Source organism: Castanea sativa, chromosome 11 (genome assembly GCF_040712315.1).
Source record: "Castanea sativa cultivar Marrone di Chiusa Pesio chromosome 11, ASM4071231v1".
Taxonomy (NCBI): Eukaryota; Viridiplantae; Streptophyta; class Magnoliopsida; order Fagales; family Fagaceae; genus Castanea; species Castanea sativa.
In genome coordinates, this window is record NC_134023.1 from 6,214,904 (window position 1) to 6,359,082 (window position 144,179).

At 36.4% G+C, this 144,179-nt stretch overlaps 7 protein-coding genes across 9 annotated transcripts; 2 read left to right on the forward strand and 5 right to left on the reverse strand.

Moving 5' to 3' along the window:
* Nucleotides 1-34,422: 34,422 nt before the first annotated feature.
* Nucleotides 34,423-39,004, forward strand: LOC142617391 (nuclear transcription factor Y subunit C-2). Its single transcript, XM_075790217.1, has 2 exons — nt 34,423-34,586; nt 37,934-39,004. Exon 2 carries the CDS (start codon nt 37,986-37,988, stop codon nt 38,796-38,798), a length of 813 nt encoding a protein of 270 aa, XP_075646332.1. The 5' UTR covers nt 34,423-34,586; nt 37,934-37,985; the 3' UTR covers nt 38,799-39,004.
* Nucleotides 39,005-41,748: 2,744 nt separating this feature from the next.
* On the reverse strand, nt 41,749-42,297 carry LOC142615639 (SKP1-like protein 1A). Its single transcript, XM_075788378.1, has one exon. The coding sequence runs from the start codon at nt 42,295-42,297 to the stop codon at nt 41,749-41,751; it is 549 nt and encodes a 182-aa protein (XP_075644493.1).
* Nucleotides 42,298-54,529: 12,232 nt separating this feature from the next.
* LOC142615957 (SKP1-like protein 20) lies at nt 54,530-54,811 on the reverse strand. The gene has a single exon (XM_075788855.1). The coding sequence runs from the start codon at nt 54,809-54,811 to the stop codon at nt 54,530-54,532; it is 282 nt and encodes a 93-aa protein (XP_075644970.1).
* Nucleotides 54,812-62,257: 7,446 nt separating this feature from the next.
* Nucleotides 62,258-63,134, reverse strand: LOC142614600 (SKP1-like protein 20). The gene has a single exon (XM_075787153.1). The coding sequence runs from the start codon at nt 63,040-63,042 to the stop codon at nt 62,431-62,433; it is 612 nt and encodes a 203-aa protein (XP_075643268.1). The 5' UTR covers nt 63,043-63,134; the 3' UTR covers nt 62,258-62,430.
* A 2,442-nt stretch (nt 63,135-65,576) lies between these two features.
* LOC142617593 (DEAD-box ATP-dependent RNA helicase 36) lies at nt 65,577-75,759 on the reverse strand. Of its 3 annotated transcripts, none has more exons than XM_075790498.1 (7): nt 75,652-75,759; nt 73,914-74,771; nt 73,063-73,385; nt 70,417-70,620; nt 70,250-70,331; nt 67,863-67,961; nt 65,577-65,973 (listed from the first exon to the last, which is right to left on the reverse strand). In XM_075790498.1, exons 2-7 carry the CDS (start codon nt 74,544-74,546, stop codon nt 65,815-65,817), a joined length of 1,500 nt encoding a protein of 499 aa, XP_075646613.1. In that variant the 5' UTR covers nt 74,547-74,771; nt 75,652-75,759; the 3' UTR covers nt 65,577-65,814. The 3 variants fall into 3 exon arrangements, with proteins under 3 accessions (XP_075646613.1, XP_075646612.1, XP_075646615.1); XM_075790497.1 differs by having other exon boundaries at nt 75,535-75,691; XM_075790500.1 differs by having other exon boundaries at nt 75,447-75,689.
* Nucleotides 75,760-98,595: 22,836 nt separating this feature from the next.
* On the forward strand, nt 98,596-103,295 carry LOC142617303 (peroxisomal 2,4-dienoyl-CoA reductase [(3E)-enoyl-CoA-producing]-like). The gene is made up of 5 exons (XM_075790090.1): nt 98,596-98,945; nt 100,302-100,461; nt 101,043-101,212; nt 101,313-101,535; nt 102,911-103,295. The coding sequence occupies exons 1-5, from the start codon at nt 98,760-98,762 to the stop codon at nt 103,063-103,065; spliced, it is 894 nt and encodes a 297-aa protein (XP_075646205.1). The 5' UTR covers nt 98,596-98,759; the 3' UTR covers nt 103,066-103,295.
* Nucleotides 103,296-110,366: 7,071 nt separating this feature from the next.
* On the reverse strand, nt 110,367-129,429 carry LOC142617132 (ATP-dependent zinc metalloprotease FTSH 12, chloroplastic). Its single transcript, XM_075789838.1, has 19 exons — nt 128,913-129,429; nt 127,900-128,084; nt 126,872-127,098; nt 124,391-124,659; nt 124,127-124,204; nt 123,786-124,028; nt 123,560-123,700; nt 123,284-123,451; nt 121,839-121,951; nt 120,574-120,790; nt 115,843-115,914; nt 114,723-114,842; nt 114,498-114,614; nt 114,228-114,404; nt 113,065-113,184; nt 112,859-112,933; nt 112,234-112,341; nt 111,565-111,645; nt 110,367-111,060 (listed from the first exon to the last, which is right to left on the reverse strand). The coding sequence occupies exons 1-19, from the start codon at nt 129,324-129,326 to the stop codon at nt 110,983-110,985; spliced, it is 3,003 nt and encodes a 1,000-aa protein (XP_075645953.1). The 5' UTR covers nt 129,327-129,429; the 3' UTR covers nt 110,367-110,982.
* Nucleotides 129,430-144,179: the final 14,750 nt, after the last annotated feature.

Consider the following 144,179-nt stretch of genomic DNA (forward strand, 5'->3'; position numbering starts at 1 on the left):
GTTTGTGTCTTAATCAAAATAAATTGAGATCTCAAGTGAAAAATCATGAACAAACAAAGATCATTAAGTGGCTAAATATTGAGAAAACGTACAATATGATTTACCTCTACAGATTTTAAACTTTGATACGTGGTCTTCAAGGAATTTGTATCAAAGAGGGAGCCCAATCTTCACAAGTTTTTGGGGCTCAACTCTCAACCGAGGCACTTTGCGGCAGCTTGTGGGGCCTTGGAAGCTCATTCAGGTCAATTCTCCTTTCATTCTTTACACCTTCATTTGTAGCTTGTAGTCTTACAAATTGTACTATCTTGAAAATTATCATCTTGCATCTATCATCTTGTATATTGTCATCTTGCAAACTGTCATATTGCATACTATCTTCTTGCAAACTGTCATATTGCATCTGACCTATGACTAGTATATTAGGCCAAGAATGCATTGACCCCATGTAATGAATTAACAAATTAATTAGCCAAGTTAATCAATTAATTCAATTGACATTTAATACGCGTGGTAGCACAAACAAATCACCAAATAACTAAATGCAACAGAAATTAAATTGACACAGTGATTTATTTACGAATGGGAAAAACCTACATGGACTTGAAATCTTGTTCCTTGAAGTATTAAACACATCCTAGATCTACCCAATTACAAATAAAGTGTGTTTGTTCAAAGGATTAGCCAATTCTAATTTGACATATGTTCCTAACATGAATCACAAATGTCCTAACATGAATCACATATGTCCTAACGTGGTGCTTCTTTTTTGTACCGGTGGGTGGTTAGGTATGGCCTCATAACTCCGAGCACCAACCTAGTTCTGAGGGATTTTCACCAAGTGAGGACGCATCTTGCGAGGTTGACCTCAAATGAGGTAAATGTAAGAGTTCTAGCTTCTTCATGTACTACCCTTAGAATATTCTCCTTCTAACCTTATGCCTTTATAGGTAAACTAGGCCCCATGGGTTGGCCAACCCCTTCCAGCTACTCGAGACTTGGTGTCACACCCCAAACTTCAAAGGGTCCAAAGCATGAGAAAGACGTCTCAAGTACTTATAAATTTTTTTTTTTGACAATTCAATCCACATAAATCATATCAAGTACCAACATCAAGAATTATCATAATAATTGCATTGAATATACTCTCAAAGTAAGTCAAAGCTCTAAGCAAAAATTACAAGGACCATTGGCCACAAAAGAATAGAAGTCTGTATAAATAGTTACATATCATCAGCTTGTCCCATTAGTGGAAATAAAGTCACAACCACTATCATATACAAAAGAATGAGTCAAGCTTATTCTAAGACGTACATTATCTAATATCTCTATTACAAAAGTTCAGCCTCCATCAGTAGTTAGTCTAACTACCATTAGCCACCAAAAAGTTGTCTCAAAAAATTGTTGCCTACTCTGAAAAGTTTATAAAATAATGGGATGAAACAGAGCCCAGTAAGCAGCATAATTAATGGAAGTGGGAGAAATGCAAGTTGCATCTTCAAAAATAATAATATGACAAGAATGATTAAATAATGAAACACAAAGTTTCTCAAAGTAAATACCTTGAAAATATATACTATAATCTGTGAGCATCAAAAATATAATTTCCAAAGCCATAATATCTAACATAAGATAAATATCACAAATATACCACACTACCATATAGACCGGTCAGGGGATCCATCCATTCACAACTGGCATGATATTGTCCTCTCTGATATGTAGACTCTTGGCCCCATGGACAGTAGCCTCACCCATACCCTCAAGGTTTTTCTCTCCTCCCATGGGGCAACAGAGAAAGCGCGTCAAATAGGACCTCTTTTGCATGTGGTATTTTGGCCCCATAGGCAACAACCTCACCCACACTCAATTAAGGAACCTCTTCCCCCCATGGGTAGCAGGGAAGAACGCGTCATCCAAAGTGAAAGGGCACTGACCTGGATCTAATTTCGTGTCATAAAGACTACGGAAACCAAATCAGGTAATCACGGGGAAATCACACATGGCATGGTGTTAAAACCACATAAACTCACAGGTTACATTACTTTGAAACACATAGTTCATATCCAGGTAGTTTCAAAAAAAACCTTAAATAATCTAACTTCTACAAGTTTATAAGGTTTTCAACTTCATTCTTATCAAGAGATTTTCTATCAATTTCCCACATAACAAGATAAGATAAGCATCTTTAAATTTTCTAATATACTATAAAATCCATGATTTCCTTATCAAAGATTAAAAAAAAGATGCTTATTTTTCCACGTCAACAATTCATGCATTTCCCCAAATGCAATACCAAATATGATGCATTTTCATATATTACAACACAATAGTTTTTAGAAAAATATAGTTTTCATAGGTAGTTTCTAAAAGTGTGTCTAACCCAAAAACAACATTTATGCAATATGGTTATTTTCCACAAAAAAAAAAAAAAAAAAATCTCATTAAAAAGCTACTTACCTCACAACCGTAAAAGCCTAATTCTCCAAGCTCCAAGGATATTAGCTAGAACCTAAACAATATCAAGTAAACCTATTACAATAAGCATAGAGTTTAAAATTGTATCTAGCTATAATTTAGGAATTGCCAAATGAGCACTTAATTAGGCAAGCCTAGTGATTAACCTCATCAATAATAATATATTCCACTTCCAAAGTTTCTCAACAAATTGATTCACAAGGCATAAACTCCAACTTATAAAGTTAACCCATTTAATATCATCTCCAACACCATGACTAGCTTCCATAAAATTTACACTACATAATTAAGAGACCCATGAAAGCAAAATCAAAATATCCTCCAAGACAAGAAATTTAGAACTTCAACTAACTCCAAATAAACCCAATGGAAATGAAAAAATTAGATTTACCAACCATCACATGTTATAACTCAAAACCCCTAAATTTTCCACCATATATAAACCTTAAGTAGTCATCATTAGCACAAACCATATACCCACTCACCAAATAATTCCACCAATACAAAACTCATACATACAAACATATAAATATCACTTCCTATGCTCATAAATCACATGGGTATCATTATTAAAGCTTAGATAAAAAATAACGTCAAGCAAAAGTGTAAAACCCACCAAAAATATTAGAAATTTTTACCTCAAAAAAAGGATGTGAAGGTGCTTATGGGTTCTCAAGAATTTTCCGGTGATGTTGCCAGAAAATGATGGTGGAAATGGTGGTGGTGATGTGGAAGTACCGGTGGAGAGGATGAGAGTGATAGAGAGGAGTGTGTTTAAGTGAAAAGAAAAGAAAAAGAAGCAAATGAATGATATGGTCGGACATGAAAGGGTGAGATAGATTGAAATGAGTGGTGGGAAGTGGTGTTAGGTGGGGGGCATGTGGGAACTTTAAAAAATCTGATCTCTTTTTTTCTTTTATTTTTTGTCTAGCTGACTAGGACGTTACACTTGGAGCCTACCGCTCGTATTGCTTCGAAGATTACCCGACCCCTTGGAGGAGCGGGCTTGAGGGCTCTATATTTAGCAGAAAGGGTGAGGTACCATTTGGTGGGTAGGGATGACCCACAAATTTTGAGGGACCCTCCTAAGTTCATGCTTGTCCCACACTGCATGACTAATGATGAATACAACTTGTGGGGGAGTGGTGTTTCCTATGTCGAGCGACTTCTTGAGGAGTTGGACTATGAGAAGTTCAACATCACTCGCCTCATGCCTTTTCTTACGGTTGAGGTATATGCTCAAACTCTTGTTCTTCTTCTCCCTTTCTTTTTTCTTTGTCATGGCTCCTAATGTGGGAAATTGTAATAAGGGGGATCTGTTGCCAATGAGCCCATGGATCCTCCACATATCCCTTGGACGATCTATGCTTATGCCCAAATGGCTTTGCTCAGGAGCGTGTCGTGCCCCGTAACCCTAATGTCATGGGCTATCCTTTCCCTCCCAACACTCAAGCGGTAAGTTCTTCATTCCCTTTGTTCTTTCTCTTTTTGCCATTTCCCTTCTTGTTTCAGTCACTAACCCATATTTCCTTGAATTGCAGCCCACTATCCAAGAGCATGAGGAGTTGGTATGGCTGGTCGGGAATCTCAAGTTGGAAGTGACCAACTACTTGAGGGAGCTATATGGTCCTAAAGGAGTGACCCACCCAGGTGGTGGTGATGATGATGATGGCGATGGTGATAAGGAAGAGGACTTAAAGGCGACTCCTAGCTACCAGCCAAGGAAGAGGTGGCACCGTTGATTACCTGCAGTTACAGCATATACACAACACATAGCTTTTTCTTTTCTTTTTTGCTTTTAATGGGTTTTTTTTCCCTTTAGCAGACATTTAGGTTTGGTTTGAGACAAAGGATTGTATTTAAGAACATCTTTTTACATTTATGCTCTTGATTGGAACTTAATTTACAAGATAATGATAAATTGTATGTTTCTATACAACTTTGCTTCTTTGATGTTTGCAATCTTGAGCTTGAAATGTGTCTTGAATGATTCTTTAGGCCACGAGAACCCTAGGAATGCTTAGGAGTAGAAAAACTCTACTTAAAATAGGGGAACATGGGCTTCTGCCAAGCATCGTGCGTACGTGGAGATGAGCCTGCGTACACAGGTTTGACTTTGTGTACTGAGGGTTGACCTTGCGTATGTGGGCCGCGAATTAGAGGAAACCCTAACCACTCTACTTAAGTATAAAAGTATCTGTTTGAGTCCAAAACCCTCACCAACGTATTTTCAACCCAGAGAGCCCTTTTTCGAGGTCCCTCAATGGCATAAAACTCTCCACTTGATGTCTCAGCTTGGATTAGGAGGCTTAGTTCCAATTTCAAGGATTTTGTTGCTCCCTATGGCCTTTCTTGCATCTTCCCTTATCATCAAATTAGGGTGGATATGCCTCTACTTCATGCTGCTACCAACTATTGGATTCCTTCTTAGCAAGTACTCTACTTCAATGGATTAGAATTATGCCCCACTATTGAGGAATTTGCTGCCATCATGGGTGAATCGAAAATTGATGATCTCATCGTTCCTACCACGGGTGGGGATCTCCCTTTCTTGCTACGAGTTGTGTTGGGTGTCCCCAAATCCACAACCAATAACTGGTGTGTCTTTGGACAACTCAACCTTAGGCTGGTCTTTAATTACTTTTCCGGTTCGAGCCTTCCTGAGGGTGAAAGGCCATGATTGTACTACCTCCGTGGCTTTTGCTTATGTGCCCTTGCAAGGTATTTCTTAATTCAAACGTCATATTGTGTCGATCGCAGATGTGCATGGTGGCTTATGAGCTAAAGAAAGGTAATCCAGTGGGCTTGATCTTGGTGGAAACCCTCAATGGTTTGGATGCCTTTTAAAGGAAGGAAGTAAGCTTCTTTTCTGGGTGATCAGAAATGTTTTTAGATTCTCAACCTAGCAAGATTCCTCTAACTTTGCTTGGATTGCCTTTCGGTTTCCAACCCATCAAGGCACCTTATATCGTCTTTCATCATTGTTTCTTTATTTTATTTTTCACTCATGCTCTCCACTCTCTTTTTTTCTTTTCTCTCTATCTTCTCTTCTCTTCTCTCTCTCTCTCTCTCTCTCTCTCTCTCTCTCTCTCTCTCTCTCTCTTCAAATTATGGCTACAAGAAAGGCTTCCATTGCTTCAACCTCCTACTATGCCCCTCAGCACCTACCTTCCTAGGCATCTTAGAGACAGCCGACTTCATAATGTCATGAGCTTTGAAACGTACATGGAGTTTATGTGCCGCCTTAAGGAGACCGACATTCAGTGGGTCGTGGAATTGTGGCATATCTCAAGCATGATCCATAGTTGCTGCAAGAATCATTGTGTGACTTTAGTTGGGCTTCGATGATGTTCTTACTACTACACTTGTTGTATCTCAAGGCAATTTGGAAAGCGTCAAGGAGCTCCTGATGATAAGGGTGCCTTCCACATCGCGGTGTTCACCAATAGGATCTTGGGCAGGATTAGTGAAGCTTGGGCACATCATAGCGTGACCAAAGACATTGTTCCTCCCAAATAAATCTACCCCATTGCAAGCTACAAGCAATGGTTGGAGGATGACATGAAGTGGATTCTGAGGGACGAGAAAGCTTAAATGAGGACAAGAAGGCAAGGAGGACTAAGAGACCACCTTGAGGGGCCCTATAATTTACTTTTCTGCACTTTTATAATTCTCATGTTTTTGTTTATGACTTTGATAAAGGATTGGAATGTTCAAAATCCCCTATGAAAACAAACTTATTATCTTTCAATTTGAGCAATGAAAGAATTTCCTTTTTTTTTTTTTGTTATCTTTGCTTATTGTCACCTCATTTTTTCTTTTCTTTTCTTTTCTTTTCTTTTATTTTTCCTTTGCCATGTAATTTTTGCCCATGACGTCCTTTGAGGAATTTTCGCCATGCCCATGGTCTTTTCCCCTAACTTTTGCCTAGACCACTCTTTCAAGTTTTCAGTCTAGTGTGGTTCTTTTGCCTTAATTTTTGCCTAGACCGCCCTTTCAAGTTTTCAACCTAGCAAGCTTTTTTCTTTTTCTTTTCTTTTTCTTTTAAATGTGGTATTTCCGGAGGCTGTCCATGTTAATGGGGCGAAGCATCTCTTCCCCATCCAAATCTGTGATTCTTGTACCTCCAAACATGATCTTCTTAATGATAAAAGGCCCGGACCATCTAGGCTTCATTTTTCCTCTTGGATTAAAATTCTCATCTCTAAGCACCTTTACGACCAAGTCCCTTTCTTTAAGGTTTCTTGGTTTCACTTTCTTGTTGAATGCTCTAGCAATTCTCTTTTAGTACCCTTGTGCATGGTATTATGCCCTAGAACTCCTCTCATCTATCAAAGCCAATTATTCATATCTTTCTTTAGCCTAATCCTCTTCTAGAACCTTGGTTTCTACCAATACCCTCAAAGATTGTATCTCCACCTCAATAGGAAGTACCGTCTCACTACCATAAACCTAGGAGTAAGGTGTTCCCAATCGATGCATGGATAGAAGTCCTATACCTCACAAGGCAAATAGAAGCTTCTCAGCCCAATCTTTGTATGTCACTACCATCTTGGCTAGGATATTCTTCACATTCTTATTGGCTGCTTTTACGGCCCTATTAGCTTATGGTCGATATGGTGAAGACTTGTGATGCTCAATGCCATATTCTTCCATAACCCTTCAGACTTCACCTTCAAAGTGGGAACCATTATCAAAAATGATTTCTTGGGGCACCCCAAACTGACATATGATGTTGTTTTCTAAGAACCAAGCCATATGCTTAGCCTTTAACACAGAATAGAAGGCCGCCTCCACCCACTTAGTGAAGTAGTTAATTGCCACTAAAATTTACTCATGCCCATTTGAAGCCTTAGGAGTTATCTTTACAATCACATCTATGCCCCAAACCAAGAATGGCCATGGAGAAGTCATGCTATATAACTCACTAGGTAGTACATGGTTCATGTTAGTGTGTGTCTGAGAATCATGACAACTTTTCACATAGTCCACACAATCAGTCTCCATTATATTCCAATAGTACCTTATCCTTAGGATTTTCTTGGCTAACATTCTCTCATTCATATGACGGCCACAAATCCCTTGATGAACTTCTTCCATTACTCTCTTGACTCCTTCTCTCTTCAAGCAACGAAGATGTTTACCATCATAGGACCTTCTATAGAGTTGTCCCCCACATAGGATGGATTGAGTTGCCATCATCCTAATGGAACGTCGTTCTCTCTTGTCGGCACCATCCAATATGCCCTTAGTTCCAAGAAGTTCATGATGTCATAGTACCACGGAGCTTCCTCTTCCTCTATGGTCATAACTAAAGCTTCGGTCTTCCTTTTTTGTAGTTCCTCATAACGTTTCTCAATCTCCAAGGGTCATGTCCACACTCCCTCAGGTATCTCAACCATGGAGGTTAAGGTAGCTAAGGCATCCGCAAACTGATTCTAAGCTCTAGGGATAATTGTGTACTCAATCTTGTCAAAGGTCTTGGTTAAGTCCTCTAAGTATTGTTGATAAGGCTTCAAATGGTCCTCCTTCACCTTCCACAACTTTTGCGCTTGGGCTATAACCAAAGTTGAGTCCCTAACGACTCCGGCTTCTTCTACCCCCAATTCTCAAAGAGCTTTCATTCCAGCAATGCAAGCCTCATATTCAACCATGTTGTTAGTTGCTTCAAAGTTTAATTTAATTTCCAAAGGCATGTGAGACCCCTTGGGAGTGATCAAGAGTATCCCTATCCCATTCCTATATTGGTTTACGGCTTCATCAATGTACATCTTCCATGTCCCTAACTCAACATCCAAAATGTCCTCATCTGGAAAGTCTTCTTTACCATCTTCCCCCTTTATAGGATTCTTAGCACAGAAATCTTACACGACATATCCTTTGATAATTTTCCTAGACATATACTTCAAATTGAATTCTACTAGCAAAATCAACCATCTTGACAATCTTCCACTCAAAGCGGGCTTCTCAAGGAGGTACTTCAATATGTCCATTCTTACTACCACCCATATTTGGAAGGGTAAAATGATATGTCTCAATTTCTGTATGGCCCAAACAAGTGCAAAACATGACTTTTCTATAGGAGTGTTCCAAATCTCATAATCATATATGGCCTTCTCATTCTTCTCATCATCTTCTTGTGCAAGCACACTCCAGACCACATCTCCTATTATGGAGAGGTATAGGAGTAAGGGTTTTCCATGTTGTGGAGGCACTAGGACAGGTGGGTGGAGGAGATACTTCTTGATAAGTTCAAAGGCTTTTTGGCACTCATCATTCCATGTGTGTGGTTCATTCTTCCATAGGAGTTTGAAGATGGGCTCACAAGTGGAAGTGAGCTTGGCAATGAATCAACTAATGTATTGTAGTCAACCCAAGAAACCCCTAATCTCTTTCTCACTTTTGGGTGGAGGTATCTCCAATATGGCTTTAATCTTGGATGTGTCGAATTCTATCTATCTATCACTCACTAGGAAGCCTAGCAATTTTCTAGTTGTTACTCCAAATGTGCACTTTTATGGATTCAATCTCAATCTATATTCTTTAATCCTCTCGAAGAACTTTCTCAAGTTTGTGGTGTAGCCTCCTATATCCTTGGACTTCACTATCATATCATCAACATACACCTCTACCTCATTGTGCATCATAATATGTAGCAAGGCCGTAGCCATCCTTTAGTAAGTTGCCCCAGCATTCTTGAGGCCAAACAGCATTACCGTGTAACAATAGATTCCCCATTTGGTAGTGAAGGTGGTTTTGGTCATGTCCTTGGGAGACATCTTGACTTGGTTGTACCCAAAAAACCATCCAAGAAGGACATCAATGCACTTCCTGCCGTGTTATCCACTAAGACATCAATGTGAGGGAGAGGAAAGTCATCCTTAGGGCATGCTTTGTTCAAGTCCCTAAAATCCACACACATCCTCACCTTCCTATCCTTCTTAGGTACAAGCACGACATTAGCTATCCATTTGGCTTGGTGTACGGGTTTGATGAACCCCACTTTTAATTGCTTAGTGACTTCCTCTTTGATTTTTAAGAGCCATTCGGTCCTTATTCTTCTCAATTTTTGCTTGACAAGCATCATGTGGTCGTGAGTATCAATGTGATGTTGAGCTATCTCGGAGTCAATTCTAGACATATCTTCATAGGACCATGCAAACACCTCTTGAAATTCCATGAGGAGTTCTTGAAGATCTTTCTTTTCTTTTTCATTTAAAGTTAAGCCAATTTTAATTAAGCGTGGATTCTCATCATTGCCCAAATTAATAGTTTCAAGAGTTGGTTCCATAGGTTCAATTTTCTTTTAAAATTGTTTATTAATTTCTATTTCAAATTCATTTGAATCATTTAAGTGCAGAATTTCAATGTTATGGGATACATCAAAATAAGCCAAATCAAAATTCATCTTATTAAAAATATTGAAAAGTACATTGGAACCTGCATTACAAAACCTTTTCTCCATGTTCTCAGAAAACCCAACCAAGTCCAATTATTAATGGGCCCCATGACAGGCATGATGAATTTGGAAGGATCACTTGGCTCTTCATTGGTAATGGTGAACACATCCCCACTCATCTTCATCATGGTCTTTATTACTTCAGCATCTATGTAGTTCACCCAATCGACCCCTTCTTGCATTTCTTTGATCACTATGGTAGGCTTCTCCTTAAAAGTGAGTTTTTCATTAAAGAACATCTCCCAACCCGGATACACCCTTCCATCTTCACCTACCCAAGGTTTGAGGAAGCCACAATAGGAGAAGTCTCCTCTTTCTTTCATAAAGTTCCCATTATGAGTGTCATGGTTTTTCTTGATTCTGTCGCAGCCTTCAAAGAATCCTAGGCCTTCCTTGGTCACTTGAGTCTTGATATTGGGGAACTCAACTACCCATTTTCCCTCCTTTCCAAGGCCCATACCAGGCATGTATCCTGTGTTCTTCATCATTGCAATCACCTCATGGCTTCAATATAGGAACAAGTAGGTAGCATACCTCTCATCCTTCAACCTATGGTCAACCATATTCACAAATTCAAAGCCACTCATTTGAAGCTCACTCCTTCCTTCCTCGAGTCCACAAACTAGAGCTAGGATCTCACCATCTCCAAGCACTATGGCAATCCCTCCTTTCCATGGGATCTTCATCTTTTGGTGTAGTGAGAAGGGGATTGCCCCATTGGGGTGAATCCAAGCTCTTCCCAAGAGGAGATTGTAATTTGGAGTGATAACCATGACATAAAATTTCACAATAATTTCCATTGGCCTGATCTTACAAGAGGCCTTGAAAGTACCTATGACCTTCCTTAAAGTGTTGTCATATGCCCTTACAGTCAAGAGAGAAGGAATGATGGTCTCCATATCTAGGCCAACAGTGAAGGCAGTCCTAAAAGGACAAACATTCAAAGTGGACCCATTGTCATTAAGAACCATTGGGACCTTGGCACCCATGCATTCAATAGTGATTTGTAAGGTTCTAGTGTGAGTAGCTCCTTTGGGAGGGAGATCTTCATTGGAAAAAGTAAGGAGAGGACTTGAAGGACCTTCAACCCCCATGAAAGACAAACTTCTTGTGGGGTAGTTTATATATGTACTTCTTTCCCATTCAAGGCGTCCAAGATAGCCTTACTGTGCATTTGAGAGGCCCTGAGCAAGCCCCATACGGACACATGACCTTGGGTCTTCTTCAATTGCATCAAGACCCTATCTTCTTCATCTTTATCTTCTTTTCCCCTAGGTTTTGTGGGTTTGGACCCTTCCCTTAGATCCCTACCAGGATGATCCTTTTCCAAAGAGGATGGTTTGTAGTGCTTTCCACTCCTAGTGATATTTGCCACCTTGTCCTCCAAAACCCTTTTCTTCAATTCCGTCACTCCTTTGGGAAGTATTCCCCATATTGCTATCGCTTCTTTTAAGACTTCATCTTCTTCATCCCATATTCCTTGAACTTCCAAGGCATTGATATTGACATTTGTACTTTCTATCAACTTCAAGCAATCCCATTCAACCTCATCTACTTGCACCCAGTTTTGACATGAAGGGGGAGTCCTATAGTAATCGGGCAAAGGGTTCTTTTTAATGTTGGTTTTGGTAATGATGTTGGGATTTGGGAAGGTTCCATTGTCTATAAGGTCTTGTATCTCATGTTTAAGGTGAAAGCAATTGTTAGTTTTGTGGCCGAATTTTTGGTGGTGGTGGTGGCAATATTCATTGAGGTTCCAAGAGGGAGGTATAGGATTAGGCATGGGTGTGGGATCTAAAGGCTTGATGAATCCTTTAGAGGACAAGTTTTCATATGCTTGAGTGAGGGTCATTCCTAGGTCGGAGAATTATCGGCGAGCTTTCTTTGGGTAGGCTAGTGTTTGTTAGGGTATAATTGCGTTTACATTTACAAGATTGGGTTCTTTACTGGTGGTCCCCTTCCACATGTCTTCTTGGTTGGAGGTTGCTTTCCCATTTTTCCAATTGTCCATTATTGAGAGCATCTTCAATTCTTGTCCCACAATCACATAATTGTCCGAATAAGCTAATAGGTGATGACAAAAGCCTACTATTATAAACTGGAAGCAAGTTCTTGATGATCATGTTGATTCGGTCTTTCTCATTTGGCCTATTGACCATTCTAGATGCCTTGTTCTTCCATCTAGTCATGTATTCGGAAAATGTCTCCCCCACACCTTGTTAGGTAGTCTCTAAATCCCTTAAAGTCACATCAATCATGGTGTTGAAGATGAATTGGTCCACAAACAACTCCACTAGCTCATTCCACTCCTTAGTTTTGCTCGGATCAAGGCTATAATACCACCTTGATGCACCTCCCGTGAGTGAGAGGGGAAACGCATGCAAAGTTTACTTCTCATCTAACCCTTTCATTTTAGCAATGCTTAGGTATCTTCTTATGTGTTGCTTTGGATCCCCAGTCCCATCAAAATTTTCCACATCAAAGATCTTGAACTTGGGAGGCAATGCAATAGGAGCCTTTAAGCTTACTCCCCCCATGTTATAGAGGTAGTCATCCATCCTTTATGCCTTACGGAAGGCAAGTTGCATCTTCTCCATTTTTTCCCTCATAGCTATGATTTCTACGGTGAGCTTCTCAAATTGCTTGTTTCTTTCATACTCCATTTTATCGTCCCATTCTTCATCTTCCTTCTCATCGTCATGGATTTCCACATGTGTTGATTTCTTACTTTTAGATTCTTCCAATCTTGTGAGACGTCCTCCCATTTTCTTAAGAGCTTCTGCATGTTCGTCCAAAGCCTTAAGGATCCTTTGTGCCATTGGGTCTTCCATGGAGGTAGTCATTGTTTCTTGGGGGTTTTCTTCTTCTTAGTATGTGTCCTCTATCTTGATCAAGCGCATTCTTTTCTCTTGAATCCAAATAGGAGTGGGGACATGTTTTCTTGACTTTGATAGTGCAATGATTCTTGAAAAGAAACCCCATTTTCACTAAGTTTGCTCCCAATTAAAAGGTTCCTTTTACTAGAAAATTCTTAAGTTCATTTTAATGGAAACCCAATTACAATATCACTCCCTTCCCTCTCATGGATCCTTGCCCTTTTTTTCATTGGGCTTTGGTCCATTTACAATAAAGCTCTTATCTTACTCTCATGGGCTTTCATTAGAATGTACTTAGGAATTTTCAATCCTTTGTCTCAAACTTGGACTTACAATGCATTCATCACCTTTGGGCCTTTCATTCTTTATTAATTATTTCATCATTTTTTCCTTGAAATAGCCTTCTAGCTAGAATATTTTATAGTCTTCCTTAATCAATTCTATGAAATTATCATCATTTTGGGCCTAGGCATGCAACAAAGAGACCAAGATTAGGAAAGTTCATTTTGGCTTTAAAAAATGTTGGATGCTAAGTCCATAGCATATTTGTTACCTTAGACCCAAAGTCCTCTTTTTCAAAAGGGCTTTTTCCACTTGAGCCTACAATAACAATTAAGCTATGGTCTTATGAACCTTTCAAGTTAAAATATGCCTTTGGATTTAGGATAAGCCTTTTATATGTGAGAACTTCTTTTCTTTTGTCCCACAACATCTTAGGGTATACTATAACTTTAGGGCCATCCCTTCCATTTTTATACCTTTTATTTGTCCTTTAGAATTAGGTGAACACATGATACATGCTTGAACAAACAAAAGATATATAAAGGGTACCCCTTCATGGTAGGATCTAGGATCTCTCTAGTATGGGTAGGCTCCCAAGGCTAAATGGATAGATAAGTAGGTCACTCACAACTAGGTGGGCCATGATTCCAACCAAGGGCCTATGTGGACCCCATAGTGCATTGGTAGCAAACCTTTAATGTACTTAAGGCCCATTATAGGTGATGGCATTGATTGTGAGTTGGTGGGATGAACTTCGGAAAATTTGGGCTCGAATGGAGCCTTCCACCTTCCCACTCGTCACCAACCAAGGTTAAGGGACAAAAGAACTAGTGATGTGTGTGCAAAAAAAATTTTGAAAAGTTTTTATTAAGGTTAAGAAACAAGATACATAGGAATTAAACTCATTGTCTCTAGTGGAGTCACTATTGTGGACACAAGGGAAAGTGTCAGAGTCGCCACTTAGTTATATGGTCTTGGAACCATGAATATAGCGCCCTTTCGAGGAAAAGCCTTTGATCATACTACTAGAGTATAGGTACGGAGTTTAGGTACACTTCTGGAAAGGTGTTATGCACTCAAGATTGCCCAACCCTAAGGTTGGCTTCCCATCATTGTGTCTTATATCCTAACCTTATTAAAAACATGTTCAACACTTGCATCTATACTCACACACACACTAGCATATATCTAAGCATACAACATGGTATCTTTATCCCAAAACAACAAACTTATCAACCTAAAGCAAGAGAGCCAAACATAAAAGAAGCCCTAGCATGTGAAACCCTATCATGTATCGTACAAAGCAACCACCCAAGCACGACAACAAACATAACATCATAGCTAGGAAAACATATTATGGACAAGGTGATACACATATGTCAAAGGAGGATTTAAACAAACAACATGCATGTTAATGTGAATACATGACTTACCTTACTTACCTTGCCACATCTCAGTACCTATGGCATCATGAATGGGCATGTGAATGCATGTTCACAACATCAAGGCAAGAAACAAACATAAAACACTAATCTAAGCATGTTAAAGACAAATAAACATGTTAAAAGGTGAACAAGAACTCATGGGACTTATACATATAAAAATAAATAAATAAAATATTTAAAAAGGCTACATGGAACAACCATATGAATGCAAAAATAAGACAAACGAAAAATTAGGGTTTCTAGGTAATGGCATCACGCACGCTAGAATAGGTTTACGTACGCAGAATCAAGCTTGTGTGCGTAGGCTATATCAACCGTACGAAGATCCTTACCCAGAAAACATGAAAACACATAAACAGAGCAAAATTTTAAAACAACAAACTAGTAACCTATCATACAAAAAAATAAGAAATGAACTAAAGGGCTAAACTAAACAAACATGTACAAACATAAACTAAGCAAGAAAACGGGATTAAAACACAAAAGAAAAACAAAAAAGGAAGAAAAAAAGAAAAAGAAGGGTTAGACTCAATACCTTAAACAAAAGCTTTCCAAGCTTGATTTTGACCGTTCCCCTCAGTCAAATCTATTCACAAACCAATAAGAGAGTGTTTAGCAACATTAAACTAAAGGATTAGGGCCAAAAAAGGTCTCAATCAAATAAAATTGACTTGAGGGTGTTTTGTGAAAAACTCCCTTTTGATTCACTATTTTCTAGTGAATCTCAAGTTTTTTCTGTGGGATCACTGTGTGTTTTGAAAATGTACCATGTAATACTTTTTATAGTGGAAAAAATGGAGTTTGGAACAGCTCCCAAACAATGTGAGATTCATTCCAAACCTCAGCCATTATTGCAGAAAATCTGTCTTTCTTATACTTTTGAAACCCTAGTTGTGTACATAGGAATGTGCCTACGTATGCATGCATTGGCTCGCATATACAGGTCGCGACTCACGTACGCAAGCCGAGGGCCACTTTGGTTATTTTGTTTCCAAAAATATATTTGTACTCATTTAAAATGTTATGTTTTCCATTTTAATACTCCTCAAGTCAATTTAATATCTAATTGAGCTCTAAACTGCCTTGGGCCTTAGAGTTCAAGCATCATTGGGAAACGGAGGCCTAAGTCGTAAGAGGTACAAAATACAGTGTCTACAATCATGACTTAAGTATGTTTCCCAAAACCCAATCAAATGAGTGCAAGAGACAAAGAATGACTCTAGAGCTTGCAGATGAAATTGAAGCATATGAGAGGCAAATATTAGTAGCCTAAGTCCAAAGGGTATGAACTCAAAATGAGTTTTGTTATTTTTATTATTCTTATTATTTATTTATTTCCATCTCATTACTTGAAAAAAATAATGTAATTCAATTTTGGGATTTCATGATGAATGAGTTTGAGTTTTTATTGCCACAAAACTATTCAAATATATTTTTTCTTTTTCAAAATTGATTTGAGTTTGGCATTTGATCATGTTTGTTATAAATTGTTTTATGGCTTCCCTTCTCTAGGCTTCAAGAATGTCACTCTCAATATGTTTGCTATAATATTTTTCTATTTGATAGTTAACTTCAATGTGATGTTTTCATTTTGGTCTTTGTTTTATAGCAAGGGTGACATTTATTTTCACCAAAGAAAAATTGCTATTGTTCTCTTTTTCCTGTCATTTTATATGATGAACTAAATTTCTTTTTTATTTCTATTCCATTTGTCCACTCATTGATAGATGTCAACAATCAAGCCTCACAACCATTGGAAGCTTTTTATTCTATTGAAGATCATACCAATCAATTGGTAACCATTCTTTTCTTAGAAACTTTTGAAGGAAGGGGAATAAATGTTTTGCTTTTCTTGGGTGGTGCATGATAATTTTCTTTTTATGGTTCAATACACATTAGTTATATTAGATTTCCTTTTTCTTATATTAATAATTTGTTATTTACTGTTTAATTGGATTGTTTGGTGACCCAGAAATTGTAAAAATAGAAGAGAAAAGAGAGTAGAGTTTGAATCTTAAATTTTTTTTTTTTTTTGAGAACTTGGGGTCTAACAATTAAAATTTTTTTATCTTAATTTTTTAAATGAAACTTAAATTCTTCAAAGTACATCAATTTAAGTAGACTATTGTGTTATGGCTGGAATTTTTGTGTTTTGGACCTTAGTTGGCCTGTTTGGTTGATGAGTAACTTTGTGGATTGTTTAGCTTTTGAGAAATGTTTTGGGATTTTAGGAGTGATAAATTCAAAGACTAAATTCCTTTTAAATTCCATTAGTATCTAGGTTTAAGCTAATTGTTGTGTGGATGGAAAAATTAATTGGTTCTTGATTATTGAATATCCATCTATTATATTTTGTACGTGAACAATAGTTGGGTTTGTAGTTTTAGATTTTGGATTATGTAATTTTTTTCAACAACTTGATTTTCTTTTTAGAATTTTCTCCTCTTGAATATCTAGAATACTGTGTACATCAGTATTAGACAAAACTTAACAATACTACTATACGTTGAGTTTTAAATTTTGAATTTTGCTATTTTTTTCATTATTAAACACAATATGATATAGGCTGATGTGATCCAATGAAGGCAAAAGCAACTACTATTTTTGGGGCATAGCACACTGATACAATCTGATAATTTTCCATAGCCAGCTAAAGTTCATGAGCTAGAATGCTAATAGCCATCTTCTCCAAGGCAAGAACAATCGGTCGAGCTGAGCAAGTTTGCCACCAACTTTGACCACAACGTGTTGAAAAAATTTTATAAAATTATTGTTATTGATTAAATGGTCATTTAAGTGGAAAGATTAAATTAATTTATTTTTCACATCTTTTTCATCAATTTTCTTTTTTATCAACTTTTGAGATTTGTAAATTACTTTCTATTTAACAATTAATTTCATATATACAGTGATATAATGCATGGTTTAACTGTTTTTTGCCACAAACTTAAATGCTTAGGCTGAAGCTTTTTAAATCATAGAATTGATTGTCATGCGTTAACTACTTCTATGACAGACATTTTGAATTCTTTAAATTCATAAACATCACCTATACAACTATGAAACACCAGGTAGAAAAAGCTACAATGCAATTAAAATATGGATTTAATTTGGTAAGGCTATGTTTGACCACAATATTGTATGGATGTATGTGGTCAGGTTAGTATGATATAATATATATGCATATGTTCTTAACTCACTTAGTCACTAACTTACGATTTGTATATGCACTATTTGCACTATTTTGATTCTTTGTGGGAATTCAGAACATTGATAAAATGAATGTAATGGCAAGTGGGTGATTTGTATATGGACACATTAATAAATGTGTGTGGTGGACTGGACATGGGTGGAATGAAGGGCACATTATTGTTTAACGATTTGATCTTTGATGGAAATTGGTATAAGTGAGGGTCTATTAAATTTGATCAATTTGCTTAAATAAGGTTTTTTTAAAATATATTTTATTTATTTAATCTATTGTAAATAAAGTTTTGAACATGATGATTCTAACTTATTAAACCACACTTTAGTTTTTTTTTTTTTTTTTTGTGTTCTTATCATTTTTTGTTGGCAACTAATGTTCAAGACTAGAGATGAACAGATTATCTTCAATAAATAAACTATGGATTATACCATATTACAAAATAATTATATATTCCCACGCATCGCATGGGTTTGCGACTTGTTAATGGTAAAAGTCAAGTCACCTAGCTCTTTAGCACATTCCGTGTACAAATCTGTGAGCCTTTTTGGGCGAGGTTCATAATTAGAGATTTCAGCCCCATCACAGTCATCACAGGTTCACTTAGCTTTGTAACCTTCTGCTACCGTTGCCATCAAATTGTCGAAATTATGTTGGAGAACATCTAAGCCCTCATAAGGAGTGATTCTGTTATTGCTTCTCTTAGCCATAGCTCGATTAAGATCATTGATGTCTTTCTTGTATGCCATTCGCAACTCACACATCTTTACCATGAATGGGATGACTTTCTTCTCAAGTAGACTATAGGTTTCAATTTTAATTCCAGTCTGACTAAATCCATTTGCATCGCATTCCAACAATAATTTTAAGTGTTCCTTCTCATAGTATGGACGAAGCAAATAATTTAACCAAATGTGATCTCACTACAAGAAATCTGGGTTTAGGCGACATTTGTTTTAGCGACATTTTTAAATCTGCCGCTATAAGTGGTATATTGCGACGTTTCTAACTAGCGCCACTAAAACGTGTGCCTTTTGCAATATTTTGTAAAAAACATCGCTATAACCCAAAACAATAGCGGCGGTTATTAAAACGTCACAAAAAGTACAGTTTTAGCGGCATTTATTTGGCTTATAGCAACGTTTTCGTAAAATGCTGTTGTAGTTATTAAAAAAACTCTATATAACCTTGTCACCAAAAAAATAAAATAAACATCTATAGCGATGTTTTCAAAATGTCACTAGATGTTCCCTCCAAAACTTTGGTATTCCCACACAAAGTTTCCCCCATTTTTTCATTTCCCACTTATTTTTTCCACTTTTTTTTCCTACACTCTTTTTTTCCTTTTGTTTCTTTTCTTAGTCCATTCATGTACCCACTTCTCTCTCTCCCTCATAAATCCTCTTCTCACTTTTCCCTAACTCCGCCATCGCCCTCCACCCAAGCCTAGTCGCCGCCTAGCTTCCGCCCTAATCTAGCTGTCTCCTAGCCTTCGCCCTAGTCTAGTTGCCTAGGATCTCTCTTCCCTAGATCGCCGATGACGCTCTTCCGTAGATCGCCGACCTGTTCTAGCCACCACCCACCGCCACCCTCAAAGCCACCATGACCATCGTCGACCTCCACCGATCTAGAGCTCCCACCATCATCACTATCTTGAAACCATTCCTCCCAAAACGCACTATTTCATCCTCAAAGCCACCGAGTTAACTCAACCCATCTCGCTCTCTCCTCCACCACTTTCGCCGATAAAGGTACCTTTCCCACTTTGCTCCTCATGTTTGATGCTTCATTTACTCTTCCAATGCTTCATTTTCTCTTATTTGTTTTGTGGGTAATAGTGTTGTTCATCATCTATATTGTGTTTGGTTTCTAAAATACATACTGGAGTAATGTAATGTGAAGGCAACTAGTTAGTTAGGTACTAGTGGGTAATAGTACCTTTGAGATTTTGTGTTCGGCTAATACACCGGTAGGAAGTTATGAACAGAGCTAGAAGAAGTGAAAAAAGAAAAAGAAAAATTGAAGGAACAAGGATCTGATAATTTTTTGAGGTACTTTAGCTTCATTGATTCATAATCTTCAAATCTAAAGCAATGAGAGACTCAATCTTCAGATCTGCTGCAAAGAGAGAGAGAGAGAGAGTTAAAGGGAACAAAAATGAGAAGGAATAATGAAATATGGTTTCAGCTGCTAAAAGGAAAGAAAGAGAAGTGGTAGTTGCTAAGTGTAATATTGAATCTATTGACATTGTTAATTTCTAATGTGTTATTGTGTTCAAATTTTGAATATTAGGAAAAAATCAACAAACTATTGAGTGAGTCCTCAAATCGTGTGAAGTCATCCAACCTTATTGGTAGTATTGCATGGGCACTAGATGATGTATATGCTCAAGTGTTTGGTAATGAGCGTAATGGTCATGTTCGGGGTGTGGGATTTGGCCCAACCCCAAGTATGCATCCTGCCAAGAACACTCCTGCAATTGCTCAAGTAAGAAGCCAAGAAAGGGATCCTGAAGTGACTCAATTGAAGAATCAAGTGGCTTTTTTTATGGAGAAAGTGAATTGTTATGAAAACTTGGAGGAGCGAGTGACCCAATTGATGCAACTAGTGCAAAATCAGCAAAATCATTCTTCAGAAGCTAGTTGAGTACTAAATTTTAATGTTTTAAGAATGTATTTGGTGTTTAAATCTTTTAAGTATAGCAACTACTATTTTGTTAGTCGAAATGATTTCTTTATGAACTTATTAGATGCTTTTAATTTGTATTCAGGGTGGTTTCAGTTTAGATCTTCAATCTCCAACTCCTTATAGATCACAGGCTTCATCCCATTAAGAAACTAGCATATAGCGGTACATGCAGTGTTTTAAGGACTCCATGGGCTATTACATAATTGTTTTGAACAACCACAATTGTTTTGGAACTATTGTACTTTGTTTATAATATTGTCATAGTTTGGGTGGTTTTTTTTTTTTTTGGTAATAACCGCATTTATTTTGGAAGTATTGTACTTTGTTTAATATTGTCATAGTTTAGATGGGTTTTTTTTTTTTTGGTAGGTAGACAAGTGTTTTGTTCAATTCAAGATGATACATGTATTAGTATTAAACATATATATATATATATATATATATATATTGAATCTATTATTAATGTGTTAGTGTGTTAGCTTGGACATTTGTTATTGTGGAATATTGATGATAGGTATATTTGATCTATTACAAGCTTATGTTAGTTATTGTTGAATTTTAAGCAGGTTATATAGCATTTTTTTATATTTTTAAAAAAATAAGCAGGTTTTTGCGACATTTTAAAAAAGTTGCTAAAAAGTAAGAGGAAATCCTTGTTAGCAACGCCTTTAAATGCCGCAAATAATCAATCCTATAGCTACATTTTAAAAAAGTCACTAAAAAGCAAGAGGACAAATGTTTTTGTGACATTTTTTAAACGTCGCTAAATGTATTTTCCTACATTATTTACTGAACTTTTATATTATTTAGTGACGTTTTGGAAAACGTCACTAAAAGTTTTTGAATGCCACTAAAGAGTCACATATGGTGACTGTTTCGAAACGTCGCAATAGACGTATAGTGACTGCTCTATTGCGAAGTTTTTTGAACTTCGCAAAAAAAAAAAAAATCGCTATAGATCATTTGTGTCTATATCAACATTTTTTGGGTTTTTAATGACGTTTTACAAATTTCGCCTAACCCCAAATTTTTTGTAGTGTCTGATAAAGGAACAATTTCCCCAATTAAGCAAGCTATAGGCATAAAAGATTTTCTGTTCACTAGGTTCACACATCTATAGCCAACATAATAGTCTTCGAGGATTTGTTGAGAACAAAATACAACACAAACAACAATCCTGATTTACTCATTGCACAAAAGAGAATAAGGTTCTTGAATACTAACTTTAGCCCCAATACTTTGATGCCTAAACCACTTTGGAATTTCACTTCCAGGAAAAACTGTTGCATAGACACATGCAAGTTAATCCATATGAATTGTGTATGAGATGTATTAGAAGAAAAACTAGCTGCCAATCTCTGTCTCTACTAAGCAAGGCCTTTTTTTTCTTTAAGAACCCCTGGCATTAATCAACATTCATATACACATATTGTATTTCTCTACTAATACCTGCACAAAGGCCCATGTACAATTTTGTAACACAATTACTGCATTCAGTTTTTACAATAATACATCTAGAGAAGTGCTACGTCCACAATATTTTTACAACATTTTTACAACAAATCATAGGTGGTTAGTTATTATTGGTTCAAATTTGAACTTAACACTAAGATTACTTTTTTGCCCCAACAATAACAACCAGTAACAACCTACCACTTAAGATTTGTTGTAAAAATGTTGTAAAAATGTTGTGGACATATCATTTCTCATACATCTATAGTATTAAATCCAAACCTTCTTTTGGGTCTCTCTCACTTCTTACACATTGTTTTTGCCTTTTATATATGAATGTCCAACAAACATCTTTCATCTCTTCTTCTCTTACGCATTGTTTGTGCCTCTTCTGCTTGTATAAGAGCAGATGTATTCAAGTCCAAGACAAAATTTTGTTTATTGAGAACATTTAATGACATAGATTCCTACCAACATTCAGGCTATTAAGTATTAACATCTTTCCAATGCACAGCACAAAATTTAAAACTTCTGAAAGTGTGAGGTTTAATTTAAAATAACACCCTTAAATTATAGAGTTTAAAATGTAATGTAACCACAATTTTATTCTTTAGACTTTAGTGTTTGTGTGCTTCATACATTGTTTGTCCACTCCCTAACAGCTTAAGCTTGATAGAATAAATATGAATGTGTACAACTGTACATGAAGCAATCCAAGATAACAAAGTAAGAAGGAATACCCAAATATGCTATACAAGCAGATAATAGTAAACAACAGCTACTTGTAGAGGTACCGTGAAGGAAGAGACAGCCACTAACTCTCATTGTTTCTCACATCATTTAAAATCATTAGATGTTATCATTGGATCATAGGTTTTAAATTTCTACATATGTGAATTTTTTACAAAGCCTGTCGAGGATGCTGTGAGAATGACTCAGGAAAACTTTTTTCATCATGCAACTAAGTGGAAAAGGATTCTGTACACTTAAAATGGATCAATTTCATAGATATTAAATATTAAAAATCAAAAGGTATATCTAATATTAGGTTATTTTAAATTTTCAATGATGTGCCACCATATACACTATTAGATATAAGAAATCATATCATCTTCTTAACTTGAATTAATCTATGAGGAAAAACTTGAATTAATCAAAAATTATTTTTTATGAATATATTCTCTAGAATATTTACACCATTATTCGCCTAATAAATAGGAATAATAATTAACCACTAAAGAACTAATTCCCTTTAGTAAAAAAATAGGAATAAGTAATTAATTAATAAGCAATGTGTGTATAACTTTTATGTTAAAAAAAAAAAAAAAACTAAAAGTTAGTTTATTTCGGGAAAAATCTAAAAGCTAAATTATTTACCAAAAATATTTCAGACCAAAAGAGAAAAGTAAAAGGCAAATCTTTTTTCAACATTTTCCAAACGCACTATAGCTCCAAAGTTAGTTTGTGAAGTGAAATTGTGGTTCCACTTGATGCAAAAGATATGGCTCTAATAGACTAATATAACTTAGAAGTCAGGAAAAACTATTATAAAGAAGTATTCAGGCACCCCATTAAGCAAACATTGATGAAATCTTGATAAGAGTGGTCTAATGGAAAGTAGTGGTGGCAATTTAATATCCATATCCATTAACCTAGCTACTCATTATCCACTTAATTTAAATAAGTCTTAACGCAACTCATCTAAATATTTGGATTAAATAGATAAAAACCCATTGGATACTGTAGCGGACTCTTCATTCAATTGAAAATCATTTGGCAAAACAAAAACACAAAAAAAGTTATGTCTTGTAGTTTGGTAAAACATCTCTTCTATGGAGAGAATTTGGGTTAAATTTCCCACTTTTCCACTTTATTCCAAATGACTTGCAGTTCCTCAAATGTCAATTTTACTCTTGTTAATTTTTATCAAACTTAGTTAAAGTACAAAAATTGTCACACTTGACATGAACTTGGTCGCAAATCAGATTGAGTTTCTACGACATTAATTATTTTCTAAAGATGTGCATTAATAATTTTTCTGATGGATTTCCTAAAGATTGCACTTGCATTAATTTTTTTTTTCCCCCAGATTAGTGGAGAAAGTTTTTACTTAAAAAAAATAAGCTTTTACTTTCTAACAAATAGGGAAGTGGATTCAAAACCAGATTTTCAATATAAGAAGAGCTAAATAATATCATTGAACTACAAGAGTACGTCTTAACAATTGGTGAAGGCTTTTGATGGTTAAGTTTCCTTGAACAAAATGCTTTAGGTGGTACTGAACTCCTCACTAGGGATGTGTATGAGTTGAGTCATGTTAGGCAGTTCTTTTTTTTTTCTTTTTCTTTTTTTGAGGGAGAGGGAGAGGGGTATTAATTCAACTTGACCTTAAATCTCCAACCCAACCCAATCTATGACAACTTTAAAAATCAGATCCACCGAACACAACCCACAGTGGATGGGTTAGGTTAGGCAGTTGGGGATGTGGTCATTTCTTAGGCTTATTAAACAAAATGTATTTGATATTCATTAAATTTTTTAAGCTTATTATTTAATAAATAACTACAATTTATAGAATTAAGTCTAACATTCCAACTTCATTAAAAGTTTAAAACTAAGTCTTGCTTATCAAAAAAAAAAAAAACTAAGTTTTGGGGTTCAAGTGATAGTTCAGTAATAATTAAATCTTTTGTGATTTGTCTCAAAAAACAAAAAAATAAATAAATAAATAAAAATCTTTTGTGGTTCCCCATGTTTACAGTTGAAATCCCACCCCTCTTCCTTCCCCACAATATACATAAAACACTAATTCTTAATATATCCGCACACAAAAAAAAAATATTAACAAATTAAACTAAGTTTCAAAATCCAAAAAAAAATCTTTTTTTTTTCAAATTATTAATAGTGTGGGTTGGGATATTTAAGTTGAAAATTCAGACCGTCCGAACTCAGCCTAAGCCGAACTTTAAGAAAATTGAAGGCTTGATCCAATTCACAAACCATGAAAACCAACCTAAGATAATATTGGGTTAAGTTATCTAGTCGTGTTTATCGAATTGGTAAATTGAATGCACACATGTTCACCCAAATTTTGGGTCCTGAATTTTTAAGAGTTGGAAATACATCTGTTTTGTATTTTGGACGCACAAGATATCGGTACAGACCAATGGAATTTGATATAAAATGTATTAGTTTGACTTAGGAAGTAGAAGAAATCTTAGAGTAGAATCAATAGATACAAAATAATTTGAAAATTATTCTTCCATATTTAAAGGGTTCACTTAGTCTGTCAGTTATTAAAAGCCACAATAGATGAATGTATTTTTTCTTTTTCTTTTTTTCTGAGAGGAGCAAAGTCAATAATTTCATCCTTTAGAATTTTAGGATAACACTACGAGTACTTAAAATTCTAACCATTTATGGTTAGGTGAATGGCTTAGATTTTGTCATATTATCAACATTGAAACAAAAATTACTAATTTTATTTTAGTTTCCATTTAATATGATGATAACATCCCAAAAATTGATCCATTAATTTAACATTGAATTGTTAAGATTTAGACACTCCATAATAGATTTATCCTAATAATTTTTATATTATAGGATTTTAATACTATACTATATCACACCAGGGAATGTACAATGTACTATCAATTGTAGCAATACATACGCAATACAGTAAAACAACACCATTACCCAGGAAATTCAATGATGCTTGTTTTTTTAGTATTCTTATATATCAAATTATCAAATAGGTAAGAAATATTAATTTTATTCTGAGATGAATGTGTTTCAAACTCAACTGAGACAAGAATGTTTCTTTTTACTTTGCAAGCCTACGAAGTTGTCATAGGCCTGTGTAGCTGTCAGTTTAGTCGACTTTAAAGCCCAAAGCTCCACTCCAAAGTGTCATGCCGACTATAAACTAGGAGAAACAGGCCCACAAATCAGAACTATACTCTGTACAAAACACCACATCATGATGAAAACGATGGTCATATAGAAGAATAGCCACAAGAACTTTAACAGAGTAGTTGGAGAGTTGCCTATAGAGTGTCGGTCTGATTTATTCATCATCTTTCTTTCTTTTTTTAGTTTTTAGTATTTTTCTTCTTTCTTCTTTCTTTAGTAAACACACAAGATTAAATCACAAAATTTATGGTATTGTTATAATATTCAACGTTCATAAATAAACTAGTAAGTAATTCCTGCATTACATGAAAAGATTAAGAAAAATATGATACATTTTTCAAGTAAACTAATATTGAATCATTGATCATGTTGACATTTCAATACGTGACTTGTTTCCAGAATTAGCCTACAGGTTCTTCCCACTTGCAAAATTTTAGGGGTAAGATTAATATATTTAATATTTTAAGGATTTAAAATTAAGTACCTAATTGAAACAAATGCATCTTAATGTATTAAAAAAATTGCATATTTATTTTGGTTCATAGTTTGTTAATACTATAGAGATGCTTATTTGAAATTTTTTTTTTTTTTTTTATTCGGCCCCTAGCTTGAAATCTTGGGACCAACCCTAATTAAGCAGAATATTAAGAGTTTGATGTGAACATGGCAACAGAGTCCTCTCTCTCTCTCTCTCTCTCCATTACTGCCTTTCTCTTACTTATGTGTCATCTCCATTTTCGCCCCTATATATGTTAGCTTGGGGGCACTTAAGTCAATGATGGTAGGTGACATTATCCTTGGTGCATGCTTTTTTCAATGATTTGTAACTGAATTTACTCTCACCTTGTTACCCAAAAAAAAAGCATTTAATGCCCAACGACCTTGTTTCTTTCAAGACAAGAGGCCTTGCTTTCCTAACTAAAAGCAATCCCAACCGAATCTTCAAAGTATTCTATTTTACCATTTCAAAATTTACTTTATTATTTATATCATACTATTTTACAACACTCCTAATATTCTTAATTTTATATTTTTTACTACTTTATTTAAATATTCTTTTTTTATTATTTCTCTCTCACCATCAAACAACCACCAAATAGCCATAACAACACAGTGAACACACTGCCAACCTTATGTATCCTCGCACCACCACAAAACCATCAAACCAAAAGCAAAACCATGTTTAAAAAAAAAAGGCGAAAATGCACTTTTGATCCCTACATTTTGGGTCAATTCTCATTTTGGTGTCTAAATTGATTTCGTTCCTATATTTGTCCCTATTTTTAAAAAACTCATTTCTATTTTAGTCCCTGTAGTCATCCAAGTAACGGAACCCTATTACGTGGCAGACAGAGTGATCTGGTTGCTAACATGGCGCTGACGTGACATTAAAATATTATTAAAAAATATATTATTTTGCATTCTTCAAAGCCACATCAGCATTTTAATTTTTTTTTTCTTTCATATTATTATTATTATTATTTTTTGGCCTTAAATCTAATATTATTATTATTTTTACTTTCGTTACACCTGTTCTCCATGTTCTTCCCAAATTCAAGAAATAAACCCAACAACAAATCCAATCTCTGGCAAACCCACATCCAAATACAGCAACCAAATCAAATCTCCATCAAATCCAGAAAAACAAGAAATAAAACCCAGAATCAAGAGCAAACCCAAAACAAATGCAAACCCAGAACAGTGCAGGTGAACCCAGAACTGTTCTTCATGTTCTACGAAAAAGAAGATGAAAACTTGCTTAGAAAATTAAACCCATGAATTGGTTTTCATTTTCTTCATTTTCTTTTTATTGATTTTCTTAGCAAATAATCAAACCCATGAACCCAGAAAAATCATCAACAACCCAAAAAATCAAACCTATGAACCCAAAAAAATCATCAACAACCCGAAACCAGAAAAATCAAACCCATGAACCCAGAATAATCATCAACTAACCCACGCCCACCAATCAGTCAACAAACTCACGCCCACAAAGTCACCAAACCAAACCCACTATCACCATTGTTGATCAAAAAGAGAGAGGAAGAGGGATTCGGGTTTATAGAGAGAAAAGAAGTCGAAGATTGACAAAGAAAGTAACAAAAGAACGATACAAACACAAACACAAACACAAAAAAAAAAAAACAAACACAAACCAAACCCACTACCACCATCCTCTGCCTCTTCTTCTTCTTTTTTCTCAGGCCGATCTCCTCATCTAATTCTTCTGGGCCGATCTTCTTCCCTCTTTTTTTTTCCTTAGCCGTAGTTTGGGATTTTTTTCAACCAACCCAATCTGAGAGCAAGACGTCTCAGATCGAGAGAGATAGAGAATAAGAGAGACAAATGTCACACAAACACACAAACTAATTTGGGTTTTTTAGCACTATAAATACGCATCTCTGGCTGATGTTGTTTGGGATATTTTTTAATTTATTTTACTTTTTTTTTTTTTTGGTTTTCTTAAAAGAAAGAAGAAAATGAAATAGATACAAACACAAACACAAACACAAAAACGCCAACATAGAGCGTGAATAGTGTTAATTTAGTGTTTGTTTCTAAAAAAGTTCAAGAAAATTTGAAATAATTACTCTAAAAAATTTTCTCAATCTTTAAAACTGTAAAGTTTTTTTTGTTTTTGTTTTTGTTTTTGTTTTTGAATTTTTTCAGTTTAAATTGAAATTTTTTTTATCATGCTGACGTAAATGTCAAATAATTTTTTTTAATAATATTTTAATACCACATCAGTGTCATGTCAGCAACCAGATCACTCCATCTGCCATGTAATAGGATTCCGTTACTTGGATGACGGTATGGACTAAAATAGAAACAATTTTTAAAAAAATAGGGACGACAATAGGAACGAAATCAATTTAGGGACCAAAATGAGAATTGGCCCAAAATGTAAGGACCAAAAGTGTATTTTCGCTAAAAAAAACAAACCATCAAACCAAACCAAAATACCCCACGTATACCAGTGAACCCCCCAAAAAAAAACCCATTAATGGAGCCACCATCGGAGCCAATCACAACTCCACAGCCACCACAACTCCACACTAATTTCCACCACACCGGACAACAAATCTCCACACCACAACCCCACGCCAAACAAAAACCACCACCTAAACCACGCCTCCAAATAAACCCACCACCGATCTACCACGATCTCCACCACTAATCCACCAGAAACCCACTCGATCTTCACCCATAAACAAAACAAATACCCACCAATGCAAGACCCACCACCACCACAAGATTTAACACCACCAAACACAACATATAGTACTCACCACCACAGCCACGGCGAGATCAACCTCCACTTGGTCCGTGAGCATCGCATCGCCTAAAGGTCACTAGTCATGATTAACCACTGGTCACGATCCTCCATGCCACGCCGATCCCCGTGAGAGACCCATCGTGATCCTCCACGCTGATCAACGCCCACGCCACACCAGGCCACCACTCGACCATGCCACCACCAAATCCATGGCGGACCCACGACCCACACCATGAAAAACCACCACCGTGAGAGAGATGTGAGAGAGAGGCTTGTGGATAGATGAGGAAAGAGAGAGTCAAGATTTTTTGAGAATGAAACAGACGGATAGAAGAGAGAGGGGAGAGAGCATAAATTTGATTGAAAAATATATACAATAGTGCTACAATGCCATCATACATTTACAATGGCACTGTAGCACAATGCCAAGCTTTTTTTACAATTTTGCAGTTTTACAAGACTTGATGGTACTCACTTTTAATGCTTTAATGCTAAAATGTGCTTACATATTGCATATCCAAGCCCAACTGTGAATGCTCTTATTGGTGTTTGGAGTACTGAATTCTAAAAATAGCATTTAGAACATCAATGTTAGTGCTAACATCACTATATCATATGTTTTAAATGTAAAAAAAAAATAGTATTTTTTATTGTAGAAGCGTACGACCACAGATGCTAAAACAAAAAATTAATTTTCACTCTCTCTGCTATCTCTCTTTCTTTTGTCTCTCAAACGCAGTATCTATCGTCTCTCCTCTCTCACATCAAACTCAATATCTCTTATCTTTTGCCGGTGGAGATTGGTTTGGATTTGCTAGATTTGGTGTTATTGTTGATGGGTTTTGAATATAAAATAAAAAGAATAGCACATGAAAATAAAACAATTGATGTAAAGTGTATTGTTGAATATTATATTAAAGTGAAAAAAAGGTTTTGTGTTAAAATATGATTGGGATACAAAACCCGGTGCTAGTTCTCTAATGAGGAAGGCCAACCAATTACTGGCAAGCCTAACCCCTTCCCTATTGCTAAAACAAAATCACTTTGCCAAACTTTGTTTCCAAACATGTGAAAGAGACATGGTTAAGCCAACCCTAGAAGATGGTGCACACCCTTTACCCTATGCAAAAACCAGATATTGACTTCTCAATATTGGAATCTTAGGAATTTTCTGTTGGGAATTTAGATCAGTGGAATGCGAAAATAATAGAAAAAAATTGCAAGAAAGAAAACAATCACACACGTCATAAGAAATTATGTAGTTCGGCAAATTGTCTATATCCACAGAATTGCAATAATTTCACTATTTTTAAGAAAATTTTGCAAGATGTGGTAGTATAATTTTTATTTTTTTTTCAATACAAGGAACCTTAATTTTAAATCTGAGGAAATTTTCCATTTAAAAACCATAATCCATATCAGATCGGGTCATAATCCAAATCGAACACAAATCAATCTTCACATAACCCAACATTTCCAACCTATTCAAGCTAATCTCCAATAGGGGAGAAACCTACACCAAAAATCATCGAGACACTCATCATACCTATAGTAGATCCATAATATACCATTCTGTTATCCCTCTAAAAACCTTTCCATCAGCTAATGTTCATATTCTCTCATTTCCTAATCTTCCCTCCTTTTGGCCGAGTAGGAAATCATTTCCCTCCAGTTAGCTCAATTGATAAAATTTCTAATGGTTGAATAAGAGATTTGGAGTTCAACTTCATCTAGATCAAAAACTTATTGGTGTTTTGGCCATAGGTTGAAATTCTATAAAGAAAAAAAAAAGGGAAAAAAAAAAGAGAAAAAAAAAAAGTATGCCATAAATTGTTTTAAGCTTGACTCTCCCCCTTAAAACTGGGTTCAAAAGCTAGCATATCCTATCATGAAACGTGGCTAGACAAAATAAAAGGATCCCACATCAGGTTTAATGTATTGCTAGGCTACCAGTAAAACTTGATTTATCAGCTTTCGGCAACTCACATTCCCCCCTTTACACTAAAAATAAGGTGAGGTAGTCAAAAGCTTTGGTTTTGAATAAGCTCAAAAAATTATCAATTAGAAAATGAAATAAAATACTAAACGATGCAATGCAGATTATGATGTCAACTCGAAGAATGAATAACTAAAGTTATCTCAATGATTAGATAACAAATTTAGCATATGAATCTTTTATCAAATTTTAAAGGGAACCTATGCATATAAAATTCATAGATATTCTTTAAAAAAGTAATTGTTGTCATCGTATTGGGATTCTTAACTTCAGATAAATGCTAGAAAAAGATTGGATCCAATGCTCTTGTGCATGGGATCCATTGAAATATAGACATATGACAAATGTTTGACACATATTCATATCTCAACAGGTTCAATGCACAAGAGTATTAGACCCAAACCAATTCCCCAAATGCAGCACTAAGTCAATCTTCAGAGTTCATTCGGCAAGCCATTTCTTATAAAATTGACACTTAAGTAAAAGCAAACAACACATTTAGCAAAAGGAAAATTTAATGGATGCCTTGAGGGTATTTGTTAATGAACTATTTTAGAAAGTTTTTATGAGAAAAGAAAAAAAAAAAAAAAAAGATTTTTTGATAGCCTTTTTCTATTTCCAATAAAAGTGATATCAAAATTTTCATAAAATGGTTCATTGACAAATAAACTAAAGGTTCCCCATTAACCAAACTCATTAACAAATTATACAATAAGGGTATATATAGAAAATGTGATAACCCCAAGTAGATCGGATATTAAATTGAATTATATGTGCTTGCGTTAAGTGCATAGTATATTTAGATCAATTTTGGTTATATAAAAAATTAGGAAAATTCTTAATTATAGTTTGATTAGTCATTTTAGGTGTGACAAAGATGTGACTAACCCTTAATTAGGTTATAATAAATAGTATTAGAGCTGATCGAATAATAATATGTTGCTAGGACATGTTTTAAATTTAATTACAGCAAATATGTTCTAGGTCAATTAGGATTGGTATAGTGCAAACGTAACTAGTACTTCATCAGTTACTATTTTAATTCCATAGAATATATTTTATTCACACACATGTTTCCTACAAGTTTTTGAAAAATAAGATCTTTACTATTGAATTTGAAACCTTAACTACAATTATAATAATCCGCTATGATATTGATAAGACGAATCGAGAGGTAGTTTATGGATAGTTTTTTTTTTTTTGGCAGCAATAGCATTCTATCCCTTTGGTATATATTATAAACTTATAAAGAACCCAAAAATAAACCAAATGAAGAACTAATTCTGATAAACAATCCTTATAAAAAATAAAAAATAAATCGGATAAAAAATCTATTTTTTTCCTTGCCACAATCATTGTTACCAAATTATTAGTACTAAGTTCCATCACTTTTGCCTCCATGCATTATAATTTACCATCAATAGATAATTCATACCTAGACTTTGTATATCAAACTTTTGTGGGGGACTAGTCGGAAATGACCTCTTTCACCATATATAATTCATACCTAGACTTTGTTTTATTTTAATTCATTTCCAATTTCATTATAAAAATGTGCTAATTGCTGAAGGAAATTGTGACACACTTTTAGGATTTGTTTACCGGTTGTTTTATATTGCCAAACTTCTATGGGTTTTTTTTTTTTTTTTTCATGATTGTGCTTGCTACTAGAGTATATGCCACACTAGTCCCATAACATAAGTTCCATATTTCATTACATGCATGACAAAATGTGATATGATATATTAAAAAAAAAATTATATATATAATGTACTAAATTACACTTGGTCGAAAAAAAAAAAGTACTAAATTACACATTTGACCCTTAAAGTTTGGGTTTATTTTTATTTTGGTCCCCTCCTATTGAGATTTTTGTTTTTACACCAAATTTGATTTCATTTTCAAAAAAAAGTCATTCCGTCCATCATTTATTATTGCTTCGACAGTAAGTGCAAACAAAACGACCATGTATTTTTTCCCCCTCTTTTAAGAACCATATTAGAAATAAACATGAACAAAATGATCAATAGAAAAAAGAATCTCAAATATAAAAGGTCAAAATGATAATGATTCTAAATTTTAGGAGTAAAAGGGTTTTTTTTTTTTTAAATTAAAAAATATATATGTATGTTGAGCTGGAGAAAGAGGGTCGACGCAGGGGTAGAAGTCCAACAACTGTCCCAAATCCTCATGATTGCACAGGCTGGTCACATGGAGACTGCATTGGAATGGTGGGATCCATCGGTTAGAGTTCACAACGTGACACTACTAACAAAAGCAAGCACACTTGATTATCAAAAAAAAAAAAAAAAAAAGAAAAAAAGGGAAGCTTTCATAATTTTTTTTTTCCAGTATTTCAGTTAGCTTAATTAATAAATTTTTTGATAATTGAATAAAAAAAATATGAGATTCAATTTTTTTCTACATAAAAAATTAATGGGTGTTTTTGTTTAATTATAAAAAGCAAAAATTATATAAGCAAACTGAAAAAGTTAATCTACAATTTAAAAAAAATAAATAAAAGTTGATATGACAAAAATGTGATTAATGTCATTAAAAAATGAGCTAAGTGTCAAACCATTATGGGTCAAAATAAAATAAAATAAAATTCTACCAAACCTAACACAATTCAAATGAAATAAATAAGAATGTTAAAAAATATTACGAGATTTTGTTGTATCCATGAACTTTGTCAACAACATAATAAATTGATGTTTGAATTAATTTTTTGTAATCAAACCTTAAAAAAAATAATAGTCACATTAATTTATAAAGACTATGTAGTAATATTTGTATTATTTGGTGTTAGCCAAGATTTTTTATTTTTTATTTTTGAGAAATAGGTGTTAGCCAAGATTCATTGTTCAGGATTTAAAGATATTAGCTTGGGTCCAAGTGTTTTTATGCACTAAACCATTCCTATTTTGAAAAAGAAAATTCTTAGGTCCTTCCGATTATATAGAAATAGTGCTCTTTATTCTCATATTTATGGTGAGCTTACAATAAATTTAATGAGTGAACCATACCATAAATGTGAAAGAAAAAAACATCATTCTCTATATTTCGAGCCTTTGGAGTACGTAAAAATTACTCTTCCGAAAATACCCTCCCAACCCACCCACATGACATGAGCTGTCTATTTCCACATATGTCACAGTCTGTTTTACGGTGAACCCTCTCTTCTTCCTTTTTTTTCTTACTTTTATACACATCATCCAATGATATAACGCCACGTGGAAGCTACCAACACAACCTTTCCAATCGTCAAAACTCGCAGTGTTTGACACGTGTCGAGGTCCCGATGCCCCGAGAACTCTCTCTTTCTCTCTCTCTCTCTCTCCCTCTCCGAAGTAGACTAAAGTAGTAGTACCATATTTCAAACTCTCTGTGTCCCTCCCTTTTGAGCTCTCATTTTTTTCTCTCTCTACAACTATCTCTCTCTCTCTCTCTCTCTCTTTCTCTCTCTGGGTTTGACACAAAGATCTGGGGTGAGAAGCATCAGCTGGAGTTTGATGGGTAACTAAGTTTTGTGTTTTTGTTTTGTTTTTTTGTTTTCTGGGTTTGGTTTGTTAGGTTCTGTTTAGGCCTCTGTTTGGTTGCTGAGAAAAAAAGTAAAGGGAAAAAAGAGTGTGTGAGTGTCAAAAAGTTGAAAATTTTGAACTGTGTGTGTTTATATTATGTGGGTAGGTTTTGTTTTAAAGTGATAGGAAGAGAAATGGTGATATTTTTTAAGATTTGGTAGTTTCTCTGTGTGTGTGTTTTTTTTTTCCCGTGTTTTCTGAGTAACCAAACAGAGCTTTAGGGTTTATAAATTCATGACAAGAAATCATTCAGTTGTTACTGTTTTATGTTGTGGTTATAATTTTGTTTGATTCTGTACATCTTTTGGTGCTATTTAGTTTTAGTTCTATTTTACCTTTACTAATTAAAATCATGAAAGCATGTACTAATATAAACTAAATTGAGTTTTGCATATTGGGTTTTCAGAATTGATATCGATTTTACGTTTGGATTTTTCCCTGGAGGCCCCTTGATGATGTTGGGATTTGATTCTATAAAGCTCTTCTTTCTTTTTTTTTGGTTTTGTAAATCTACTTTGTATTTTTCACTGAACCCTGGTTATAGTATATCTGTATATGTTTGTGATTATGCACATGCATGTGTAAGTAAGCGTTGAATTCTCTAATTCTGGTGGAGCCTATACTCTGTTTGGATCAGTGGGGCACATTGTGTTGTGTGTAGTCTTGGGGTTTAGTTAGATCTCATGCTGATGATTAAGATAAACTAAGAATGACAGAGCTGTGAAGGTTGAGATTTAGGTGAGCCATTCCTTTCCACTCTATCTATGCTCAGTGACCATAGCTAGACTTGGAAAGGAGAAAACCCTGGTTGTGAAAATAGGCAACCCTTGTAGGGAAACTTTCATTTTGTTGGAACTAGAAATAATTTTCGTGAAATTGAAAAAAAAAAAAAAAAGAAGAATGTATTTTCACTTTCTTTGAGGAAATAAATCATGAACTTTTTTTTTTCTAAATGCCTATGGTACATGTTTGGTTTTGCTCTTAGGAGATGTTTTCCATTTCAGATGTTTTGCTCTGAAAAGACTTGTTTGCGAATGTGTAGCAACTAGCAAGAGTTAAAACTTTTTCTGCCAGGAAAATAGAGAGAAATGTTTTTTTTTTTTTTTTAACTTATTACTTTCTACTGTTTGAAAGAAATGAAAATGTCATATTTCCAATAATTTCTTTGATATTTTAGAAGTACGTTTAATTTTCAAGGGGTTACCCCTATAATGGTACTGAATATGCTCTGAAAGTATCATAGTTTAACTATTTAACTTCTGTAGTGGAGAAAATGTCTTCAATTTGCCTTCTTGTTTTAATTTCATCAGCTTAAAATTTTGCCAGTGGACCCAAATTGTAGTATATTAATCCAGCTCTTCTACAAGAAATGAAACCGAGGCACTTTGTATGCTTTCCCCTACATGCATTTAGCACAAATCCTTAAATGCACACTGCAATTGAGGTGAGTCCAATGGGCTATTCTTTAAAGAGGTTCCCTACGTTTTCAGAAAAAAAAGAAACAATAAATATGATTTATTAAGTTGATATAAATTGACATTACCTGGATAGTCATGGATATATGGATATGAAGAATATATTTGATATTTGAACTTGCTTACTAGGAACAGAAATTGTGCTTGATGAATGGGTAGACCAGGGTCTAGTGTCCCATTCAGTATTTGAACTGACTCAAAAAATCTCCATTATTTTGGTGCTTTTGAAGTTTGGAAGATTGTGATGTAGGTGGGAATTAAGATGGGGTTGCCCATTTGTATGAGTCATGAAAGAGGTGACATATGGTAGTAAGTGGAGATAGGGGTTGCCCATTCAGTATTTGAACTGACTCAAAAAATCTCCATTATTTTGGTGCTTTTGAAGTTTGGAAGATTGTGATGTAGGTGGGAATTAAGATGGGGTTGCCCATTTGTATGAGTCATGAAAGAGGTGACATATGGTAGTAAGTGGAGATAGGGCATGGGCTCTGTCTTGTTATCCAAAAGTTTCTCCTCCATTGTGAGAATTCATAGAGAGAATTAAGTTTATTTAGGTATAAAGTATGTCATTCGATGCTTTAATTAAGTAGAAAAGATTTGTTTTTATTTTGGGTTAAGTATTATGTATCAAGTATGTCACCACCACTCCTTGGCAAACTTATTTTATTTTGGGGTAAGTATTTATTATGTAGCTGAAAAATTCTGAATGAACAACTTCTATGCCTGAAAGGTTGCCTCTCTATGGCAATTGGTTTGATTTTTGCTTTCCTAGGGATTTTTAGAATTCATTTTTGACCGAAATAGGGTGGCAATTAATGCTCCTTTGTATAATAAGGGAGAAAAAATCAAAATCACATGATGGGTTCCATCGTCAAGCTAGAACTAGCCCCCCACCCCCCCCCCCAGCCACAGGGGAGGGGGGGGGGACCCATTGTCACTCTGACTTTCTTAGAGGCTTCAATATAGATGATGAAAATTAATTGTCTTAGCTTTTGATCTAGATCATGGCATAGTTGTCATGTTTGGTGACACTCAGAGAACATACCTTAGCCAAAGGGTCCTGCTTCAGTCCAATTTTTCTTTGAAAATAGAAGAAAACAGGCATATTGGGCATATTGGTAAGGTTGCTTTTTGTCTGTGGGTTGCATGACATGAAATCCCATGAGGATATACATGTAATCAAACACTCATACCAGATGCTAGGAAATTAATGAAGGGTTTGTGTTTCAAACTACTGTCCTCTTAAGATAATTAGGAGATGATTATCTGAGCTTTCCTTGTGTGGATGCTATGATGGTTAACTTATAGAAATGGTTATCTTCCATCCAATAACCACACCAATGAGCTCTAGCTCAAATGTTACCTCTTCTACATGTAATAGTAAGGTAAATCTGCGGTTGTGGGTTCAAGACCCACTGGGTTCATAACTTACCAAAGAAAAACAGTCATCAGACAACTACAGTTCTATCTTTAATCTGATGTAGAATAATCTCATCAGATTTGTAACCATAGTTCCTTCACAAAGGCAGAAGGATGCTGGAATTTGAATTATGAAAATTGCTGTATTGTTGGTCATTAGATTTTCCTGTAAGATTAAATCTGAGTCCACAGGTCCTCTCCCTCCTTCATTCTTGTGAAATTTGAACTTTTGACTTCTGAATCAGAATTAAAATTTTTCTCATTGAAGCAGAATCTTAAATGCTCTATTTGTGCCCATGCAATGTAATTTTCTCTTCTCACTGAACTCCATTGTATAATTAGTTCTCAATGACATGTATCTGAGCTTTTCTTGTGTGGTTTCTTTCAGCATTCTGATTAGGAGGTAATTACAAGAGGTGAAACATACTAAGTAATTTGCCATGGATCAATCAGAACAGACACAAAAACAGCAGCAGCAACAACAGCAGCCTGTGGTGGGAGTTTCCACAGGTGCCAACCAAATGGCTTATGCTGCTCCTAACTATCAAACTGCTGCCATGGTGGCTTCTGGAACTCCTGCTGTAGCCGTCCATTCCCCAACCCAGCCCCCCAACACTTTCTCCAATTCTTCACACCAGCTTGCCTACCAGCAAGCCCAGCATTTCCACCACCAACAGCAGCAGCAGCAGCAACAGCAACTTCAGATGTTCTGGGCTAACCAAATGCAAGAAATTGAGCAAACAAATGACTTCAAGAATCACAGCCTCCCACTTGCTCGCATTAAGAAAATAATGAAAGCTGATGAGGACGTCCGAATGATTTCAGCAGAGGCTCCAGTCATATTTGCAAAGGCATGTGAAATGTTTATCTTGGAACTGACTTTGCGCTCTTGGATCCATACAGAAGAGAACAAAAGGAGGACACTACAAAAGAATGATATTGCAGCTGCCATTTCGAGGACTGACGTCTTTGATTTCTTGGTTGATATTATTCCGAGAGATGAACTGAAAGAGGAGGGACTTGGGGTCACCAAGGCTACTATTCCAGTGGTAGGATCCCCTGCTGATATTCCATATTACTATGTCCCACCACAGCATCCTGTTGGACATACGGGGATGATCATGGGAAAGCCAGTCGACCAAGCCGCAATGTATGTTGCACAACAGCCTCGACCACCTATGGCTTTCATGCCATGGCCACAGACGCAAACTCAACAGCAGCAACAATCCCAGCAGCAGCAAACAGACTCTTGAAGACCATGTTCAAGGTAATGTGACAGGTGTTTAGTGGCTTCCTTGTGATTGGTAGAGATAATTTCAGTAGTGTCTTTAAGTGAGTGGTGTAGCAGTAGTGTTAGTTGGTAGCTGTAATACTAAACTTAGTGAATGATGCCAAGCATGTGAAGTGTTTGTATTATGTATGGGCTTGTATTTTCTCTAATTTAAAAAGTTTGTCTCAATCTGTGTTTGTGTTTGGCTCTTTTGGGTAGTAGGTGAAATGATGGTTGGTTTGCTTGAAGAGAAGTTCAAGAAAGCTTATATATTGTTCAAGAATGACCAAAAGAGTTATACTCATGATATGACTAACGGCTGTTGAGTTTCAATATTCAACAGTTATTGATTTTAAAACCAATTTGCAATGCATCCCTGCTTGGATGTTAGTATTATTGATGTCTGTGATTTCATTCTGTAAATTGTTATGGTGGATCTTATTTTGAAACCGTATACTGGCTGCCCTAACCACTAGAGGTTGGATTAAATTGAACTTTCAGGATGTTTTAGGCTGGTGAAACATTTTTTTTTTCACCCTGTGCAGAGAAGGGTGGAATTGTTTTTATAATAGTTCCTTTTTCCCCCTTTTATCATTTTATATAGTTTTTTTTTTTAATAAAATTTATGGTTACCACTTGCTATATCTGTATGACAAGAACAATAAGTATTATTTGAAAGTGTTCTATACAGAAAATGATGAACCCACAGCCAAACAAACTTGCAGCTAAGATAATAATAATATCAGATCCAGAAATTAAATAAGTAACTGCTGCCCCCTAGACACCTACTCCAAAAAGGGCAGTTTTTGTTGCTGCACACCTTGTGTGCATTTACATATTACCAAAAACAATTGAAATCATGACTTTAAGTCACTTTTTCAGACTTGAAAATGTGATTTTATATTTGGCCATGTAAGTGCATGTGTGCAATAGAATTTTTCCTTCCAACCGAAAAACAGCAGCAAAAATAACAACAGGGGGCCACATCATCTTCCTAACCTGGTTAGCCTCCCATTGTAGCACCAAAGAAAGACATTGGTTTTAAAAACTGGACCGGCCGGTTCAATTGGACCCCAGGCAGCAATTTGATCTAGTAAAAATTCTTAAAACCGGTCAAAAACTGTGACCAAAGTTGGTTCTTTGATCGTAATTATTTTTAAAACCATGCATTGGACACATTAGTGAACCAGTTTACTAGAACTATTGTGACATACTGGTACAGCCTAGTAGTGAGCAGTGTTTCTTAACCATTACATCCATTTTCAATTCCAAAAAAAAAAAAAAAATAGAAGCTGAACTCACAAAGGAACTGACAAGTGCAGTTTTTAACTCAACATCATTGCTCTTCAACAAGATTAAATCTATAATGAAAAACAGTTCTCCTCATTAAATTTAGAGTAAGTCTTGTGCAGCATAACAAATGCCACATCTCGCTCATGTGACGAGTTGTGGTTGGTGAGAACCCCCCACATAAACTCACCATTACCTTTCTACCAATCACAACTTGTCACATAGGTGAATTATTGCATTTGTTGTGCCACTTTACGTGACACAAGACTTATTCTTAAATTTAAAGTAAAATTATTTGTATTATATCGTCTTCACATAATGATTGTTTTTTATTATTCGAATAACTTAGGATAGGACTGCCTTTATTATCCTTTACAAGGTGTCTGGTGCTTAACAAATGGGCTTGGGGTACCGAGATTTAGTCAGAAGGAGGTGCAAGAGGTCTGAAAGACCATGGTTTCCCTCTCGGTAATGGATACTTGAAACATGGCCTCCCTAGTTTTTTTTTCAAGAAAAAATGGGGGAGGAAACAAGAAGTAGGCTTGCTTGAAAAAGGGCTTAAATATCCTTGAAGTGGTACATACAAAGGAACTTGGACCAACAGACATTATTTAATTCTTGTCACTGTGTCTGATTTCAGTAGAAAATAAATCTTGGAATATCAACAGCAAAATCACAAAAACATCAAATTTCAATGAGTTCCTTGCACAAATATTTCTTTAGACTTATTAATTATAAGTGGTATTTTTCCTTATAGTTAGAAATTATTATAATACTATCGTGTGAAAATTGAAGCGTAGCTCCAAAGAGGCGTGAGAAAAAGCCTAATTAAGAATTAACTAAAAAGCTCCAAAAACCAGAAAAATTAACTAAACCATAAACCCCATCACAACTGACTCGTTATCTTCACGAGTAACTAAACCCTAACGCAAAAACAAGAATTAAGAAAAGAAAAAAAAAAAAAATATATATATATATATATATATATATATATATATATATATATATATATATATATATATATAAATCCCTGAAATCTCTTAACAAAATAGTAGAACATTTAATAATAAGATTTTGATTAAAAAGATCATTAAGAAGCACAAATTAAAACCCAATGAACTATCTCTCCATCACAATTAAATCCTTTTCCTCACGAGTAACTAAAACCTAAAAACCCTAAACCCAACAAACACACACCCACACAAAAAAAACAAGAACTAATTAGGAAATCTCTTATCAAAATAGTGGAAATCTATTAAAATTTTGATTAAAAGAACCTTAGCAAAGCACAAAGTAATTAAACTAACCTAAAATCATATCATAAAACACTCCATTCCATTAGACTTAAATCCTTATCCTCACAAGTAACTAATAAACCTAAAACCTAAAAACAAAGACAAAATCAAGAAAAACAAAACAAAACAAAACCCAGAAATCAATTTAACTCTAACAAGGTTATGATTAAAAAATCATGAATAACAAGTTTTAGTCAAAAACTACTAAACTAACATAAAATCATACCATAACAAAGACCAAAACACAATAATCAAGAAAAGACATAAAAAAAAATATCCAGAATCTCTTAACAAATTAGTAGAAGAACTCTAAATAGATTTTGATTAGAAAGATTATTAATCAATGAATCAATCCTCGTCTACACCCTCGAAAGACCAAGCAAACTCCTCGCGAAGCTTTTCCTCCTCTCCCGGCTTGAAATCACTCTCCAGACCAAAGAACTTGCGAACATACTCGACACTCTTGTTCTGGATTGCACTAGCCACGGCCCGGCAGAAGAAATCCAAGGCCTCCTTGAAGTTGAGGTAGTTCGCGGCGAGTATAAGTTCGGTGAGTTCTTGAGGCATCACGTTTTTCAAAAACTCTCGCTCGTAATGCTCCATATCTATCTCCATCTCTTTCTTGTTGTCAGCGTTATTGGCCTTGATCTCGAGATGCTTCTTGCAGTAGGTGATGAGTATGGCGAGCGGGTGGCTTTCCACGTTTGGAAGAGGGATCACGGTGGTGGAGGTGCCACTGGTGACGTTGTTGTTGTTTTCGTCATCAAAGTACTGCTTGACAGTGCAGAACTTCATGGCCACAGCTTCTTCAACCTCAAATACTTCACTGTCTGAGGTTTTTAGGGTTATCTTGTTTGAACTTGAAGTGGGGTTTGGGTTTTCGCTTTGGTTCAACATTGTTGAAGGGAGAGAGATTAGTTTGTGGGGAGAGGGAAAAACTTCAGGGTTATGTTGTAGAAGAAGAACGTTATTATGGATTTTGGAAACTACTTTTTAGTTTTTATATTTTGAGAGAGAAGTCTACTTGGAAAAGGATTAGTTTTTTTTTTTTTTTTTTTTTGGTTTTTTGGTAAATTTTATGTATGCCTACGTTATGTTTGTTTATTAAATCTTGAATTTAATCATCATTGAAAAATAAAATACTATAATTCTATTTCTTGGGATTTTTTTTTTTTTTTGAGACAGTTTCAAGTTTCAACATATGATAATAAGAAACTTTATCAGTTGTAACCATATATTTAATTTTATAAAATTAATTTATTGTATCTTACCATTGCAAAGGAACTTGTAATTTAATTGACATCTCCTCATATACAAAGTACTTGAAGGTCTAGGGAAACATATGTTCAAGTTTCAAAGTTAGCAGTATATTGCAAAAGACCTTAGTAGTGTGTGTGTGTATATTGGTGTCATAGAATGAGTGTGCTATTTTTCTTTTATATATAAGTAGTATGAGCATGGTTATTTGTATAGTATTTATTAAAAGATATGATTTTTTTTTTTTTTTTGGTAATTTTTATGTTGAGTATGTTTCAAATATCTTTCAAAAAAAAAGTTAAAAGTCAAATTATTTGAAAAGTGATTGAAACAAAAAGCATATATATATATATATATATATATATATATATATATATATATATATATATTTGTTTTAAGCAAATCCTGTACAGGCCTTACCCCCCGTCAAGCCCAATCGCCCTGAGGCCCATGAAGACTAACTCGTATAAGAGCCCCGCACTGATCACATATGGTAACTCATATGCCGTCCGAGGGGTTTGAGCTCGGAGTGCTCGAAGTAGCCTGAGGCGTGCCCCTGCCGAGCATAGAACTTACTGGCGGGGCTGGTCCCAACGCTACTATCGTGTTCTCCCTCTCGTCACCGAACATCCACTTAGGCGAAACAATATTGGACCTCCATTCCATTGCCTAGGGAATGCCCCTGCCGAGAATCAAATCTAGCGGTGGAGCCAGTTCCAATGCCACTGCCACCGCCACCTTTCCCACTCACCATTAAACCTCCACCTAGGGGAGAAGGTATTGGACCTCTCATTCCACCTACCAGGGGAATGATGATGATCACTCCACTAACCTTCGTTATAAATAGGCAAGGGGAACTCAGTTGGAAGGGTTGGCAATTTCTGAGTGGAAAGACTGGAGAAAGTAATATTGATCATCCCAAAAGAAGAAAGGGGAGTGTTAGTGAGAAAAGAGGGGAGACTCAGGAAACGGGGCAGCCGAGCATAGCGCCACCCGTGGTAGGAAATCCAAAAGCCCACCATACAAATAGATTGTGAGCCCAAACTCCCCTTAGGCCCAGCAGCCTTATTTTGGAACGCACAAATCCCAAATGCACTTTATATGTAGCAATTATTCAAGATACTATTCAATGATGATAATTAAATTTAAATTAAGAAAAAAAATAACAATAGTAATAAATTGAAATACAAAAATTGTTTTTCTAAATTAATGTGATTATTTTGCAACTTTAAATAATTTTTTTTTTGTATCTTCTTCTTTTATTGCTCTATAATAGTCAATGAATAACTCCATTGGTGCGATGGTCACTCCACAGGTATAAGTGCTAGTGGGGTGTGGGGTGTGGGGGGCAAGGGCCGGGGTTCAAGTCTCCAAGAGAGAGCTTCACACACATATACACTTAGATTAGGTTAGAGTAGAAATTTTATCTTATGTAAAAAAAATAAAAATAAATACTCCATAATTGTAGATATAGGTGTGAGTTGTACATTGATTGCAACATCAATTCTTTGTAAATTAGTAGAATCATGCATCATCCATTTCACTTGATAAGTTACTTTCGCAATCATTTAATACTACAACAAATCTGACTTTTTTCAAGGGTCAAAACTCCTAAAAAAAGTATTAAAAAACCTTGAAAAAATTTATTTTAAGAGTCCAATTGACCCTTGATAACCTTTGAAACATATACCGTCGAAAAGGAAATTTTTAGGGCCTTCGTGGCCCTCAAAACAAGTGCTCTAATCTTATTTTGAGGGTCAAGAGACCCTTAAATAACCTTTTACCAAGGTTTAAAAGATTTATATTTACAACCATTGATAAATAAGGTTATTTAATGGGTCGCTTGACCCTCAAAATAAGATTTTATTTTATTTAATTAAAAAAAAAAAACCACAATCATGCACAATATGTATATATTCATGTTGAAACTACCATATTGAAGAAGCATATTAGTGCAATTTGAACTAGTATTTCCTGAATTACACGAAGATATCTTGATCCTAATATTACTTGTGAGAATCAAGTTGGTTTGTAAGAACCAAAACTTACAGAAAGCTTAAAATAAGAAATTAAATGACTGCACAAGAACCCAAATACGCAAAGTAGATTTGCACAGTAGATTTTGCACAAGAAATCAAATGACTGCACAGTAGATTTTGCATATCATCCATGATATCAACTAAAATTTGTCCAACACCTATATGTCTAGTAGCAAACAAATTTATCGTTTTCTTCCCCTTCCCTTCTTGGTTGGCTGTGCATCTATTTGTTCATTCCCAGTAACTTCTACTACATCCGCTGCACAATGAGAAAGCAGAACAGGTTTTAGTTAGTTTAACATGGCATCTGCTAAAACACCTTGATAGGTCATGAACAATATTTTAAAAACAAAAAGATTTATGGAAGATGATTATCAATTCGGAGCTTCAGCCTTTATAGCACCCCCTCCCCAACCAAAAAATACAAGTAAATTTTCCATCTATTGTCAGTTGCAGTACCAAAAAAAAAAAAAAAAAACACACACACACACACACACCAAAACCACTAAGTTTAGCATCTGGGCAAAATACCATCTAAATAAATTACCCATTTACAGTACAAAAAAAAAAAACACCAAACCACTAAGTATAGCATTTGGGCAAAATCCTATTTAAATAAATTACCCATTTACTGAAAATATATCTTGATTTAGTGCTTCCTGAGACACTAAAAAGAAACCCAATTAGTTGCTCTAAGCTCAACTGAAATTCAAGGCCTTTACTTCCAGGAAAAACCCAAAAGATCTAAGAACTGCAAAATTGAAATCACTAATACTTTTTATTTTCTCAGTATCAAAACAGACTCCTAATTAATTACACAAACTTCAATTGTTCACACAAGAAAATGTCAACAATCGAAAGACAACAAATTCATATCCCAAATTAGAATCTCCACCATCCCCATTAATATATATATATATATATATATATATATATATATATATATATGAACACTCAGCCGAGCTTTAAACAACTAATTCTATATACACATACAAGTACACACATCAAAACCAAAAATCTCAGCTTTTTCACACAAAACCCAGCTGAAAATCAATACCCAGAATATCCACAAGCATGTGCATCAACATCTCATGGAGGAAAATTGTTAAAACAATCACTAGCTTGAGTTAATCTTCATACCTTAGTGATCACTACTAGATTGGGCTAATTGCGAGGTGATATAACTGAACATTTGCATCATCATATTGTCATAATGTGCTCTTTGTTCAGCCATTTGACTAGCTTGTTGTTCCTCAAAATGTCTTCTTTGTTCTGCTATTTGAATAGCTTGTTGTTCGAGCATGCTTTTGAGGTGCTTTACTTCTCCTTTCAACTCTGCATCAGCCTCTATTCGTTTGTGTTCAGATTCTAAGCATTTTTGTTCAGATTCTTGGAGTTGCTTCTCAAGATCATACATTCTAGATGAGGAGGAACCCCATAACTTGGTAGGAGTGACTCCAGCCCCATAGCCACGAACTCGTCCATGACGCTCAGGTCCAAACACCTCCACAAACATTTGATCTTGAGATATTTGCAATGCCCCCTCATTCACTTGAGTAGTAAGATTCCTCAATGCCACCTAAAAAGAAAAGTAACTTGCAACAAAACCACATAAAAATATACTATCTATATTAATATAATTAGAAGATTTGATACCAATGCATCTTGTGTTGATTCATTTACTGCTTGCCCATTAGCTTGCACATGGGTGATGTCAAATAATTCAATTCTATTAGGGCTATGACCTGTCTTCTCTTTCTACCATTTGACAAAACAAATAGAAAGTATATAGTAATTAAGTATTGAAGATGAATAATGCAATTACTCAGCAAAATAAAGTCAAATAACAATAAATAGAACTAAGAAACAAATACAAATTTTATCAAATAAAATATCTTGAACCAAACATAAAGATATTTAAACATGCTTCTACTCAGAAACAGAATAACTGGTTAAAGCAGAACAAATTCATGAAAAAGCTAACATAAGCATACTTCTACTAGGACCCAAATAAGCTAACCTGAACTACTAATTTTATCCATTCTGACAATTGAATTTGAACAAAGCCAACACTACATAACTAGCAATCATAATTCATAATCAGCAACCAATCTCATATCTTTCCCCTCCCTTGAACTCATTGGCCAATTTAAGATTCCGAGTAGGCCCTCGCCCTTTCTTCTTCCTTATGGGGAGAAAAATAAAAATAAAGATCACTTCAACTTACTAGAATAGTATCTTCAATACAGTATTAAAAAACTTGAAAGCATAATTTAAAACTTACCTTGATAAGCCAGATCATTTCTACTTCCATTAGCACCACTTGTGCCAACTCCTCCCTTGCTTCCTTCGTTTGCCATTAATAGAATCCCTTGCTTTGATCAATCCAATATATGTTAGCACTATTCATCATATGCATATTTAATTAGTTTAGTCAATACACGCATATTATCATATAAATGAAAGATATACATAAATATACGATATAAAACAAATGAACATGTAACTATCTAGATAAGTCAAGAACATAACTTTCAAGTAAATAAATTACATTCATTTTGAAACGTTTAATCTCATTAATTCATATTAACATCATTCATATCAACATCATCCATATCCACAAGTTTGCTAGGTATGTCCACCCTATCTAATGAAATAATAGCATCATCTTGATCATCAGTACTTGTGAAACCCATTTGATGACCATGTGAATCATTCTGTTGGTATGGCTCTTGATCATCATCTTCTTCTTCATCATCATTTTCCTCCTTTGGAGATGTCATATTGTAATAATTTCAAGATTCTGTTTTTATAACAAAATGCCACTGCGGATTCCTTATGCTTTTCACATAAAATACTTGCTCGGCTTGACATGCTAGAATGAAAGGTTCATTACCCTTTAATGAATGTGTTACATTCACAAGAGTTCGACCATACTTGTCAACCATAATTCCTCTACCACAATGGTCAACATCCCTCCATTCACATTTAAACATTGCAATCTTATTGCCTCCCATGTAGTGTAACTCAATGATATCAATTAAAACACCGTATTAATCACGATTGCCCGTAGTGGCATCTCCTTTTACCAAGACTCCATAACTTTGAGTTCTTCTGTTACAATCGACTTCATTTTTTTGAAATCTAAAACCATTGACAATATACCCATTATAACATACAGCTTTTTCTAATGGTCCACGAGCCAGATCTAAGAGTTGCTTGCTCACTTTCCTTTCATCATATAATTGAGTAATCTATTCAAAACAAGTTCAAAATCAATACATCATTATAATTGACTCAAATTAAGCATATAGAACAATTATAATAATTTCCATATAGATAGAACTTACGTGACTTTCAAACCACTCTCGAAACTGTTTTTTATGTCGATTCTCTACATTCTTAACACTTGCTTGTTGAATCATGTACTTGTGCTCCCTAGATAACACAAGATGTAATTACATTGTAAACAACTTAGAAGTTTAAGAAGAAAGCTAACTCTATGAGAAATTAATATTAACTACATTTCAACTTACTCAATATATGGGAGCACTTCATCGCAGTTTTTCAAGACATATAAACGTGCTTGCATTCACTCTTCTTGACTAAGTTGACGTGAGACACATCCCCTACCTAAAGCACGACCAATTGGAGAAAAAATGGGCAATCCTTCGTATGGCTGTAAACGATCTCCATCCCAATTTCGTTCAACTCGATTAAATTGAGTCTCAATACCATGAAAGTATCTTGAGCAAAATGTCAAGCATTCATCTATCAAATACCCTTCTACAATAGAAGCCTCTGGACAGGCAAGATTATGAACATAATTCTTTAGTGTTTGCAAGTATCTTTCTATCGGGTACATCCACCTATATTGGATAGGTCCAGCAATCATAGCTTCACCAGCTAGGTGAACAAGTAAATGCATCATAACATCAAAAAATGATGGAGGGAATATCATTTCCAACTGACAAAGTGCTATTGAAATTTGAGATTCCATTTTCTCCAAGTCATCCACACTTAGCACCTTTGAGCAAAGTGCTTTAAAGAAATTACTCAACACAATTAGTGGTTCAGACACTTTTGCAGACACTTCTTCTGGCAGCAATCCATCTATTGCTAAAGGAAGTAAAGTCTCTAATAAGATATGGCAATCATGGCTCTTAAGTCCAGATATCTTCCGGTCTTTTAGATTCACACATCTAGCAATGTTTGAGGAATAACCATCAGGAAACTTTACCTCCTTTAAGAATCCACAGAAATCTCTTTGTTCGTCGACAGATAAAGTATAACATGCAGATGGGAGCTTTAAATATTCCCCACACGGTATTGGATGGAGTTCCTCCCTAATGCCCATGGCTTTTAGATCAAGACGAGAATTCAAGTAATCTTTTGTTTTTTTTTTAGTACTCATCAATGTCCCGATTTGACTCTCACACACATTCTTCTCAATGTGCATAACATCTAAATTATTTCTCAATAATAAGGTTCTCCAATATGGTAATTTGAAAAATATACTCTTCTTTAACCAATTCTCTTTTTCATTTAACTCATCATGTTTTCTCTTCTTCGCACCGTTCCTAAGTATCAAGAATTCAAGATCACATAATTGACTAAGCACGGCATCTCCAGATAGTTGTTTAGGGGATAAACCAATCTCTTTCTTACCATCAAATTTCTTAGATTCCAATCTCCATCTATGTTTGATTGGCAAGCTAAGCATAAACTTTTCAAGAAGTGACTGCTAAGAACTGCCAAAAACTAGACAACAAGAACAACCCAAAAATAGTATAAGTAAATATCAAATAATGGGAGATCAAGGGGATTCTAACAACAAACATCCAAAGTGCATTCACTTTCTTATGTACAAGCCCACAGTCATGTCCTAAAATAGGTATTTATGGATGTAGTGTAAGACACACACACAGAGACAAAAACATTGTATATCACAAGAATAGGGATAACTCACTTGCCCAGAATGAAAGAAATGATTCTCCCCAGCCAATTTTGTTTGTGTTGACTGATAAAAGTTGTAGTAGGTCCAAGCAAGCTGCAAAAGAAGAAATAATAGAATCTAGTCAACTGTTAAAAGGATAAGAAATTAAAAATACTATATTGTATCTTATCTTGATCTCTTGCCCCTTTATCAAAGCACATGAGCGCTCTAGATTCATGGGATCTCCAAACATGTATTAGATTAAAAGTAACACACTGTCTAACCCAAACCAAGCTAGCTGCTCAGGAGGAAGAGCTAACTGTACACATGAAAATTATATAAGATAATTTGCATATAAGCTAACTGTACACAGACAGTGTGCCAAGAACCCATAAAAAAACAACAAACTATAGGCTACTCTAATCCTTAAATCAACAAAACTAAAAAACAATAAAAGAAAGAAGGGTAGGATACTAGGATGCCCCATGAAGATTAAAAAAAAATCCATTTTGTTCGAGAAATTATTATAAGTGAGTTGCATTTTGGGCAACAGTTAGCAATATTTATAAAATCTTTCCACATCACTTTAGAAGACAACATCACTCTAATTGCAACATCAGCTTAGAGAATAGGGTTCTCACTAGGTATGCATTTAATTTAAAAAGAACTAAACCCACCATCAAATTCCATTATAGTCAAATCAGACTCAAAATTTTATAAAACCAAACCAATAATTCACTTTGAAAGACAAATAAACCCAATTCATGTTGTGGATGAAGCCAACCAAAACAAATAAACCCCCCTGGTTTCATTTCCTTACCACTAACCTCCACTATCAGTAATCTCCCTCTCAATTTTCACAACCCAAAGCTGGGACCCATGAACCTAACATTCCCATAATCCCATGGCAACACCCAATCACAAACCCAGCAAACATATAACCAAAAGCTCCAAAACCTAGTCTACGTCATTTAAGCCAAGACCTCCTGATTTCCTTTTCATGCCATATGAACTTAAACTTCATTTTTTTTTTTCCCTCTTTTTCTTCCCACTCACCAAAAATATCACCCACAACACATAACCAACTCTGCCATACCCAACCAACGTCACCCTCAGTCAACCGACTGCAACAATCACACATACACAATCATTGTAATTACAAAACATACAAAGTCAGCAACAATCTCTGCCAAAAGAACTGCATACAAAAATACCTGATCGTACAACACTTATCAATCAGGAAACACTTGAGTACCAAACAAACCACTTAGACTACTGGCAAAGCATACAAAACAAACAACTGCAAAAACACACACAAAGAGGCACAAACGCACTATACACAATCCAAATCACACAAAACCCAGAACAAATTGCATAGCAAGCACCAGTAAGGAGAGGCAACAAGCACAATCATAACATTGCATCAAGTCAGTCTAATCAATAACCAGATAAAGCAAATATGAATAAAACCCTAGCAGATTGAACATGGAAAAAGAACATTTTATAATTTCCATTTGTTTGAACCAAATTTTACATGGAGTACTCGAAGCAGAGTATGAAGTAACAAAAAATAATTCTATGGATTTTCTAAAAGAAAATTGAATCTGATCACATAAACAGAAAAATCGATGTAAATTTCTGATGAAGAAATTCAAATGCGATTGTCCGTAATTGAAGTTGAAAGACAAAAAAAACAGAATTCTGATGATGATTACTAGAAGAAGCGAGTCCTGCTCAATGATTTCAGCTTCCTTCACTTTCTGTGCTACAACCTGAGGAAAACAATTACGTTACAGTGAGATTCTAAAGTGAATGATCAATTAGAAATCGAAATAGGAAAATCGATGATGAGCTCAGTTTTTTGAGAAATATGAAATGAAAATCATGGGGAAATCGATGAAAAAGTGGGGGTAAACCAAAAAATCAAAGACGAAATTAGGGTTTGTCATTCGTACCTAATTGGAGCTGAGAAACACAACACCAAGAGAGATGAAGAGTCACAAAACCAGAGATGAAGACTCGTACCTAATCGAAGTTGTGCGATTACATACCAAATCAATGATCGTCGAACTCTATGAGATCTCCATGATCGATGATGAGCTTTCTCAGTTTCAGGCTTTCAATGAGAGAGTGAAACAAACGTAATTGCACACCTCTGTGAGCTCTATGTGTTTGTTGGTTACGTTCTGGGCTATATTTTTAAATTTTGTTATGGGCTTTTTTTAAGGGTTGAAAAATTTGTAATGTTTTATCAAGGGTTGTGGGCTGAAAAGACTGGCGCCTTTTTTTTCACATTTATTTCAGGGGTGTTTTAACTTATTTTGAGGGCCCAAATAACATTTGAAATAAAGCTTAGTAATATAACCTTCCGCATTTTTATTTAAAGGTTGTATCAACAGGTTTTAGTAAACCCTCAATAAAAGAGGGTTGAAATAACTAAGTTTGTTGTAGTGTAAAGTATTATTAATATAGTGTGAGTTGTACATTGATTGAAACATCAATTCTTTGTAAATTAGTAGAATCATGCATCATCCATTTCACTTGATAAGTTACTTTCGCAATCATTTAAAGTATTATTAATATAAGTCTATCAATAGATCGAACATGCTAAGAAATGTATCATGATACGTAGAAGTGAAAAAAAAAAAAAAAACAGTAACTAATTAGGAAATCTCTTTTCAAAATAGTGGAAATCTAATAAGATTTTGTTTAAAAGATCCTTAGCAAAGCACAATGTAATTAAACTAACCTAAAAGCATTCCATAAAACACTCCATCAGATTTTAAATCTGTATCCTTACGAGTAACTAATAAACCTAAAACCCAAAAACAAAGACAAATCAAGACCAAAAAAAAAAAACCCAAAAATCTGTTAACAAAATAGTGGAAATTTAACAAGGTTATGATTAAAAAGATCATGAATAACAAGAACAAGTCAAAAACTACTAAACTAACACAAAATCATACCATAACAAAGACCAAAACACAATAATCAAGAAAAGACAAAAAATATCCAGAATCTCTTAACAAATTAGTAAAAATCTAACAAGATTTTGATTAGAAAGATTATTAATCAATGAATCAATCTTTGTCTACACCTCAAAAGACCAAGCAAACTCCTTGCGAAGCTTCTCCTCCTCTCCTTGCTCAAAATCACCCTCCAGACCAAAGAACTTACGAACATACTCGACACTCTTGTTTTGAACTGCATTAGCTATGGCCCGACAGAAGAAATCCAAGGCCTCCTTGAAGTTGAGGTAGTTCGTGGCGAATATTAGTTCGGTGAGTTCTTGAGGCATCACGTTCCTCAACAACTCTTGCTTGTACTGCTCCATCTCTTTGTTATTGGCCTTGATCTCGAGATGTTTCTTGCAGTAAGAGATGTTATTTTCGTCATCAAAGTATTGAAGATTTCATTGGTGATGTTGTTGTTGTTTTCATCATTAAAGTACTGCTTGACAGTGCAGAACTTCATAGCCACAACTACTTCAACCTGGAATAATTCGTTGGTGAAGTGGGGTTTGAGTTTTCACTTTAATTCGACATTTTTGAAGAGAGATTGGTTCGTAGAGATGATAAAATAAAAAAATAAAAAAACTCTAGGTTCTGTTCTTACTCCAAAATCCAATATATATATATATATATAGATGGGTTCAAGTTAAACCTGGTGTAACTCTTGTAAACTTACACATTTTTTACACTGTAGATTTCTAAGAAATCTATTGATTAAAAAAAATCAATAAATGCTATTGTTTTCCACCTTATTACCTAATTAATACTAGCATTTTCTCTCTCTTTCTCTCTCTCCTTATTTATTGCTTTCCACCATATAATATTTTTTTCAAGAAAAATGCACAGCAAGCTACTCAGAGAAACAAGAAAAATTCACAGCAAATAGGAAAAATGCCTTATTCTTTTGGAATTACTCTGAACAAGTCTTTCATGCCCTGATTTAATCGACGGTTTTTTATGAAATGGACAAAAGAGTAAAACATAAACATTTAGAACTTATATATAACTGCAACAAGATTTGAATTTGACATTCATACATGATGATTACGATTGCACTTCATCATTAATTAGCTCAAACACCAATTAGTTGCGGTGTAGGCAGGATTTAAAATCGAATCCTGTAATTTCGCTTTCGCTAATAGGAGACCTTACCGGTTTAGCTAATTAGCACCCACTTTATCATTAGCTCAAACACCAATTAATTGCAGTGTTGTCGGGATTCAAAACCCAATCCCTCAATTTTACTATTGCTAAAATGAGACCTTACCGATTGAGCTAACCTTTATTGGGAAGATGGAAAATGGCAAATATTTAAAGGCTAGCCTCCCATAATTTCTCTCCAATTTGAAATCCAATTTGGGAAGAAAACCCCTTTCCACCCTATTTTCTTTCCTTTCCATTTTCACACCACCATGGAAAAATGATAATGTTCCTTTCCCCTTTTCCATCATCCTCTTTTCACTCCAACCTAACAATTCAACAAAAACCCATGTCTAAGCCAAAATTTTGACAAAAGAGAAAATAACAACTATGAATCTAAAAACCATGATTAAGCAAAATTACCATCAACAATATAAACATAAACAAATTCTCTAATTTCATTAGCATCTAAGCAAATTACCAATCACCAAGATAAACATAAACACAGTTATAACTCTCTCTCCTATGTTCTTATCTTCTCTTCTTCTTCTTTTCTATGTTCTCTATGTTACCATTTTGTGTGTCAAGGGTAATTTTTAGTCAAATCAATCTTCATCAATGCCTTCGAAAGCCTAGGTGTATTCTTCACGAATCCGCACCTCTTCCTCTAGTGTGTAATCGCCCTCAATCTCGAAGAACTTCTTCACATACTCCATGCTCTTGTTCTGAATCCTCATTGCCACGCTCTAGCACAGGAAATCCAGCAGTTCCTTGATGTTCAAGTAATTCACAGCCAGTATCAGCTCCTTCACGTCTTCATTGCTCTCGTCTTTCAAGAACTCTGCCTCGAACTCCTTCCTCTCTTGCTTCGTCGCCTTCTCCGCCTCCAAATCTCCCTCTCCCACCACCTCCTCCGCCACCACATCGACTAGCACTGGCAGCTTTGACTGGATCTCGAGGCTCCTCCAGCAATAGGTGATAACGCGGGAGAGAGCCGAGCCAGACACATTGGGAAGCAGCATCGGCATGAAAGATAAAAACCAAAAAAAAAAAATTTGATTTTTGTTTTTCAATGGTTGGATAAAAACTTGTGTCATCCACAATTCTATCAATCTCCCCTTATCAATCTAATAATCTTTAGGAAAGATAGAACAAAAGACAAAACAAACTTTTAAATTTAAGGGAAGATGATCATAGCTTAACTTTAGAATTGCAATAGATTGTAAAATAATTTATATTAAATTATTGCAATGAAATATCATTTTGAAATTTTCGTTGCAATAGAATACAAAAATATTGATATCAAGTTATTGTAACAATTTTTCCATTTTAATTTATTGTATCAAAATTTTATAATATCATAAGGTATTAAAACTTCTATTGTAGTCGAAAATATAATTTATTACAACTAATTATTATTGATGCAATAATTTACCACTTTAAGCTACTATTGCAACAAATTTAAACTTATATGCACAATATTTGTTCCACTACATCAAAATAACTTTTAGATTAAAAATAGTTATTTTGCATAAAATAAAGGGGATGACAAAGAAACTAAATGTTGTGGTAGAAGATAGGTTTCAATTGCAAAAAAGCCCATCTATAGAGTCAAGTGAGTATGATTAGGGCAGATACTCACTCATATGTAGTTGATGAAGAAGTTGTTGGGAGAGAGGATGATAAAAACAACATTATTAAACTATTATTGAAGACAAATTCTGAAGAGAAAAATGCTTATGTTGTTGCTATTGTGGGGATTGGGGGTCTAGGCAAGACCACCCTTACAAAATATGTTTTCAATGACAAGATCCTCAAGAAACATTTTAATTTAAAGATATGGGTGTGTCTCAGTTGATTTCGAGATGCAACAAATTATTGAAAAAACTCATATCAGCTATTGGTGAGAAATTTGAAGACAATGGGACGGAGGGATTGCAAGCTTGACTTCGTGAACTAATTGATCAAAAGAGATATTTACTTTTGCTCGATGATGTATGTAATGAAGATCTTCACAAGTGGGATGACTTGAAAAACCTATTAATGGGAGCTGCTAAGGGAAGTGAGATTGTAATAACTACGCGAAGCAGGATGGTTACAAATATTATAGGCCCGGATGCAATATATTCTCTTAAGGGTCTTTCTAAAGACCACTCTTGGTCTATGTTCAAGCAAGAATCATTTAGAAAAGGGAAAGAGACTAAGGGCATGTTTGGTAACTGTTTTCGTTTTCTATTTTCATTTTCTTGTTTTCAAGGGAAAAAGAAAAAAACAAATTTTTTCTGTTTTCAAAATGAAAAACACGTTTGGTTAGTTGTTTTGAAAAACACATTTTTCAAAAACAAAATTCAGAAAATTTGTTTGGTAGTTGTTTTTGAAAAAATTGAATTTTGTTTTCTTTGGTTATTTTTTTTAAAATTATATTTATTCTAATTCAGAAACACGTTTGCTCGAAAGTATTTATATTCCTTACACTTATTGAAATTATAAATCAATTGTTTTGTATATAACATTCAAGCCTAAAACTTTAATCATATAAGTAAGATTGAAACTATAACAATTATCAAGTGTTATAAAGATAATCAATAACTAAAAATTTTACTACACCAAAACCCGAAAACCCCAAAATCCTAAACCAAACACACATAGAAAATACCCATTCTGAATAAACCCAGATTCAACGCACATACCCAGATTCAACGCAAAATACATAGCAAACTTCAAGCAATTTTAGAATAATCCATGAATAAAGAAAAAAGGAAAAGACCCGTACCTTTGAGTGATTGGGTCCCTAAAATTATGAAATACTTCCCTAAATCTAAGACCGCACAAACCTGCTACATCACACACACACACACACACACACAAAAAAAAGAAAAAAAAAAGGAGAGTGAGATAATGAATAGAAAAGGAATAGAAGAATCTAATGAAGAACAAGAGGCATTCATATAGGACAATCCAGTGAAGACCATTCACTTACCTTACAAGTGGTTCTCTCAATCAAGGTTTTCTCTGTGAGCAAGAGGGAGGCAGTGGAGGCGCAGAGCAAGATAAAGGGTTATCAGATACGTAGGCGCTAAAATATTGAGTGAAAAAAACGGAAGTGCGGGAAAAACTTTTTGTCAATCTTGTGGGTCGAACCAGTGTGTTGGTTCATATAATTGGCTGTTTTTCAGGCGTGTTTTGGCATGTTTTCTTAGGTGAGGGAAAACTGAAAAATAAAAACACTCCAGACCTATTTTCAGTTTCCTTCACAAAATGAAAATTGAAAATAGTTTTTGATTTTTGCCTAAAATAAGTTACCAAACAAGTTTTTTGCCTTAGGAAACAGAAAAGTGTTTTTGGAAACAAAAAAGTGTTTTTGAAAACTGAAAACTAAGGAAAAAAGCAATTACCAAAAATACCCTAATGATCTTCATCTAGAATCAATTGAAAGGGGATTGTAGATAGATGTCATGGCCTCAAGGGGTACCACCTGCAATAAATAAAGTCCATAGGAAAGTTATTGTGCTTTTCAGGAGCAAATTCTAGTAAATGGTCATATGTCAAGAATAATATACTAGAAAGTGCAACTCAAAAAGAGGGTGACATTTGTGCAATAACATACATGAAAATATCATTGCAATAGCCTAATATCAAATATTTTATAATCTATTACAATGAAAAATATGAAATAATTATCTATATCAACGAATATATCTTGGCAATAATTTTATCTAAATTATTTTTTTCAAATATTTGCAATCTATTGCAATAAGATTTGTGAAAATATTCAAAGCAGTAAATTGTTTATAGCATGACATATATATTATTGCATTAAAGATATCACTAAAATATTTGAAATTTATTGCAATGAAATTTGTTGTTGCACAAACCTATTACTTCAAATTTTATTGCAATACCTCACATCAACTATTGTAATGACTTTGATATTATTGCAATGATATTTTTTGTTGTAAAAAACTTTTTTTTTCTTTTAGTGTTTTGTTATCTTGTAAAAAACAAGTCTTCTTTTGTATATGTTTTAATAAAAATACAATCAAAATATTAATCATTGATGCAAAACAAAACACAACACAAGCTCCATATCATAGTCAGTTATAAATGGTACGCATATAATATAGTAAGTATACGGATGGGTATAGATCGGTATCTTTTTTAAAAGTACGTTTCAAAAAGTTGGTAGAAAAATATGAAAACTGAAAATACACCGTAGGTGTATAGTACGAGTATAATATGTTTATATTTTAAAATATCGCAATAAAAATATGGAAACATTAAGCATATACTTTTTTATAAAGAAATATAATAATTAAATATACAGAAGATTCTCAACAATTTAATTGAAATAATCTACTTAATAAAAGATGTAGGGAAAAATGTAAAAGAAAGAAAGATATATTAAAGAGAAATGTTATGTCTATAATATTTTCACAATATTTTCACAACAAATTCAAAGTGGCAAGTTGTTATTGCCTATTATGGGTAAACAAAAAAGTATTTCAAGTTCTAGATTTAAATTAGAACCAACAACAACTTACTACCTATAATTTGTTGTAAAAATATTGTGAACATAATACTATTCTGTATTAAATTAGGAGAAAGTTTAACGGTTGGCATTTTTTTTTTTTTTTTTGGAAGAGATAAACGGCAGTTTTCCCTACTCCTGGACTCCCAGTCCTAACTTATAGTTGTGTTTGACCTTGAACTTTTGCTTCTTCAACGTCAAGAAGCCAATAATTTCTATATACTTTGTCCTTCAAACGACTATTTAGCAGAGTAATAGACACGTATTTCACTAGAGAATATAATGTTAACCATTTGAACGTAGATTAAACTTTTAGTTTAAAAAATACATGTTTATTTCCGTATATTTTGAAACTTAACAGGAAAGGGCATTTTTTTTGTAAGCTATGGATGTATGTATAAGTTACGCGTACATTACACATAACTACTAACTAGTAACTAGGATAATATATTATAAGGAAAATCCCAAAATAAAAAAATGAAAAGTAAAGTAAGGTACCTTGGAATTGGGAAGTGGTAAAAAAGAGGAAAAAATACACCCTGTTACGGGTGTATGTTTCTTCCCTCTCACAACTGGTGGGACCCACAGCTGATGGGTCCCACCAGCTTGTGAGAGGGAAGAAACATACACCCGGGTGTATTTTTTCCTCTTTTTTACCACTTCCCAATTCCAAGGTACCTTACTTTACTTTTCATCTATTTTTTTTGGGATTTTCCTTATAATATAGCTGATGAGTCCTACCAGCTTGTGAGAGGAAGGAAGCATGCACCCGTAACAGGGTGTACTTCCTCAAAAAAGAGGGGGTCAATCGATCAAGGGTACAAGGGGACAGAGGTGAGGGGCCTACATGGAAGCTTTAAGCTTGTCTTTCTTGTCTAGTCCATACAAAAGCTTTGTTAGTTTTTAATTTTTACATTGTAAATCACAAAAAGGCAGTAGTGCAACCTAAAGGAAAGAGCTGAAAAGAAAAAGAAAAAAAAAAAAAAAAAAAAAAAGGAAAATGGAGAGAGAGAGAGAGAGAGTCACTTGTGTGACTGTGAGCAAAATGTTCTTTAACTATGTAGTGGACTTAGAATTGCGGCGAATCAACAAAACTCTTGACCTTTCAATTTTTATACTGTTATGGTACAAGTAAGTTCTAGATGTGTTGGGATGAAAATTAGAATTTTTTCCCTTTTAGTTATTGAGGTAATTGTTAAAATACCTATGTGTTCATTTTAAAGATGCTAAATATTTAATTATTGTAATTGTTTTACATATATTTATCACTAATTGGATTGTATTTTATTTAAATAAAACTTGTATTTATTTTTTTGACTTTCTTAAATATATATATATATATATATATATTTTAAATGCAATAAGATTTGAATCTGACATTCATACATATTATTTGAGAAACTTCAAGCCTGGATAATTTATTTGACATGGAAAGCTATAATTGACTTGGAAACCTCAGTGGTAAGAGGGCAGTTGTTTGGTCACGGTCATGTAGCGTTGAGTCCACTACTGATGTTAACAAATTTGTGTCTATTATTTCTAATAATACTTTCTAGTCTTAGGGTATAAAAAGAAAAGAAAAAAATCAGAATAATTATATAAATTAAAATCCAGATTTATAATATTGTTCTTTTAATTACGAATATCACAACCAACTTGGAAGAAATTCGATCGACATGATTCAAGCTCACATCAGCAATGTTGGGATAGATTTTAGTTTTGTTTAGATCGATTACAAGATTCAATTCGTTAATTGTGATGTATGGCAAATACTATATAGGAGTAATAGTCCATTTGCATGCTTAGATCAAATCAGTGTTGTTTAGCATACAAGGCTATCATATTGGTATCTTAAAAATTGTGAACAAACTACTTCAACAAAGGAGAGTGAGTACTTAACTAATAGACCAATAAGGGCATTAGTATCGAGGGTTTGGTTATTTTAGCAATACACACTTAAATTGAGCTTTACCTAGGTGTGTATTGTTAAATTTTTTGTTAGCATTTGTAAACAGTAAGTTTGTATTTATATTTTATAGCAACTACTGTAACAAGTTTGTATTTATTTTTTATTAATTTTTATTTTCATCTCTCTCTCTCTCTCTCTCTCATTTTATTATGTTGTAAGTAAAAATAAGAAATGAAATGTTGGGTGTATTAATTGTTAAATAAATTAGTAAAATAGATAGAATAGTTTTTTAAAGTGTAAAATAGGTTTTTTTTTTTTTTTTTTTTTTTAGAAACTCATGTCAATACTCTAAGAAAGATAAACCTGTGGGAGCTAGATGCTAAGAGCACTTGCATCAATACTTGTATAATAATAATAAAAATAAAAATGACCACATTTCAACTTAGAAAGCCTAAAATTCACCCACATCAGGTCATGCAAAATCGTGTAAAAATACATGGTTATTACAATAATCAACCAAAATCCAATCTGAAATGGACTAAACTACAAATTTGGGGCAAAACGATAAAATTTCCATTCTTGTAGGGATCAAATTGCAAATCTTAAAAAGATGAAAAATAAATAAATAAATGAACCCTCGCAAGGCCCCTATATGATTGTATCTAGTTTACTTAAAATTTTTAGACGTCCACAAAATTTTCATAAATTTATATTAGTACTTTTCATTTTTCATTAAGTTCTTTTTTTATAATGGTACTATTCATTTTTCATTAAGTTTTTTTTTTTATATTTTTTTTTCTTTATATATCTCAAGAATAAAGGAAAAGAATGAGATACTAGTTTTTGTACTTGTTTATGATAAAAAGAGAAACAATCAAAAAATTGAAGAAAAAAAAAGTTGATATTTGAATGAATTGATGCGATCGTTCTAAGTTCTATTCCAAATAAAGATGGTTCGGGTCTAAGGAAGATTTCTACTTGGAATAGAAGAGCTATGTTGCGTATTTGGTTAAAAGCCCGTTTAGCTAACAAATTAATAGGCCCAACTTTGTGCCCTATTCTAGTCCAAGATGGTGTGATTGTCAGCCTACACCCACGTGAGCCCAACTCATCTCCCTACCAAATTGACAATCCAGGTGCAGTCCAGAGTCTTGGGCCTCCAGGCAAAGTTTCATCAGCACAAATATTCAACTCTCAACCGAGAGAAACAGGTTTCACAAAACCTTTTTAGCATAGGCCATAATTTAGGTGCCCTAATTATAAAAAAAAATTCAAACAAATTTTTTGATGGACTGGAAAAGTTAATAAACTCAAACACATGTTTCTCTATCTAGAGATATGATTGTATAGACAAATATAACGCAAGATCTTTTTAAAATTAATTAGATATCTAAGATTCTAAACTACAAAAAAAAAAAATACATATATATATATATATATATATATATTTTTTAAATGCAATAAGATTTGAATCTGACATTCATACATAATGATTCCGATTGCATTTCATCTTTAATTACCTCGAACACCAAATAGTTGCGATGTAGATGGGAATCAAAACCCAATCCCTTAATTTGTTATTACTAATAGAAGATCTTATCGATTAAACTAACTAAAACTCACTTTATCATTAGCTCAAAACACCAATCAGTTGCAGCGTCGTCGACAATCAAAACCCAATCCCTCAATTTTTTTTACTATTACTAACAAAATGCCTAATCAATTGAACTAACTAGACCCCACTCTAAGATAAGCTTGGAGCAAATTTTCTTGGGAAGATGGCAGATATTTAAAGGCTAGATTTCCATAATTTCTCTCCAAATTGAAATCCAATTTGGGAAGAAAACCCCTTTCCACCCTATTTTCTTTCCTTTCCATTTTCACACCATGAAAAATGCCAATTTTCTTTCCCCTTTTCCATCCTCCCCTTTTCACTCCAACCAAACACAATTCAACAAAAACTTTTGACAAAAGAGAAAATAGCAACTACGAATCTAAAACCCATGATTAAACACAATTACCATCAACAATATAAACTTAAACAAATTCTCTAATTTCATTAGCATCTAAGCAAATTACCAATCACCAAGATAAATAAACATAAACACAGTTATATATCTCTCTCTCCTATCTTCTCTTCTTCTCTTTCTTTTTCTTCTTTATGTTCTCTATGTTACCATTTTGTGTGTCAAAGCGAATTTTCAGTCAAATCAATCTTCATCAACGCCTTCAAAAGCCCAGGCGTATTCTTGGCGAATCTGCGCCTCTTCCTCCGGCGTGTAATCGCCCTCAATCCCGAAGAACTTCCTCGCGTACTCCACGCTCTTGTTCTGAATCCTCAGCGCCACGCTCCGGCACAGGAAATCCAGCAGTTCCTTGATGTTCAAGTAATTCGCAGCCAGTATCAGCTCCTTCACGTCCTCGTTGCTCTCGTCTTTCAAGAACTCCGCCTCGAACTCCTTCCTCTCTTGCTTCGCCGCCTTCTCCGCCTCCAAATCTCCCTCTCCCTGCACCGCCTCCGCCGCCGTCGCATCCTCCGATGTCGCCGGCGGAATCATCGACCGGATCTCGAGGCTCCTCCGGCAGTAGGTGATGACGCGGGAGAGAGCCGAGCCGGAGACGTTTGGGAGCGGCATCGGCTTGGTCGCCGAGACGGCGTCGTCTTCGAAGAACGATTTCACCGTGCCGAACTCCATGGCCACCGCTTCCTCCACCTCGAATATCTCCCCGTCTGCGGTCTTCAGCGTGATCGTCCTCGCAGCGGCTCCTGGAGTGGCTTCGATAGGGTTAGGGTTAGGGTTTTGGTTTTCGCCGTTCGCCATTGTTGGTTGCTGATGTGTATAGTTGAGTAGTGAGAGAGAGAGAGAGAGAGTAATACGAGAGATAGGAGTGAAAAAAATATTTATAAGGGGGCGATCTGTGTTTGCTTCGTGAAGAAGTCATTTACTTCAATTCAATAATTTAATTTACGAAATTTTATTTTCTACAATTTCTTTATAAATTATTTAAATAAAATAAAAAATATATATTAGAATTTTAATTTATTACGTCTATTATATAATAATTTTTTAATATTATTAGCTCTTTTTTTTTTTTTTAATGTGAGTTGAGTTTGAATTCAAGTTTATTAATAGAGGATAAAATATTTTGTTTTTTGAACTAATTAAAATCTATATATTCACTAAAAATTTTATTTATAGTGAAATGAATTTTCTTTACAAATTATATAAATAAATAAAATACTTTGATATTGACTTTTAAAAAAAAATAATAATAAATTATATAAATCACAAATAATTTGATATTTGCGTTTGCTTCGTGAAGAAGTTATTTACTTCAATTCGATAATCTAATTTACGAAATTGTATATTCTACTATTTGTTTATAAATCATTTAAATAAAATAAAATATTTTTTATTGAATTTTAAAATATATATATATATATAAATAGAATTTCAATCCATCACATCTGTTATATAATAATGGTTTAATATTATTAATTTTTTTTTTTTAAATGTAAGTTGGGTTTGAACTTCAAGTTTCTTAATTGACAATAAAATATTTTATTTGTTAAGCTAATTAAAATTTATAATATTCACTAAAATTTTGATTTATAGTGAAATGAATTTTTCTTTATAAATTATATAAAAAATTTGCTATTGACTTTAAAAGAAAAAATATAATTTCAATCTATCACATCTATAATATAATAATTGTTCATTACCATCAGCATTTTTTTTTTGTGCGAAAGTTGGGTTTTAATTCCGAATTTCTTATTCAACAATAAGATATTACTAGTTCATCTAATTTTGATTTAGAATGAATTTTTCTTATTATTTTGATTTTGTTTTTTTTTTTTTAGTTTAACAAAATTAGTTTTCCTAAAATAAGTTCCTTTTTAGTTTTTTTTTTTTTTTTTTGGGTCTCACTATGAACATTTATTTTAATGTTTAGGATAGAATTTTAATTTATGACATACACTCCGTATTGATTGCTCTTATCTTCAAGTTAAAATACTAATTAATTTGGGTTTAAACCTTAAATCTTTTATTCAACAATAAGATATTTTACCGATTGAGCTAATTAGAACATTAAAACGACCAAAAGTAATATCTTTCGTATCATATTTAGTAATAAGTTACCTTAAAAATATTGGATACTAAATGGATACTAAATTATTAAATTGAGAAACTTGCCACTTTTTAAAATATTTTTATAAAGTACAACTTGACAATTTCACATATTTCAATCTATGCAACTTACCTAATAAGAAAAAGGGTTTCTTACAAGTCATATAAGCTATATAAATGGATTTTTTGAATGGTTGTGATTAAAGTATAACTTGACAATTTCACATATTCAATCTATGCAACTTATTAATAAATCATGTGATTAGTACTATATATTAATGGTTGTTTGAATCACCACACAATGAGTTTAACAAAACTTTCCTCTAAATCAATTTAAAAGTAAACTATGTCCAAGAAAACAACATGCTTTTTCAATTTTGATCTCTTAGTTTCATTTAACTATATAAGGTCTTTTTGGTATAGATATTGAACCTAAAAACACACTTTTAAAAAAAAAATTTAATTTAATTTTAAACATTTGATATCTAAGGTTAAGGTAATGTGCCATGAGGGGCTAGGAGCCCATGTTTTTATAAGATCTGTTTTTATATAACAATACTTTAAATAAATATGCTTATGCTTATATTTCAAAGGAAATATGCATGCTTTATGTCAAGTTATACAAATTCTATGTAATGAGGTTTGAAAGGAAAATCATGTGGATATGCAAGATGTTCTACCCTTTTTTGAAAGTAAAGAATTTTCAAGAAATGAGAATTATGAAAAGTGTGGAAACTTTAAAAAAGTATTTTCTTGTAAACTCCTCAAGATTTCACTTATATAACTTATAAATTCAAGAAAAGGAAAATTTTAATTAAAAATTTTAACTTTTCCTTAATTTTTGCAAAAATCACCATTTAAAAAAGATACACCAAAAGACAATATTTTTTTACAATTTTTAAAATAATCTGTTGTAATTGACCCATAATAAAAATGGTTAACAGTGATACTTTACCCAACAAATTGGCCAACATTTGGTTTCATATGGATAACTTCAATGATTCGTTGAAAACTTTAGGTGACTTGAGTCCAAAAGTCCTTAAAAGACATAATAGAAAAAGGTTTGGTTCGATTCCTTGTACCATTTAATATATATAATAGAGGATTAATATATATTGATTTTTTTTTATTCAGTGTATAAGTATACAAATATCTTCATGATTTGTTTGTTTATCCCAAAAAAAACAAAACAAAACAAACAAACAAACAAAAAAGAGAACTTATACCGCCAGCTTAGAAGGGAAAATCACCTTAAGCTCTCCTTAATAAAAAAATAAATATAGACAATATATTTCATTTTTTGGTCATAATCAAAATTGAGCTAATGTTCTATAGAGAACAATGTAATATATTGACATTTTCAAAATGAGGGCTCATATATAAAACTATCATCTATTACTCATCCGAATAAGTTGTCACTAACTGATTTAGTAGAAATACAAAGGTGAAACTACAATTTTCAACCTATTTAATAGATTTATCTCTTTTTCTCTTTTTACTCCTTTTCTTCAACAATCCTTTCTCTGCTAGAGTTTTCAATTTTTGTTTCTTGCGTTCTTTTTCTTTCTCGTCAAAGCCATCATCCATCATCTTCATCACTGCCACGCGTTTGGCCTTGTAAACCTGCATATTAAAGTAGAACATACTTAAGCAGGCAGGAATGAGATCTCTACTTTAGTTTGATTTTTGACAGACAAATATAACGTCTCATACAAATTTTTTTTTTTTTTTTGGATAATTCAATCGCTACAATAATGAAGGAGGGAGAATTCGAACATGATTATCCTTAAAAATAAATGCTAAAAAGCTCTTGGCCAAGCAAAAGAGAAAAACTAATAGGCCTTAACAGCTTTAGACATGTTGACATACTTAATACATACCACTAATCTGAAATGATGAGAAAAGCTAAAAATAATAGCATCTTGATAAAATCATTATAAGAATAAGCATCTACTTCATCACAGCCTAAATGAAAACATAAGTTTTCTCCAAAAGACATTTTGTTGAAGCGTTACGAAAATTTAGGGCCTAAGGTTTCATAATAATTCAGCATTGAAAAGGTTTACATTTCAGGAATTGATTCAGACATGTTGGTACACATTGATAGATTCTGGGGATGTGTAAGAGTAAGGGAAAAGTAAGGCATACCTTCTTATCATTCAAAGTAAAGGATAAGCTAGATTAATATAAAAGTTGTGTACCACAATACTAGTGTCTAATTATCTTAAAGATTACTTGCACTTGACAGAAACCCTGGAAAATTATATGGAATCCAATATCAATGAGATTTTTGAAAACTGAACGTTGCAAAATATTACAAGAAAAGGTACAGGTAAGGCCTAAATATTCCAATAAAAGGGGGAATATTGATTTTTTTTTTTTTTTTTAAAGAGGAAGAATAAAGCTTTTATACTTTACAAGACCAGTAATGCATGCTGCCCCATGCTAAACCCAGCTTTTTAGTCTTTAACCCTTCCCATGCACTTCTAACAGTGAATGAACCTAGGGTGATCAATCCATTGTACTTCACTTATGAAAAGAATTATAGATACTTATTTTTATAAGTTCCCCTCCAAATAAGTCATAAATCATCCCAAAAAAATTCTTATATTATATTTATCCTTTTCTTATTTCTAAATTAAAAGTAACAGGACCAAGTTCCAAATGTCTAAAGTTCTGAGTTACCTAAGATGCAACTGAAAATTCTTATATAAATATAAGAATATTCAATTGCATCTTAGGAAACTCAGAACTTTGGACATTAAAGTATTGAACTAATATGGGACAACGTTGTTCTTATCCATTCTAAAAAAAAAAACTGTTATTTATATATATATATTTTTTCCATAGCTACCTCACTGCCTTGGAATGCTACTTTTTAACCATATATACATCTATAGGTATTTAACCTTGGTCCTTGAGGATGACAAGACTATTAATTTGGATGCATGTGGGACACTGAGCATGCATAATCATCAAGCAAGTTTATAGATAGTTATATGACAATTAAAAAGTTAGAAAATGAACATCAATGCTTTCAAATGAGAATGGTGATATAAATCAAATGAAATTATTTATTACATCCATCATCTAACTATTTGTAACTGAAATGGATGAAAACTGGAAAGTTCTGATTAGCATAGATTGGAAGAACTACAATTTCTCAAATATTAAAAACTGTTCCCCAGTGTAACATTTATTGCCAACGAGACTTCTTTTTGGAGTAGCGTAAGAGAAAAATTCATCATATAAAAGTCACTCATAAAAAGCTCTTGGTTTGGCTTGGCTGTTTTTGCTTGGGCATTTTTTTGCTTATGTACATATTTTTAAAGCCTCACTTTTTTTCTCGGAAGTAGAACAATTATATTTTTGCCTAGCTTATTATTTAAGCAAAATAAGCCAATTAAGAAAAGATATACCAAACCAAATAGAAAGAGTAGCAATGAATTTTTAATGTGACAATCCGGCTACTAATCTAGCAAAATCACCAAAATCATTCTGAGAGATCTTACCTTTGTAATATCAGAAAGCACCTCATTCTCTTTACATTCAAATGCTTCCAACTGTTTTCCAATATCAGCTTCTATTTCATGAATGAGAGCAACATCATTCTGCATACAACAAACATTAGAAGTAAAGAAAACAATTTAGAACTGGTCTCATATACCCATGAGGGTCTTCACTAGCTAAGATACATAGTGTGCAAATTTTCAGCGAAAATCTATTAGTTGATTATTCTTGGGACAGTTGTCCTGCAACAATACTCAGACAAGAGTTGAAAGCTATAAAGACAAGGAATATGGAAATGCAATACACTCTGTGGCATTGAATCTAAGGAAGGTCTTGTGCATCTTCATTGTGCAATGGTGAGTGAGAGACCTTGCTTTAAGAAGTACTAGAAATCCAGGAAATTTCAACTCTATTCATTTTAAATAGAGAAAATACCGGTGTGATCTATCTAGCTACCTAGAAAATTGATGAGAATGTTTCATGGAGTATTGTATACACTGGATAAACTTCCCATTGAAGCTGGAGTCCTCCATGTAAAAGATATAACAAGATGCATGAAATTCGGAGAAATTGAATCACATTTTTTCTTAGTTGCCACTTAAAATATGGTTGCTAATCTACTGAAAAAAAAAAAAAAAAAAAACTGGATTATTCCTACCATGTGACATTGGACAAATTGGGGAATTTGTCTACCTGTGCTTGTGGAGGGTTTAGGGTTAGGGGAACTTGTGGGTCTAGGGTTCAGAATTGTTGAAGAAAGGGTTGTGAGGTTGTGTTAGAAATAAAAAGATGGTTTGATGAATTTTTTATGGCTATCAGGTAGAAGAATTATGTGGGATTTTAGGGTGTTGATAGGAAAAAGAAAGGTGTTGTAAGAAAGAAGCAAAGAGAGAATTTTATAGCGTCGAGGGGCTATATGCACAATACTTGTGAACAGTCATTACCACAAGAAGAAGAAGAAGAAGAAGAAGAAGAAGAAGAAAAGAGAGAAGAGAGCGGGAGAAAAGAACACGCGAAGGCCGACATGCCTCAATGCTCAAAACACTCAATATTATCATTAATCAACTCCCACTTATTTGAGTACAATAACACACTTATATAGACCGTAACCTTGTCTTCTCCTAATAGAACTATGACCCATACTTAGACTATTAAACCAAACCCTAATTAAATTGAATCAATTCCACAAACAGAGAAAAAAAAAACCATGAACTAAAAAATAAAACTACTTATTAATAAATATAAAACCCAAGGCCCATTTCTATTGTGGAATTACTAAAATACCATTGACTCTAGAATAACCAAATAAAATATAAAACCATAGGTAACTACTATGGACACTTATTCTTGGGCCTTGCCTTAACCTAGACTTCCAAAGAGGATATTGCTTCTTTAACCATGCTATAAATGCGACATCACTATGTGTGGCTTCTAATGTACAAAAAGCTTATGTTGAGAACTTAAGATAAATGGTGAGAAGTTAGAATTTAAGTGTCCATTTGGCAAAGATTATATTTGCCAATTTATTTTACTATTCAGCTTATTTTTGCTACTATTCATGGGGTCTCACTGTACTTTTTGGTACTATTCATAGGTTTACTGTACTATTTCAGCTAATTTTTACCCTTATCTACAATACTTTCAGCAAAAAGTTTTCAGTTTCAACAAAATAAGCGTATTCCAAACGGACCCTAATAACGATATCATCCTTAAAAGCAAAAGGGACAAAAGCTGAAGGTGTCACATTCAAAAATCTTTTTCTTTTCTTTTTTTTCCTTTTTCCTTTAAAAAAAAAAAAAGATAGTCTATATAGGATTTTTTTTTCATTGTAGATAAAAAATTATAGTAAGCATATCCCAGAGTAAAGCACCCCTAAACCGCACTCAGCAAATAGTCAAGGAGAATTGTTGAGGAATTTGTCTTAACATAGTATCTATATATTCTCTTGAAATCTGTAGACAGGGATGGAGATGCAGAACCTAGCATCCACCGTTGTTTATATAAGATTTTTTTTTCTATAAATATATTTATAAAGAAGTGCTAGAGGGCTCACCCCACATACACAAGGGGTATGCAAAACGACACACCCTAAAAAAAGAGGATTTTGGGTCTTACTGCTACTGTCTGCGTGTGTGTGGGCGTGTGTGTAGCACAAAAGCACTACAAGTGGCATTTGTGGTAAGACAAACAAGAAAGCATCCCAAATTCATAATGACACATAGGAGTTTAGCCATTCATAGAAAGAAATCATTCATGACATAATTTTTAGCATTAAAATCTTTACCAAAGATACTTTCAGCTTTGATGCAGGATCAAATGATGCTCTGAGAAACATAAAGAGTTCTATATAGATCTCTCTATCATTTCTAGCAATAATTTCACTACTTACCTCGGTAACAAAGCTCACAGCCAGCCCTCCTCTGCCTGCTCTTGCCGTACGCCCCACACGATGGGTATAATCTCTAGTGTACCTGCAGTGGGCTGGCAGTTAAATCCCAACATACAAATGTCTTATAGGGAAATTGACAATAACTAAAATTAGTCAAGAGATGTAACCTAGGAATATCATAATTTACAACAAGATCAACTGTAGGAATGTCCAAACCACGGCTGGCAACATCAGTTGCAAGCAATACAGGAACTTGTCCAGATTTGAATCGATGTAGAGCAGCAAGCCTTAGAGACTGAGATTTAAAAGAATGTAATGCTGCTACTTCCTGATCAAGCTCTTCCAGTAATAAACTCAAAAGGTGACAGCTTCTGCATCCACAATGTTTTTTTTTTTTTTGATAAGTCATTATTGCTCATACTATGGATGAGAAATCAATGCACATTTTTATATTATAAATTTTCTTCACTGAAATGAACAACTAAGATAATGCTTAATTTTTTTGAGTTTTACTAGAGATAAAAAGACTTCATATTCACAATGATGAACACCAAATACTAAGATAATGCTTGAAATATCCAACTCATTACATCATTTTTTTTAATGTTTAGATAATGCTTAATTTTTTAATAAGTAATGAGTTTTATTAATGATAAAAAATACTTTTTGTTCACAATTATGAACACCAAATACCAAGATAATGGTTGAAGTATCCAACTCATTACATCATTTTTTTTAATAAGTAGACCAAATGTTAAAACTCATTACATCATTTAGAAAAATACTAAGATAATGCTGTGTGGAAGTGAAGATGCTATTGATTATGATCTAAATAAGAAAAAACAAATGATAAAGCCAAAAAGCCAAAGGGAAATATCTATAGCCATTGGGTGACATGACTCAGACTTTAAGTTCCCAAAGGCACAAGGGGAAACAGCATTACTCTTCTTTTTTCTTTTTTTTTTAAATTAGTAAATAGAAAATGACATTACTCATGAGACTCCAATATTTAGAGAGAGGAATTACATCATGTCTATATCAATTGACTTTTATTATAGCCCTGAAACTTTGATAATGGAAACTATATTGGAACACCTCACCCCAATAAAGTAAAAAAGCTAGAATGTAACCGTGAACAACTTTGTATCATGAAGAAAGATTTAAGGTTGTAATTCATATCATACTTTGACATAAGAAGGTTTGGTTACAATATTTTGAATAATTTCCTTGTTGAGAACAGGTAAGAAATTTATGATCACACTCAAATGAGGATACAATTTGGGAAAAAGAAGTAACAAAATAAGTTGTAAAAGAAACCACAAGTGCAAAATTAGCTAAAATTGTTCAGAGCTGAATCAGAATTAGTCAATCCTAACTTATCCAAAAAAAAAAAAGAATTAGCCAATCCTAAATTGTATATACCAGTGACAGACTTCTTATTTTGGCACAATGTTTTTGCAATCAAACTTGACCTAACTGGAAGTTCAAGCAATAGTTGACTGGCCAACACATATATCTAAAAAAGCAGGCAAGAAGTTAGTGGTAGCAGAGAAAATATAATACAGCTAGCTATTAACGGACGAGGTGGGCCAAAGCAAACCAGGATGACTAGAAAACACACATCTATGTCCCACCTAATTTTATTTAAGTCTCAAAATGAAAACAGGTATGTATCAAGTTGTCTGTTAAAGGATCATATTTCATAATTTAACAAGCCATCAAACTAAATGTCAAATAGGAAAAATTTTGCTAAATATCTCTAGCTACATGCTATAGGCCAAACTTACAAGGTACAGGAGAAATTGATGGGTGAGAGGGGCTTGGACCCAGCAAAGAGGTTCTTGTTCTCCACCATAGGGATCGAGACAATGAGTAGGAGAAAGAGAGATAGACAGAGTGAGAATTTTCAGATGTACACACACACGCACACAGAAAACAAATATTAAGTCATTTGTGGTGGTCTGCTTTTTTTTTTTTTTTTAATGGGTATTGAGTTACTGTTCAAGAATGACATTTTGTCTAAAGGCTGTTGATGCATACCAGTTTTAAGTTAGTTTAGCTATATTTGTTGTAAAAATTTGGTTTGTTGAGCCTGATGCTAATGCTCTAACAGAGTAATGGTTTTACTCATTCCTCCAATCAAATAAGAGCAGGAGCAGATTTTAAGATGGATTTAGTGCAGAAGGCACAAACACAAAGCATTGTTGATTTAGCTATTGTTGTTGATATCTTCTGAAAAGGTGCTCTATTTGTATGGCAAGTGAAAATGGTTCAACTAACAAACTAAATTTGCATGTGAAAGCTTGGTCCTAAGAATCCAAATCATATAGAAGCCTATATATATGATACATAATTCAAGTCACTATCAGGGGTATCAATACAACAGGTTGGTGACTTCAAACTTCAAAGCTTGAAGTTTTAAACAACAAAGGCAAACCAGCAACTAACATCCCTACTCTAGTTCTCACTTGAATGCATACTCAAAAGTCTTACTGATTTGGACCATATATGTGCAGATTATTTCATAAACACACTCGTATTAAAAAAATGGCAAATTATACTTATCAAATAAATAAAAATAAATGTAAATTACACTTTTTTTTCCCTATTGTTGAGGCAGAAAGCAAGTCTAAAGCAAGGATATATAATAAGTAATTTCATTGCATATGCATGTATTGCTATTGAAAGGTTCACAACAACCAAATGTTTATTGTGATTATATGTGCAAGTGCAATTAGGAAAGACAATAAACTACAAAAAACATCAGAAAACAGTTTCAAAAATTCAGACTGTTTTGTTCAAGGCAATAGTACCTGCAGGTGGAGACAAATATGATGGCGGACCGAACACCCATATCTTCCATTTTAGACAAAATGTGCATTAGATAAACGTCCTTCACATTGTTAGGAATAAAAATATACTGCTGTTTTAGAGTGGCAACTGTCTTAAAGCCTTCGTATGCCTCGTAGAAGTATGCCTTATTTGCAGAAAGCTCAAGCAGTGCTTCCAGTTCACTTGTCATTGTTGCAGAAAATAATAGAGTTTGCCGATTTTTTGGCAAACACTTAAAGACCACCCTTAATTCCTCTTCAAATCCAACATCCAGAACTCTATCTGCTTCATCCAAAACTAAGAACTAAACAAAACAAAAAGAACATATAAATAAGTACTTCGATTAAAAAAACGAAGAATCACTAAATGTTTCACCTCGAGTGTAAATTTAGAAATGATGCAGTGCAAAACTCGGTTGCAAGCAAATCAACCTCAGAGAAAAAGACAATGAGGCTGCATAATCAACTCCAATGGAGTTTGCTGACCCCATTCTAGTGCAAGTTGACAAGCACAACATGGCAATAATGATGACGATAATTAATTTGTGGACTATGGTTTAAAAACATGGTGAAGATGCTTCTGAAAAATTCTTAAAATTGTTGATCAATGAACTTAAAATATTGAAAAATGAAAGGATAGATTAATTAAAAATAGTCACTCCAAGAAAGTTCTATAGGTTGCACCACATTACATATTAAAGTATCTAAAATCAATTAATTTGGCCAGCAACAGTTATTTGAAACAAGATCCATCGCTGTTGAGTTGGATTAACCAAACCAAAACAAAACAAAAAGGTTAGATTATAAAAAATAAAAATAAAAAAAATGATTACCCTAGCATTGGAGAACAAGGGAGGAATATCAGGATTTTCTTCCAGCAAGACCTTGATCCTCCCTGGAGTTGCAATCACCAAATGTGGCCTCGTCATCAAAGTCTTTGCCTGGTTCAGCATGTCCATTCCTCCAACCACCACAGTACACCGCAAATGCAAGCATGACCCAAGCGCCCTAAACTGCTCAGCCAACTGGTATGCAAGCTCCCTCGTTGGTGTCACCACCAGCCCAAAGATGCCAAAGGGATCTTCAGCCAGGCGGTGCAGGATAGGCAATGCAAATGCAGCAGTCTTGCCACTGCCAGTCTGTGCAAGACCGAGTACATCACGGCCTGCAAGGATTTTTGGTATGCAGTGGGTTTGCACCGGTGTGGGTTTGTGCATTCCGAGCTCTTTGCAGGTCTGCACTGCCCACTCAGCGAGGCCAAGGTTGGCAAATGTGGCGGCGGCGGTGGTGGTGGTAGTATCATGGTCAAGGTTTGTTGATTTTTCGATATGTGGGGTGTTTGCCTCAATGTTGTGGGCAGTGGTGCTGGTGCTGGTGCTGGTGCTGGTTGTGGCAATTGGTTTAGAGCGTTTGGTGGGTTTCGAAAATAGGGGGAAGTTCTTGTCAACTAAAGCATCTTGATCCATTCTGTTTACTAGGAGTGAAAGTTCAACAGTTTGGGACCAGAAAATTACATTCACATGAAACTATCCTTTACAAACTTCTCGAAAAAAATTAATTGGAGTTCTTTCAACTGTGTGAGGTAAAGCAGCTACCAGAACAGATCAGGGATTCACTTCTACAGTTTAAGTTAACAGCTCCTCCAAAATCTAGTTTTTGTTTTAGTTCCAAAGACAGTTTGCTCCATCCTCCTGCCAGATCAGCACAAAAAATAAAAGTCAGGGAAAAAGATGGAAGCGCCAATGCCTAACCAGTTTCAGCACAAGCCAAACATATCGTTGGGCGCACCAAATAAAAGGAAAATTATCTAATATAATAATTACACCCAGGACACACAATTGTTTAGAGATTGGGCCATGCTAGTTTTATGAACCAGTACTGGGTGCAATTCAGTGCCATTGTAATTAGAACCATAAATTATGCATGCAACAACAGCAGCATTTTCAATGTATTTCAGAAAAAACTAAGACCTCTCCATTGCTAGAATGAATCCAAAATGTTCAAAAAATGACCAAAGATTTTATCGACCCATCACTTTAATTATAACCATAAACTATGAATACAACTAATAGCAGCAGCATTTTCAATGTATTTCAGAAAAAAACTAAGAATTACCCATTGCTAGAATGAATCCAAAAAGTTCAAAAATTGACCAAAGATTTCATCTACCCATCACTTTAATTATAACCATAAACTATGTATACACCTAATAGTAGCATTTTCAATGTATTTCAGAAAAAACTAAGACAAGCCCATTTCCAGAATGCAAAAAGTTCATACAACGACCAAAGATTTCATCAACCATGAACCATGTCTACAACTAATAGCAGCATTTTCAATGTATTTCTGAAAAAACTAAGACCTACCCATTGCTAGAATCCAAAAAAAGTTCAGAAAGAATGACCAAAGATTTCAACAAAAACAGAACAGCATTAAGAACAACTTGAATGATACCAATTTCGCAAATCAGTTTCTGATATTGCAGCTTGTTCACTATGTAACTTGGCCTTTTCTTTTTCAATTTTCGCGGGAACCAAACAGGGATTGAAGAAGGTTGATGAGAGAGCTCACCTTGGTAAATTGGGTGTAGAGGCCACAAGTTTGAGAGACTAGGGTTTTTGAAGAGAGAGATTGGGGTTTTACTTGAGAGAGAGAGAGAGTTGAAGGCGGTGGATTCTGGGTCGTTAAACCCGTGATTCGACCCGATTTAATAACTTATATTTTTCTTCTATTTCTTTTTTTTTTTACCAGATTTTTTTTTTCTATTTCTATTTAATAAGTTTTATATATATCATATTAAATAAAATAAAATAAATTTTCAGTTTTATAGGCTTTACTTTATGTCACTAAACTCTTATTACATTTATTATTTTTTCTTATTTTACATTTTTAAAAGAAAAATGCATTCATAATAATTTCACAACAAATATTGGATGTCAAATTGTTACTACTAATGTAATAAAATTCTGCAAAACATATTATGCCTTGTGAGTTGTGACTAGTATTAAAAAAAGATGATATGTAATAATACATATCATCTTTTTTTTGTCAAAAAAAAAAAACTTACATATCATCTTCTTATTATCATGTGATTCACATTTTTTTAATTATTAAAATTTGTATGAGTTTTTAAATTTTTTTTATGAAAAAATAGGTAATTCCATTAATATATATATATATATATATATATATATATATTATTTCTTTTATTCCATTTGAAGTTATGTTAACAGAAATTTTAGCTAATTTACAAATTAATGGGTGTTTGGCTTTTATTTATTTTCAATAACTTGTTTTTATAGTGCTTTGTTAAAATATATAATTTTTCAGTAAATTTTATGTTAAATGTGTTACAAAAAATTAAAAGTTAGATTATTTTATAATTAATTTTAAAAAAAATACAAATGACTTAAGTAAAACTTTTTTTAAGTAAATCCCAAACGCACAATTAATATGTCTTGTTTATTCTATTAAATTAATACAAATCTGTATAGATATTTTATTCACAAAAATGTTATTTATATGTCTTTCTTTCCCTCTTTTCTCTTTTTCTACAATCTTTCACATAAATATTGTTAGTAAATTTAATAACAAATTTAGTGACATAAGTTTTATATAAAAAAATTAAAAAAAAAAAAAAAAAGTTTTCATTTTATTACCTGTATGACATGATTTTCCTACTCCAAGGATGAAGTCCCTTCTCTTTTCGGCTAATTATGACAAGGAGGTAAAAATCACAATTGGATAATAGACTAGACCCAACACCATAAAACCTTGGGAGTTGAAATTATATCAAATTAAATTACAATAAAAATAGTAAAGTGTTAGACTCATGTAATTAGAAGTAATACTATTTACAACTTATTACCTAAAAAATAAAGTTAAATTTTCATCCGTACATGATTGTTGTTAAAGGGTGTTTAGTTCGCTTAATATTGTGAACATTCAAATAGCATTATAGGAATGTGGGATAGAGTTTTACATTAAAGGATTTTTTTTTTTTTTTTTCCTTTGTGCTTTTGGTTTGTAAATTTAACAATAATTTTAGTGACATAGAAATTTTCACTTTTTTTTTTTCTTATAAGTATTTAAATGACATGATTTTCTTACAACAAAGATAAAGGCACTTCCTCTTCGGCTGGTAGTGGCGAGCAAGAAAAATCATGATTTGATCATAGACTAAACCCAGAACATATTGATCAAGTGTGAGTTTTTTTGTCAAAATGAAATGTTCTAACAATAAAATAAAAATATATAGTTTTTTGTTAATTTATATATATATATATATAAAATAGAATTTCAACTTATAGCGTTCATCCCATAATTATTGTTCTTTTTTAATCATTAAGTTAAAATATCAATTGGTTTATAGTATAAACGAGGTTAGAATCTCTCGTTTCTCAAAAAAAGAAGTTAGAATCTCAAATTTTTTATTTGACGATAAAAATTTTTACCAATTAAGTTAACTAGAATCCATATAATAAAAAAAGTGATAGTGTTGTGTTCATGTAATTCGATGTAATATCACTTCTAAACTTAATTTCTTGAAGGAAAAAAAATCAATAATTTTTTTCATTTACTATATGATTGCTCTAAATAAGGGTTTAGTTTGTTAATAGCTTTATAACTATGATTTTAAAAACCGGATTGAGACCAGCCAATTCAACCAAACACTTCTAATATTTTTAATTTTTAGTATATGTGGGGGGTAAAAAGATCCTGATGGGAACATGGGCCTTTTGGGCCGTGTTAAGGAAGGCCGACCTGACCCTGGGTTTGGAAATTGTTAATACTATGGGTCGGCCCATGCGCCGAGGGTCCGAGGACCCAGCCGAGGGTGAACTTACCCTCGGACTGACACCAGAGAACCCGGGACTTCATGGTACAGGTTAGGGAATGACACGGTCAAGACCAATGGTTAAAAGGGGTGAACCCTTGAATGCCCCAGAAGCACCAGTGTTGAAGAAATGTCAAAGACAAAGGCTGCTACCTCCACATTAAAGACCCTGCACCTACCACCCTGGCCGCATTAATGGGGAGGTGACACTTACACAGTGGAAGGGAAACTTCTAGTTACTGTTCAAAGGTACTAAGAAAAGAAATATCTATACTAAGGGAGGAGTTGGGGGCAACACGTGTATAAAGTATTAAGAAGAAGAGTATTTAAGAAAGACCTGGAACAGAAAGGAGGACGGAACTTTTTGTAACCTAAAAAGAAAAAAAGACAAAGAGAGAGATAATATAAGAACAGCTCTCGGCTTACGTCCGAGGAGACCTATTTACGTTACTCTTTGCTGTTTCCTAATACTGGCAATCTTTAGTTTGTCATTTAATCTTCACTCACTTCTAACCTGGGTTTCAAGCCCACTCTCTACAAGTTTTCATTGTTTAAGGCTCATTGGGCCTGAGCCCATAACTGTTCTTGGGTCCAGGTGCAATTGTGCACTTACAATTGGCGCCGTCTGTGGGAAATCTAGTCTGGAAGTAGTAGAGATATTATGGCAGGCTTAGGCTCTCACCATGCAGAGTCACAAGGATCACAACCGGAAGATCATTTCGAACGTCTTGAACGTCATAGGGATCGTGAGGGAAGCGTCCATACAGAATACCCAGGGGATAGCCATACTCAAGGAGGGGGTAGCACTACCCACGATGAGGGCTCTAAATCCATGCAGAAGGAAATTAATCGTTTGAAGAGGAAGTTACGCCGCGCTAAACGTAAGGTTTCTCCGTCCTCATCTAGTTCTTCCTCAGAAAAAGATAGGGGAGTTGGCTACGGTTCAAGGTCATATTCCCCCACTAGCGCAACATCCTCCGGCGAGGAGGACGACCAATCAACTCGCAGACGTAAGAAGCTTCGTTCTAGGGGCTTAGGCAACGATACCATGAGTAGAGCGTTGCACCAACTCTCTAAATCTCCGTTTTCGCGGAGGATTGAGAGGGGAAGGCTTCCCAGGAGGTTCACCCAGCCCACCTTTACCATCTACAATGGCCGGACTGATCCGGTGGAACATGTGAGTCACTTCAACCAAAGGATGGCAGTGCACTCTCATAACGAGACTTTGATGTGTAAAGTCTTCCCCTCCACTTGGGACCCGTGGCTATGAGATGGTTCAACGGTCTCAAATCGGGGTCGGTAGGCTCGTTTGGGGAACTAACTAGAGCATTTGCTTCGCGGTTCATCACGTGTAGCAGAGTCCCTCGGCCATTGGACTCGTTGCTATCCATGGTTATGAAGGAAGGGGAGACACTGAAAGCATACTCCGACAGATACTGGGAGATGTTTAATGAAATAGACGGCGACTTTGATGAGGTGGCGCTTAATACCTTTAAGGTGGGCCTCCCTACTGATCACGACCTACGAAAATCTTTGACGAAAAAGCCCGTCCGCAGCGTACGCCGTCTTATGGATCGTATTGATGAATATAAAAGGGTAGAGGAAGACCAGCAGCAGGGAAAAGGGAAGGAGAAGGTTATCCCGCAGGAGAGAAGGGATTTCAGGTCGGACAGATATCACAACAACAAGCCGAGGAGGGATTACATTGGACAAACCGGCTTGGCAGCACCCCAGCCGTAAATACCGTGTTCCGAGAACCGGTGCATCGCTTATTAGAAAAAGTTCGCAAGGAGCCCTTCTTCGATGGCCCGGCAAGATGGCAGGGACCCAGCGAGAAGAAATCATAACCTTTTCTCGTCGGCACCATCAAGATGTGGGCCACACTACCGAGAACCGTCGGACCCCGTGGAACCATCTAGAGCAGCTCGTCGGTGAGGGAAAGTTGAAGCAGCATTTGTGTCAGCCCACTGGGCAGGTCGGTCAAGTTGGTTCAAACAACCAGAGGAACAGTTCATCTCGGCCAGCATTGGGAACCATTAACGTTATCTTCGCCGCACCTGGCAGGACCGGCTCAGGTCCCACTCGGGTCATGGCGGTTTCCCGTCCGCAAAGCCGAGGATGTGGGTGGTAGGCCGAAGAGATTAAAGAGCACCTTACCTGTCTTGGGTTTCTCCGAGGAGGATAAAATAGGGACTATCCAGCCCCATGACGATGCTCTTGTGGTTACCCTCAGAATAGGGAATTATGACGTGAAGAGGGTGATGATAGATCAGTGCAGAGGTGCAGATATCATTTACCCTGATCTATTTAAGGGGTTAAGGTTGGAGTTGGAAGATTTAACTCCTTATGACTCACCTCTTATTAGCTTTGAAGGGAGAGCCGTTGTGCCAAAAGGACAGATCCGTTTACCCGTTCAATCCGGCACAGAAACGGTTGAAGTAGATTTCATTGTGATTGACGCGTACTCTCCATATACAGCCATCCTCGCCAGGCCATGGCTGCACGCTCTGGGAGCCGTCTCCTCTACCTTGCACGTTAAGGTTAAATTCCCCTCGGGGGAACATGTTGAGGAAATCCTCGGTAGCCAGGTAGTGGCCAGGCAATGCATATCGGCTGCAGTACTTCGTCAGTCAGAAGTCGAGTTTTCAACCTTGCCCATCCAGGAGTCATAGCAATTAACAGCTCCGGAGGCACCTGGAGCGATGACAGAAGATGAGGCTGTCTGCGAGGAGTTAGAGAAGTTTGTAATAGCAGATGATCCGCAGAGATTCTTCCAAGTTGGCATACTTCGCCATACCAAGAGAAGATGGAGTTGTTGGAATTCCTAAAGGACAATATAGATGTCTTTGCGTGGGACCCTTATGAGGCTCCGTGCGTGGATCCGAGCTTTATTTGTCATCGTTTAAACGTCAATCCGGCCATTGTTCCGAGGAGGCAGCCACCTCGGCGATCTTCCCGAGAACATTCGAGGCCGTGAAGGAAGAGGTTCTTAAACTCAAAAGGGCGGGGGCGATCAAAGAAGTTTTCTACCCCGAATGGTTGGCTCATACCGTTGTCGTTAAGAAGAAGAACGGCAGTGGAGAGTGTGTGTAGATTTTACCGATCCGAACAAGGCCTGTCCTAAAGATTCGTTCCCAATGCCACGGATTGATCAACCGGTAGATGCTACCGTTGGACATCCTCGGATGAGTTTCTTGGACGCCTTCCGTGGTTACCACCAAATTCCCTTGGCGTTAGAGGATCAGAGAAAACCGCTTTCATTACTCCAACGGGGAACTATCATTATAAGGTCATGCCATTTGGGTTAAAAAATGCCGGGGCTACTTATCAAAGAATGATGACCCGAATGTTTGAACAAAGAATCGGGGAAAACCATAGAAGTATACGTGGATGATATGGTGGTGAAGAGTAAGACAAGACCTTCGCACATGACAGATTTGGCCGACACCTTCAAAATGCCGAGGAAGTATAAGTTGCGCCTTAACGCCTCCAAGTTGTTCTTTTGGCGTGGGATCCGGAAAGTTCCTAGGGTATATGATCACTCATAGGGGCATAGAGGTGAACCCTGTGCAGGTTAAGGCTATTCGTAATTTGCAGCCGCCTCGGAACCCAAAAGATATTCAAAAATTGACCGGAATGATTGCCGCGCCGAATAGATTTATTTCTCGGTCACTGACCGGTGCCGTCCTTTCTTTCGCTTGTTGAACAAGTGGAAAGGGTTTCAATGGACCGAGGATTGCGAGGTAGCTTTCCAACAAGCTTAAGCAATATCTTTCTCGGCCACCCATTTTATCTCGCCCTGAGGTGGACGAGGTTTTATTCGCTTATCTGGTCGTAGCCATTCACGCGGTGAGCCTAGTCCTCATAAGGAATGAAAATGGATTACAGAGACCGATCTACTACGTTAGTAAGTCCTTGAATGAGGCCGAGATGCGCTATCTGCCTTTGGAAAAAGCACTTCCGTCGTAGTCCACGCCACGCGCAAACTCCCTCATTATTTTCAATCTCATACCGTGGTTGTTTTGACCCAAACCGCCTCTCAAGGCTGTGTTGCGTAGTGCTGATTATTCTGGCAAGGTGGCAAAATGGGGAACCATTTTGGGAGCCTTTGATGTTAAGTACAGGCCTCGCACATCGGTGAAGGGACAGGTCCTCGCAGATTTGGTGGCAGAGTTTACTGAACCATTGATAGAAGAAACTTCAAAAGAAGCACACATGGGTGGAAAATCAGTTGGTGTAATCACAGATGTATCACCCTCGGTTTGGAGAGTTCACGTGGATGGGGTTGCTAATCAAAGAGGGTCTGGTGTTGGGCTTGTTCTAGTGTCCCCTGAAGGGATTGTCTTTGAAAAATCTTTGAGATTGGCCTTCTCGGCTACTAATAATGAGGCCGAGTATGAAGCAGTCTTGGTAGGCATGCAAATGGTACATAAAATGGGTGGCAAAGAAATCCATGTGTTCTCGGACTCTCAATTAGTGGTCGGCCAAGTCATGGGGACCATGGAGGCTAGAGACCCCAGAATGCAAGAATATTTGGCCCAGGTTAAACGTCGCCGAGCCGAATTCGACTCATTTGCCTTAGCTCATGTCTCTAGGAGTGGAAACACTCATGCATTCTTTGGCTACATTGGCCACATCCTCGGCTCAAGGTCTACTTAGGGTGATTCTCGTTGAGGATTTGATAGAACCTTCTCTTATAGCCGCTAACGCACCTCGCATCCATTTAATAAGGCCTGGTCCTAGTTGGATGGATTCAATCATATCTTTTCTCAAAAATGACATCCTTCCCGAAGACAAAGTTGAAGCAAAAAGGTACGTCGAAAGGCGCCGCGTTTCTGGTTGTCCGAGGACCGTAAGCTATACAAACGATCCTTTTCGGGACCGTATTTGTTGTGTGTACACCCTGAATCAACAGAATCATTACTGGAGGAATTGCATGAAGGAATTTGTGGGAGTCATACTGGGGGAAGGTCCTTAGCCCATAGAGCCCTGACTCAGGGTTATTGGTGGCCTAATATGCAGAGGGAGGCTCGTGATTACGCCGAAAGTGTGATCGGTGTCGAGGTTCGCCCCTAATATCCACCAACCGGGAGGGGTTCTTAATCCTCTGTCTAGCCCTTGGCCTTTCGCTCAGTGGGGCGTGGACATTGTAGGGCCATTCCCGAGAGCCGCCGGAAACAAAAGATGGCTGCTTGTAGGGACAGACTACTTCACTAAATGGGTAGAAGCTTAGCCATTAGCAAATATCCGAGATGTTGATTCCAAGAGTTTTATTTGGAAGAATATTGTTACTAGATTTGGTATACCACATACTCTTATCTCGGACAATGGCGTTCAATTTGACAAGAACGCCTTTAGGCGATCGTAGTGACATGGGCATCACAAACAGATACTCTACCCCGGCTTATCCTCGAGGAAAGGGCCAGGCCGAGGCCGTTCACAAGGTCATAGTCAACGGGCTCAAGAAGAGGTTGGATGATGCGAAAGGCAGATGGGTAGAAGAGCTCCCTCAGGTCCTGTGGACGTATCGGACCACTCCGCGCAGGTCCACTGGAGAAACGCCATTCTCTATGGCTTATGGAGCCGAGGCGGTGATACCATTGGAGTCTGGATTTCCTACTCTAAAGACAAGTTCTTTTAGTCCGAGAGAATAACAAGGAACTTCTAGAGAGAGATCTTGATTTACTTGAAGAACGGCGTGAGGCAGCTGTGGTCCAAATGGCTTATTATCAGCAGAAGCTAAAACAAGGACATGATGCCCACGTGAAACTAAGGCCACTTGCGCCTGGTGATCTTGTATTAAGGAAAGTTGTAGGCACTTCTAAGAACCCAGCATGGGGTAAGCTAGGACCTAACTGGGAAGGCCCCTACCGCATTGTTTCAATAGCAGGCGTAGGGTCGTATAGGTTAGTTGACCTGGATGAACGAGTTGTACCACGTCCATGGAATGTAAATAATCTTAGAAGGTATTATTATTAATCAAATAAGCTTTTGTCAATTAATGTTTCAAAGTTATAGCTGGCTCTCATATTTGAAGTTACTGTTCTAAAGAATCAAACAGAAACTTGGTTAAGTGTAGTCCTCGGACCACAAACCTTGTGGAAATTGATGTCTTATCATTTGTTAAACAGAACCTTAGTTATGCCGGGTCTTCGGACCTCCTACTTTGGGAAAATTAACATTTGAAGTTATTGTTTTAAAGAATCAAACAGAACCTTAGTTATGCCGGGTCCTCGGACCTCCTACTTTGGGGAAAACTAACATTTGCAGTTAAACGAAAGATTGCTTAAGATTTGTCTTCGGAAGATGACTTTGCTTAAAGTTAACTTCTGATTGTGTCTGGATGTTAATACCTTACTGTTTATTAACTCGGATCTTAAGTTTTATATCTTTAAGTATTGAGTGAATTTGTGTAAGGAATGGTCCTCGGATCTTACATCCTACTAGAAACAGTGTTATGCATTATAAGGGATTAATCGTTATATGAAGTCCTCTTTCCTTTTTTATCAAGGCATTGTTCAAACGTGTTAACTATGTCACCTCGTATTAAATCTTTAGTAATATACGCATGATTATGTGGAAGTTACGATTGTGCAATCCTTGGAGTTAGATTTTTATACTCTGAGAAACTTTTGATATGACTTAATGGGAAAACTTTTGTAATAAGTACATAAAGAATAAAGAAAAAGCAGACACAATCCAAGTGAAAAGCAAACGAAATTGTCTTTCATTAATCAAGTTAAATATACATTACAATATATAATTCAAAAACAAAAAAGAATGGAAAAAGAGAAGCCCTAAGCTAAGTCCTAAGCTGTTGGAGGGGGATCTTGCTAAGAGGTACTAGTGCCCTCGGTCTTTCTCAACTCCAGCTCAAAAGGAGTCATAACCTGCTTTCCTTTATCCGCTGTCTTTGTTGGAAGGACGTTGGGTTCCACTATCTGGTTCAAGTCCTTCTCTGCATCTACTCCTCCTTCCTTTTCTTTATTGGAACCAAAAGGTTCTGTAGGATCAGGAATCTGCTGTGGGACCATCGGAGGTAGAACAGGAAGAGTTGTCTCAGGGGTAGGAGTAGCAGCAGGAGCTTCTTCAATCTCCTGTATTTCTAGGGGAAGCCAAACGTTCTCAGACTTCCTCAAATCCGAAGACTGGGGAACTCCTGCTACGTTTAAAGCTTCCCCCCATACTTTTTGACAGTATTCGCGGCATAAAGCCGCGAATTCCTCTGTCAGCTGTTCCTCGGTGGTCGCTACCCCTTCGTCAAAACTTGTCTGCTTGGCAGCCTGAAGAGAGAGTTGGAAGGAGCTGGCTTCTTCCTTCATCAGAGCCAGTTGTTTCTTCAGATCCGAGCACTCCCTTTGAGCTTGGGAGAGCTCTTCATTTCTTTCCTTAAGGAGTTTGCGCTGTCCTTCTATCTGGGTCTCCATGGTCTTCAAGTTTGACTCGACCCCATTCTTCTCTCTCCTCAGCTCTGCTACCTCCGAGGTCAGCTTCTCGTTCTCGGCAAGGGCCGTACCTAAGGTCTTCTCGCCTCCACCCTAACTTCGAGCTCAGCCCCGGCTACTTTCCGAGCGTCTTCAATAAACTTTTCAGCTACAAAGACCTCCGAATAGCCTGTAAAAAAAGCATGATGGAGTTAGGAATAACAAAAACCAATTTAATTATAAATATTGTTGAAGGGAGAAACACTTACCAAGCTAAGTCTCTTTTTAGAGAGAGGAATAGTTGTGGTTGGCCCATCTTTTCCAAGGTCTCCATGTCCTTGGGCGCAGAAGAGGGCGTTCTGTGGCCTCGGCCAGGTGGTGGGCGTGGCCTTGTTGAACCGCCCTTATACCGGACCGGCAGGAGATAGGAGCGCCGTCCAGCCCTTAGATCGGGGGACCAGGTGGCCGGTGCTCGGTGCACTACAGCCTCATCCCCGATTTCCCCGAGTTCAACCGAACGGGATCTACCCTTGCCCTTATCCAGCCTTCGCCGATGGGCCGGGGAGTTGTTGACGTGGCTTCTTGGGCTCTTTATTAGTCGTCCCCTCATCATCCCCCTTCCTCTTCTTCTTGGGATCCTCGGCTAGCAGTTTGGGCTCAGCTGGAGGAGGAGGAGGAGGTAAACCGGGAGAACTTGGGACGTCCCCTTTTTCTTCTTCTCTCGCAACTTTGGCAGCCCTATTAGTGAGAAGACCCTCCATTCGTCCCATGTCTTCTACAGATTCGTCCTCGGGAAGGGCAACTACAAACCCTGCAATTCCAGAGGCCTCGGTGGCTTCTTCTTCCTCGTCGGAAAGCACTACAAACTGGTTCCCACGAGGTCTCTCGGTGTCTTCGAGATGGAATTGATCTATCTAGTCGTCAAGGGTGGGGGAAGAAGACTCCTGCTCTTCCGGAATGACGGCCGTTTGTGCATGCACGGCAAGGGGGACCGCCGCTATCGCCCGGTTGTACAGAACGGTGTTAGGAGCGTCCGGGAGGTCACGGTCGTCCAAAAAATGGCGCCGAGCTACGTTGATCCTCTTCCGTCTTCGGTCGCCGCAATAATGGCGTCCTCTATCTCTTGGAAGTCTTTGGAAAGGGGAGTGTATCCGAGAATGAGGTGAGCCGCCCGGAGTTGTAAGTCTTCGCTAACGAACACCTCGGAGCGAAGTACCCGGTTTAAATCGGCAACGTTACAGTGACTCAGGCGAGGACGCACGTGTTGCTTATCTCGCAAAAAAGACGTCAAAACAAACAAACCTGGTTAGATTCACACAAATATTTAACAAGTCTAAGTAAATACAAATACGCATTTTTGTGTGTGTGTTAGGAGAAGTTGTGCCGTGGGGAGATTAATCCTACGGCGTCGCACCCGGATCCCCCCACCGAACCGGGCACGTGAAAGCCATCGTGCCGGTTCCGGACACGATCAAGTAGTCGTCCTTCATGCCTTTGTTTGATTTGGGCGGACAGAGATTAGCCTAACGGTGCTAGACCGAGATTTCATATAATAACCTACTTTAGAAAGTTTGTGGGACTCATATAGGAACACGACATCGTGCCATGTGAGGTTTAAACCCATCTGCTCGTTTAGAGCATCTACACTACCTAGAACTCTAAAAACGTTTGGAAGGCATTGGTCGGGACACAACCTGTGGTTGCGAAGGTACTCCCTCATTACGGGTTTCATTGGAAGGGTCATCCCACCCTCTATGAAGGCTATCATAGGGATGATAACCTCTCCCTCTTTCCTAGAACCGGCCACGGCCGTTGCCGGCAAGATTCTAACCCTACGTCGCTGGGAATATGGTATTTGGCTCTAAAGCCTTCCATCCCAGCGGCGGTATCAACTAGACACTTGAATTTTCCCATTACAGAGAGACGATAGACTAAACTTTAAAAGGGAGAGTGTTTGTATTGGTAGCCGAGGACAAATATTGAGGAGAAAAGGTTTAGAATAGGAGCAAGAACTTACAAGGTTCAAGATGTGCAAATCTCCACGGTTTTCTGCAGAGTAAGGTATGATGGCTGATGTCTTGATGGGATTACCCCCTGAGGAATTAAATGAAGGCGCGGGTTCCCGAAGCGTCACGACGTGCGAAAAGGCGGCCTCGAAATTATGTCTGTCCCGCCTAAAATTTCGTGGAGTAATGAGAACCGTTGGATGCCCATCTCACCGTTGAACGTGGGAGATAAGGAGTAACTTACAGTAATAAATGCGCGCGTTTTCGAAAATAAAACCGCCAAGTGTCATCTTCTGGGACGCAAAACGACTTCCACACGTGCCATCACTTATAAAGTGTGTAGAGCAGCTTCTCGTCGGATCAAAACCCTATTTTTCTCCTCGGACGTTGAAAATTAGAGTTTTGAGGGGCTATTGTGGGGGGTAAAAAGATCCTGATGGGAACATGGGCCTTTTGGGCCGTGTTAAGGAAGGCCGACCTGACCCTGGGTTTGGAAATTGTTAATATTATGGGTCGGCCCATGCGCCGAGGGTCCGAGGACCCAGCCGAGGGTGAACTTACCCTCGGACTGACACCAGAGAACCCGGGACTTCATGGTACAGGTTAGGGAATGACACGGTCAAGACCAATGGTTAAAAGGGGTGAACCCTTGAATGCCCCAGAAGCACCAGTGTTGAAGAAATGTCAAAGACAAAGGCTGCTACCTCCACATTAAAGACCCTGCACCTACCACCCTGGCCGCATTAATGGGGAGGTGACACTTAAACAGTGGAAGGGAAACTTCTAGTTACTGTTCAAAGGTACTAAGAAAAGAAATATCTATACTAAGGGAGGAGTTGGGGGCAACACGTGTATAAAGTATTAAGAAGAAGAGTATTTAAGAAAGACCTGGAACAGAAAGGAAAACGGAACTTTTTGTAACCTAAAAAGAAAAAAAGACAAAGAGAGAGATAATATAAGAACAGCTCTCGGCTTACGTCCGAGGAGACCTATTTACGTTACTCTTTGCTGTTTCCTAATACTGGCAATCTTTAGTTTGTCATTTAATCTTCACTCACTTCTAACCTGGGTTTCAAGCCCACTCTCTACAAGTTTTCATTGTTTAAGGCTCATTGGGCCTGAGCCCATAACTGTTCTTGGGTCCAGGTGCAATTGTGCACTTACAGTATATATATCCAATATTCAAATCTCCGCTCCATTGCTTCTATCCAACCATTAAAAAAAATTACAATATTGGCTTGTCTAGTTAGAGTACTAGCATTAGCATGATAGAAAAAGAACCACATTTTAGCCAACCAAGCCCAAAATTCACTCACATCAGGTCATGCAAAGTTATATATAAATAAATGATTGCTACAGTAAGAGCACTAGCATTGGAGGGTGTAAACACCCCTCAGTTGCTATTTTACAACCGAAGACAGCAAAAACTCACTCCATCCGAGTTTGTATACTACAAAAATTTGCAACCTATAAATAGTACGGTTGCATATATGCAACATTACTATTCATAGGTTGTAAAGAGAAAAAAAACATATTTAATCTTGTAGTTGTGTGTGTGTTGAGGGGAAAATTGATGTCTCTGAATAAAATATTGAAAAGCCAAGCAGAAACCCAATAATGGGCTCTTAAGATGATGCCCAAAGGCTTTCAGTATAGAGTCAATCCAAGCAAGAAATAAATGTTGCACCTTGACAAAACAACAACAAAAACCCAATAAAAATACTTTACAATAGTTAATTAGTATGTTAGTGGTCCTGTTTTGATAGTACAAGAAAAATAAATTCTCCAGCGGTAAGGTGAAATTACACTTAAAGTCAAGCAGTCAATTATTAAATAAATTTAGGGAAGTGTTCACTTAGGGGGGTCCTTGTGTGTTTTAGTTAGGGGAATTTATTGTACTTTTAGCCATCATTACATCAATATAATGGAAGAATTTCATTGTTACAAATACATTATATCCTTCAATAGTAAAACAAAAAGTAAAAATTAAAGGTTTCATAGGAAGAAGAAAGGGGTTAATTGGCATGGTGTGAAGGGAGAGAGAGATTCCAACTCAGTGCAACAAATGTTGAACTAAGCTTTTGGGGAATATATATACATAAGGCATGAATAGGGTAATGTGGTCTATTTTGAGTGAGTGGGTATTTAGGCTTGTGGTGGTGTGATGGAGTTAATGCTAAGGTTAAGGCTTTAGTGAGTAAAGGGTTGTTTGTGACTAATTAAGAAGCATTTATGAGCTGTGAATATGTAGAAAATGAAAGGAAATGTCTAAGACTAAGTGAGTGTGAGCTAAGGAGAATGATTTATGAGCTTGGGAAGAACTAAATCACACGTAAAGTGGCAAGAAAATTAGAAATTTCAAAGGGTTGGTGTGTGTCTTGTGGGCTGGTGTGCTTACCCTTTTATAGTGGTGTTTAGGAAGGTAATAATTAACAAAATTCCAAAAACATAGGACTGATCAAGGGTAGAGTATTAGGCTTAATTATCCTAAGATTTGGCCATAAATGAGAGATTTGCTTTTGTGGTTGTTTTGCTTCTTTGGGTGATATGACACATGGTGGGTTTTTGGGGTATTTTTGCATTAAATGTCAAGTTTTTTGAAGCTGAGTTTAACCACTAGGATTAAGGCAAGTATCAAGGAGGAATTCTAAAAAAAAGTGTTGTAACTGAGATTTGAACCCTAGAAGTAGGATTTAACACCCCAAGCCAGGTGTCAAAGTTTAAGTCCACTTCATGGGATTTTGCTGGAGATTCCTTTATGCCCTTCAAACCACATGTTCCCAAATTTTTCCCTTTAGAATTCATGGGCTTGGAACATGAACTATGTCTTGAACATTTTTGACATTTATAGCATTGATTTGTTAAGATTTGGATAACTTGGTTTTAAGTCCCCTTCCATTGGAGATATAGTCTTGAGGAAAATAATGAAGTTCCATTACCCATTAGATTTTGGCTGATATCACAACCTCTAAGCACTATTCACGTCAGGGAAAAGGTGACATAAAGATGATTGGACAGTCCCTAGTCCATTCTCAAAAACTTGGTTCTCTTATAGAGGCCTTCAGTTGGACCTTGGTCAAAGATGAACAAAACTGGTTGTCTATTTTCAATCGTTTGCCTCTTGCTGGAGTTCTTTGGATTGGGCTTGCTCATATGGACTGGTCCCTTTGGACTGGGTTGTATTCATCTCATATTTGAACCTACAAAATGGACATCAACAACACATGTTTCCATGGGTTTTCATCCCTCATGGACTCTTATTATTAATAAATATTTTGGGTTTTCATGGATATTTGTAATGGGTCTTTGGGCAGTGAGTTGCAATATTTAAAATAATAACATGAGCTTCAAAATGCCTTTGTAAATAACATTTACTATTTTTGAAAATGATGAATTCCATATCATAAGTAATGTTTATGATTTCTAATAATCACATCATAATTTAAATGGTGAACTTGGGGGATTGAATAGTTACCATGAGTTTTGAAGATAAATATTATGGATATTGTGGTGTAAATAATGACCATACGTTTCATGGGTTTATAATATGTTATGAGATAAATATCATAATCTTCGAGATAACTTTCTATGAGCTTTTATAAAATGATTATAACTTTTCATGAGTTTTTATAAAATGATTGCCATAGTAATGTTTAAGAAAAATTATTCATCTATGGGCTTTTAAGTGAAATAATTATAACATAATATTTTTGCCAAGCATTAATAATCTTGGGCTTTTTATAAAATATTGTCAAGGTAAATTGGGCTTTTGATGTTGCTAGCGAGAACTGAGTTTCTAATGTTGCCAATTGGAATTGGGCTTTTGATGTTGCTAATAAAAATTGGGCTTTTGATAAATAATTTGCCATGAGTTTGAACCATGGGCTTTGGATATGGTATTTGAATTCAATTGATGAAATAATTTTTCATGGGTTGGAATCATGAGTTTTGATTATGGGGTTGAATCCATTGATAAAATAGCATTGTCATGAATTTGAATATGGGGCTTTAATTATGGACTTGAATCCCATTAATAAAATTGTTTTGTTATGTATTTGAATCATGGGCTTTTCAAATACTGCTAAACACAAAAATTCTTGGACTTTAGAAAGAATAAGATTTTAACTTGCTCACTAAATAATTTAGTCTTTGCAAAAATATTGGGTCTTATAGTGTTTTACATTTGTAACCCAATTTTGTGATGGAAAGGAGAATGGTTGTGGGCTAGCATAGTAATAGTAAAAAATATTTAGGTATACCTAATAGTTTGTTTGAAAAATAAATAGGTGTTATTTAAATAATATTATGTGTAAAAAAATGTACCCTAACACTGTGAAGAGAAAAAAATACTTTTTTATTATTTTATTAGGTAGTTTATATTATTTTATTAGGTTGTATATAAAAATAAAAACTGAGATATAGAGTGAGTTGCAAAATGAACTAGTAAAATAGATAAAGTAATGTTTGAGAATGCAAAATAGGTTTTTTTTTTTTTTTTTTTGCATCCCTAGATGCTAGTGCTCTGAAAATATAAACATACGCTTGTACTATTCATTTTCCTTTTTTTTTTTTTTTTTAAGCACAAAGCAAGTGAGTGGAAAAATTAGATAGAAATTTTAGCACCTATTCATGCCTATGCTCTTACATAAACAACACCACACAGTTTCACATGGGTAGTAATTACAGTAGGTTTTTTTTTTTTTGGTGTGATTTATGGCATTATTTTTGGAAGGTTGCATTAAAATTTTTTTGGTAAAAAGGAAATATCGTTAACTAGAACTAAGGGAGAATGGGAGTTACAACAATAATCCTGCTATAGTACAAACCAGCTTTGTCCGAGCTTAAAAGCTCCAAAAGATCCACAGGCAAATCATGATACAAAATAAAGGTGCTTTCTTGAACAATCCCTATCCTAGCCAACCAATTAGCACATAAGTTTGCTTCACGATAACAATTCCCAATTCAAACTTGGGCTATCTAGGAAATCAGTTGCCTTCAGTCATCAAGAAGAGGCATAACAACAAGATTAGCATAAGATGGCTTGGTGAGCAACTGGACAATAGCAATATCATCTAGTTGGATATCTACTGCATTCAATTGCAAGCTGTTGCAGAGCATAAGACCATCTCTAAGACCCCATAGCTCCGTAGTAAAACTATTTATGCAACCAAGACTCCTAGAGAAACCCCCAACCCATTCCCCTCAGTCATTCCTAATGAGACCACCACATCCAACCTTGCCCAAGCTTCCTAAAGCTAAACCATCAGTATTTAGGCGAAACCACCCGAATTGAGGCTTATCCCATCTAATTCGCATCACTTTTCTATTGCCTAAAAGTTTAGGATTCAAACCACAATGCTGAAATTCTAAGGCACGAAACAAGGCATTCTCATGCTCATTGGACTAAACACTTTGGTTTTCTAAAACCACTTCATTCCTATGCTTTCACAATAGCCAGATTGCAAAAGGAAAAACGGTTTTCCAAGGGAGTTGGTTGCTCACTCTACACCCATTATCCTTACAATTTTTTTCAAGCCAATAATCCAAGCTTCCCTCATATAAGTTACTAGTGTCATTGACTCCCAAGCGGCACCAAGTAAATCTCACAGCCTCGCAATCCCTCAACCTGTGCAGAATGCATTCAAATTCCCTTTGGCACAAAAGGCAGACATCAAAAACATTAATGCCCCTCCTTACATGACACTTTCCCACTCCAATACTGTTGTGCAAACACTGCCATATAAAGGTCTTGATCTAAGGCAAGGTTTCTAGCTTCCAAACCCACTACCCAGGAAATGCTCCTCCATCAGCCCCATAACCCGTGGCTATAGAGTAAGCATGCTTCAAATCAAAATCTCCTCTATTAGCTCTTGCCCAAGTCAGCCTATCTCCCCCTTGATCAGATCTAATAGAATAAGGAATGGAATTAATGTTCGTGAGGACCTGATTTGGAAGCTAAAAAGATAACTTGGACCAGTCCCATCCTTGTGATCCAAAGATATCCTTAACCTTAAGAGCTTCATCTTCAACAATGAGAGGGCCTTGAATGATAGCTCTTAATAAACCATTAGGCTTCCAATTATCATACCATAAACTCAAGGTGTTATTTCTCCCTGGAATCCACCTAATCCCCTTATTAAAGACTCTCCAATTTAGCTTAGCCAATAAAGCTTGGTTGCTTCCCTTGGCAGATTGGATTCCTAAACCCCCTTCCTCTTTAGGCTTAGTTACTTCATGCCAGCCCACCCAATGGATTTTTTGGGCATCATTTGTTGATCCTCACAAAAAGTTTCGATTAGCCCTATCAATGTTATCAAGCAACTTCTTCGGGAGAGCCGTGCATTGCATCACATAGGCAAGTATAGTAGTAGTGGAAGCTTGGATGAGAACAACCCTACCTGCCAAGGAAAGAAGATTGGCTTTCCAACCAGCCGATTTTTGTTGTACCCTATCCAGCACAAAGTTAAGATCCTTATTGTTGGCTCCACTGAGTTTTATGGGGGAACCGAGATACTTCCCAAGGGTGGGGGTTGAATGAAATCCTAAGATGTAAGGATTCCCTCGTATCAACATCAACATTTAGGGAAAAGTAGACCCTTGATTTGCTTGCACTAATGGACTGACTGGATCTAGCACAAAAGGCATCCAACACATCCCTTATCATCGAACAGTTAATATAATTCGCTTTAGCAAAGAGCACCAAATCATCCACGAAGAATAGGTGCGAAAAGGCAATCCCATTGATGGAGCTTTTGACTAAAGTTCAACTCTTTTCATTACATTTCTCCTCAATGAGATGACCAATAACTTCCATGCAAATGATGAATAAATAAGGAGAGAGTAGATCTCCTTGCCTAATTCCTCGTAAGGGAAGAATAGGCTCAATATTACTTCCATTAAAAAGAATGGAAGTAGATATTGACGAAGCACAGTTCATGATAAGGCTTACCAAATTATGGGGAAGGTTGGCATTGATGAGCACTTTTCAAATGAAACTCCATTCAATTTTATCATAGGCCTTTTCCAAATCCACTTTGATAGCCATGTAGTCCACCTTACTTCTCTTATTACTAATAGTAATAATGAGCTCTTGGACCACAATGGCATTATCCACACTTCTCCTACTTGGAACAAAAGCATATTGAAGAGGGAGGACAAGTTTATCAAGATGAGGTCTAGCAATTTTAGGAATCAAGACAAGATTAGTTCTATTGAGATATTCAAGAATTCTGCATTTCGTGAAGGCATTTTTAACCTTTTCCTTGACTGAATCCCCCACAATGGGCCAGAACCTTTGGAAGAAGCCTGCATGAAGGCCATCAGGTCTGGGTGCTTTGAAAGCCTTCAAGGCCCAAAGGCCATCTTTGATTTCAACATTCATGACCATAATACCCAAAATTGGACCTATCTTCATCAGATAATGCAGCTTGCCACCTAGAAGGCCAAGGGGGTTAAAGGATTGAAAACTCCAAACTAGTTGTGAATAATTTCTAAAATCCCCCTCTAATGAAATTTATAGTCCCAATTTCACTGCGAATCTACTCCCCCATGTCATTCTTCATGCAGGAAATCTTATTGCGTCACCTCCTCACAATAGTAGACATATGATGGAAGGCAGTATTACAATCACCCTCAATCAGCTTATTAATTCAAGATTTTTGCACCTTCAGTTCCTTCTCTTGGTTTAATAGGACATCAAGCTCTTTAAGCAACACTTTTCCTATCTCAAGCAAGGAGTGCGAAGGGTGTGGCTATGGCTTTTTGGATGCCATTAAGGCGAGCCATGACTCTCTTCTTTTTTCCAAAAATATTTCCAAAATGATTTTTGTTCCAATCGGTAGCTTTCCTAGAAAAATTATCTATAGATTCTTGAAGCGGTCGGTCTCGACTCCAAGCTTCCATGACAATGCCCGAAAAGGATAGGTCCGAAAGCCAAAAGCTATGGAATCTAAAAGGTCTTGGGAGGTAAATGTCAGTACTTAGATTGGACTCAAGACATACAGGACAATGGTTAGACACACATCTAGTAAGGTGAGTTACTCTAGCATCCTGGTGAACAGCATACTAATTAGGGTTGGCAAAGAAGCAATCAATCATTTCTTGGACAAGGGCATTAATATTCCTCCTATTAGTCCAAGTAAATCGAGGTCCAACAAACCTCATATCAATCATGTTACAATGGTCAAGACATTCTTTGAATTGAAGCAACCTATTGGAGCAAATACTTCTACCCCCTAATTTATCCCCCTCTACAAGAACCTCATTAAAATCCCCAGCAATAATCCAAGGCTTATTATGAAGGATAGCAGCATTTTTCAAATTATTCATAAAATACATCTTTCATGAAATTCAGGACTAGTATAAACAGCAGAGCATATGAATTCAAATTTAGAAAAGAGTACCTTAACCAAAACATGAATTTCTTGCTCTAACATGGCCAACTGAGTAACTTGGACTCTATCCGAATTCCATAGGAGCCAAAGTCCACCCACAAATCCAATAGTATCCGTGTGAATGGCCACATCAAACGGAAGTCTATCAGTGATGTCCCTAGCCTGGTCACCACCAATACAAGTCTCCATAATAATCATCATGGCTGGATCATGATTATGCACCGGCTCCCTCACATGGTTCTAAAAGGAGGGCTTTAATACTCCCCTACAATTCTACACAATAATATTCAAGACTAGGCAATGGTTAGGCGACAACATTCATCAAATGGAGGGAGGAATTTCGCTTCATCCATCAAATTCCATCCGGTCATCCACGCCACTTCTTTTGTCTATCCTCTGCCCGACATCAGAGTCACACAATGCTCTGGAATTCCCATCATTTTCTCAGCAGCAATTGAATGAATGTTGAACTCTGTAATGGGTTGAAACACTTGCAATAACTTTGTTACGTGTCATTTTCCCATGAACGTTGTCACAATGGGTTGATTTTCCAACATCCTTCTCGTGGTCAGACTTTCCTTTGGAATAATTTCGCATAGAATCGGAGTCATTGATATTTGTGGAAAAGTGTTCCAAACTAGTTTGTTCGCTGCCTTCAATCCTGAGGTGTCGGAGTGGAACTTCCACCACAAATCCTCCATCATTCCCCATGCGGCGTCTGTCAAAGGGAGGTACCCCAGTGTTGCACTAGTTGGCGTTAAAGCAAATACCAATTTCCATGCTTTCCGGATCTTGGTGTTGAACCATCCCATTGTGCGAGTGCGATAAGCCCAGATTCCTTCGATGATCACTCTCGGAATTTCCACAATCAATTTGTCCACATTGATCGCCCAAGTTTTTGCTAGAATTTGCACCGAACCTGAATTCTTCATTTAGTTGAGACTGGATTTTTGAGATGCTAGAGGACCAATCGGATAGGAAAGGCTGAATCTCTTTTGGTTTGGCAGCAGAGCTAGGTGAAGAGTGAAAAGCCTTATTTCGTGCAAGTTCTTTTTTAGCCTTAACTGAATTGGAATTTAGCTTTAGCATAGCCTTTTCTTTACTAGCATAGCCCACTCCCTCAACAAAGGTCTGACCTGGGCCCGTGCTTGCTAGCCCACCCTAGAAGGTTGGTGGGAGCTTTTCCAAAGATTGTGGGCTTGCTATTTGACTTAAACCCAGTTCGAACTGGGCTTTTCTTTTCCCATCCAAATTATTTGCAGTGCTTGGCCCACCTTTCTCCAATTCAAACTCCTTTCTTTCCAACGACTCTTTTTGCTTACCATGTTGCTGGCCATATCTTAAAACGGGTAATGAGCTCACGCTACTTTTCTTCGCCCCTCTGTTGTTTTTTCTGTGAAACTATCATCCAAGGTCCATAGGTATCATCAGATTCTACAATCTCTGAATTGTCTCAAGTCTCGGTTTAGTCCTCGGATACTGCCACAAACGAACGTGGCACCTGATCTGCTTTCTTAGTGTCTCCTAGCACAAAGGAATCTTTCAAGGAAGGTGACAGAGGTTTGATGATGTATTGACAGGTTTCTCTCCGATGACCTAGCCGCCCGCATGAGAAACAAAGCTTGTTGACTCCTTCATAGACAACTAATTGGTCATGTTGCCCTATTCGAACCAAGGTGATCAACGGCTAACTGACATCCATTTGAACACATAGGCAAGCATAACGACCCCTCGCTTCTGTCATAGTATGCGTGTCCACCCTAAGCACCGTTCCTAGTGCTCTCCCGATTTGCCAGAGAACATTTACATCATAGTATTCAATGGGCAACTTATTGAGCCTGACCCAAACTGTCACTGAGGACACCTAAGCTTCTGACGGTTTAAAATTAGCTTCCCATCTCCGGATGGACAAAAAGTGCTCACCGATAAACCACGGCCCTTTCATGAGCACCATTTCATGATCTTCCATCACCAAAAACCTTAATAGATAGAAGTCCCTACCAAGATCCACCATATCAAGTCTCCCTGATGGCTTCCATAAACTCAATAGCTTTGTATGTAGAAAGTTAAATCCTACTATTCTCCCAAACACTTTCACAATAAGTGCTTTCGCCAGGGAGCTCTGATACGCTGCTTGGTCTCTTTTGAAAGACTAATCGCAATAAACCCTTCCCTAACGTCCTCAATCTCCTCATTCGACTCAAAATCAGCATCCATTTGGCTTGAAAAGGCTAGCGTTTGGGAATAAGCTCCCGGTATTTCTCCTACAAGCTTGTCCTTGAAGGAGAGCTTGTTAGAGAAGCTGGAACCCCAACATCGAGTAAGACTATCATCAGAAATATCATTGTGTGAATCTTTAACTTTCTTAGTGCTTCAAACAAGTTCATTTTCTTTTTCTAGAGAGTGTGAGCATAAGCGTTCCATAGCAATGTTGCATTGACATTTTAGTATTTTATAGATCAGATCCATGATCCAAATTCTATTTTATTTTTGACCAAAGGGAGTTAGAATTTTTAGATTTTCTAGAGTACTCTATTAATAGATTTTATAATGTTGTAAACAAAACAATTAAGATTATTATTAGTGGAATACTAACGTAACAGAATCTAGATCATTAAATTATTAAAAAATGTTAAGATTAAAAAAAATCTATTTGGTAGGGTACGCTAGAAAATCTAGAAGATCTAAATTCTAAATTTTAATGACTATTTAACATAGATTATTTTTGCCCACTTATTTTACTATTCAATTTATTTTTACTATTATTCATGAGTCTCACCATATTTTTTGATACTATTCATAGACTATTATTTCTCCTTTATTTGCTGTAGTTAAAAACAAAAACAAAAAAATTCAATTTTAGCAAAATATCCGGTCTTCGTGTCACACTCTCTTGTAACTTAACACTTTGTGTCTTGTCTTTCCTTGGTGCCAGAAGTCTGACACGATTCCACAAACTTGTGAACTAGAGACACTGACAAACGAAGCCAGACTCACCAACCATCAGAGAGAGAGAGAGATGGAGTCACCATTCAAGGCAGAGGTATTGAAAGGGAAGGTGGCTCTGATAACAGGAGGTGGTTCTGGAATTGGGTTCGAGATTTCCACTCAGTTTGGTAAACATGGAGCTTCTATTGCTATCATGGGTCGACGCAAGCAAGTCCTCGATTTCGCTGTCTCAGCTCTTCATTCTCAAGGAATTCAGGTACTCTCTTCTGTTTTATCATCAAAGTTTTTTTCTTTTTCAAAATTTTCATCTGGGTTCTTTTAGTTCTTTGTATTTTCCTCGTGGGGTTCTTTGTTTGCTGAAAAAATCGATCATATGAGGAAAAAGATGGGTTTTTGACTCTTACCCCTTATTGAGTAGGAATTCAGGTTCATTTTCTATGTTTATCAGCTATATAGGATCTGTTTTGTTGATAAGAAAAGTTAAGAAAGGAAAAGGAAAATGAGTTTTTTGTTCCTTTTGCAATAGGTTTCCATCTGTTTTTTTTTTATAAATAAAATAATTTCTGCTTTTTGTTTGACACATCATGTTGAATGGTTAGCTTGGTCACCGAGGAAAGTGTCCAACTGTCCATGCTTTATTGTAATCATCAGTTTGCTTGGTAGGATAAATTGGATCCATGTGGTGATCTCCTATTTATTGCTTATTGTTCTTCAGAAACAGTGAGCTTATTTGATATAAACTGCTCTTTAAAATTTTTATAATAATGTGACTGAATTCAGTATGGGTATAACTTAAGTACGGTACCTTCGATGAAGGCCTTCAGGTTCCCAATTAAATTTAAACACATAATTGCATTGACCCTAAGTATCCTTGGAAAAGATAATACTTTTTGTATTTCATTGGTCAAGGCAATTTGTGTGTTTGAATTTAGTTGGGAAACTAATGCACAACACTTAAGTTATGGTACATGAAATTTATCTATTCACTATTTCCTAATAACTTAAAAGCTTTCATTACCAAAAAAGAAAAAAGAAGAAAAAAAAAACCTTAAGATTTCAAGACAATCAATAATTTATCATTGTATCTATACATGTCTTCCTGAGTTCGAACTACGAACGTTGTACTCTCCACTCTACCTCCCATTTAAGGAATTTAAATCCCACATGCTAGGCCTTGCTTATTAACATGTGAGGTGAAGTATTAGAAAAATTTAAACATTTGGGACAATCGGTAGTTTATCATACACACTATTATTTAGCGATGTCAGTTCTTTCTTAGCTTGTTTTTAAACTGGGGAAGAAGAAAATGAAAACACGAGATGTGACCAATCAATTGGTTAAATTGAAATGGATGGCTCGGTCTGCTAAGGTCCCACCAAGTTTCTGGACAACCTAAACATGCAGTTCAACTAGATCTGCCAAAGGTCCATAACTATGTTCATTGGGGTAACTGGTCGATTCCAATTAGCTGTTTTGTTTAAAGCAATGTTCATGACTTTGATATATATATATATATATTTTTTTTTTTGATGGGTAGGCATATTATGTAATTTAATACAAAATTAATTGATTGTATAGATCACAATCTTATGCTTTTTTCTGTTTTATGGAGGCTGTTGGCTTTGAGGGGGATGTTCGGAAGCAGGAAGATGCAAAAAGAGTTGTAGAGTCAACTTTCAAGCATTTTGGCAGCCTTGATATTCTTGTCAATGCTGCAGCTGGAAATTTTCTTGTGTCAGCGGAGGATTTGTCTCCTAATGGATTTCGAACAGGTTGTGTGTTGTATCTTGTGAAAATAATGGGTTTTTGTCTGATCTTTGTTTTCTTTTTTAGGTGACTTCATCATAGACATGTTTGTTAAATTTCTTCCCGTATCAAATTATGCAATTTTTTTAATAAATGATTTAGAGCTAATTTCACCTTATTCTATAAATGCTTAAATTTTGGAGTTTATTTTTTATAGGAGGGTGTTTCTTTTCCTGGACTTTTTATTTTGCTTAATGACATGATAATTTGTTTAGCTTGGGAGCTATTGAGGTCAAATTTGGTTATCTAGCTTGGATTGAGTCTTTCTAGATAACTTTATAAATTATGTAGACGAATAACTCAAAAAAATATATGATCCAGTGACTTTACTCTTTTAACTCCCAAAAAGAAGGATGACAATGAGGAAATTAATTCTGTTATTAAATAAAAATCATTGTCCTGATACTAGTAATGGTTACTTGTGTTGCAGTGCATTGTGAGCTTATTTATTTATTTATTTATTTTTCCATAAATCATTAAATAGTTTGAAAAAATGATTTGCTTTTTCTTTACAGAGTAATTAATTGGTTATAAACTTTCCCTACAGTTATGGATATTGATTCTGTTGGTACCTTTACAATGTGCCACGAAGCACTTAAGTATCTCAAGAAAGGTGGACCGGGAAGGAACTCATCTGGTGGTGGAACAATTTTGAACATTAGTGCTACTCTGCATTACACAGCTTCTTGGTATCAAATCCATGTATCTGCAGCCAAGGTTTGTCACATAAGTTTCTAAATGTTGCACATATCTGAATCTGGTGTTTAACTTCTTTTCAAATCTCTCTCTCTCTCTCTCTCTCTCTCTCTCTCAACAGGCAGCTGTTGATGCCACTACAAGAAACTTGGCCCTGGAGTGGGGGACTGACTATGATATTAGAGTCAATGGGATTGCACCAGGCCCCATTAGTGATACTCCTGGAATGAGTAAACTTGCACCGGATGAGATAAATAGCAGATCTAAAGACTACATGCCTTTGTATAAACTAGGAGAGAAATGGGATATTGCTATGGCTGCTCTCTACCTTGCTTCAGATGCAGGTCTGTAACCTTGCCCACTCATACATTTATATATCTATTTTTTTTTTTTATCGATATCATTATATCTTGAAGAATGTGGTAAATTTCGCTGGATAAGTCAATAGATAATTTATGGAGAACTATGATTGTTTCATGCATTATAGTCCATGTATCATATAATAAGGTGGCCTCCTTCCTCACCACCCACACGTCCTATTGGTTATCCTGATATTTAGAGCTTCGGAGTCTGTCCTTCTGCCTTGAGTTTATGGTTTCATTGTCACATTTGGTAATATTCTCCATTGTGTTAAAAATATGCAATTCCTATATTTTGCTCCTCAGACCATTACTCTAATTCTGAATTTTTAATAAGTATTCCTTTGATTCTGATTTATTGACTGCATAACAATTTGGAAGCATATATTTACCTTACCAAATAAATTCTTAATATGCATGGCTTGTTTAAGATTTCCTCTTTTATATAAAATAAGATGACTGGACAAAGTTGTTAATGAAAACAGATCGCCCTGTTTGGCATGCTACCTAAGTGATATTGACCATGCAAAATGCCTGAAGTCCTGACTCAGTATTTTTCTTGGAAGGAACTCATATGAGTCATTATGCGCATCTGCATTGATGTTTTAAAACGACTAGACATATGTGACCAAAAAAAAAAAAAAGCACACAGTAGAATGGACAGTTTGACCGTCTCAAATAACTTATTTTAATGTGATGGTCTGCTGTTGGTATGGCATGCAGCTTGATCATTATTCATTGATGCTTTACATCTTAGGGGATCTTTATTTAGTTTTGGGGCTCAAAAGAACGTCTACTGAACTTCATGTGAGTGTGAACTGATTTATGCTGGTTTTTTGGGCCCAAAAGTTTCTTGTTTTTAACTTCTTAACTGTTCTGAGTGAATGTAGCTTGACTACTTTGATAACTACAAAGCTTACATGGAGATCATGGCCTGTGTCTTTAGAAGTATTGGTTTAGAATTGGTAAATTGTTCAATTATTGCTGTTTTACAGACTGGCCGGCATTACAAATCTTCTTAAACCAAGTTAGTATTTGTAATGATTGCTAAGAATGGAGGAGAAGGGAGTAATTTGATTTTTAATATTTTGATGGAACCAAATCTTTTGAAATTATACTTATTAAAAAAAAAACTTTGAAATTATGTGGTTATCAAAAATACCAATTATTAGTTTCTTTTACATTGCCCTGCAATGTAGTGAAGATCTGTGTTTATACAATGAGAATTACCTCCAAATGACTGAATAAGTAGCAAGCTATTGAGATTTCTTATTATTTTCATCGTACTGGTTTTTATCATTATTTGCTATCCATCTTAGTTCTTTCTTGAATCACCTAATTATCCATATAATTTTTTAAGGTAAATTTATCAATGGAACCATTCTTATTGTTGATGGAGGGCTCTGGCTGAGCCGGCCTCGCCATCTACCAAAGGAGGAAGTTAAGCAGCTTTCACGAGCAGTTGAAAAGAGGTCTAGAGATAAACCAATTGGAGTTCCAACTAGCAAGCTGTAATCCATCCGTATAAGAATATGGTCCCTTGTGGCCTTGTTGCCCTTTTACTGGGAAAAACTATAATGAATTACATTTTGAATATTTCAAGTGTTCATTGGATGCTTTGCCAAGCGTCTTGTAGCTCAATTGGTTAGCTTCTCTTGGTATGTTCATGACATCTAAGGTTTAAATTCTCCATTTCATATTGTAACTTTCAAATTATTAATAAAAAAAATATATTGTCTACTAAATGCCTTATAAAACATGAATAATTCTCATCTAGTGGGCTCTTGTGACATTCAGTCAACAGTTTCAGACTTTCTTCCACAATAAATGATAACATTTACTTGCAAGTTCTCTTAATTCCTATTTATGACCAATAAAAGTACATCTCTGGACAAATATGTAACCTTTAAATGGCTGGATCATAATTCCAATGCACCAAAATGCAATACGTATATATGATTCTCAAGAAAAAAAAAAAAAAAAAAAAACAATAAACAAATTATAACTCCGTAAGTATAGTGACAACACCAAGAGCTTGATTGACACACTCAGTATATTTTATGGAAACATTCAGTTTACATCTTCAATTTTTGTAACTATCAGTGTATAATTATATATAGGTAACATAAAAAACTTAAACATAAAAGTGTTGTGACACAAAAAATTCTCAAATTTTTTTTTTTCCCAATTAGTGAGACGTCGTGTTGTGCTTAGTACATAATAGAAGTCGATTTGTGTTGGGTCCTTGTGAAATTCACCTAGCTTCAAATACAACTTGCCACTTTAGCAAGTTGTGATAATAATAATTGTAAGTGCACAATTGTACCCGGATCCAAAAACGAATGTTGGACTCATACCCAATGAGCCTTATACAATAAAATTTGTAAAGTATGAGTTTGAAATCTAGATTTAGGATGTTGGAAGTTCGATTGAGCGGCTAGAATGTTACAATCTGTGCAAATGATGAACAAATATGACAAATAGATCTCCTCGGACGTAAGCTGAGGATGATTCGTATAAATATTCTCTTTCTAGGTCCAAGTTTACAATCCTTAGTTCCTATTTTTTTTTTAGCAGAAAGTGCAGATCCCTCTCTCTTTTCCCTCTTGCCTCCTTATATACTTCTTCTTTACTGGCTCCTCCACGTGTCATACAAATTTTCCCTTTAGATACTTGTCTCATCCGCCACCTTCTTGAAGTCTTCAAACAATAACAGAAAGACTGGATTCTACTGTTTAGAAGTCATTTCTCCATTAATGCGGTCAGGGAGGTAGGTGCAGGGTCTTTAATGTGGAGGTTGCAGCCTTTTCTTTAGATATTTCTCTCACGTCCTTACTTCTAGAGGGTGCTTGGATAACCCTCTTACCCATTAGCTTTCTCCAGAATTCTGCCTTTAACTTTATTGGTAAGTCCCAGAGTCATCACCGGGACTGTCCGAGGAGACATTCATCCTCGGACAACTCCTCGGACCTCTGCAGTGTAGGCTGATTCGTGGGCTTAGTGGCCCCTTGACAAAAACAAAATGGTACCAACCGATCAGGCCCAAAACCCAATTGTTTATTCAATAGTTCTTTACCCCCCACAATAGCCCCTCAAAACTTTATTTTTCCCTCCCATCCGAGGAGAAAGATAGAGTTTTGAACCAAACAGTATATATTCCACACGCTCTGTAGACCGTCACACGTGTGGGGGTCCTTTCGTTCCTTGAAAATGCCTTCTGACGCTTCGAAACCCGGAACGTGCGCATTTATGACCGCAAGTTAACATCCAGTTTCCCACGTTCAACGGTAAGATGAACATCCAACGGTCCAAGTTGGTCCCTGAAAATTTGAGCGGGACAAATTTAATTTCGAAGCTGCCTCCCGCACGTCAAAACGCTTGGGAACCCGCGCCTTCATTCATTTCTTCAGAAATCAATCGCATCAAAGTATCAATCATCGTCTTTTCTCTCTAGAAATTCGTGAAGACTCGCATAACCAACTCCAGTAAGTTCTACTTTTCTTTACTCCTTCCTCCTCGGTTTCTGTCCTTGGCTCCCATCTAAACTCCCTCTCTTCTTCAAACTCTCTTTATCATTTCCCCAAATGGATAGATTTAAGTGTCTAGTTGATTCTGACGCCGGTATGGAAGGGTTTAGGGCCAAGTACCATATTCCCAATGACATAGGCTTGAGGTACTGTCCAGTAGAAGCCGTAGGGAGTGCTAAGAGAGATGGAGAAGTCATTATTCCCATAATTGCCTTCATAGAAGGTGGGATGACTCTCCCCATGAGAAATGTGACCAATGAATACTTTCGCAACCATAGGTTATGCCTAGACCAGTGCACACCAAACGTATTTAGGGTCTTAGGTAGTGTAGACGCTCTGAACGAGTAAATGTGACTAAACCTCACATGGCACGACGTTGCCTTTATGTACGAGTGCCACAAACTAAAAAACGTAGGATATTACATTAAATCACGGTCCAGCGTAGTCAGGCTGATCTCCTGTCTGCCTAAATCCAACAAAGGCATGAAGGACGACTACCTCATCGCCTCAAGAAACTGGTACGACGGTCCTCACTGCCCGGTCGTATGGGGAGATCTAGGTGTAACTCCTTAGGAGTTAAATTCCTTAACCTGTGATTCAATCCCGCCGTCTTTACTGCTTTAATTTTTATTGCACACTATTGCTTCTGGTCTTTATATTTATTACTAAACTGACCATGTTTGTCTCCTCGGATGTCTCTTCTTACAGATAAACAGCACGTACGCCCACGCTTGAGCTTGTGCAACGTTGCCGACTTAAATCGCGTCCTCCGCTCAGAAGTCTTCGTGGGTGAAGATTCAAGTGAGAGCAGCACACTTGATATTAGGATACGATCCTATATCGGTGGACTTCCAAGAGATAGAAAACGCTATCATTGCGAGGGATAAGCGACGTAGAAGGATAAACGTGGCAAGATCGGGCTTCCTCTCCGACCACGATCTTCCTGACGATCCCAACACCATTCTGTACACACGTCCTATTGCAGCGATCCCTCTTTCGGCGCACTCCCAGACGACCGCCGTCCAAGAAGAGCACGCATCCTCGCCACACTCGTTAGGCGAGGAGATAGACCAATTTCAACTTGAGGACGTTGAAAGGCCTCGAGGAAACTCATTTGTCATTCTCTCGGACGAGCCTGCTGAAACTTCGAGGATAGAAGGTTTGATAGTTGTTCGCCCTGACTCCAGCTCCGAAGAAGAAGAAATGGACGCCCTGAAGGGACTAATGCACAAAAGGGGCGAGAAAGTCGCTAAAAAGGGAGCAGGTGGGTCACAAGTCCCTTCGTCCTTGCCCCCATCCTCGGCTTACATCCGAGGAGATCTATTTGTCATATTTATTCATCATTTGCACAGATTGTAACATTCTAGCTAGTTAATCGAACTTCTAATATCCCGAACCTAGATTTCAAACCCATACTCTACAAATTTTATTGTATAAGGCTCATTGGGCCTGAGCCCAACATTCATTTTTGGGTCCGGGTACAATTGTGCACTTACAATAATAATAATAATAATAATAATAATAATAATAATAATAATAATTGAAAATTGAAGTAAAATATTTATTGTTACTATCCTTCTATTGAGCCACATCATAGTAGCATTTTGGGAGTCTCTTGGTTAAATATTGTAAAAAATGGAGTTTATTTGTAATATAGGCACTATTCAAAGTTATTTGGAAAAATGAGAAGAAATGTGAATTTCGACAATGGTGTTGTCGAAATTGTGAGAAAAAGTAAAAGAGAGGAGAGAGAAATAATGTGATGGAAGGGAGGGAGAAAAAAAGTAATTTCAGCAATGGTATTGCCGAAATAACTGCCCAAGTTTTTCCACCAACTAATTGGACCAAAATAGGAGAGAGAGAGAGAGAGAGAATTTGAATTATGGCAATGGAATTACCAAAATAGGAAGAGAGAGAAGAGAAAAAAAAAGTGGAATTGTGGCAATGGCATTGCCACAATTGAAGCTAAATTTTTAATATTAATAAAAATAATCATACACAAAATAATAATTATTAATTATAATAGAACCACATATATATATATATATATATATATATATATATATATTTTTGAGTAATAGTATTAATAAAATAATCATACACAATTTTTTTTTTGAGAAAAAATACACAGTAATTAATATTAATTATTATTCAAAAAGTTGAATGCCACAATTCAACTTTTTTTTTTCTCTCTCCTCTCTCCTATTTCAACAATTCCTTCGCCACAATTCAATTTTTCCCTCTCTCCTCCTATTTCGGCAATGTCATTGCCACAATTCAAAAAAAAATTTCTCTCTCCTCTCTCCTCCTATTTCGGTCAAGTTGGTGTTTCAACAAGGACGGATCTAGGATTAAGTTAGGGGGGGGGGGGGGGGAGGGGCAAAGTATAAGCAAAAATAAAAATCATAAAATTTCAAATAAGCATTCATTTCGTATTGACAACCTACCAACAAAGACAAAGATATAAAAACATTGTTTTATAATACATTACAACACAATCATCAACTAACAAAGACAAATGTTTTGTTTCTTACTTCAAAAAGCATTTGGATTAGTTCTTGCAAAAATTCTTGTTTATTTTAGTATAGGAACCTTTTTCTTATTTTTTTATTTTGCATACCCACTTTTCAAAGCACCTCACATTAGACTATCTATTTTACACTATGATTCATTAAAATCTATTTCCTTATAAATTTTTTATTATCACCTTGAATCATATCTCTCTCTTCCTAAACCAAAAAACACTCCCCTCAATTACAAAAATATTCATTTGCATAGCTATAGTAATTGTGTAGATTTAAACAATTATCACTATACAAATGTATTTTTGTACAATGATACATAGAATGACATGGTTGTATTTTGGGGTTGATTGGACAAATTTGGGACTTGGGACATAATGCTATTTTACAACAACTAATGCAAGTGCTCTTATAATAAAATTAATGTAAAAGGAGGCAAGAATTTTTAAAGAGGAAGCCAAGTATAAAATAAATAAATAAACAAAATTAATTTTTTTTTCCTTAGGTCCTAGCCCTTTTGGGCCCCCACCTAGATTCATTCATGCATTTCGGTCAGGTCAATTGGTGGAACAAATTGGGCAGGTATTTTGGCAATACTATTGCTGAAATTCACATCTCTCCTCATTTGAATAGTGCTTATATCACAAATAAACTTCATTTTATACAATATTCAGTCAAAAAATTGAGTGTTTCAGTCTATTCAGTCCAATTCAGTTCTTTTTGGTCCACTTCAGTCCTTTGGTTAGTTCAATCCATTTCAATGATGCTTTGGGAGTAGAAGTTTATAAAGAAAGAGGAGCTTATTTATTACCAATTATATTATATTATCAGCGTAATGTTGGTAGGTTCTTTATATAATTATATTTTTCTTATATATATATATATTAATAAAGTCTTGTATTTCTTTTTAATATAAGCGATGGATTTGCAAAATATCTCGTTTTATATAATAATTGAATGGAAAATGTAAATATTTCCTGGAAGAAAAAAAAAATAACAAGAAGGGTTTGGGTTGTATTGACTATACTTCATTAGAAAATAATCACATCATTTTAAGAAGGGTTTAGGTTTGGGATTAACACTAATAAGTTTCATTTACTATTTTCATTTTTCGCTTAACAAGAAAAAAAAATTCATTAAATTTTTCTGCTCATTACACTAGTTTACAACTAGTTGATTTTAAAACCTAGCCCTTTAAAAGTACTATCAAGTGAACCCAACACCCCAAATAGTGTAATGACCACTATTTTCATCAAAAAACAATTCTTGTTCAAAAGAGAAGATATCTCCTGTATCAAACATATGCATATTTTCTCTCATGATAAGTAGATTTCACACAATTGTACAGTCTACGTACTATGAGAAGGAGAATATATATATTGTTGCTGGGAAGGCACGAAACAGACACTTGCAGAGCGGCTCCATAGTTCCCATGATAGAACTATGGAAATTACAAAATGACAAAACAGTGGTGCTTATATGCCTTAAGGTGAAGAAAGTAGGTGTGAGTGAGTGGATGTGCTTGAAGAGTTGATTAGTGGGTGGTGCAACAAACTGGAATTGGTGAAAGTAACGCTGAACCAGGCCTGCACAATTACATTTGGATTCAAAGGAACAGAAAACTCAAATAAACACAAGCATGGGGATTCCCATGTGGCAACTATTAGTTGATTTTAAGAACTTCAGAAGCTATGACTTAGGCACTACTTATTCCAGATCATGCCGATAGTGTTCCAGTCTTTTTTTCTTCTTTTTCTGGAACAAATAGCACACTGACCTTCATGTGGAAACAGTGACCCCCAAAATTTTCATGGAAACGACACGATCCCTCTTTGAGCTTTAAGATTACCATAACAAATACAATGAGGTCAATATAATTTTGGGTCCATTGTTGTTTCCTTATACCTCAAAGGAGGTTAATATAATTTATTTTTTTCCTTTTTAGTGGATGACGTTATAGTGGTGAGGACTGATTATTGGGGAAGACGGTATCTCCTATGTCCGCTTGCCTGATGGGGCGGCAGTGGTTTGAGGGTCAAAATGGGGGTGAATACTGAATACATTGGTGTGTGTAGCAACAATGAAAGCAGGGATTGCTGTCTTTCATTAGCTCAAAACAACCTGAGCTTGTTGAAGGCAGGAAGGGATGCTTAATTCACTGAAACCAGAAACCCCTCACGTTTAATGGCAGTTCAAGACTAGTTATGTGAATTGGATGTATGATCATCTTATGTGCATTAAATCCATTTAATTGGATAGATAAATTGTAAGCCAGTTTAGCTGCTAAAATTAATGGACATCCAGCTAATAAAGTCTCTTGACACTATACTAAAGATCTAAGAGCAAATCCTGCCTTTACCCAGAATGCCGGAATAAAATTGCAACAGTAACTTTAGTGGCGTAGTTTTCAGTGATGAAAACAAAATCATATAGACAAAATATAAACGTAATCAGGGAGTTTACTGCACCCTTGTTCATTACAAGATGGTATTGCTCAATTGCGATTATATGGGTGATGTGGTCACCATAGTTTCAAAGGGAACATACATTTTTCCAGTTGGTCCATTGATGGGTTTAGGAAAGCTATTGGATTTGCATCTTAGGGGAGAAAGACCTTATTTTGATTCAGAAAGGACTCTTTAACTAATACATCATATTATCTGCAGAATTTGAGCAAGTATATGATTTTTGCATATGGAACTAAAGCTTAGATAATGGATATCAAACATGAATATCCAACTAACTACAAAATGAGTGCTTATGAAACTGAAGAAAATAAATTTTCCCTTTATAAATATATGGAAGGAGTTTACAAATACAAAACAAAAGGCGGATTTGAAAAACTCCCAATAATTTAAACCCCCCACCCCCCCAAAAAAAGGTTGTATCAAGTACACAAACCTCCCACTTAATGGTAGGCAATCTTACCCTTAATTTTTGTTTTGGAAAGGCTGATTCCCAGCCAATTTACAATCTCCCAATATAAATATAGTATTTCTTTTTAAAATATAAAAAAATATAATCAGATACAAAACTGGGCACTTTCTCTCAAACTACAAAACCATACATGATGATATGAGGCTTCTGTCAACAGTTGCTAGCTCTATTCAAGGCTCACCAGCTGACAGACATCCAAACTTCAGCGAATTCAATTTGAATGCAAAAGTTAGCATCCTCAGTTGATTGATTACATCTGGGTAATCCACTGGCAGATTTGACACTTGCCCATTATTGGCCTTCAGTCAATTCAACAAAATACTCCAATGCATGCAGCTGTGCACATCCCAGGTGGCTTGGCTTTCACAAGGGAGCAACTAATATCTTTCCAAAAGACCATCATTTTTACATGCAAGGAACTGTAATTATGACGGACTAGAAGTATTTCAACATCTGTGGAGTGGTGCAGGATATATGTCCAATGGTTGATATCGCAACCGATCTTTGTGTGGCAATGGTCCCTCCTAAAAATTTATACAATGAAATAGTAAATTGCTAAGCATTCAAAACTGACTTCAATATAAATGAGATTCTGAATGTGCATGTGTTGGGGAAAAAGAAGAAAGCAATGGTCTGGACCAAAGACATTGAGGAATCATCACTTTGTTGAGGAATTGGTAAAATTTGGAATGTCAAGGAAAATAAAACAGACTCCAATATCCAATTCAACCTTTAAAGAGTAAGATGCATATTGATCTTCTGTATAACTCTTAAATACTCTTCACCTTGCCAATCAATTTAAATTATGCATCAAGCAAATTGAACAAGTATAAGCAACAGAGACATTTTCTATTCACAATGTCCAGATAATAACTGATCAGCATGGGGAGGATATTTAGCATTTAAGATCATTTGGAACTTTTATGGTGGGAAGTGTGAGTGGTGTTTTCATTCGTTTCTTTTTTTTGGAAAGTGGGGGAGGGGGAGAAGTGTTATCATGTCTGTTGCCAGAATAAAAAGAAAAGTACCTCTTCCAAGTTTATCTGGAATGGCTTTACAAAGTCCTCAAACATTACTGGAGATAGGGTCTTCAATTTCTCTTCAACTTCCTAGAGAAAGAAACAACATAAAATGGTTATTTTATTGGGAAAAGTATACAAGATGTTTAATTAGTTGCAAGAAATAATATCAAGTTCATTCATGAGGTTTCAATTAGGAGGGAAGGTAATGAAAAGCAATTGGAAAAGGTGAGAATGCAGGAGCTTGTCTTTATCTATCATTGACATAAATATGCTCTTAGGCTTCAAAAGATGCCATGTTGCCTGGGATTCTACTAATGAATAAAATTTTGAACCAAATTCAATAGATGTACTTCAATGTAAGATTCAACCCTGCCATCTTTTCGAACCATTATGAATTTGAATATCTTCTCCCCGCCCTTTTTATACTTTCGTGGCTTTTGTCACTTCATAGAAAAGAACCCTGCACTCTAACATACTGTTTTCAACTGGTATATTTAGACATAACATTTTTTTATCCTCAAGTAATCATTTTGCGTAGTAATAGTCTGATAGGTTAAGTGATTAAAAAAAACTGAAAAGGAAGGAGGTCTACTCCATTATACTATCCAAAGCCCCAAAATTTGTTCTTAGATCACATTGCAGTCACAGTGAAATATTTAAGGGTATTTAGGATACCAATCCAGTTATCCTCGACTTTTCCAGTAGTTCATTTGTGATCAGGTCCAGAATGTGAATGTTATCCCTCAAGCCACGCATAGCAAGTTCTTCTGTTTCTTCAATGTACTGCAAACATCATCAAATCCACTAAATAAATTTATAAGAAAATATAAGGGTAAAAGGATCACATAGAAATAAGAAATGAATAAGCATTTCACATGCATTGCTTCAAAAATCAGATTATTTACTGTTTTGTTTTCTTTCCAAAAAGTCAGCTCTCAGATAGCAATACAGAGGCTGGTCTTTCCTAATGTCATCCTGCACTAAATTACTACTAAGTTTTATGGTTGTATTTTTAAACTAGTAATCAAACCAAGAATGCAAAAGCATTTGAGATCTAGACAAAGTTGTCATTTTTCTATAGAATTACTTCTGCACAAGGAATTCACACTTTTACTTTAATTCTTTTGTCATCAAAATATGCATTAGCACGAGTGGGAATCAATGTATAATTGGCAGCCCTCAGAGTTACATACAGGAGGAGGTTAAGCAAAACAGTGAACTTGCATCAATGCACTGCCACCTGCCAATTTCATTGTATGAAGCTCAAAACAATGATGCAAAAGGAAACAAGCACAATTACCCTTGTTAACTCTCTACTAAATAGTTCAGAAACTTCAAGAGTCATATTGGCTGGAATCACTTGAGGGTCATCCCACTGACATCACAAAAAAAAAAAAAAGAATAAGAAGAAAATTAACTGATGAAAAGCATTGTCAAAAATTACATGAGATGGTATGCAACCATATATACTATTTCATTTGCAACTTAGGAGAATGAAGTACATACCCTGTATCTTATCAACTCGGCATCTGGACTATCTGGCCGATCCATCAATCCAACTCTTTTTGTTAAAGCAGTAAGCCCCAATCTAGAATTTTGAGGACTTATTACCATCTCTCGAGCAATCTGATAAACAACTTAAGTTAGAGAAGGGATTAGGAGATTGAAACCAAAATTTTTATTCATTATTACTCAATGATAATTAAAAAATAACTAAAAACCAATATTTGAGACAAATTTAGCTAAAAGCTATTGCAAAGAAAAGTTGCATGTGAGGAGATTAACGATTATCTACATATCACAAAATGCTCATTGCACCTAGTTTTGTTAATTATTTGCAAAGAGGATAATCTTCTGGCCATAAAGTGCATATGGCCTTTTTTTTCTATTGTCAACACTTCATCTATAAAGAAGAAAATGTCTAAGAAACTAGAAAGTAGGATGTATCAATCATCAAGGTGAGACCACTTTGCAGCGTTTATGCAGCAACCAGGCCTACAGATGTACAAAACATAACTTTTACATGAGTAAAGTATCATAGATAGAGTTGACTGATAAAGGAGTTTCCAGTGCAAAGAGAATGTTAATATAGTATGAGCCTAGATATGACAAATACTTGGGTCACCTTTCCCGCTGCATCTTTTGACACTCTTGGTCTTGAGACCAGTTAATGGCCACCTTGAGACTTATTAGTCATGATGCATTTTTCTAATGCGTGAAAAGATAGGCTTCACTCAAAAGTATGATTCGACAGATGAAACATTTAAAAGTAGAATCATAACTTCTTTTTTCGTAGATGGTAGGAAGGATCAAGGTAATTTAAAATTGTTAGAAATTTAATGGACATGAAAATGTATGAAAAGGTACGGTGATAATATATACTGACAGAAAAATCTTTAAGACATTTATAGTTCTTGTACTAGCCGCTCTATTCTAAGACTTGCAATTTAACTAGCTAGAAATCCTCCATCCCTTTGGTTCCTAATCCATATAGTTCATCTTTCAGCCCAAATCCAGCATTAAAATAAAATAAAAAGAGCAAAGAAAGGAGCAAGAAGTATGTTGCTAAACGAGCTATCACCCAAAAATCATGACAGATTGACATGGCCGTGGTAGTACAGTTACCCAGGATTGATTCTCCTAAGTTACACACAAGTAACAATGGTTACCTTTGTTATTTTCTCTAGATCATCCCTTCCTCCATCGGTTACGTCATCCCCAAACACAACACGTTCTGCACAACGTCCACCATGAGCCACCACCATTTGCATCTGCATGTAGCCAAAGGTTGTATAACCTTGGTCTACCATATCTTCTCGGGGATAAAACACAGAGATTGCAGTTTCCTGCTCATGTTAATGAAACCATATCAAAAGGCAAATCCTCCAACCTAATCTCATGGCACGACTAAAGTCCATTTCTGCAGCCAGAAATCTTACCTTGCCACCAGGCAGGAGCTGAGAAAATGCATGCCAATCAAATCGAGGAAACAAATGGGCCAATACTATGTGACCAGCTTCATGTACAGCCAGCAGTCTTTTCTTCTCGAAAGACACCTATTACAAATTATGCAAGTCCAATGATAAAAAAAAGTACAACATGACATTGATAAGAGCACATACAAAATACAAAATTAAAAACAAACCCAATGCCAACAGACTTACACTTTCTTCGGATTTCTGCTGCTCCTCCTCAGTAAGAAGTACACCCATACCCTCAAGCAATTGTTTATCTAGCACATCAACAATGTCTTCCTGAGAGATCTTGGAGTGTCCTTTCCTCACCTGCAACAAACAATGAAACTTGTTTAACCAAAATAGAAGGTAGCCTACCATTCAACTCATAATTGTTACTAAATGCATGAAAGATTATTAAAGGATGCTCCAAAGTTACAGTTCAATCTAAAAGACCCAGATAATCACAAAAATCATAAGCATGAGAAACAACACTTTTTAGAGAGTCAAGTATCAAATTCCCACTAACAATGAACCTTTCAAGATGATAAGATGTTCACCAAACATACTCTACAGCAAAGGTGTCTTCTTCTTTTTTTGCTACAGTAAGTTGAGGGACTCTCTCCATCGAGAGAACCAGAAGTGCCACTAAGCCAAGAAGCTATTGGCCTCTCTTAGTGGCACTCTGTTTGATTGGTCTAGGGCTTGGGGACTCACCTCTAGTGATTCTCTCCCTATGTTTCTTAGTTCTCTCCTGTGTACTTAGTTTATTTTCCTCTTTTCTCTTTTTTCTCTTTCTCTTCCCTGTGTACTTATCTCTCTGCCTTATGTCTTTTGCATAAGGTAGTGTTCTTGAATGCATATATTTTTACCTATCAAAAAAAAAAAGAAGCTATTGGTGTCTAAAGAGTTGAGATTGTGAAAACGGATTGAGAATGAAAATGTCAGAGCATCAGCACATATGATGAAACTGTATTTACATGGGTGTGCACACAAATCAAGGTAATAGCTTGAATGTTAAAATTGAACTAATTAGGAGGATAGGAGCAGGTAAAGCCCACTTAGTGTAAGCCCCAACCAATTAAATTTTAAGGGGGGAAACATTAGATTGTACACATGTATTCATACCATAATCAAAGCCATTTGATCTATTGCATGCATGAGATATTTTCATCTTTTGTAATGACATAACTCTAAAGAGGGATAATTTCTGCTCCTTGAATTGCAAAGTCAAAGAAATATGAAGTCTACTAAAAGACAACCCATGACATAGTGGTATAAGAGAATACCTATTGCAATTAATAATATGAAGTTCAAGGGTTTAACTTACCGACATTATTGCTGCTTCATTGACAAGATTTCGGATATCTGCCCCAGAGAAACCAACAGTACGGAAGACAAGCTGTAGAGAGGAAAAAAAAGAGATTATATAAATCCAAAAACTAATTTAAATCTTTACATACAATGAGAACTACATAAATGAGCATCGAACGTAAGAGACTGAGCAAAATACTACCTCACAAAAAAACCTGAATGAGACTACCATCAAACAAAACAACAAAAATCCCCACCCTCCACCCCCCCCCCCCCCCCCCAAAAAAAAAAGAGTTGATAAAAATCATGGAAAACATCAAAAAAACAAAACTATCTAGGTTTTCTGGGGAACAATCATTACCACAAGTATATTGGCCAATGGTCCAATATTGAGGTGCTTTGCAGATGATATAACAACAACCAATCCGTAGCCTAAACTTTTGGTGCTTTGAAGACGATAATGACAAGAAAAACCCAATCAATAAAAACACTTAAAACAATGACATCAATAAGCTATATTCAAAAGAAACTGCACGCTGATAAAGCTGCACAATCAACTCTTGGTATGTTTTCCTGTGTTAGAATAAAACACTGTTTTTCAAAATGATGACACAACGTTGAAACAATGGCTCCTTTACTCCATAGGTGAATATTAATGCAGCCATAATATTGAACTCCACTAAAGATGTCGAGTGGATATCAGCAATTTTCTATAATTTTTTACCTTTTGGGAAATATACCTACACAGCTCCCTATGTTCCTTTTGTCACCATTAATTTATTAAACATCCACCATAATCTTGATTCATGTGCATCCAATTCCTTAATAATCCTATTACAGACTCTTTACCCTTTTTTTGAGAATAATAATATAACCTCTAACTCTTAAGTATTTGAATTCACAATCCATGCAATTCTAAAAGACAAAGCTTTTAAGAACAGATAGGCCTTTGTTCCAAGTTAAATCTGAAGGCTAATTACAGACATAGGGCCTACTGAAAGCCCAATTCTCTCTAAACCAGCTTGAGAACCAACAAAATGAAAACTAGAGAGAAAATGAGGAAGAAGCAGGAGAGAGTAAGAAGTGGAAAAAACCATGATAACCACTATTTTTGGCAATTTAGTATCAACTAGGACTACCAACATTGCTATTTAAGGAAATAGCAAACATAAAAACACTTCATCCCATTTTGTTGGTCAGATTTAGAGAATCCAACTTTTTAAGCGAACATTGTTTAATGCTTTGTCTTTTGAATAAAAAAAGTTACAAGTTTTCAAAACTACCCTAGCTAATTTAAACTTTAATTTACTAGGGATATCGACTTTCTAAATAAAGTAAGGAAGATTGTCATTATTGTGTTCATTGACTATTCAAAGATGACTATATTTTGGGACAACCCAAAAAGGAAAAGAGGACCAACAAAATGGATTGGGAACAATATAAAAGGAAAGAAAGCTGGGAATTTTGAACAATGATCTCAGTAATTAATTCATACTTTCCTACCAACTTAAAATTTAATTATTACAAAATTCAGCATACATGTTAAAAACAAAGAGAGCATATAATCTAACAATAGGATTTTCAAAATATTAATACAATCAACATTATCAAGTGGCATAATGTTGATAAAGTGTTACACAACGTATAACTAAATCTTGACCCTATATTTCAATTACAACTCGTTTCCCTATATCTATAAACAGATTCATGTTGATTATTGACTTTGGTATTTGTGGTGTTCGGGGTGAGTTGGGTAATGATGACATTGGTACATACTATGCTTCAGTGTTGCAGGAGGAAACCAAATTCATTTTGAAATAGGTTTTGGAATGTGATTTCATTGTGCCTAGTGTGGACAATTGGGAAGGAAAGAAATTGGGGAACATTTGAGGGACATGAGATTTCTATTGAAAGGCCAAAGGCTGCAGTTATCAGCACTTTTTTTTTTTTTGATAAGTAAGAAGAGAATATTATTAATAAAATATAAGCAAGAAAAATACAAGGAGTTCACAGTAGTGAACGAAGGAAAAAAAGAACTAGAAAGACAGAAGCAGCCCCCTAATCTATTCTAATAGACGAAAGAAAATCCATAAGGGTAGAACAATTCGAGAAACCTCAACAACGAGGCCAATCAAAGAGGGTCCGTTGGCAAGGCTCTAATAATTGAACCACAGTTTTCCCCTCATTCTCAAAAGACCGCCGATTTCATTCGATCCAAATGGTCCACAATAAACAACCTGGAACCAAATTCCAAATATCAGAACTATGCTTCCCAAGCCAATTATACCAACAAAATAATAAGTCCACCACTGAACCTAACATGACCCAATCGATCCCAAACAGCCGAAGCATATACATCCACAAAGAATGAGCTATCGGACAAAAAAGTAATAGGTGATCCATAGATTCCGCATTACAGTAGCACAAACAACAACGATTCGCCAAAGGGCGACCACGAAGCATAAGATTATCCATGGTAAGAATCTAACCATGAGTTGCTATCCACGAGAAAAAAGCCACCCTTTTAGGAACCTTAGCTTTCCAAATGCCTTTCCAAGGGAAAGTGGAAGGAGCTGCATTTCGAATCTTATGATAAAAAGACTAAATATCGAATTTCCCACTTCCATTAAGATCCCAACAAAGCCTGTCACACCCTCCACCCCTAGGGATACGAGTTTGGATGAAATGAAGAAGAGAGTAGGAAGCTGCTAACTCCCAATCATTGAATTCCCTATAAAATCTTAAACTCCACACTCTGTCATTATCACCCACTGGAGGGCTTAACACTTTAAAAATACAAGCCTCCTTATTGGCTAAGCACAAAAATAACTGAGGATAAAGAATTTTAAGAGTAACATCTCCAGTCCACTTATCATGCCAAAAAATTATCCCCCACCACAAAAGAGAAATGCTTAGCAAAAGTATCCCACCCTTCACTAATACTCTGCCATATTCCACAACCATGAGCCCTTCTACTAGCTCTAGTGCGCCAACCCCCTTTTCCCTCCCCATATTTCATGGCTATGACTCTTTGCCACAGATGGGAGGTTTCATGGCCAAACCTCCAGAGCCATTTCCCAAGTAGGGCCTGATTAAAAGACGCCAAATTTTGAATTCCCAGCCCACCCAACTCGCTCGGTAGGAAAACCTTTTCCCAAGCCACCAAAGGATATTTGAAACACTCAACTAACAAACCCCACAAGAAGTTCCTCTGAATGCGTTCCAATCTAGTAGCCACAACTTTAGGGATAGTAAAAAGGGAAAGGTAATAAGTCGGAAGGCTTAAAAGGGTACTTTTCAGCAAAGTGAGTCTACCACCCTTAGACAAATAAAGCCGCTTCCAGTTAGAAAGCTTCTTTTCCATCCTCTCAAGCTTCTTTTCCACCTAATTTGCATCATGTTTTGAATACATTGTACTCTTAATTCTTCTTTTGAGTGTACAACCTATATGCTTAATCTGTTAGCCTAGATTGTTTTATAATTCAAATTTTTGTAATACAAAGCAACCTGAATCAAATAGATAACATCACAAAATTCTGGTATAGTTAGTGGTGGCCCAACAATTCAAAGCTACTACAATGATACAGTCTCCCCAGCTCCTCGCTAGATTGAAAAGGTGATACAATCTCCCCTGAGGAAGATGGTGATATTTAGAAGGAATTCAATAGTGATTTGTAACTATCCGATGATTTAGGGGACATAGCAAAATAGGAAGACAGAATGGCCAAAGAAAGAACATGAAGTAGCTTTTGTAAGAATCAAGTGGTGAATATGACAGTGGCTTTGCTAGCAAAGAAAGTAGCTTATATGTTGATGAAAGGTATTGACTTCTAACATGATCACTGGTATAGGACCTCATTTTTGTCAACATTAATATACAAAAGCTAATTTTTCTATTGAGCTCTAACTTAAATGGCACCTCACCCCTTTAAAATTATAGGGTGGAGGGTGAGCTTATTAGTTCAAAACCCACCACATGCATAGCTTCCCAATAAAAAATGCAAAAAACAACATTATTTGAAGCGCTTGCTAATGACATTAACATTTGAGAACCACCAGTGCACCCCAAAATAGTCATATGGAGTTTCTATGCGCAGGGCAATTGAGCTGATTCAATACTCATTAAACCACAGTGACAAAATACCAATAGAATCAGCAGAGTTTTTTTTATGCTACTTCATGTTCTTTCTCAGACTCCTTTCTTTTATGAGTAACTCATTAAAAAGAAAGACACAATAGAAGGGTGCAATCCTAGTGCTTGGGAAGTATCTTTCTCTGACCCATTGTGTTGTCAATAGGCATTTTTTAAACCATAAAAAAATAAAAATAAAAACTCCCATGCACATACAGTAAGTAATTGCATGTCCTCAAACAAGCCATAGTTGCAAGTTAACAGTTTTCATGGGAGAGCAGAGTCCACTTCACTGCACTGAGGTGCAGACAACTGCTAAGATTCTTCTATTGGGTCTCCCTTTCCTTTAAAATCTTAGCCCTAGCCCCTGCTGTCTACATTGAATTATATTACTGTTTAAATCTGGCTTACCAAGAATCTAGTAAGGAAAAAAAGAAGAAAAAATTGTATCAGCTTGTAAAACCACCACTTGATCAAGCCAATAAAGAAGAACATGACATAATGGCCAGTTAGGTAATGTCCGGTTTTTTTTTTGGAAGTGGGGGGGGGGGGGGGGGGACAGTAATATGCTCATTAAATGTGTTAACTTGTAACCAAGAAACACCAAACACTTACTTTTGCAAAGTCCACATCTTCTGCAAGTTGCTTTCCTGCACTGTGAACACCAAAAATTTGCACTCGTTGCTTTGCATCAGGCAGACCAATATACAAACGACGGTCAATACGTCCAGGCCGAACAAACTCAAGGTCCAATTCATCTGGCCTATTGGTAGCACAGATGAAAATCACAGCTTGTCTAAGTGAGAACCGATCAACGCCAGTTCTTTCCTTCCTAGACATGATAAAGAGCTAAATGTGAAAATTAATTTTACAAGGAAAAAAGAAAACCTAAAAGGGTAGCATAGATTAAAATACAAGGTAAACAACACAAGAAAGGTAAAATACAGAATTAAGAACAATTAACTGACTTCCACAAAGCCAACATATAAAGGCAAAAAGAGCAGGTTATAATTAATTCCACTATATGAGAAACTAATGGTCCCAACGTACTTTAGGCTTAGTAATTGTTATATACTTATATCAACATAAACTAGCCATTACCTATAAAAAAAATAAAAAAACCTAGCCATCGAATCTTTAGATACCCCACAACCTATGAGACTTTGTAAGTGCCAGAACCTATCTTTCACAGACCAGAGTCTTTACCTCCCACAATAACAAACCGATAACAAATGTCATGGATTGTCAAGGTCACTTGACATACAAGGATTATCCAAACTACAGTGTTGGCATGTCTTTAGTAAAAAAAGACAATGAATCCTTAAAAGAAGAAGAAATACAAGGAAGAACTCCAGAGTCTTCAAGACAAGACAAGACAGCTACGTTCCAAAAGCAAAAGAGGTGTTACACAACGGTACTCAAAACAAATAAACCCCACCAAAAAATGACCACCACCCCCCTCCCCCCAAAAAAAAAGACCTCTTGAATGTTATATGGCTTCTCCTCTCTTAGTCATGAATATTTGAATTTTCATTAGCTGACCTAGCCACCTAAACTCCCACCCAATGGATACAGATAAGCATACACCCTTAAAGAAAACTTCTACACCTGCTATAATAGCAGAGTCAACTGCAACCATCAGAGGCCAAACCCATGCTGGAAGCCTCCTTTATAGGCTTCAAGAAGGGCTAGAAATTGTATTAGCACAATATACTGGCTGCATAGAAAGAGCAAGCACAACCTTCCCTAGTGATCCGTCTAAAGATCCATCTGACAAGAGTTACCACGAAAACCGGTCATAATATAAGTTTCTGAATAGCCTTCAGAAGTATTTTTCAGGAAAAGAGAAGACTGCAAACAGGCTAAATTAATACACTTACTCCCCATCAAGCTGTCCAATCAGAGCCTCAAACGTTGCCCTTCTTCGAGGATCCTTTCTTGCATGCCTTCCAGCAATAGCATCAATTTCATCGACAAATATGAATGAAGGAGCCTGTACAGAGGATTTACCAAGAGTTATGGTAAAACGTAGTCATTAACATATCTGATACAGCTACAATATGGACATGACTCCCATGTAGTGCTAGATATCGGTAAACCAATATAGAGATGCAGTTTCCTATGAAGTAGTTGTTGAATTACAAAATGTCCCAGATTTCTAAGTCATCCCATGCGTCTACTCTTAAGATTGAAAACCAGCATCTCCATATAAGGGATGGTAAGAGACACAGTGAACTACAGGGAGTCAAAGACAAATGCTCACTACTCAGTATTATGAATTGAAACTTATCGTTATGTGGGCATATGATACAGTAATTAACAGTAGTGAAGTTGAATATAAAAGACAAAACAAAATTAGAAGAAAGAAACATGAAATATAGGAACAAAAAGAATACAAAGAGAAGGATAAGGCATCCTTCAGAGTTGAAGAGAAGAAATGGAAAAGGAGAATAAAGATGATAAAAAGATACAAATCTTTAAGCCATTGAAGTATTTTCTAATTGATGCTCAGAAGTAACACTCATTTTGGCTTACAAGTCTGCTTCCAAGTTAGCTGACCCTATCTCATTACCTGTAGAGAAATCACCCCTAAGTCCATAAACGAGCACCCCATGGGACTAAGTGCTCTAGTGCAGCTTCAGTGTAAAATTGCAATATTTGAACACTATCCCATGCTAATAGAAGATAGTTATGATTGTGCCAGGGGTATTCATGTCTTCATAAACAGAAACTAATTATTTAAATTCTCAAACTTGCAAACTTTAATGTGAGCAGATGCAAGCCTTCATCACAAGTTTGCAAGCTCTTAACGAAACAACAAAATAGTGGGTAAATTATAGAAAAGGAAAATATAACAAATTCCACAAACTACAGAAGAACAGGAGAAATGACTATTGATTTTGGGTGATTCCAACTATTTGACGCAATTGCAAGAAACCAAAAAATGTTAAAACTCATTCAAAGCATGAAGATGCTAGGACTGTATGCCCAGTAAATTAAACTAATAAAGGAATCAGAATTATCTGACTATCTACCCTTTTTTTATAAGCAAAGAATAATTTTAGTCAAAAAGAAGAGGAGTAACTCAAGTATACAGGAAGCATACAAGAGGTCCTCCTAAAAAATTACTCTAAAGTTTAATCAAAATCAAGAAAATTGGCTACTTTTTATAATTAAGTAGCAAGAGCTTTAAGGCATTAGGACTTAAGATGTGAAAAATCCCCAACTTCTAGCGTGGCAATTTTTGATAAAAATATAATTGTACTCATAGTAATAAATGACACAAAATAATGCTTTTGCAAATTACAAATGAGAGAATGCTTACATTTCTCCTGGCAATAGAAAACATCTCATTGATCCTTGCTGCACCACTTTTTTCACTATCTGTAAACTCTGCTCCAGAAGCAAAAACAAAGGGCAACCCACTTTCCTTTGCCAGTGTCCTTGCAAAGAGAGTTTTCCCCGTTCCAGGAGGTCCAGAAAGAAGAACACCCTGTTGAGAACACAGTCATCATAAACTATCTTACTATTACACTTCTATAAATTATAGGACAGATCAAATAAAAGAAGTCTCTATCTTTATAATACTAGAAATAGTTACCCGAACAAATTTCACGCCTTTTTCATAATACTGCATGGGATTTCCCATATAAATCATTAACTCATCGAGAAGGTCCCATACATCACCCCCTAATACCACTTCCTTATACATTGAATTTGTGTCACCAACATCCCCAACTGGCTGGTTGAGTACAAAAAGTATGAGAATTCGAGGATTTTTATAAGAGATAAGCAGGGAAACAACAAATGCAGAGTTAAAGATATACCAGTATGAAATTTTCTGCATAAGCCATGTCAAAGAGCTGGTTATACTTTTTATATAGGAAACGCTTAGAAGTGATGCTTAGAAGCATCACAGACTCCCTTATAAGCCACAGAATCAATATTCCAGGCAGTAATGCCATCACAACTTTCAGAAAGTAATGGATCTGACGCTTTTGAAGGAGATCTACTTCAACTCCAGAACTGGATATAATCTCAAACAAATGAGGGTCTAGTGGAATATCGACCTATCAAGTATAATGATCAGTAATTATAAAAGTAGGAACGATATGTTTCAGATCTGGTAGTAAAAACAACAGCAGCAACCATTAGATGGTAGACTTACAACATATTCTAATGGGAAACCTTCTTTCATTGTCACATACAATCTCTTTAGGTCCTCAGTAAAAACAACAGCAGCAACCTGTCCAAAAAGAGTCCACTGGATCAGAAACGGCATACCTACTTACATTATTAAATGTTTGAACTGTACTAGAGAATAAAGTTTTTGAAAGATGTCAAATTAACATTTGAATTGACTTTATTTTACACAGCAATGAACCCACAAAGAAGAGAGAAAGAAAAAAGTGAAGGAAAATAACACTTTTACCTCAGAGCAATCAAGTTTGTGAAGAAAGTAAGTATAAGGAAGTTTAGGACGATACCGCCACCATCTCTTGGATATCCACAGGGCTCTGGTTCCTTGTGTTTCCGTGACCTTTTCCACCACATCCTTGCGAAGACTTTTTTCAACCTCTTTCATGTCAAACTCTACCACATACTTGGCATTTATGGAATCTAATTGCTCAGCTAACTTTTCTTTTTTGAGGATCTCCTTCCATGTATTAAGTCTTTCACGCCATGTTCCTTTACTTTCCTCTGCCAAGCAAGCACGAGAATGAATTGGCTGTTAGGAATCAAACAGTCCATACATCAAAACACTATACAAAGGTACAATCCTAGGGAAACTAACAATCAACTTTAATGACTTTACATGAATAACAATGTTAAGTTTATCTTGAAGGCAGCCTAAGAGTGACATGCACAAATAATGATAGATCCAATAATTTTGTGGAGAAGTTTCAAAAGAATCATAGCTGCTCACTGAACTAGGTGGAGCTAAAAGTCTAAAAAAAATTACTGGGTTCAGCAATGGCCCGACACAAAGTCTTATATTTCCCCTTTCTTCTTCATCTATATTATGCACTCAATTTAGATCACCAATGTCAGTCTATAATCTATATATGTATCTCGAGCACTAAGCATGGTTGTTAAAATCAAAATCCTACAAGGAATGGTAGGAGGGTCTTTTAGATTGGATCAAGAATCATAAGATTTTAAGAATCATCAACATAGGTAAGAAAATCTTCTTTTACTAGAAAATGAGAATGATAATCTGTAATTAATTAAATTTATCTTAAAATATAAATAAGTTTGAACTATAACACATTGATGATAATCTACACTAAATGAAATAAATTTTAAAAAGATAAAAGTAGATATCAGTAAATATAAATAAATTTTTAACCATAGAACATTACAACAATAGTATCTACATGTGTTTTATTTTTAAGAGAATCAATTAAATATAAGTTAACTAATCATTAAATTGTATTGCCTTTCATTCTCTTATGTGCTTTTGATATGTCAAATGGAAAGAAAAGAGTTTCTCGTCTTGCTAACTGATACAACAGAAGATGACAGTTAGATTTAATATGAAATTTTAATATCTAAGATGTCAATTAGAGCTAAAGATTTATCTTAGAGAAGAGATGAATTTGTTTCAATAGCTGATTTTTTTAAGTTTAGCTTAAATGTCCAAACAATTAGCTATAAATATGTCAAACAATCATGATCTTACCAATCCCATGATTTGGATGATCTTACTAATTAAATATTCTAGTGCAATCCAGAGCATTTAACAATTCTAGGATGGAAGGATCTTAAGATCCTACCATCCATAATGGGATTTTACAATCATGGAACTAAGTGATTCCTTTCAATGTCTCTATCTACTTTGCAAAAAATAAATTTAAAATAAACAACAGAATATGAAGTGCATCACAGAAAATGTGGACATTATTCCCTTTGTATGTAAAATCATTGTTCCATATTATCTTTCTCAATAAAGCTTGAACCTTTATGTGATGGTAATTGGTAAGTGCCTTCCAACCAAAGCCGCATGTCGTACATTTGAGTTTTGGAATTAGCTTCCTAAAAGAAAATTTTGGGCGTAAGGCTGCCTAACCCATAGAAGTGGAACCTTTGCACACAGGGTGTGGCCTTTTTTCACTATAATCTTTCTCAATATATCAAAAAGCTCATGCATTTTAATTTCTTATCAAATCCTTATGGATATCAACATAAGAAGAATATTTGCAATCAGAACAAACTCATAAGTCATAACAAACTAAGATATACAGCACTAGTCCCAAAAGCTTAAAATGATAGCAAATGGTGAATCTAATCACTTAAATATTATTCTAACATACCGAATGCAAAAGTCAAAATGTATGAGCAAGAAAGAAAAGAGAGAATATGTAATGTGACCTTATCCCAAAGTATACAACATTTTAAGCACACACATGCACTAAGATACTTAACTAACCCAAAATTTGTAATCAGAACAAATTAAGAATATACTTAGATAAACTATTATTTGTCCCAAAAGCTTAAGAAGATTGAAATGTTAAATTCAATGTTTATTGGTTTTGTAATTAAAAGTACATGGTTTTGTCACCTCTCCAACTGTCTCCCCATTATGTAGGATTTTATTGGCCCAAGCACTTATTTGTTGAGGAGAAACTGATCCAATTCGGAGTTGTTGATGTTTATACCGATCGATCATAGAAGAAAAATTCTGATTCATTCTGATTAAGCTTCCTTCCTATTCATCTGGAAGTTCTTCTCAGATGATAGGAATGTTGAATTCAATCACTTAAATGTTATTCTAACATACTGAATGTAGAATCAAAAAATATTAAGCATGAAAAAAAAAAAAAAAAAAGGAAAAGAGAGAACATATAATGTGACCTTATCCCAAAGTATACATCATGTTACGCACACACATGCACTTGGATACTTGACTAACCCGAAATGCTCAAGTCTTCCTTCAGTTCCTTCTTTTCTTCTGCATTCAGTTTCACATCACTGTCAATAATATGCTTTACACTGTCCTGAGGACGCTCCAGATCATCATCCCATGCATCCTCTCCAACATAAGAACTATCATGAACAAGTGTTCCATCAGGTCCTTCAATAAACCTCTTCATTTTCAGGCCCTTCGGCATTGTCTTCCTCCATTCACTCTTCCTAAACCTGCAAAATTATAAGGAGAATCTGAGGCACTGAAATTAAACAAGCACAAGTGACAAACATCCTAAATTTCTTTGTTCTTATTCCTTTTCAATCTCATCATTTGCAATCTGAGCCATCACATTCTACCATTTATGATAGGACAAAGATCCACCTCTTTCTAAATGTTAGCAGTTGTTAATCTCAAACAAGAGGGAGGAGAATGAGGGACGAGGGAGGACTTGAAAACACCTTGATGGAGTGGCTTTATTTTCTTGTTATCTTTTGTTGGACAAAGATTTTGGAGAAATAGCTTTTGCCTGAGTTGTATTGCTTAATCTAATGTTACTCTCAAATCCCAAGCCATCTGCCATCTATCTATTAGGTGTAAGCAAACTACCCAGTGTAATCAGGTGTATTAAGCTTTCCTAGGATGAGTTGGGTTTGATTAGAAACTCTATGATCATTTAGCTGGTCCCTGGGTTGAATCATAAATCCATATATTGGATTGAGATTGCCATAGTGTGAAAACTCATAAAGGAAGAAATTTTAAAATATTTTATTAAGTGAAGATAACTTCTTTAATGAAAGATCAGATGGATTCACTTAGTTATACAGGATATATGCAAAAGTATTCTAAGATCTATGGAGGAAATTTAAACCTGAATTCTAATCCTCATGTAATCAAGATGGAGTAGTGGAGTTGTTTCTTCTTGTCTAATCACAAAATAATAATAACTTCACCAAGCTATTAGCATCTTGTCATGTCATTAGAATACAAAGAAATTGATTGCATCTGCAGATAAAGTAAAAAAATTCACTTACTTTCTAATATTGCTAGGAGATGGCTCAGGAATTAACGCCTCCATGTAAGCCTCTGTTAACTCCTTTCTTTGGCGATTTAAGATAGGAGCTCGAATTGCCATATATATTCCTTTGTAGGAAACTATTGCAACAAATATATAGAGAATTAAGGCACCAATTCGTTTAGGCTCCCATGTTTTGATATCCTAGAGAAAGGAGAACAACCATATCATTATCCACTTCATAAAAATTATATACAGATTGGATAAAACTTCTCATAAGGTAAACTAGGACAGGCATTGTCCACCATTACAATCTCAGAAGGCAAATTTCCTCATCTTGAAACATTTGAGGGTCTTCATAAGGCGACCAAATTCAAGGATGAATACACAAGCACAAAACAAATTTTTTTTAAACCTTTAAAACAAGATAACACTGAAGAAACCACAAACTTTAGTTCAATTTGGAGCTGTTCCAATTCGCTTATAGAAAGGTCCAGTGTCAGGTCTGTTGTGAAACTTTGCATTACATGCCTTCCAATTTCAAGAAACACGTGGGGGAACAAAAGGTAAAGAAGAAAGAAAAATGGTAGCTGACATATATGTCCCAAAATATCCAAACTTAACTAAATTTCTTTGAAAAGGGAAAATTTTTCATCCTATTTGCCATGCTAGGAAGCATGGACACTGGTATGGGTACGACAAGGTGATACAAGCAATTTCTGAAAAATTATAACAAGGACACAGCGGGTATGACACCCCACATAAAGTGTATGTTCTTCCTAGGTGCCATTTATTGTTGCATCCTTGCATATACTTAATAATTACATGCAATGCTCAAAATTTTCCATTTCCACCAAGTTCATTTATGCTATCCTTATCTGTATTAGTGTGCACACTAACAACCAGCTAATATACAATGCCCCAACAGTTCAGAAGAAAATACTCAAACCTGTCCCTTTTCTATCCTTTTCCTGCAATTTCTTATCTACCAAACAAAAATTAAACCAAAAGGGTCTCAAAGTGCAGAATTACCTTCCAACGCTCCCACCGATTCCAACTCACAAATTCAGGCACTAACTCAGTCCTAAACCGTTCCAACTCACCCTGACCTTTGCTGACCCCTTCCTTAGCTCGCCCCACAAACTCACCCACCTTCACATTGGCATCTTCCAAGTCAAACCCAGTTTCCTTCTTCACTGACTCGCCGAGTTTCGACCACAACCGCTCCGAGCCACGCCGGACAGACTGAGTCAGCCTCAGCCATGAAAACCCATCAGACCCATTTGGGTTTGCAGAAGCTAGAACACGAAAATTGGGTCTGTGGTGGGAATTTTTGGACCTGGGGTTCTTAGGAAGCTTGAGAAGAATGAGAGTTTGAGAGTTGTGCGTGAGTGGAGCTGAAGAAAATAAAAGTGGGTTTGGTTTGTATGGGACTGTAAGCTTCATTTTTGGTTTGGATTGGTGGAATTTGAAAGATTGAAGAAGAGAGTGTTTGTTAAAAGAAAGCAGCAGTGTGTCTATGTGTTGTGTTTTGGGGTTTTGGGGTTTATCTAATTATCTGTGCAGCTTGTTTATAATTTAGATTTTTCTCTTCTTTTTTAAGGGGAAAAAAAAAGGTTTGGAGAAGAGTGTTTTTTTTTTTGTGAGAAAAAAAAATTTAAATATAAGGTAAGAATTTTTTTATTATGGTTTTTTTTTTTTTAAAGAGTTTTAAATACACCAATTAGTTTTTGGTGTAGGCGAAAATTGAACTCCAAATCTCTTATTCAAGCATCAAAAATTTTACCAGTTGAACTAGTATAAGCTAACACTTTTTTTTTACCTTATGCTTTTACTAATTATAACGTATAATCTACTTGTTATTTTTCTTATAAATAACTAAATTTTTTACTTCTTTTATACAAAAAAAAAAGAAAAAAAAAAGCATGACATATTATTATTGCAATTAGTGGACCATAAAGTAAAACATAAAAATTAATATAAAAAATTTCTATTTTTGCAAACATAATGAAAATTCACAACTGGACCAAACTGGATTGAAGAGACCGAAAAGGACTAAACTTAACCAAATAGACTAAAATGAACCAAATTGGACTGATTCATTATTGTTGTTGATATTTTGCGTTATCATTTTAGTATCATAGTTTTTTTTTTTTTTTTTTTTGAGAAGCTTTTAGTATCATAGTTTATAATAAATGATAGAGGATTGGAACAATTACAAATCTTACGACAAAGTATAAAGACAAAAATAATAGTGTAAAACAAAAGAGAGAGAGAGATAAAATAGTAGTAATACTTAACTTAACATACAAAACATTCTCAAAAAAAAAAAAAAATACAAAATTTAATTGACTAATAAAGTGCTAGCATTTCTACGCAACTAAGGCCAACATTGTCAAATCAAATTAAACCCCACGCCGTGGTGAGAAGAGAAAACCATTATAAGAATCGCTATAAAATAGTCCTTGTCGGGAGTAAAAAGACCATGATGGGTATATGGGCCTTTGGGCCATGCTAAGGAAGGCCGACCTGCTCCTGGGTTTAGAACTTGTTAGTACTATGGGTCGGCCTATACGCCGAGGATTCGAGAGTACAGCCGAGGATAATTTTTCCCCTCGGACGGACATCGGAGATTCCGGGACTTCATTGTAAAGGTTAGGGAATGACACGGTGAAGACCAATGGTAAAAGGGGGTGAACCCTTGAATGTCCTAGAAGCATCGATGCTAGAGAAATACCAAGGATAAAGGCTGCCACATCCGCATTAAAGACCCTGCACCTACCACCCTGGCCGCATTAATGGGGAAGTGACACCTGAACAGTAGAAGGGAAATTTCTGGTTACTATTCAAAGGCACTGAGAAAAGAAATATCTAGGCTAAGGGGGAGTTGGGGCAACACGTGTACAAAGTATCAAAAAGAAGAGTATTTAAGGAGCAACCTAGAACTGAAAATGGGGACGACTTTGTAATCTAAAAGGAAAAGAAAAAAAGAGGAAGAGATAATATAAGAACAACTCTTGGCTTCGTCCGAGAAGCTTGATTTACAATATTCCCCGTTGTTTTTGAGTGTTTGCAATCTTTGGCTTGTCATTTAATCCTCACACACTTCTAACCTGGGTTTCAAGCCCACACTCTACAAATTCATATTGTTTAAGGCTCATTGGGCCTGAGCCCGTAACTGTTCTTGGGGCCAGGTGCAATTGTGCACTTACAATTGGCGCCGTCTGTGGGAATCTAGTCTAGAAGAGGTAGGAACATTATGGCAGGCTTAGGCTCTTACCATGCAGAGTCACAGGAATCACAACCGGAAGATCATTTCGAACATCTTGAACGTCGAAGGGATCGTGAAGGGAGTGTCCATACAGAATACCCCGGCGCTAGCCATACTCATGGCGGGGGTAGCACCACCCACAAGGAGGGTTCTAAATCCATGCAGAAGGAAATCAATCGTTTGAAGAGAAAGTTGCGCCGTGCTAAACGTAAGTTTTCACCGTCCTCGTCTAATTCTTCCTTGGAGAAGGATAGGGGAGGTGGCTACAGCTCGAGGTCGCGCTCCCCCACCAGTGCAACGTCCTCCGGTGAGGAGGATGACCAGCCAACCCGCAGACGTAAGAAGCTTCGTTCTAAGGGCTTAGGCAACGATACTATGAGTAGGGCGTTGCACCAACTCTCTAAATCTCCGTTTTCACGGAGGATTGAGAGGGGGAGGCTTCCCAGGAGGTTCACCCAGCCCACCTTTACCATCTATAATGGCCGGACTGATCCGGTGGAGCACGTGAGTCACTTCAACCAGAGGATGGCAGTGCACTCTCACAATGAGACTCTGATGTGTAAAGTTTTCCCCTCCAGTTTGGGACCTGTGGCTATGAGATGGTTTAACGGTCTCAAATCGGGGTCTGTAGGCTCATTCGGGGAGCTAACTAGGGCATTCGCTTCGCGGTTCATTACGTGTAGCAGAGTCCCTCGGCCATTGAACTCGCTGCTATCCATGGCCATGAAGGAAGGGGAGACGCTGAAAGCATACTCCGACCGATACTGGGAAATGTTTAACGAAATAGATGGTGATTTTGATGAGGTGGCGCTTAATACCTTTAAGGTAGGTCTTCCTACTGACCACGACCTAAGAAAGTCTTTGACGAAAAAGCCCGTCCGCAGCGTACGTCGCCTTATGGATCGTATTGATGAGTACAAAAGGGTAGAGGAAGACCAGCAGCAGGGGAAGGGAAATGAGAAGGTTATCCCGCAGGAGAGAAGGGATTTCAGGTCGGACAAATATCACAACAACAAGCCGAGGAGGGATTACTTCGGGCAATCCGGCTCGGCAGCACCTCAGGCTGTAAATACTGTGTTCCGAGAACCAGTGCATCAGTTACTGGAGAAAGTTCGTAAAGAGCCCTTCTTCAGATGGCCCAGTAAGATGGCAGGGGACCCTGCGAAAAGAAACCAAAACTTCTTTTGTCAGTACCATCAGGATGTGGGCCACACTACCGAGAACTGTCGGATCCTGTGGAACCATCTGGAACAACTCGTCAGTGAGGTAAAGTTGAAGCAGCACTTGTGTCAGCCCACTGGGCAGGTCAGTTAAGTTGGCTCAAACAACCAGAGGAATAATTCATCTCGGCCAGCATTGGGAACAATTAATGTTATCTTCGCTGCACCTGGTAGGACTGGCTCAGGTCCCACTAGGGTGATGGCGGTTTCCCATCCTCAGGCCGAGGATGTGGGCTGCAGGCCGAAGAGGTTGAAGGGCACTTTGCCCGTCTTAGGTTTCTCCGAGGAGGATAAGGTAGGGACTATCTAGCCCCATGACGATGCTCTTGTGGTCACCCTCAGGATAGGGAACTATGATGTGAGGAGGGTGATGATAGATCAGGGCAGCGGTGCAGATATCATGTACCCTGATCTATTTAAGGGGCTAAGGTTGGAGTTAGAAGATCTAACTCATTACGACTCCCCACTTATAAGCTTCGAAGGGAGAGCCGTTGTGCCGAAGGGACAGATTCGTTTACCCGTTCAATCCGGCACAGAAACGGTTGAGGTGGATTTCATTGTGGTTGACGCGTACTCTCCATATACAGCCATCCTCGCCAGGCCATGGCTGCACGCTCTGGGAGCTGTCTCATCTACCTTGCACGTTAAGGTTAAATTCCCCTCGGGGGAGCATGTTGAGGAAATCCTCGGCAGCCAGGTAGTGGCCAGGCAATGCATATCGGCCGCGGTGCTTCGTCAGTCAGAAATTGAGTCATCAACTTTGCCCATCCAGGAGTCATAGCAATTAACAGCTCCGGAGGCACCTGGAGCGATGACAGGAGATGAGGCTGTTTGTGAGGAGTTAGAGAAGTTTGTAATAGCAGATGATCCAGAGAGGTTCTTCCAAGTTGGCATACGTTTGCCACACCAAGAGAAGATGGAGTTGTTGGAATTTCTGAAGAATAATATAGATGTCTTTGCGTGGGACCCCTATGAGGCTCCAGGCGTAGATCCGAGCTTCATTTGTCATCGTTTAAATGTCAATCCTGCCATTGTTCCGAGGAGGCAGCCACCTCGGCGATCCTCCAGAGAACATTCTGAGGCTGTGAAGGAAGAGGTTCTCAAACTCAAAAGGGCGGGGGCTATCAAAGAAGTTTTCTACCCTGAATGGTTGGCTCATACTGTTGTTGTTAAAAAGAAGAATGGCAAATGGAGAGTATGTGTGGACTTTACTGATCTGAATAAGGCCTGTCCTAAAGATTCGTTCCCAATGCCACGTATTGATCAACTGGTAGATGCTACTGTCGGACATCCTCGGATGAGTTTCTTGGACGCCTTCCAGGGTTACCACCAAATTCCCTTGGCGTTAGAGGATCAGGAGAAGACTGCTTTCATTACTCCGACTGGGAACTATCATTATAAGGTCATGCCATTTGGGTTAAAAAATGCTGGGGCTACTTACCAAAGAATGATGACCCGAATGTTTGAACAGCAACTGGGGAAAACCATTGAAGTATACGTGGAAAATATGGTGGTGAAGAGTAAAACAGTACCTTCACACATGATAGATCTGGCCGACACTTTCCAGATGCTAAGAAAGTATAGGCTGCGCCTTAACGCCTCAAAGTGCTCTTTTGGCGTGGGGTCTGGAAAGTTTTTGGGGTACATGATTACTCACAGAGGCATAGAGGTGAACCCAGTGCAGGTCAAGGCTATTCAGGATTTGCAGCCGCCTCGGAACCCAAAAGAGATCCAAAAACTGACTGGAATGATTGCTGCGTTGAATAGGTTTATCTCTCGGTCAGCTGACCGATGCCGTCCTTTCTTTCAATTGTTGAATAAGTGGAAAGGGTTTCAATGGACCGAGGACTGCGTGTTAGCTTTCCAGCAACTTAAGCAATATCTTTCTCGGCCACCCATTTTGTCTCGCCCCGAGGTGGACGAGATTTTGTTCGCTTATCTGGCAGTGGCTGTCCACGTGGTGAGCCTAGTCCTTATAAGGAATGAAAGCGGGGTGCAAAAACCGATCTACTACGTTAGTAAGTCCTTGAATGAGGCCGAGGTGCGCTATCTGCCCTTGGAAAAAGCGCTTCTGGCCGTAGTCCACGCCACGCGCAAACTTCCTCATTATTTCCAATCTCATACTGTGGTTGTTCTGACCCAATTGCCTCTCAAGGCGGTGTTACGCAGTGCTGATTATTCTGGCAGGGTGGCAAAATGGGGAACCATTTTGGGAGCTTTTGATGTTAAATACAAGCCTCGCACCTCGGTGAAGGGTCAGGTCCTCGCTGACTTGGTGGCGGAGTTTACTGAACCATTGTTAGAAGAAACTCTAAAAGAAGCACACATGGATGGAAAATCAATTGGAATGATCACGGCCGCAGTGCCCTCGGCTTGGAAAGTATATGTGGATGGGGCTGCTAATCAGAGAGGGTCTGGTATTGGACTTGTTCTGATGTCCCCTGAAGGAATTGTCTTCGAAAAATCTTTAAGATTGGCCTTCTCGGCTACTAACAATGAGGCCGAGTATGAAGCAGTCTTGGTAGGCATGCAGATGGTACGTAAGATGGGTGGCAAGGAAATCCATGTGTTCTCGGACTCTCAGTTAGTGGTCGGCCAAGTCATGGGGACCATGGAGGCTAGAGACCCCAGAATGCAGGAATATTTGGCCCAGGTCAAACGTCAGCAGACTGAATTCGAATCTTTTGCCTTAGCTTACGTCTCTAGGAGTGGAAACACTCATGCAGATTCTTTGGCTACGCTGGCAACGTCCACGGCTCAAGGTTTACCTAGGGTTATCCTCGTTGAGGATTTGGTAGAACCTTCTCTTGTAATTGCTAACGCGCCTCACATCCATCTAATAAGGCCTGGTCCTAGCTGGATGGACTCGATCGTGTCTCTTCTTAAGAATGACATTCTTCCCGAGGACAAGGCTGAAGCAGGAAAGATACGTCGAAAGGCGCCACGTTTCTGGTTGTCCGAGGACCAGAAGCTATACAAACGATCCTTTTCAGGACCGTACTTATTGTGTGTGCACCCTGAGTCAACAGAAGCATTACTGGAGGAACTGCATGAGGGAATTTGTGGGAGCCACATTGGGGGAAGGTCTTTAGCCCATAGAGCCCTGACTCAGGGTTATTGGTGGCCCAATATGCAGAGGGAGGCTCAGGACTATGCCAGAAAATGCGATCAATGCCAGAGATTCGCCCCTAATATTCATCAACCTGGAGGGGTTCTTAACCCTCTCTCCAGTCCCTGGCCCTTTGCCCAATGGGGATTGGACATAGTGGGGCCGTTTTCGAGAGCTACAGGAAACAAAAGATGGCTTCTTGTGGGAACAGATTACTTCACTAAATGGGTTGAAGCTGAGCCCTTAGCCAACATCCACGATATTGATTCCAAGAAATTTATCTGAAAAAATATTGTCACTAGATTCGGTATACCACATACACTTGTCTCAGAAAATGGCGTTCAATTTGACAGCAAGACATTTAGGCAATATTGTGGTGACATGGGTATCATAAATAGATACTCTACCCCAGTTTATCCTCAGGGAAATGGGCAAGCCGAGGCCGTTAACAAGGTCATAGTCAACGGGCTTAAGAAGAGGTTAGACGATGCGAAAGGCAGATGGGTAGAAGAGCTCCCTCATGTTCTGTGGACATATAGGACCACACCGCGCAGGTCCACTGGAGAAACGCCATTCTTTATGACTTATGGAGCCGAGGCGGTGATACCTCTGGAATCTGGTTTTCCTACTCTAAAGACGAGTTCTTTTAGCCCAGAGAATAACAAGGGACTCCTGGAGAAAGATCTTGATTTACTTGAGGAACGGCGTGAGGCAGCTATGGTCCAAATGGCTTATTATCAACAGAAGCTAAAACGAGGATATGATGCCCACGTGAAGCTAAGGCCACTTGCACCTGGTGATCTTGTATTAAGAAAGGTTGTGGGCACCTCTAAAAACCCAGCTTGGGGTAAGTTAGGACCCAACTGGGAGGGTCCCTATCGCATTGTTTCAGTGGCAGGCATAGGGTCATATCGGCTAGCTGATCTAGATGAAAAAATTGTACCACGCCCATGGAATGCAAATAATCTTAGAAGGTATTATTATTAATGAAATTCGCTTTTGTCAGCTAACATTTCAAAGTTATGAGTATCTCTAACGCTTGAAGCTATTATTCTAAAAGAATCAAACAGAAACTTGGTTAAGTGCAGTCCTCGGACCATAAACCTTGTGGAAATTGATGTCTTGTCATTTGTTAAACAGAACCTTAGTTAGGCCGGGTCCTCGGACCTCCTGCTTTGGGAAAATTAACATTTGAGGTTGTCATTTTTAAGAATCAAACAGAAATTTGGTTAAGTGCAGTCCTCGGACCACAAACCTTGTGGAAATTGATGTCTTGTCATTTGTTAAACAGAACCTTAGTTAGGCCGGGTCCTCGGACCTCCTGCTTTGGGAAAATTAACATTTGAGGTTGTCATTTTTAAGAATCAAACAGAAATTTGGTTAAGTGCAGTCCTCGGACCACAAACCTTGTGGAAATTGATGTCTTGTCATTTGTTAAACAGAACCTTAGTTAGGCCGGGTCCTCGGACCTCCTGCTTTGGGAAAATTAACATTTGAGGTTATCGTTTGTAAGAATCAAACAGAAACTTGGATAAGTGCGGTCCTCGGACCACAAACCTTGTGGAAAATGATGTCTTGTCATTTGTTAAACAGAACCTTAGTTATGCCGGTCTTCGGACCTCCTGCTTTGGAAAATTTAACATTTGAAGTTACAATTTTTAAGAATCAAACGGAAAATTGGTTAAGTGTTATCTTCGGACCACGACTTTGATCAAAGTTAACTCCTTATTATGTCTGGGTGTTAAGGCATTACTGTTTATTAACTCGGATCTTAAGTTTCATATCTTTAAGTGATAAGCAAATTTGTGTAAGGAATGGTCCTCGGACCTTACATCCTACTAGAAACGGTGCTGTACATTACAAGGGTTTGATCGTTATATGAGGTCTTTTCTTCTTTTTAATCAAGGCATTGTTTAAATATCTCAACCATGTCACCTTCTGTTAAATCTTTAATAACATGCGCGTAATTATGTGGAAGTTATGATTGTGCAATCCTTGGAGTTAGATTTGTTTACTCTGAGAAACTTTTGCTATGTATTAATGGGAAACTTTTGCGATAAGTATAAAAAGAATAAAGTAAAAACAGATGCAACACGGGTGAAAATCAAATAAAGTTGTTCTTCATTAATCATTTGGACATGCATTACATATAAAGGCTGAACATGGAGAAAGAGAAGCCCTAAGTTAGGTCCTGAGCTTTTGGAGGAGGATCTTGCTGAGAAGTGCTGGTTCCCTCTGTCTCTTTCAGCTCCAACTCAAAAGGAGACAGAACCTTTTGTCCTTTGTCTGCTACTTTCGTTGGAGGGACATTGGATTCCATGGCTTGGCTAAGGCCCTTCTCGGCATCTCCGCCTCCTTCCTTGTCTTTATTGGAACCCGAAGGTTCTGTAGGATCTGGAATTGGCTTCAAGACCGTGGGAGAAAGAGTAGGAAGAGTTGTCTCAGGGGTAGGAGTAGCAGCAGGAGCCTCTTCAATCTCCTGTATCTCTAGGGGAAGCCAAACGTTCTCGGACTTCCTCAGATCCGAGGATAGAGGAACTCCTGCTACGTTTAAAGCTTCCCCCCAGACTTTCTGACAGTACTCCCGGCACAAAGCCGCGAAGTCCTCTGTCAGCTGCTCCTCGGTGGTTGCTACCCCTTCCTCGAAACTCGCCTGCTTGGCAGTTTGTAGAGAGAGTTGGAATGAGCTGGCTTCTTCCTTCCTCAGCGCAAGTTCTTTTTCCAAATCCGAGCGTTCCCGTTGGACTCGGGCGAGCTCATCATCTTTTTCGCGAAGGAGCTTGCGCTGCCCTTCTATCTGGGTCTTCATAGTCTTCAAGTTTGACTCGACCCCATTTTTCTCTCTCCTCAGCTCAGCCACCTCCGAGGTAAGCTTTTCATTCTCAGTAAGAGCTGTGCCCAAGGACTTCTCTGTCTCCAGCCTAATCTCCAGCCTAATCTCCAGCTCAGTCCTGGCCTTCTTCCGAGTATCTTCTATAAATTTCTCGGCTACAAAGACCTCCTGAATGGCCTGTAACAAAGTGTGATGGAATCAGGAATAGTAAGCAAACTTATGAATATTGTTAAAAGTGGAATCTTCCTAAAAAGGGGTAAACTTACCAGCGCTAAATCCCTTTTTAAAGAGAGGAATAGTTGTGGCTGGCTCATTTTTTCCAAGGTCTCCATGTCCTTGGGCAACAGAAGAAGGCGCTCCAACACTTCGGCCAAGTGGTGGGCATGGCCTTGTTGAACCGCCCTTATATTGGATTAGCAGGAGATGGGTGCGCCGTCCAGTCTTAAGTCGGGGGACCAGGTGGTCGGTGCTCGGCGCACTTCGGCCTTGTCCCTGATTTCCCCGCTTTCAACTGAGCGGGCCCTACCCTTGCCTTTGTCCAGCTTCTGCTGCTGAACCGGTGGGAGTTGTTGTCGTGGTTTCTTGGGGTCCTTACTGATCGTCCCCTTAATATCCCCCTTTCTCTTCTTCTTGGGATCCTCGGCTGGAAGTTTTGGCTCAGCTGGAGGAGGGGGAGGTGGCAAAGATGGGGGAACTTGGGACGTCCCCGTCTTTTTCTCCATAACCTTCGTAGCTCTATTGGTTAGGAGACCCTTCATCCTGCCCATATCTTCCTCGGATTCGTCCTCGGGTAGGGCAACTACAAACCCTGCAATTCTAGAGGCCTCGGTGGCTTCTTCCTCCTCGTCGGAAAGTACGACGAACTGATTCCCTCGAGGTCTCTCGGTGTCTTCAAAATGGAATTGATCTATCTCCTCGTCTAGTGTATGTGAAGAAGACACCTGCTCTTCTGGAATAATAGTTGCCTGAGAGTGCACGGCGAGGGGAATTGCTGCTATGGGTTGGTTGAACAAAACGGTGTGGGGGGCGTCAGGGAGCTCGCGGTCGTCCAAAAAGTGGGGCCGGGCTACGTTTATTCTCCTTCGTCTTCGGTCACCCTCAATTATGGCGTTCTCTATCTCCTGGAAGTCCGAGAATATGGGAGTGTACCCCAGAATGAGATAAGCAGCCCTGAGTTGTAAGTCTTCGCTAACAAACACCTCGGAGCGAAGTACTCGGTTTAGGTCTGCGATGTTACAGTGACTCAAACGAGGGTGCACGTGTTGCTTATCTGCAAAAAAGACGTCAAAACAAACAAGCCTGATCAAATTCACACAGATATGTAATAAGTTTAAGTAATTATGAATACTCATTTTTGTGTGTGTTAGAGGAAGTTGTGTTGTGGGGAGATTAATCCTATGGCATCGCACCTGGGTCCCCCCACTCAACTGGGCAGTGGAGGCCGTCGTGCCAGTTCCCAGAGACGATCAGGTGGTCGTCCTTCATGCCTTTGTTGGATTTGGGCAGACAGGAGATTAACCTAACGACACTAGAACGGGACTTAATGTAGTAACCTACATTGGAGAGTTTATGGGACTCGTACAGAAAAACGACATCATGCCAGGAGAGGTTTAGACCCATTTGCTCGTTTAGAGCATCGACGCTACCCAAAACTCTAAAAACGTTTGGGAGGCACTGATCGGGACACAACCGATGGTTGCGAAGGTACTCCCTAGTTACAGGTTTCATTGGGAGGGTCATCCCACCCTCTATAAAGGCTATCATTGGGATGATAACCTCTCCCTCTTCCTTAGAATCAGCCACGGCTTCCGCCGGACAATATTCTAGACCTACGTCGCTGGGAATACGGTACTTGGCCCTAAAGCCTTCCATCCCAGTGGCGGTATCAACTAGACACTTGAATCTTCCCATTACAGAGGAACGAAAGATTAAACTCTAAGAGGGAGAATGCTTATAGTGACAGCCGAGGACAAGGACCGAGGAGAAAAGGTTAAGAATAGAAAGAACAAAAACTTACAAAGTTGAAGGTGTGCAAATTTCCACGGTTTTCTGCAGGTAAAGTATGATGGCTGATGTTTTGATGGGATTAACCCCTAGGGAATTAAATGAAGGCGCAGGTTCCCGAAGCGTCATGGCGTGCGGAAAAGCGGCCTCGAAATTATATTTATCCCGCCCAAATTTTCGTGGAGTAACGATGGCCGTTGGATGCCCATCTCGCCATTGAACGTGGGGGACAAAGTGTAACTTGCAGTAATAAATGCGCGCGTTGTTGAAAATAAAACCGCCAAGTGGCATCTTCTGGGACGCGAAACGATTTCCACACGTGCCATCACTCACAAAGTGTGTGGAGTAGGTTCTCGTCAGATCAAAACCCTATTTTTCTCCTCGGACGTCGAAAATTAGAGTTTTGAGGGGCTATTGTAGGGAGTAAAAAGACCCTGATGGGTATATGGGCCTTTGGGCCATGCTAAGGAAGGTCGACCTGCTCCTAGGTTTAGAACTTGTTAGTACTATGGGTCGGCCCATACGCCGAGGATCCGAGAGTACAGCCGAGGATAATTTTTCCCCTCGGACGGACATCGGAGATTCCGGGACTTCATTGTAAAGGTTAGGGAATGACACGGTGAAGACCAATGGTAAAAGGGGGTGAACCCTTGAATGTCCTAGAAGCATCGATGCTAGAGAAATACCAAGGATAAAGGCTGCCACATCTGCATTAAAGACCCTGCACCTACCACCCTGGCCGCATTAATGGGGAAGTGACACCTGAACAGTGGAAGGGAAATTTCTGGTTACTATTCAAAGGCACTGAGAAAAGAAATATCTAGGCTAAGGGGGAGTTGGGGCAACACGTGTACAAAGTATCAAAAAGAAGAGTATTTAAGGAGCAACCTAGAACTGAAAATGGGGACGACTTTGTAATCTAAAAGGAAAAGAAAAAAAGAGGAAGAGATAATATAAGAACAACTCTTGGCTTCGTCCGAGGAGCTTGATTTACAATATTCCCCGTTGTTTTTGAGTGTTTGCAATCTTTGGCTTGTCATTTAATCCTCACACACTTCTAACCTGGGTTTCAAGCCCACACTCTACAAATTCATATTGTTTAAGGCTCATTGGGCCTGAGCCCGTAACTGTTCTTGGGGCCAGGTGCAATTGTGCACTTACAGTCCTTATCCAAACATGACTTGGTGAAGTAATAATAATAAATCAAAAAAATGAACACCGGTTGCCTCTCTCTCTCTCTCTCTCTCTCTCTCTCTCTCTCTCTCTCTCTCTCATCATTTTATTATTATTTTTTTTTCTAATTAGCATAAAATTTTTAGGGTTGTAATTTGCTTCTTATTATATATGTGTTTGAAAGCTAAGAAAATGAGGGAAAATAGTAAAAAAATATTTTTATAGAATTTTTAGAAATGCAATCAAACACTTTAACAATATTTTCTTAAAAAATGCAACCAAACATTTAAAAATATTTTATTTTTTATAAAATATTTTCACTTAGGGTCAGAAAATATTTTTAAATGAAACAAACGCAGCCTAGGATATGGATAGGTTTCCTCTAGCATCAAATGTTTGTATTGATATCCCTATGAACTCATACACTTGAGCGGAAAATAATCTTGAGGACCATGAATATGACTCCAAGGAGTATATAACTCATAATTCACACCTAGATAGATATATAACATATTGAGAATTATACAACCATTAATAGCCTCTAGGTGCGTAATAGGTTTACATATTTTTTCCGATAATATTATGTTTTTTTTTAATTATTGATATAACTAAAGGTGGCAAAATTAGACACGACCTGCGAACCCGACAGGATACAACATGAAATTAGTAGATTATGGGTTAAGACTTAATGAGTTTGTGTCATATTTAGGTTGACACAATTAACTCGTTTAATATATGGGTTGGGTTAGTGTCCATTATATAGAACCCATTTTACATGTTTGACCTGTTTAATTAAATGACATTTTACTAATATATCCTTCAAACCCTAAGTATATAAACTTATTAGTTGTTGTGGTTTATTTTCTTTGACATATTATGATTGATTATTTGTGATATTGAGATATGTTTTAGTTTTGAATGATTATTTATGATACAATTGCTCGTTAGTTATAAATTTTATATTAAAAATATTTATTTATTTGGTTTTTCATAATTCCTTTTGATAAAATTTGATAAACAGGTCAACACGATTGACCTGTTTAATAAATGGATTATATTAGGGTTGGGGAAACTTAACCTGTTTAATAAATATGTCGGGTTATGGTTGATCCGTATAGTCGAATACTCATAAATTGACACGAAATGTACCTGACACACGAACATGAATTGCAACCCCTAGATATAACTAGGAATGTTACAAGCCTAGCTCCAAAATTTAAACATTGAAATAGTTTTGAAGTCATATATTCATGTGTGGATGTGTTCAAAATAGCAATGGGTATAGTACTCCATAAATATTATCTATTCAATGTGTTGCTTCTAATGTAATTTTTAGGGTAAATTACAAATTATATACTTAAAGTTTGGGAGTGTTTTAATTTTACACCTTGAAGTTTCAAAATTTGAATTTTACCCCCTTAAGTTTGGGGGCGTTTGGATTTTACCTCCTCAAGTTTTGAGGTGTTTGGATTTTACACTCCCAAATCTTGAAATTTCAGAGTGTAAAATCTAAATAGCTCCAAATTTTAAAGATTAAAATCCAAACAACCTTAAAATTTAGGAGGTAAAATCCAAATTTTGAAATGCTAGAGTGTAAAATCCAAACACTCCAAACTTTAGGGGGTAAAATCTAAATTCTGAAACTTGATGGTGTAAAATCCAAACTTTCCAAAGTTTAGGAGTTCAATTTAAAATTTAGCCAACTTTTTAATTGATTTATTTTTTAAAACTTATAATTTGTAGAATATAAGTCAAATAGAATGGTTCCACACAATGCATGCACTGAAACTTCTCTTTTTATTGGGTAAATCTTTCGGTGACTAAAAAAATGCATTCTAAAAATAAAATAAAAATGCATTCTAAAAATTCTATCCATTCATATCTATAAATGTACAACAAGAAAATTACGATTCAATGTCTTTTGTTGGGCCTCTCAATTTTGTTTTTACAGTTACATTTACAACCTGTCATGTAAATAGAAAACTTATTAATTTATAAAAAGTTAAAACCAAACTAATGAAGACTAGCTCAGGCCATGTGCTGTTAGCAGTAGGATATAATGAAATTTCAAGAGAGAACAGAGAACAGAGAACAGAGTTCAAAAGTCCCAAAAACAGAACTATTGATTCTTCCTTCTGCAACCCAGAACAACCCAAAAATGGTGTTCAAGTTTTGTAAACCTACTATATAACCAAACAGTATGGAAGTTCATCCTCTCACCACCAACCTCATTCTCCAAACTCCATCTCCTCTACCATGGCTGCTACTTTTTTATTCCTCATTTTGCTTACCACCACATTACTGGCTATGGCGATCCCTGAGCTTCCAACACCACCATTCCCTTCATTTTCCACATTCAGTTCATCACCACCACCACCACAACCTCTTTCACCACCTTCCCGACCTGTGATTTATGAGGGCTTGGGAATTTTGACCCTCACAGCCAGTGTCATACTCCTTTTAGTCTTTGCTCACTGCACAAAGGGGAAGAAAAGAGAGGAAGTGCAAGACGACACTGAGAGTGAGAGTGAGAGTGAGTCAGAGGAAGAGAGACCGTAGGTAATATTAATTTTAACATTAATAGTTTTTAAGTCAGTCACCTTGATTTGGTTCATTTTTGGTGATTGTGTAGAATTTTGATTACCTTTTATCAGTGTTCTCCTGATTAATCTGTCTTAGTTTATTACTT

What these genes read in the sequence shown, in the direction of transcription:
- LOC142615957 (XM_075788855.1), bottom strand. Translation starts at nt 54,811, where the DNA reads ATGCCGATGCTGCTTCCCAATGTGTCTGGCTCGGCTCTCTCCCGCGTT.
- LOC142617132 (XM_075789838.1), bottom strand. Translation starts at nt 129,326, where the DNA reads ATGAAGCTTACAGTCCCATACAAACCAAACCCACTTTTATTTTCTTCA. An exon ending in TCTCCTAGCAATATTAGAAA is followed by an intron (nt 127,099 to 127,899) that starts GTAAGTGAATTT and finishes ATAATTTTGCAG; the next exon opens with GTTTAGGAAGAGTGAATGGA. An exon ending in GGAAGACTTGAGCATTTCGG is followed by an intron (nt 124,660 to 126,871) that starts GTTAGTCAAGTA and finishes CTTGCTTGGCAG; the next exon opens with AGGAAAGTAAAGGAACATGG.
- LOC142617303 (XM_075790090.1), top strand. Translation starts at nt 98,760, where the DNA reads ATGGAGTCACCATTCAAGGCAGAGGTATTGAAAGGGAAGGTGGCTCTG. An exon ending in TCCTAATGGATTTCGAACAG is followed by an intron (nt 100,462 to 101,042) that starts GTTGTGTGTTGT and finishes CTTTCCCTACAG; the next exon opens with TTATGGATATTGATTCTGTT. An exon ending in TCCATGTATCTGCAGCCAAG is followed by an intron (nt 101,213 to 101,312) that starts GTTTGTCACATA and finishes CTCTCTCAACAG; the next exon opens with GCAGCTGTTGATGCCACTAC.
- LOC142614600 (XM_075787153.1), bottom strand. Translation starts at nt 63,042, where the DNA reads ATGGCGAACGGCGAAAACCAAAACCCTAACCCTAACCCTATCGAAGCC.
- LOC142617391 (XM_075790217.1), top strand. Translation starts at nt 37,986, where the DNA reads ATGGATCAATCAGAACAGACACAAAAACAGCAGCAGCAACAACAGCAG.
- LOC142615639 (XM_075788378.1), bottom strand. Translation starts at nt 42,297, where the DNA reads ATGTTGAACCAAAGCGAAAACCCAAACCCCACTTCAAGTTCAAACAAG.
- LOC142617593 (XM_075790498.1), bottom strand. Translation starts at nt 74,546, where the DNA reads ATGGATCAAGATGCTTTAGTTGACAAGAACTTCCCCCTATTTTCGAAA. An exon ending in CTGTGAGCTTTGTTACCGAG is followed by an intron (nt 67,962 to 70,249) that starts GTAAGTAGTGAA and finishes TGTTGTATGCAG; the next exon opens with AATGATGTTGCTCTCATTCA. An exon ending in TGCTTTCTGATATTACAAAG is followed by an intron (nt 65,974 to 67,862) that starts GTAAGATCTCTC and finishes TTTAATATGCAG; the next exon opens with GTTTACAAGGCCAAACGCGT.